The 144,179-nt window shown below is 35.4% G+C and overlaps 4 protein-coding genes and 2 long non-coding RNA genes across 6 annotated transcripts; 4 read left to right on the top strand and 2 right to left on the bottom strand.

Annotated features, from left to right (window-relative positions):
* The first annotated feature begins 230 nt into the window (after window positions 1–230).
* Window positions 231–5,522, top strand: LOC123555631 (uncharacterized). The gene is made up of 3 exons (XR_006687352.2): window positions 231–337; window positions 1,615–1,875; window positions 4,981–5,522. It is a non-coding gene; the product is annotated as an uncharacterized LOC123555631 (long non-coding RNA).
* Window positions 5,523–39,967: 34,445 nt separating this feature from the next.
* On the top strand, window positions 39,968–48,774 carry LOC128558770 (uncharacterized). Its single transcript, XR_008371911.1, has 3 exons — window positions 39,968–40,747; window positions 45,121–45,378; window positions 48,261–48,774. It is a non-coding gene; the product is annotated as an uncharacterized LOC128558770 (long non-coding RNA).
* A 9,398-nt stretch (window positions 48,775–58,172) lies between these two features.
* Window positions 58,173–62,117, bottom strand: LOC123556057 (toll-like receptor Tollo). Its single transcript, XM_045346651.2, has 2 exons — window positions 59,522–62,117; window positions 58,173–58,561 (listed from the first exon to the last, which is right to left on the bottom strand). Exons 1-2 carry the CDS (start codon window positions 62,115–62,117, stop codon window positions 58,173–58,175), a joined length of 2,985 nt encoding a protein of 994 aa, XP_045202586.2.
* Window positions 62,118–69,112: 6,995 nt separating this feature from the next.
* Window positions 69,113–97,925, top strand: LOC123554934 (lysosome-associated membrane glycoprotein 1-like). Its single transcript, XM_045345383.2, has 9 exons — window positions 69,113–69,207; window positions 69,303–69,412; window positions 76,721–76,824; window positions 77,145–77,340; window positions 77,848–78,027; window positions 78,570–78,817; window positions 80,402–80,618; window positions 89,154–89,330; window positions 93,994–97,925. The coding sequence occupies exons 2-9, from the start codon at window positions 69,370–69,372 to the stop codon at window positions 94,137–94,139; spliced, it is 1,311 nt and encodes a 436-aa protein (XP_045201318.2). The 5' UTR covers window positions 69,113–69,207; window positions 69,303–69,369; the 3' UTR covers window positions 94,140–97,925.
* A 3,924-nt stretch (window positions 97,926–101,849) lies between these two features.
* LOC123554936 (cell division cycle-associated protein 7-like) lies at window positions 101,850–128,825 on the bottom strand. Its single transcript, XM_045345384.2, has 10 exons — window positions 128,709–128,825; window positions 118,371–118,430; window positions 117,630–117,692; window positions 116,950–117,108; window positions 116,248–116,319; window positions 114,909–115,043; window positions 114,191–114,277; window positions 110,086–110,148; window positions 108,349–108,485; window positions 101,850–107,771 (listed from the first exon to the last, which is right to left on the bottom strand). Exons 1-10 carry the CDS (start codon window positions 128,718–128,720, stop codon window positions 107,747–107,749), a joined length of 813 nt encoding a protein of 270 aa, XP_045201319.2. The 5' UTR covers window positions 128,721–128,825; the 3' UTR covers window positions 101,850–107,746.
* Window positions 128,826–137,209: 8,384 nt separating this feature from the next.
* On the top strand, window positions 137,210–139,678 carry LOC123554938 (sex peptide receptor-like). The gene has a single exon (XM_045345388.2). The coding sequence runs from the start codon at window positions 137,550–137,552 to the stop codon at window positions 138,897–138,899; it is 1,350 nt and encodes a 449-aa protein (XP_045201323.2). The 5' UTR covers window positions 137,210–137,549; the 3' UTR covers window positions 138,900–139,678.
* The last annotated feature ends 4,501 nt before the right edge of the window (window positions 139,679–144,179 follow it).

The raw sequence follows: 144,179 nt of genomic DNA, 5'->3' as shown, positions 1-144,179 counted from the left end.
TATTTAACAATTTGTGCGTGTGCCCTACAGGGATAGCTATAGTTGATTTTACCGCTGTGCTTTTGAAACCATTCGTGTTGGTATGTTTTAATGCATAACTTGAGTGGAACACTTGAGTGGGCTGAACGTTGTATTGTTTTATTATCAAAAATGTTCAATCTATATTTACTTAAGCCAGTCGTTTGATATAAAGGTATAAATGTAAAAGAATTCTCTCATGACGGCTGAAGGCAATATAGGTTTAGACGACTTTAATGTCTACAAATAAAATAAATAAACTGTGCTATGTTGCAATATTGGAAAGTTGGGCGTTGGGAATTCTCGTCATTTATAAAAGGTAGTATCAGTACCACTCTTTGAAACTGTTCCGGGATATATTAAGATCGCTTCGTGGATCAAGTTTTAGATTCTCGTCATCAATTATAGTTGCGCTGGATCGGATTTGTAATATATATGTTTGAGGATAAGATACAGACTGTTACAAATTTATCATTCTTTTGAAGAATTTTAGATATATCTGGTATGGAATATTCTCTAATATGAATTTTATTAATGGTACTGTAATTAATCTTTAGGTTTGTTTAAATTAAGAATTCAGTAAGGAAATTCAGCCAATTTTTTGTACATGACTTTTTATTGTTTATTTTGTTATTGTGCTTGTTGGGTTTAGAGTTACGCCGGCATATTTTATGTCATGTAGCGTCTTTTCCGTCTTTTATATGGCGGAAAAAACCCTAGGTGCCCTTTTTATAGAACGGATGGGCACATGGGCGGATCAATAGGCCCCCCGTAAGCAAACTTGATGGCTTGCTCACAGGAAATTTTCTACCCAACCACCAAGTGAGGTTTCGAATCCACATTAGTGAGAGAAAAATGAATCGAAAACGGTGATTTCAAGTACTCGGCCACGAACTTAATAATTGAATTTAATCAAAAATATTTACCTCAACCAAGTTTTCATTACGGGAGCTTACAGGAAATTAGCAGCTTTTATGATTTCGCAAAAAATCTCTTTGGTGTTAGATTTTATTGATTGATACATTCCATAGCTTTATATAATAATGTTTTTTTTTCAGATGATGAAGTAAAAACTAAAGGTTAATGTACTTAATTTTGAAATATTTACCAATGATGAAAGCGAGTTCAGAATTTCGAGTTGATGTTTATATCTTACATATTTATATTCAATCTTTAAGTTATAGTAGCTGTCACAATTTGATTACATGGTTTTGTTAGAACTGACCGGACCCTGTTACATTTAGCTTATCAGGACAAACTGACGTATCACAATAACGTCCGGTTTATAAAACCTACTCAATATATCCCTAACGTGTATTTATTGGAAGATAGAATTAACCATGTGAAAACGTGACCATATAAAAGGAAATTTAACGGTCCAATTACTTTCTTCAACGTATTTTTGAAAGCAGTGTTCTGAGTTCCTGTGCCGTGCCGCAAAGAAAGCACTTGTCATGTATAATTGTTCAAACAGAATTTCTTAAGGCATAATAGTAGTATGTAAAACATGTCGATATGGGTGGTGAATTAAAAGATGACATTTTATATGATATTGCTTCATTTATCTAAATTTTGTTTGTTTTCTTTTCCTTAAAGATGAAGAAAATTGTCGATAGCTTATCCTCTGTTCTCATTTTGGCTTTGGTTGCCAATGTCAGGTGCCACTGTTCTTGTAGGATTAGTACACTTAATCTGACCCACCACTCTCTGGACGGCAGCCGTGCTCATACCAGATTACTCCATCCGAATGTCTGTGTATCCGAAATTAAGCCAGTGGTACAAAAATATCATCCTCTTCAAATGAGGTCTGTGGAGTTGTTTGAACCATGTTGTTGCCGAGCTTTCTGGAGAACACAGGTTAGTATATGTTAAGCAAAATACACTGAGTAGACCTTGTTTAAATGTTTGCACTGTCTTTAACATTTACACAAATTCTAAGAATACTTAAAGCAACATACTTCCTAACTTTTCTAAGGCAAGTGATATCAATCAGTGTGTGGGAAAGGTCGGGGGTGGGGAGGGGGGGGGGGGGGGGCGGGGTCCGGGTGGCGGGGGTCTATGTAAGTTTTCTTTCCGCATTTGTGTAATATGCTTATGTCTATGTTAATGATTTTTAAACATTTGTCTAAACCTTGTAATTTTACTGGCCATGAAATTGCATAGTTTCAACCATAGGCCATACCAAATTGGATCTTAGTTTAACGTCCCGAGGAGAATAGGTCAGGAATGAACAAAAAAATAAAGAACAACAAAACAGCAACAAGAAAAAGAACCAATGTGAGAAATATCATTCAGTTATTTAAGACATTTAAGCATTTCTACTTTTTGTTTTATTTAAAGTCTACTACCTTAGTTTTATGCACGTGCCATTGTTAAAAACAGATTAGGTTTAGTTTCTAATGTGATTAAAGATATCCAAATATTTTATCTTTAGATATTTACTTCAGATGTATAAAATCCTGATCAAATCATTTAACGTTACTAACTATATGAGCCGTGCCATGTGAAAACCAACATAGTGGCTTTGCGACCAGCATGGATCCAGACCAGCCTGCGCATCCGCGCAGTCTGGTCAGGATCCATGCTGTTCAGTAACAGTTTCTCTAATTCCAATAGGCTTTGAAAGCGAACAGCATGGAGCCTGACCAGACTGCGCGGATGCGCAGGCTGGTCTGGATCCATGCTGGTCGCACACCCACTATGTTGGTTTTCTCATGGCGCTGCTCATATAAATTAATTTTCCATATAAAGCTACATTCATAATTAAATGGTATGCAGTAATAACTGATTGTTAAAAACAGCCAGTTTTTAGTGCCAGTACATATTTTTACTGTGTATATCTATACATGTATACAGTTTGTACTATTTTAAACCTAATGCTTAGTACTGTTAATACACATAACGTGTTAATTTTATGTTTACATAAATTATATGAAGTAATTGTTCATGATTTTAATATAAAATTTGGACCTAATATTCTATGTATTCGATGTCTATATGACACTCATATTCAACCAATCAACAGGCTTCTTATTGTAACGTGGGATTTCATAAGGGTTTCTTTTCTGTGGCCGGTAACAGACAAAAGGAACTGTCTTCGGATATATTGGAAAAATTTATTTAATCATTTCAGTTTTATTTTGCCTTTTCCTCCTTTACTCCCACAAACATTTCTGCCAGCAACAGTTTTGTTTATTAGATTGTCATTATATATTCTAAATGTTTCATTACATTAACAATTGTTTGTATTACCTGACATACTTGATTCCCGTGTTATTTATATTTCTACATCCACCTTTGTGTTTAAATGGTTTGAAATTTTAATCCTCTATTATATATGATTTTAACATACACCTGCTTCTGATAGATATGTCTATTTAGTTGAACAAAAGAGCAAATTCTTAGGAAAGCTAAAACCATTATATTAGTAAATCACGAATAAAATCAAGTTTCTGCTAAATGTCAAATATTTACTAATCTTGTACAAAGCGGTTTTGTAAAGCGGCTTGGTCACATATGTTAGAGAAATATCTTTCTTAAAGTCCAAAACACGTTGGAACTTGGAAAATGACCGCTGGAACAAACTTATTGACAAAAGATTTTTGCATGGTATCCTAACAGATAACCAAAATATTGCGCAGAAGTGAGCAAACTGAAATAAAATGATTAGTCTTCCTGCTTTTTACCAATGACATATTTTTTTTCTGTGGGGCCACCGTGGCCGGGTGGTAAAGGTCGCTTCAAATCACTTGCCGCTCATCGATGTGGGTTCGAGCTTCACTCGGGGTGTTGAATTCTTCATGTGAGGAAGCTATCCAGCTGGCTTACGGCAGGTCGATTGATCTACCAAGGTTCCCTATCGTGTTGAAATAAAGCACGGAGGGGCCCCTGTGGTTTTCCTCTGCCATAAAAGCTGGAAAATCGCCATATGACCTATAATTGTGTTGGTGCGACGTTAAACCCAACAAAATAAACAAATAGGGGCATTAACGTTAATAATCTTACAGAATCCATCAATGCAGTTCTGTTATTTGTAGAATTCTAAATTATTTACCGATAGTTCTGTGAGAAAATAGTACAGGCTATACGGTTCGACAGAATTATTTACGTCTGCATAACAAATATAATGTAATCCAAAAATGCTCTTTATATTTAGGTACTTAAAAGTATTATGTAAGTTTTCAACATACAAACGCAAATTTTCTACAAGAAAAAGTTTTAAATTTTGCAATGATGTGTTACAAGGTCACTGAAAAATCAAGTTTTCCTCTTATCAGACCGAATTCCGATTGGTCAGTTGTAATTTAGACGAACTACACCGATCCCAGCACCAGATAACATAAATATATATTACCTATGGATTCCGAAACGCATTTTAAAATCCACTGTGTATTAATTGTATGGAAGAATTTACATTACATATCAAAATCAAATTACACTGGACCAAATTTTTTAGGGTTCCTTTACTGTACCCCAATTTATTTTCCTTAAGGTAGTTCTGCACGTCCGGAATCTTTTTATATAACCATATAGAATTTGATTAAACCCTGATTTATCCAAATTTCAGTATATACTCGCTTGTAAAAAATTTACACACTTATTGCCCTCAATTCATAAAATGATATTACTTCCCGTACGCCGATTTCAGGCTTTATTCTAAAACTTCCGAATAAATGATGTTGTGCTATTACTTCCGGTTCATTTAATTTGCAGAACGACCTTAGAACACATAATAACCGATTTGTATGAAGTTTAGAAGTAAAGTTTTCAGACAGGTTTGATCATTGTTAATACGAAAATTATGAGAGATGAAAATCAGATGTAATACCTGTCCTTTTTTGGCATGTATTGTTAAAAGATTGAAGTTAAAAGAGTTCATATATCATAAAAATGTCACTTAAGGCTTATTCACTAAATTGTTTTCTTCATATTGTAACTGTTTTGTTTTTCTTCTCTTTGCAGCGTGTGCTTCAAGGTTGGCGGACCATCTACATGAGTACAGCTTATTATTGCCAAAGCATATCATGTCCTTACTAGGTTTGACAAGACAGTTGAAAAAAATCATAAGAAAGACAACAAATGGTTTTATTCGAAAGAACATGTATAAATGTTTCATCCTTCATCTTTACATAGGAACAGCCGGATATGTGTGCAAAAAAAAATGCTTTGTCAGTTAATGAAGTGAACCTATATTGTTCATAAGAAATGTATCCAACAATTTGTCATGTATACATACGATTTACTAGTCAAATTCTGTTATAAGCGTTACATAATAATTATTGATAGGAATTAACCTAGCTTTTGTGTTTTTGATACAGTTTCTTTTTCTTCTTTTCTTTTCGTCCTTTCATTATAACTGTTATTTCTGTATCACATGTTTATAAAAACATCTAAATAAACAAGTAGGCTTCTTTTAAAAAAGAAACCTAGGAGAGGTCCAGTGTTGCTCCTTTTAAAGTTATATCAGACACATAGATAACAATTGTTATCTAATTATTGTCTCTGGTTATATGATAGGTTAAGCTATAGACGAGTTTCACTGCTGCAGGTCACTGTGACCTATCAAGGGTGAGGCCCTTGATAGCATTTCCTAGTTAATACTGAATTTCATATAAAAATGTTCAAAAGCTACCACTGCAATAATTGTACACTGAACTTGGCCCTGGTGAAAGCTGTCAAACTAGCATCTTACAATTTATGCGAGAACCTCACCTGACAGGCTCATTTTGCCCTGTTCGTTTGGGTCCAAGAGAATAGCTTCCGAGAAGCTTTAGAAAAGCTAAGAAGAAAATCACAATCGAACAGACGTCTGCCGGAAGTGGAAAAATATAATTATCATTCTTTTTTTAAATATATCTTTTTCAGAGTTTTTTATTGTTAATGTGCTATTTGAAAAAGAAATTCCAAACATTTTATTTGTTCTAGTTTATAACTCAGTTTGTAAGGTATATATGTCGAATTGCCACATTGTTTTGATTACGTGATTAACATCTCCCGTCTATCGGGTGGAAGACATAGAAGCTCAGAAGAACTCTTCTTATTCCGGCAGATCTTCCGAATGGGGCAAAACGAACCCGCCAGTTAAACAATTAGTTCATTTAATTGAACGAAATACATTTTAACGTGATTCAATTCTTGTCTTTGAATACTGCGAACATTTATCTCTATATTTGCTTTATTAATAACTGAACCGTTTCCAACATATATAACAATAGTATTACACCATATTTCTTTATTCTAAACGAACAGTTATTTTCGTCGTAGAAGATTTTAAAACTTACTTGTGCGCAAGCGCATTGTACAATTTCAGACTGGCTCACCGTAATTTGCGCTAGAATGTGAAATCTAACGCCGTAAAATTAATAGATTAGTCTGAATTCTCCTAGTTTGAAAGCCAACACTATGGAGAGGTCTTGATAGACCTCTCCAATAAAAATTAAACAAACTAATCTAAAATATGTATAATAACTGTAACACAAAGGCATCGGTTTTTAAGGCCGTTTTTCACGATTGAATAGTTGGAAGAGACGGCGTAACATGACATATACGGAATACCTAAGATAATGTCCGGAAGCTGTTATACGGGTGGTACAAAGGAAGCAAAGAATCTATTATATTTCGTGTATAAAGTGCTAAAAAGTCACAACTATTGTCTTTCCAAATGGTAATTTTGACAATATATAGGTTTTTGATGTAAAAATTTTGGGAATAATCTTGTTATTCTTTGAAGACGTGAGTACATATCTGAAACTACAGTTTGTATCTCACGAGTAATCAGTGGAAATGTATTTGACTTTGGCAGGGCATGAACAATTGTTTTGCATCCATATGAGAATCTAATTTTGCTCGGGGATTCTCCTCATTGTTTTTCATGAAATTACAGGGTCGCAAACCTTTACAAAAGGCCAGCTTCTTGCATAAGATATAACTATTAGAATGCAGTAGGTATAACTGGATGAACTTTTTCTTTACTCTTTTATGAATTTAGCTTTCATCTTAATGGCATGCAACACCCATTTGAAATGAATGGGAGATTGGGAGGTGGAACACAATACGGTATCGGATCGAGTTCACAGAATTTATTTCAATATATTTGGATATAAGTCTCACTTCTTATTATTTTGCAAGTGCAAAACTTACTAGACAGTTCGTAAAATTTATTTTAAGTATAGAAGATGTTGGAAGAACTTGCTTGATCAATAAATTGTTAAAAGATAACTTACGATGTTTAAGAAGAAGAAAAGACTAGAATGTGATGAAACTATCATATTTGTGTCTTTCCACACATTGATTACAATAAACTACGTTGAATAAAAATGATAAAATGCTCAGTAAGCCTCATATTATATTATTTTATTCTTCTCGTTTGATTAATTCATCCATATTTGTTTATGTTTCCTGGTTAATTGTCTAAAATGACACTATCATTTTATACTCTCACTGAAATCAAGAGAAAAGGCAGCATCGTCAGTGCCTTCTTGCAGGTGTTTTGGGTAGCATCAGACAAGTCTGTACAATCACATGTATCATATTACCTATCAACTTTAGCTCTTTAATATCTTTACATTGGATTATTAGACAAAGCTAGTGTGCTTGCCATTGTGTTACGTTACATTTCTACATCCATGTATTGGTATCTACAGGGATTTTTGAAAATATCTTACTACTGGATATATGTTGTGCTTATAGATGCTAAGAAGTATGACATTTATATTAATATTTGTTATTGCATTCTTAGAAAGGAGAATTTAATATTATCTTCTGCATTTGTTTTTAACAGAAATCGTACTTAACAACAACATAAACAAAACTGTAACAGCAATAGTCTTTGTGTATTTTTATCTACCGTGAAAAGTACCGGTACCTCATAACATAAAAACATGACGATTACTAAAAAATAAAATTTGATAAAACTGAACTTTTGTATTTACCTTATTAGTATTTTTTTTGTATTTCAGTTACCACAAAGATTTAACATTCTAATATGACTAACAATGCATTAATCATCACAACGATATTATGTTGACGTCACGTTGATGTGATATTAAGCACCATGTATGCATCAAATTTGATCAAATATTTTAATTAATAGCATGTTTAAAACGAAATGTCACATTGCACAACTGTCTTGATTAATTTACACATATACTAAGTTGGTTATTTGTTTTGCAGAATAATTCGCCATCATTCGCGAACAAACTGAATTCTTCCGCATGACGTATTACCATTTCCGGCGTGTATAATTAAAGGAGCATGACGACCTATTTGGCGCCATGCATGTACGAAGAAATCTTAATAAGAATCTATTGTGTTCAGTTACCGTCCGTCAAAACGTCCTTTTCTCTGAAACCATTTGTTTGGAAGTGATGTAACTTTGCCTTGTTGTTTCTTAGATAGCTACAAAATGAAACTGTTTAAAGGACATCTTCTCCTTAACTGCGTGTCCTGTTTATATTGATTCGATATAAATGCCTCTAGGATTTGAGATTTTCCGGCTTGTCAGACAACAGGGCAGCCAGGGAGGAAGCTTGGTCACTTTTCCCTATATGAAACCATTGTCAGAAACTGTTAGACCGAGTTTAAAAAGATTTTACACACATGATCTTTGAATGAATTTTTCCAACTACTCCGATTTCTTTGATAGCGGATAGCTGGAACACACAGTCTTAGTGATTGATTCAGTCCTTCATATGAACTAGAAGGACATCAAAGTCGAGCCACATTCGTTTACACACCGCCTAAATGACTCAAACATTTCAGCCAATTAAAACAAGTTTCACTTAAATATCTTGACCCAAACTAAAGTAATTTAATAGAAACCATCATCTACACAAAAAATAATTCTAAGACCACAAAAGATCTTTACCAGGTAGAGTTTGGGTAAAACACATAACACATATTTGACATATCATCCATGTTGTACAAAAGCCGTGTTGGTTTTTTCCGTGTGGCCAATAAAACAGTTACATATAAGCTATAAATAGCAACAACAAAGGGCAATTCTAAAAATCAGGTTATTTCTTAGTCAACAAAAAATCTTTAGCAGGTACAGATATGTCAAAGTACACCTAAAGATTTGAGGTACCATCAATGCTGTAGCAAAGAAAAGTGGATTCGGGTTTCCCCTATAGATATTGAAAAGTTAAAAAATAAACTACTTATAGTAACAAGAAGTGCACAACAAAGGGATTTGCCAAATAAAAAAAAATATTGATCAATGCATATCAACGTTATGGCCTGAGATATTATATGACCTTAACCTTTGAAATAAAGGCCTTGGGTTTGCGTGTGACATTCCGACTCATTAAGACAAACATTTATGCACAATAGAAATAAGATTGTTAAATGTTTGCAACTGTTATGGCACGAACAAACTCTAAAATGACCTTGACCCCTAAATGTGACATTGACATTTGAGGAAGGGGTCTGTAAGTTGTGCGCAACTCTCCGTCTCACTGAAACAAGCATTTATGACGAATAAAAAATGACTGATCGGTGCACGGCAAAGTTACAGCCCGGATAAGCTATAAAATTGTCCTTTTACCCCTTAGTATGACCTTGACATTCGATATACTGATCTGGGGTTTACGCACGACACACCGTCTCATAGAGGTGAACATATATGCTAAATGAAAAAAGAAGTATTCCTTACTGGTCAAAGTTACGGCTCGGAAAGCTCCAAAATTACCTTTGACCCTAATTGAGACCTTGACCTTTTTGATAGGTACCTGTGGTTTGCGTGCTATATTTTGATTCATGCCAGATATATACAAGATTCCTTTATGCATGTCAAAGTTATTGCCCGGAGAAGATCTGACATGACTTTTGACTTCTAAGTGTGACTTGACCTTTAAAATAGCAACGTGGGATTTGCGCATGACACTCCGTCTCATTAAGGTTAACATTTATGCCAGATATAAACAAAATTGCTCAATGCATGTCAAAGTTATTGTCCGGTAAAAAAATTCGGCCGGACGGAGTAACGCACTTACACACATACACTGAACAGCCAGTTGGACGACTATGTCCTCGCTTCCCACAAACACGCTCGACAAAAAATAAATAATTCGTATAATAATACATAACATAATACACTGGACGTCCTTTGCCATTAAGGATTAACAGTATCTCTGAAAGAAAGGATTGTGTTCATATTCGTTTATTTGCAATAATGTTAAGGCCATAAAATTGATAAATAAGTTTGTTGCTAATTTAATTATTTCTTCTATTATTTCGCTATATACATTTTTACAGATTGCCACTTGCAATTTACCAAATGGAAATAACTAATTTAAAACAATGAAATAAATATGTCATACCCCCAAAATATGTCGTTAAACTTACTATATAGTTACATAGCTATTTCATTTCTATGTTGAATTAATAAAAACATTCAATTTCATATTAAACGACTGAAATAGCCGAGGTTCAACTTCTTGTATCATTTTCCTTTCTATAAAACTTGAGTCATTTTAATAAAGTAGTATTGATAATTATATCTTTATCATTTAAACACCTGATACCTCAAATTCTTTTTGTTCTCAAATTACTAGATTAATCGAGTATTATTTATAAAGTAATATTAAAGAATAAATACTTCGTGCTTAATAGTTTTAAGACAATGTATATCTACAATGCAAGATTAATTGGAACTATGAACAGAAAACCTAATATTGCTTACTTTTGATATACCATAGTTCTCTTTTTATTTGTGCTGATATTATTTGAATTGGTGTCTGACACAGTAGATTAATTGTAAACGACAGAAAATGCAGATATCATCTAATGACATTTAATTTACCATTACAATATATTCTGATTTCTTCATCTTCCAGTTAAAAGGATATCGACCAATTTTAAGTTGGTTATAAAAGTGTATTCAACTGGAAGAGATACCACGTGTCAAACACGCGTCTGGCTATCTATGTGTCACAGTTTATCCGGCTTTAACGTTCTAATTGGTCATATTATATACGATGTCAAATATTTCTGGTGATATGTATGCACTTGCATTATACTTATCGCTTTTGGAGACATGTAAGTCCCATGAGTTATCTTACAGATAAGACCATAACTATATTTACGACACTTTGGCGGGTAAGACAGCGGATGGCTGTCTTTGTTATACCCAAAATGATTCAAACACTACCAATAACTTACTTGATTAGATTTACATTAACAGAAGTGTTCCCAATGCAAAATGATAAATTTTTTTTTCACATACTCATATGCAAAACCCGATTAATTACATGGCACGTTAAACGTCCATATTGTTCAGATTTCATATCGGGGATGTGGCGTCATTTGTGACGTCCGTTTTACGATATATCATTTATTCAATAATTACATGTGAGATGCGTACAAAAAGATTTATTAGATTGGCATCGAGAAATTCATATATTTTTTCGCGGAACAATATTACTGTCGTGAAGTCACGCACTTTTTCTTCCATAGAACTCATGTTTATTTCTTGATACAAATATAATAAACATATAAATTTTAAGCAAGGGCTCCTTGGTACAATATGTATATCATCTGGCTTATTGGCGTTCTTCCAAAAAACGGCGTTAAACCCAAAACAAACAAAAGCAAACAAACACATATTGATTATAATTTCAACTGACGTTGTCTGAAACCTTACATATATGAGTTTTAAAGACCTGTAATCGCCAAAATTAATTGAACATACTATAAATGATTAAAAAATTACCGTTTAGAAACGACTTATATGGTCGCCGTTGACGGGTCCATATTGGCGCATGTGCCTTACCTGCCATAAGCATAATGCCCCAAAGTAACCAGACCGTCCGCGTGTTCTGACGTTGACATCACCGAGCAACATCAGTATGGCGAATGAATCGAGATTGAATCCTTATTATACATATATTCTCAGATAATAATGAAATTGGCGATGAAAAAAGCTATACAATTGATACTTATAAGTGTCTGGAAAGTATGAAAAATGAAAATACCAAGATATGAAGAGAAGGTATATCATAAATTGTAAGTAAACGCCTATTGTGTGCCTTAGAGCCATAATGCTCTGCACACCTAGTTCCATATTTGGCTCTCGAGATAAAGCGTTAGGACAATTATGACATTAGATGTGCCATTATGGCAAGAAGGTACAACCAAAAATCTCTTCAACCTCTTTAAAAAAAACTAGAACCGATAAGTAATAATTCAGTAAAACACAAATCTCTTACTATCTAAATTGACTAACAGAAGTTATTAGTCCCCTACTGGTTGAAAACCAGTTTCGGGGACTATAGGAATGCACTTTTCCATCATTCCGTCCGTCCGTTCGTCCGTCCGCAATTTCGTTTCCGGTCCATAACTCTGTCATCCATGAAGGGATTTTAATATTACTTGGCACAAATGTTTCCCATGATGAGACGACGTGTCATGCGCAAATCCCGGACCCCTAGCTCAAAGGTCAAGGTCACAATTGGAGGTCAAATGTCAACAGGGCTTTTTACCTGTCCGGTCCACAACTCTCCCATCCTTGAAGGGATTTTAGTATTACTTGGCACAAATGTTCCCCATGATGAGATGATGTGTCATGCGCAAATCCCGGACCCCTAGCTCAAAGGTCAAGGTCACAATTGGAGGTCAAAGGTCAACAGGACTTTTTTCCTGTCCGGTCCATAACTCTCCCATCCATGAAGAGATTTTAATATTACTTGGCACAAATGTTCCCCATGAGGAGACGACGTGTCATGCGCAAAACCTGAACCCCTAGCTTAAAGGTCAAGGTCACAATTGGAGGTCAAAGGACAACAAGGCTTTTTTCCTGTCCGGTCCATAGCTCTCCCATCTATGAAGGGATTTTAATATTACTTGGCACAAATGTACCTCATAATAAGACGATGTGTTATGCACAACTTTCAAACCCCTAGCTCAAAGGTCAAGGTCACACTTAGCAGTCAAATGTTAACATAGCATGAACAGGATCTGTTTCGTGTCCGGTCCATAACTCTGACATTCATTAATGCGCAAAGCCCAGACCCTTAGCACAAAGGTCAAGGTCACAATTGGAGGTCAAAGGTCAATAAGGTTTTTTCCCTGTCCGATCCAGAGCTCTGTCATCCATCAAGGGATTACAATATTACTTGGCATAAATGTTTCCCATGATGAGACGACGTGTCATGCGCAACACCCAGTACCCTAGCTTAAAGGTCAAGGTCACACTTTGAGATCAAAGGTCAAGAGGATTTTTTTCCTGTCCGGTCTATAACTTTGTCATGCAAAGCAGGATTTAGATATCAGTTGGCACGAATATTCCCCTGGATGATACAACATGTCATGCGCAAGAACCAGGTCCCTAGGTCTAAGGTCAAGGTCATATTTAGAGGTCAAAGGTCAACTTCAAGAATGACTTTGTACGGAACATTTCTTCTTCATGCATGGAGGGATTTTGATGTAACTTGGACCAAATGTTCACCACCATGAGGCATCCTTGTTTTTAGAATTACGTCCCTTTGTTTTTACTATAAATAGATTTTATTGTAACTCTTTTATTACTGGCGGTAGAGAAAAATCGAGACCACTTTTCTGTGGTACAGCATGCATGTTACATCCAATTTTTAGGTGTATTTTGACCTATCTCTACCTGGTAAAGAGTTTCTTGTGGACTTATATTATATAGATTTTTTTTTTTTTTTAAAGATTAATTTCCCTTTGTTGTTACTATAAATAACTTACATGATAACATTTTTATAATCAGCCAAAAAAATTCAATATGAAAACAACTGTAGGTTTTTATATATATAAATTTTAATCCAAGTGTTTTGTTATAACATATTGTATATATAGTACAATATTGTTTACACATCATTGACAGATATCAGTTCATTATGTTATACTGCAGTAGAGAAAATTAGGTGCCTTCCAGTAGGGGACTTTGTATTGCATGGCAATACTTCATTCACTTGTTTGATCTCTGGCCTCTTAGTGTAAACAATTATACATAACGAGAGCGTTTCTCTCTGTATAATCTTACGGCTGTAGTTATAGAATGAAAATAAGAATGGGTTAGAATGGCGTTAAGCAGTCATGAAATTCTAATTACTTGACATTTTATCTCAATGCTCGACCTTTAAACCGAACTTTTGCCACGTCATCTGATAATGTTAAAAGATTAGTGCCAAGATCAAAACCTTAATCAATGAGTTTCAAGATTGGAGCAATTACAAAGTATTGCATCAGTATTAAATATTACCTCAACATAAGACCTCTAGATTAAACAGGCATGGTTAGGAGAGAATTTGTGTACATTTTCTAAATGCGTAAAATATTTGTGCACGGTTAACAATAAGCAGGAGAATAAATGCGAAGCTGACATGAAATACAACATTTGTGACTTTGAGCCAACATTGCAAGAAGTTATGTAAGCTCGCCATCATACAGTGGAAATCACTTGTGTCAAATCATTAATAATTCGTTCTAGAACACGAAAGGTTTTCAAGAGAACATGACATTCTGACAATTGACATACAATCTGACCTTGCGGGCTTGAACGTGAACTAACATGGGCAAAAGTTACGTTCTGCAAATGATCGACTAAAATGAAATTGGTAATGGAAATTGACTAAAAACTGCCTTCTACACGACATCTCATTGTGTAAAGCTATAGGGAGACACTTCAGCGTGTAATACGGGGTAGACACAAAAGACTGTTTTCAGACCTTTGATTTTTATACGATTTTGACATAAACTAAACCGATGTTTTTAAGGCGTGTTCGTCGTGTGTCGTACAATTCATTTTGAATTTTTGTTAAGGGATCAAAAGCAATATCTCCCCCCCCGCCCCACCCCCGCCCCCCCCCCACCCCACCCTACCCTAATTAGGATTGACAAAATAAGATACTACTGAATTCTTCCATAAAATCCATTGGTATGCTGTAACAAACGTTAAGAGTACATGCATATCGCTTCATAATAACCTCAGCTTAAACATATGGTATGTTTAAGTATTGATTAAAAAAAGTTGCAACTATTTCTAACATATACAGTTGTGCTTGTTGTTATCTCTATTACTAAATGTTTTTAACTCAGTTAAAAATGATACACATCAATTAAACATGTTTCCTTTTGTAATCATCTCAAAACAGAATGATTAAAATCATTAAATTAAAAGAAATACATTCAGACGAATCTATGTCTCAACGTAGATTGACTATATTAAATCAAAAGTAAATCGCGTCAGAGACAATATCAGTCAATTTTCTGTTGATTAATAAACTCAAATGTAGAAAATTACATGTACAAAGGTATCATAAAAGACATGAAAATCCCTTCCATTATGTTAAATGTTAAATATATCTATACATATAATTGAGTTTTACCAATCACATACTAGATATTTTTAGACCCAATAAGGAAAGACACAACACCAAAACGCAGCTCCCAGTCTAAACCTTGTAACAGTGTGTGTATAAAGTCATGGTATATATAAATATCACACAACATACACAGGTGTGCACAATGTTTAGATATAATATTGCTACTTTTAAAGATGGTATTAAGTTCACATGCATTTTTTTTTCAAATAAAACACATGTTTTCATGATTTAATTTTTGCTCGCCTTCATGTCTTTGCTATTTGATCTTGGTCTCCGCGACAAGTTGAAAGGGAGGACTTGAGCTACGAGGATTGTTCAAATGTGAATGCATCTAAGTATATAAAAATGCATCCTTGATAGATTTCAATAACAAAATTATTTGGTCCCCTCGAAGTATTCACCTCCAACAGATATGCAAAGTTTCAGTCTTCTAATCCAATCCTTGAAGGCATTTCCATAGTCTTTTCTAGGTATACTATGAAGACACTGGAATATAGCAGAACCGAGGTGTTTGCGCTGCACAAATTTTCGACCAGACAGGTATTTTTTTAGCCTTGGGAACAAAAAGAAGTCACACGGGTCAAGGTCAGACGAATAATGAGAGTGAGGGAGCACAACAACCTTTTCCTGCTTCAGAAAGTCTTGTACAATAGACGCCTTGTGCGATGTCGCATTGTCATGTAGCAATCTGACACTGGCCAAACCAGTTGCTGGTCTTCGATTTTTGAAATATTTCTTCAGTTTTCGAAGAACTTTAGTCTTATAAAACTTCGCATTTACGGATTTGCTTTTAGGTACAACAACCTGAATGGCAGGACCCTGAGTTGTGAAGAATATGGCATACATTACCTTCTTGACACTCAAGGTCCGCTTTGCAATGCATGGTCTTTTGCCAGACTCTGTTGCCCATATTTTGTTCTGAATCTTTCGTTTGGCCTCAAAAAAGTGAACCTATGTCTCGTCACCAGTGACAACATTTGCGAAAGACCGTGTATCTTTATTTGGAAACTGTTTAAGCAACAATTTTGCGCATTACACGCGTGCCTTTTTTCTGCTCATCTGTCAACAGATGGGGAATCCATCTAGCACAGATCTTTCTCATTTTCAAATTACGTTTCAGAATTGTATGAGCTGCTCCTAATGAGATGCCAACCATACTAGCTATTTGCCTAGCGGTGTATCTTGCATCAGTAGCAACTATTTCTTTCAGTCTAGCAACCATCTTGGCAGACGTTGCTGTTTTCGGCCGATCTTCTGTTGAAACTAACCCGCATTTGAATTTCTTAAACCAACGAATAACTGTCGAAAACAACATTTCATTATGCCCATAAACATAAATATTTCATCAAAAATGTCTTTACACCCCATGCCAAGAATACAATGATTCTTATATTAATATAGGACGGTATTTCAACGGCGTACGCTGACCTTACAACCATTTTTGTATTAGTATACACGAGTAGGCAATGTTTAGCGAGCGATAGGCACAGCTAAAGTGAACGGATTTTAATGGGTGTGATATCAATCTAAAGCTGACATGTTTATCTACCCAATAATTTTAATTTCCTTGTAATTTTGGCATTATTGAGCGAGATAACGTTCTAGATGCATTCATATTTTTACATTCCTCGTAGTAATATCACTGGTGTTCTCTTTTTCTGGCATTCCCGATTCTACATAATGGTTTTTTTTTCGGCGAACGCCGTCTAAATTCGTTTTCGTTACCTATGCCACGTGACTTCAGTTTGCAAATCAAACTACTTGATTACGCATTATAGATGATTTATCAAAATGGAAGATTTATGCAACACTCTGCCTGATTGGACGAGAGTGTCAATTTCTTTCACTCTGTTGATTGTGCTACGCTGAGTGAAATGTAGACAAAGCGTTTATCCTAAACGACGCTGTTCACACTTTGGCTCGGTATATTTAGCAAGAATATTGATATATCTCAAAATGATAAGTAAGTTTAATAAATATGATAAAAACCTGTTCAAATACCAACATATATCAAATTAAAGAAAAAGCTGAATACGGTCTGCGTATCACATGAATAAGGATGTGATAAGAGTCTTTTATGTAGAAAAGTGCTTTTTAAAAGATTTTCCTTGTTACAATTGTCGTCTGTATATGAAAAGGTTTCTTGCTTTTGTGACTTATTCAGATTGCATATTAAAATGAGTACTTGTTTGCTTTGATATATTTGTTATAAATTATTTAACTGATTTATTATATATGAATATTTTTCTTTAGTATGGTTTGCAAATATTGAACTCAGTTGAAATCTGTTTTATTATATATATGCTATATAATGACTGAATCTCATTACACTGAAATGAAAGTACGCTACATACAGTTTATCTATGTGATATGACTACGGTCAAACTTTGCTTATGAAAGAGAAATATTGAAATAATTACAATTGTACGTTTTGCTTGACCTTCACTTTTTTATAGGTGTGACGTCATTGTCCAAAGATTCATGAATAGCGGATGTGCATTTGTTAAAGCGGGATCAGTTGGCCTATTTTAGAAATAAATAAAAATAATAAATAAAAAAATCCTTTAATTGATTTTTTTCTCATGTATTCTAATCAAACTTGATTTGTAGCATCTTTATTAGGCCCGCAGCCAACTTTGTTCAGCTGGGACATTTGACCCCTTTTAGGGGCTGCTAGAGCTAAGACTAGAAATGCCTTTATACAGCGTCTCATGAACAGCTTGGTGGATCTTTGTCATACTTGGTCTGGAGCATCATTATAAGGTCCTCTTCCAAATTTATTTATATAGGAACTTGGGCCCTATAAGGGACCACTATAGCTAAAAGTAGATATGCCTTTCTCCGCATTAACCACTAAAATGTAATGGATTTTTATCAAACTCGATGTGTAACAATATCGTAAGGTCTCCTGCTATTTTGTTACAAATGGGGATAGGGACCAATTTAGCAAAAAATATAAACACGTTTAATGACCTCTTCTCATGAATCTTCATCAAACTACTGCTGTAATTATTCGTCTAAGGATAAACGAAACAAAATTGCAACCCTACGAAACCTTTGCGAAAAATTAAAAGAGAACCATTTAAATTGTTAAAGTTCGGTGTTTAGTTTTACAGTTGGAAAAATGTTTCATGAAAGATGAATGTTAGATGAAAAATTCATAAACTTCTTTCCTTATTACAATTCGCCGACCATCATTTTTAAAGATATTTCTTGTTAAATCTTTTTTCGAACTATCGAATAAAATCGAGAGATGAATAAGTACAAGTAAAATAAATCATTGTTCGTAATTGTACATCTAGAAAGAGAGAAAGAGAGCAAGAGATTTTATGTATTTTTCGGGTTTCGAAATGAATAAATTAAATTTAAAATATATCATATACTTTATGCTGTAAATAAAATCTACTATACGATATAATAATAAAAAATAAACAAAGGTGAATATCAAATAGGTAAAGCCGCGTCTCAGTTGCACAGCCTCTCCAAAGTGTAAACAACAGACTAGCCAACATACACAGACAAAGGAAACGCACGAGAAGAAAACGAACAAATACATGGAACACAGTCAAAAACCTCTGATAAGTGTACAATTAAACCTTTCAGCTATTGCATGACACACCTACACGCAAACTGAGATGGCAACTGTTCGTTTAGAACACAGCTGTGGTTAGATATTTAAGGGATAAAATATAAATTGCTATTTAAAATTATTATTTTTTAGAACCAATAACACACCTAAGTATGACTTTACTACTGTTTTATAGCTATTAAAAAAATCATAATGGTGATTTCTAGAGAAAAGTGGCAATTTAAAGTTTTAGCTACGTTATTTTAGTAGTCAGTTGGCATTTCCTGTAAAAATAAAAAATCTACTTGTCTGAAACATCACTTGTGTATTGCGTTATATATTTGATAAATAAGATATCTCTTCATTTTTTGTTTGCTCTTATCCAAAAGAAAATGCTGTAACTGTAGCTGAGATTTCGGACAATATACGAAAGGTACATATTATAATTATTATTTGGTGTTTAAATTATAGTTTGACGATTCATTGCAATAAATAAGACATATTTTGTTTAACTATTTTAATGAATGTTTGCAGAAATAGTAAAACATTAAGCCATGTCATCAAGAAGGACACTTGGTCGTGTCATTACAAAATGCAAAATGGCTTAAAGTTTTTTACGTTCTCATAAGTATAATGACTATATGGTATTACTTGCTGTTGCATAGATGTTCTTTGAAAAAGAACCACATGGTACTTCTGGAGAATAAAGCGTAGATGTGGTGTATCTCTAATAAAATTAAATACAGAGTCATATAAAGAATGCTTTACTAAATAGCACTTTGCATTTATCTGCTAGTTATACCAACGTTCCAGTAATAACACTCTTGACTGTTAATCCAGAATTTATGGTATCGAGTCCTAGACATTTTTGAGATGCTCGCGAGTGTCTTCTACCTATCTAATTGGCCAGTACCTGTTCTTCCCAGAAAAAGACGAAGACGGTTTCGAGTTTATCAGTGATACACCATATACGTTAAAGAACCACACTGATTGTAAAGAGCTAGGCTAATTTAGCCAGTATATATATTTCGGGTTACTGGATATGCTGTGAAATATTCACGCTCGTTTGTTCTGCAGTGGGCTTTGCCATGATTGTTCTAGTATATTGTGGTGGTGGTTAATTCCTATAAATGTATAAATTCTCTTTACTTATATAACAATTTATATTGCGAAGATCTCACCGTATGGGAACGTCACCTGTTCTGAATCTAATTATACTATCTTTATAAATCAAGTGTATCCTCGAGATCCAGTTAACTTACAGATAGAGAAAATACAGCTTCTCTGGTCCCAAACAGTAAAAACGACTAAAATCTTACTGCCAATTTATGAGACATAATAACAGAGATTTGAATATATATGCAAATCTTGAACCAGTACGAATATGTGGTACAATTCGGGTGTGTATTTAAAGCTGCATTGAAACTAATCTTTTAAAAAAAAGCCATTTATCAAGGTCGCATAAATCAAAACAATACAATAATGGCGTATATTCCGCCTGTATTGTTCGATATATAATTGCTGACTCTTTAAACATATATTTTGTTATACTCTATAATTCTTTTTTTATGTTCTTGTATCCTTTTCTTGTGAGGAAGTTTTAGCTATCCAGCTGGCTTACGGAAGTGCGGTGGTTATACAAAGGTGCTCGCTTGTGATGAAATGCATGGAGAGGCACCTGGTATCTTCCTCCACTATCAAAGTGGGAATGTCGCCATTTGACCTATAATTGTTTCGGATGAAACGTTAAAGCCAACACAATAAATAGATAAATGTACTTGTATCCATCTGGGATCAAGAGTGTTTGAAAGGCATTTTTCGTTGATGTTTTTGCTTCTTTATATAATAAGACATAATTTATAATTTATTTTATCAAACAAGATAATTGATCTGACGAGAAGAAACTATTGTATATTATTAACGGATGTGAAAATTCTAAAAATATTAATCTTTTAGGCATTTTTTTCGAAACGGAGAAACATTATAATAATACACTAAGATATTTCTAAAATGAAAACACATAAATGAACATTATAAGACACGAAAACATATAATTCGAATCTCAACTCGGCAAGTAAACTAAAATAATGGTATCGCTACCACTACTGCGAAATTAAGACATTTTCCATGTCCAGTACAGGATTTTCATTGTTACTGATATTTGCGATAACACTGTATCTTTTATGTCATTGACAAATACGTCGGCCGTTTTTCTTATACACAGAGCTAATCTTTGAACATTTTGCAAATATTTATAAAAGAATTCTTGTGTTATATATATATATATTTAATTTTACAAGCCGTGACGAATGGTTTTCTCTCAATTCCAAATCTATTTTTAGATAATTATTATTGTCGAGTGGGCAATACATGTGTACCTTCACGGGAAATCTGCGATATTAAGAATATCGTCAAACTTCTCTAAATCTGAATGCACAATGTCTTATACAATCTCCAAGATTTTTGTTAACTTGTGATGCAAAGAGCTGACGAACTTTGTGTTTGATCGTGTTATTGCTCCTTAAAATGTCAATAAAAAGTTTCAACAGAAACTCCTCAGTCAGTTACCTTGACATTATTCGATGTCCCACAGATATAAAGACATAGCTGTTACTTACGACCATTTGTACATGTTCGGAAAATGCAATGAAAAGGACATATTAACTGGAATATGAAATTATTATTATAGGTAAATAGTTTTGTATCGGACTTAAGGAGCGCAATATTCTTCCGTTATATAACGAATTCATATTTCCCGATGCAAAGACAACAACCTTTTTATTACATACGTGTCTACACGTATAAATGTAATGTAAATATTATGATTTTGTTTAGTAGCCTGAATAAGATTGACAATACTGGACTAAATAAAAAATTAATGCAACGACACACATAAAATTACGTCATACACTCGATATGAAATTCAGGCGTCAGTGTATGAAAAAATATTGACGTTTCGGGTACCATTGTACCTTAACGGGGAATAGAAACAAGTATGTAATAAGTTGGTTTATTGAGCCAAAGACGACATTTCATTGATATTATAAGTTTACATTGTCAGTTCTAGAAGTGTCTACTGAAGGAAATATCTACTGAAGATAAATGTCGTATCGACAAGTTACAATGTTTTCAAGATTGCATATTACCGATATTCTTAGTTGATCTCTTGATTTTCCTGTACGAGTAACTTCCCTTATAAACCCGGTACACATTTTATCAGTTGTGTTTTTTTTCTATGTATGTGATGTAATTATATATGATGTGGCTATTTCTTTGTTCTTATGCCCCCCACCATTAAATTAGTGAAGCTTATATTGTTATCCATAGCGTCCGTCCGTGCACGAATTTGTGTAGGGTCAATAACTTTGTTATACAATATCTGAATTTTTAATATCTTGGAACAAATATGTCCCTTGCAAAGATATTCAAATAACTTGGCATTAACATTTACCATTACAAGACGACGTGCTGTGTTCAAGACCCATACCGCTACCTTTTAGGTCAATTTACACATTTGGGTCAAAGTTCTTTTATATATTTCTCTTCTTTCAAGTCTATACAGTATGATTGTTTTTGTATAAATGGATGGATATTCGAATATACGGGCGGAAACATTCACAAAAGCACGACGGCATGTCACGTTAAAGACCAGTACCATTGCCTAAACGGTCAATGTCACACTTTGATATCAAAAAGCGTCTAAATTATTTTTTTCTTGTCCAGTCTATAACTCGTATATAAATGGGTTGATATTATGGTACATTGACAAAAACATCGAACAGAACTAAAAATACGTTACATGCAAAAATACCTGTCACTCCAATCTGCTTTTTAAATGAAATAATACATTTATTGTTGACTAAACTGACTAAGATATCCTAAAAACTGGCGTGGCAAAATTACAGAACTTGTTTTCTTTGGGATCATGAAGTACATGCAATATCTATGTAATAGAGTACCGCTTAAGCCGGTGCTAGGGGGCGTGAGGGGTGTTGCACTTTCTATAGCCTCTTATAAACAGACTTAGTCAAACCGAGTCTGCTATTATTTTGCTTGGTTGCATTCTGTGCTTCCAAAGGATCTTCATATATAGTTTTATTGATACATAACCTTACAAGTAGAGCAAATGTCTTCTATATTTACATTGTTTTTCCTGTTTTTGACATGCAAATTGCTTTCCAGTAACAAATTGAAAGTCAACCTTTGTGCTCTGAATGCAATATTTTTTTCAATTTTATTTAAACATTTATTTAAATTTAATAGCGATATTTAGAAAAATAAATCAAATACATTGTATTGATAATTTATTGCTTGATATTGCAATGATTAAATGTAACCGCCTCTGAGAATTTAAATGTGTTAAAATACACAAGGGTATTGTATAAATTACGGCAAAACTGATCGACAATTATCTAGTAACTGCACCCCACACAATTCCAGTTCTGATTACCATTACAGATAATACTGCGCATTAAGTATGATGCATGTAGGTGTTTGCATGACAGTTAGATTATAAGAAAAACGGAAATAGATACTATAATATAAATGAGCCGTGCCATGAGAAAACCAACATAGTGGGTTTGCGACCAGCATGGATCCAGACCAGCCTGCGCATCCGCGCAGTCTGGTCAGGCTCCATGCTGTTCGCTTTTAAAGCCTATTGGAATTGGAGAAACTGTAAGCGAACAGCATGGATCCTGACCAGACTGCGCGGATGCGCAGGCTGGTCTGGATCCATGCTGGTCGCAAAGCCACTATGTTGGTTTTCCCATGGCACGGCTCAAATGCTTCTCTGACAATCATGATTTCTTCAGAAAACCATGCTGTAATCATACAGTTGAACGTACCTTAGCGGCCATTTTTATTAAGCAGACATTTACATTATGAAGTCTGTCAGCAAATTATTTTTTGCCATAAGTTTAACCTGACTTAAGCGGCTACCTGCATTAAACGGCCAGGTTGTGTTGCTTTCTTGGCTGGCTGCTTAATACAAAACTTATGCGGTTTATAATACATTGTTGGAAATTTGGTCAAAAGCTATGCCTTTAGGGCTAATCATAGAAAATGAAATGTTTAGAGGTAACATAATCCATAGGATCTGCATAAAACTTGCTTTAAAAATGTCTAGAACAAATTTGAAACTTTTTATTTTTGAGGTCAAAAACTAGTTTGTCCATTCCAACATTAGAGCAGCATTGGTAACAATAAAATACTTCATTTCGGTTTGATCTACAAGAAATCCTGTCACAAAAGTTCTCATTAAGAAACGTCCAGTCTTAAACTTAATTATCTATGTGATTAAAAGATAGGTCATTATGGAACATCGAAAAAATATTTTAACACTGTAAAAGGCCCACTTTTGACTGGATCTTATTGACATTTTGCCTGCATATTTGTCATAGGGACATATTTGTCTTGTTCTTAAATTTGCCACTTATGAAGTTTGAATATGTAAACATGTCTTGAGAATCCTTGCATGAAGAAAGTAAGACATTTTTTCGAATGTCGTATGTCATGCACTGAACGACAATCAAATTTTGCATGTCAGAGTTCGAATGTCGTATGTCCAATGTCGTTTACTGCACGACATTCAACTTTTTTCGAATGTTGTAGGTCGTAAGTTGCGCATAAACGACATTCAAATTTTGCATGTCAAAGTTCGAATGTCGCATGTCCAATGTCGTTTTTTGCACGACATTCAACTTTTTTCGAATGTCGTATGTCGAATGTCGTGCACTGAACGACATTCAAATTTTGCATGTCAAAGTTCGAATGCCGTATGTCCAATGTCGTTTTTTCACGACATTCAACTTTTTTCGAATGTCGTATATCGTATGTCGTGCACTGAACGACATTCAAATTTTGCATGTCAAAGTTCGAATGTCGTATGTCCAATGTCGTTTTTTGCACGACATTCAACTTTTTTCGAATGTCGTATGTCGCATACTGAACGACATTCAAAACATTTTGAATGTCGTATCTCGTTTGTTTAGCCAACTTCACACAGCTACGTTAATCGTTATCTCTACAATAAATTTATCAATTTGACATACTTGAAAAAGAAAAAATATGATTTAAATTTAATTTAAGATACTGTATTGCTGAATGAGTTTGTTTTGTTCGTGAATTAATTCTATTTCTTTGTCTGTGGTTTATGTGTATATGTGTATCGTTTACACAGGCATATATACATTTCAGTTAAATTTTATTTTGGGAGTATTTCTTCTTATAACAGCTATTCTTATCAGAGCAACGTCCCTGTTTTTTCTCCGCGCTATTAGTTTTCTTAAGGCTTTTATTCACTTAAAGCATTTGCTACCTTTCGTTTGTCAAAAGGTTTAGAAAAATATTTTAAGGTTATCATGTTACTCCTAGTTATGATCTGTTTTAAGTAAAAACATTAAGACATTTCTATTATTTATTTTTTATTTAATAATAACAAGGTTTGTGGCTTTAAGTCATTATTCATTTTCCAAAAATTAAGAAATTAAAGCTTTTTTCATCCAGTACTTTAACGTAAGTGATGCAGTACAAAAAATGAATATAAAGCATACGAGATAACATTGGCTTGTAATGGTGAACGTAACGTTTCCTGCTCATTTTCAATACCTCTTATGGATAGCCTTAACCTCTTATGGATAGACTCCACCTCTTATGGATAGACTCCTCCTCTTATGGATAGACCCCACCTCTTATGGATAGACAGACTCCACCTCTTATGGATAGACTCCGCCTCTTATGGATAGACTCCACCTCTTATGGAAAGACTCCACCTCTTATGGATAGACAGACTCCACCTCTTATGGATAGACTCCACCTCTTATGGATAGACTCCATCTCTTATGGATAGACTCCACCTCTTATGGATAGACTCCACCTCTTTTGGATAGACAGACTCCACCTCTTATGGATAGACTCCGCCTCTTATGGATAGACTCCATCAAACCGAGTCTGCTATTATTTTGCTTGGCTGCATTATATGCTGCCAAATGGTCTTCTTGATGAATTTATCATAAAATAAGTATTGGCTATTTGCGTCATAAGCAATGGTGGGCTACTAGTAATTAACTTAATGTTACATTTCCATCTGCTTCCTAGAACACGCATTCCCTCCTCAACTACGGATTTTTTTATGTTGAAATTATACTTCTCAAGAGAATGGGATATATAAATAGTGTTACAATCAAATTCGTGATATAACGATATGAAATGTAATCAAACTGTACAATCGTTACGCTGTTTTATACGCTTTTAAACGCCCCCATTGTAACCAACTCCATCATATCAAAATGTGAGACATAAGGTTAACATGTTGATCATATATCCCCCGTGGGCACATTGTTCCACGTTTTTGCTTAATTGATACAAGGCGTTTTAATGAATTTCTATTTAATTCTGTGATGGAGAAAAATAACATTTAAAACTCATTTAAAAGTTTATAATAATTATTCAGTGCGAGTAGGCTGCACTAAATACAACAATGTCAGAATAGTTTCAAATATTAAAGTCAGGCATTTTGTTTACAATATAGGAGACGTTGGTCAAATTGCCTATTTATAATATAAAGAAAGTAGATTTTTATGTTTCAACAGGAAAAGCTAACATGAGATAAAAAGAACATTCCATTTGTGATTTTCCACATTATATTTATTAAACTCGTTGAATGAAATTAATAAAATGCTCATTTTATTCAACTCATTTGATAATTCAATATGGAAAGACACTCATTTAATATCCTCTATTTATATCTATAAAATGCATTTTTGAAAAAAATTCAGGTGAAATAGACCTAGCTATAATATAACTTCCCCACATGAATCAGAGGTTGAGGCCGAATGATAGCAGACACAATATTATATATCATTTATCAAATCGTCACGGAGATTATACGCCCCGCCCGGGGATCGAACTCACGACCCCGAGATCCGTAGATCTGTGCGTTACCGTCCACTTAGATAATAAAAAATGATGAGAATATGGATAAAATACCGGTATGTGACTTTGAGCAACCAGTATGTCGGTATATTTGATATGCAAAAAAGTTATCAATACAAGGGTTGTTGTCTATAAAGTAATGTTTGATTGCTGGAAGATATATAATACAAGTTATAGCTCATAAACTGAAAATATAAACAAGAATTAACCAATAAGCTATGGAAACAATACACTTCCAGTAAAAATTTTAAGATTAATAATATATTGTGTGAATCATCGTCTCCTTCGAAAGCAATGTCATTTTGACCGTATGTCTGGCGACCTTTTGACATTTCGTGTCATGTATCGTCTAAACAATTATTTGAATTTAACAGATTTCGTGCTAACAAAAACTTATTGAAATCGATGGTATTGCTGTTAGCATGCCGCAAAACACTGAAATGAAAAATAAAAAAATATGATGACATGACGATGAAATAACAATATTCATGAATAAAATTAATTGAGCCGTGCCATGAGATAATCAACATAGTGGCTTTGCGACCAGCATGGATCCGCGCAGTCTGGTCAGGATCCATGCTGTTAGCTTTCAAAGCCTATTGCAATGAGAGAAACCAATAGCGAACAGCATGGATCAGCGCAGGCTGGTCTGGATCCAAGCTGGTCGCAAACGCACTATGTTGGTTTTCTCATGGCACGGCTCAAATGTTTATTACAATCACATGCTTCGAAGAGGAGAGAGAAAATTAGTTTTATTCAATATGTACTCTTCTGTCATAATGGATAGAAACAATACTAAAGCTCGTAGTTACTGCAATTCTGTGTTACAAAAGACTTCATGGAACTCCATTCTGTGCATTATTGAAGGTTCCGTTTGCACCGCGGTATGAATACATCTGCGGATGTCTCTAAATTATATTCTGGTACTTATAAACCCGGGCTAAAGGGCGTGCACGGTAGCTTGCATTTCCACTACCGTCCATGAACAGGCTCAATCAAACCGAGCCTGCAACATTTTCATTTATGTTGTGTTGGGCGACCTGTGGTTTTCCACTTTTTTTATCTTATTCTAGTAAAACTATGTTCGAAAATTAACATTGCGAACCTATATTGTACATTTTAAACATTATTTTTTTATTAAATCAGATGAAATCGGGGTTTGGATAGGGGTCGGGGAGGCTTCATTGTGCACTTGCCCCTCATTGCTCTGGATTCGAAGCCAAACTTCGGATGTAGAGTCCTTTAATGTGAGGAAGCCATTCAGCTGGCTTACGGAAGGGCAGGGTTCTACCCAGGTATCCTATAACCAAAACTTGTGTTGTTTAACCCTTCCATTACAATACATATAACAACAAAAATATGGTGTTTAAAATCGTCAGGTGTTATGTAGCCAGCATTGTTGTCTCGGTTTAAGCTAACAATATTTGATTTCATTTAATTTACATAAAATCTTTTTTTTACTGTTCAAGGTCCATGAATTCTAATAATTTCTCAACAAATTGATTCACAGCTGCGGATTCGAACACCTGGCTAGACGGTAGACTTATCATATTTATGAGAACTATTCAGATGTCTTCCGGATGATAAATGTCGTTGTGAACTCTTAATAGAACTCTATAAGGTTCTGAATATTAATGAATGAAAGTAGTCCGGCAACATGTTCAATATAGGATGTGAAAATACAATACGGAGTTTGTTTTCTGCCTGTTCGTATTAAATTGTGCAATATCATCTGTATTATTACAGAATATATCTATATACATACAATGGTCCGTGGAGGCAGTTATTAAAAGCGGTTAGTAACAGCACTTATATCTGTAAATAAATACGCAAAGGCGTACATCTCATTCTGTTGCCTTTATTGCCTGTATTTTTTGTTGCAGTGGTTTGAAAAATAATGTTACTGAGAACGGCATGTGATATATTAAAATTTCGCATAGCGGTAATAAGTCTTAGCTCTTATTAGGGGTAATGTAGGAAAATTTTACGACATGTCTACCTTATTTAAGCAACATAATATTACAGATTCTACCTTCCAGTCATTTTAATCATGACAGAAAAGGTGTGAAACTTTCCACGGAATACAGTTTTCCATGTGTCAGTCTTATTTTGTAAAGGTAAAGTTATATATTATTTGATTTAGATGTATCTATTTATCAAAAGTATCCATATCAAAAGTAACTAAAAGAAACTAAAAAACGTGCAAGAACATGCAAACAAAATGTATTTGTATTCCAAATACGTGACATATTTTCCGTCATTCATCATACTATCGAAATAAATCAGAACAATATCTTAAGAAAATCATTGTTTGAGATATTTCACAAAAATACGCAACGTATGTCTATATATTTACATTCGGCCTATTCTTTTCCATTGAAACTTTTGACGTTCATTTCGTATGAACAGCAAAAGAAAAGGCGCGATTGTTACGTCATCGCTGCTTAGTGATAACCGACCGCCGTTTTGACAACGTCCGCGTATAGTCAGGGAGAACGTTCCTTAGATGACGTCGCAGTTGTTCCGTCTGTTGAATAGAATGGCCGGGAAGCTTATTCTAATGTTAAATGCTGCAAATTATATGCAATTCATAATATTATATAGTGTACAAATGGAATAGAAACATAATGTAAATATAAGAAATAAATCTATTTTTTTCGGTGTTGCCGATCCTGTTCTGTCGTTCATTTCGCATGAACACCGAAAAAAATTATTTCATTTCTTAATTATATATAAATAAACAAATTTTTAAACGAAAGTATTCTTTTAACGAGTAAACACTGATGCTAAACTACAAGTTTCTTTCTGCCAAATAGAAATGAGCACAGACACTTTGAGTTCGAACCTCCACACACCCCATTCTCCTCCGCCCCTGGTTAAGTTTAGCCAATATATTTAAGCATTTTACCATGTATTGAGCATAGGTGACGATCATAAAACGGATTTTGTAACATTTCAGCGTGTTTTTAAAAAATGTATTTTTACCATCAATGCTCTCAATATTACAAGATATGAAACATCGCACGAACAATGGGAACACTTGCTTGCGCTGGACCCTCGCTTTGTGTAGTGCATGTCATAAACCGGATACCAAAATTGATACTCTTACGGCTATGTTAAACCAGATCGTCACTTCTTTATGTAAACAAACCTCGTGTAATACGTGCTGAAGCGATAATCTGGTATAATGTAGTCGAAACGGTATCAATTTTGGTACCCGGCAACAATATGCGCAGTTCAAAGCAGGGATCAATTCGCAAGGAAGTGTTCCATAGAATTTAGATTGATCGATTTATATTATTGATTTCTCGTCGGAATACAAATGACAGTTGTCGGGACCGGTGACATTTGACAGAATGGTAACAGATCTGACGATTGATACAAGTGATTCATTGGTAGAGGTTCATTTAAAAGTTTAACTGGCTATTGTTTCCCTAGTGTTCGTGCGATGTTTCAAATCTTGTAATATTGAGAGCATTGATGGTAAAATACTTTTTTTAAAAAAACAGGCTGAAATGTTACAAAATGCGTTTTATGATCGTCACCTATGCTCAATACATGGTATAGACATAGTACTAGAGATCAATCAATTACCCAAATAATAATCCTACCTTACATTTACATTTACACCTGTGTGATGAAAATTAAAAGGCAGAATACAGTAACTGTATGGTTAAAAAATTAGTGATAAGTCATTTCAACACTGCTTTTAGAAAAATATTGCTTTTAGAAGAACATTGCTTTTAGAAGAACGATATCAATATTAAATAAAACTCAGCAGAGATATATTGCTTCTTGTGTGATACAATAATATTGTTTCAATCACATTGTGAAAATAATCCAGACATGAAGTGTCGAAATTGTAGTTTTTGCCTGAGACCAAGTTCCCGATGATAAAGTACAATTCGCTGTTATTTCAAAATGAATACAAAACCAAAGTGATACAAAACAGCTCAAAACGACAATTTAAATTAAAACAACAAACGGTATACATTGTATTATGCAAATGTCTTTGTATGTATATTTTGGATATTTAGGGACAAAAAGGAACTCTATAATAGGTACTTAATTCATCCATGGTATATGATTAAATATGTTGATAATGTACATTCTTGACAAAGTCATAGAAAAGAATGCTTTTCTTGTTTGTGTAATTTCACAAAAATACACGAACAATACATAATTACAGGTTGGAAACAATCTCTATTTTAGAATTTATGTCATTTTCAGTGACGCATCCCAATGCGTGAACTTCGGTTTGCAAGAGCGTGTAAATACATCGCTAAATTTTACTTTGGTTTTAAAAATTCAATAGTTATTAAAAGACACTTCTACGAGAAGGTATATCAAAGTCAAATTTTTAAGGGGATGTGGTTAACAAATTTCGTCAAATTTTGGATCATGGCATTTTTTTCCAATTGAATTTAGTAAATTTATAAATTATTTCATTAAACGAGATTATGACTTGTTTTGAGGTTAACCGCATGCTTGTGTTCAGCCCTTTTAGAGTTGGACGCTACGCTTTCCACTTTGATTGTGCCTGACGAAACAGCTGAGAACTCTATGATAGGTAGTTCTAAAATCCAACCGGGACTGGGCCTTACAGGCCCTTCAGGATGTGTTTTTCCTTGATGCACTGTCAACTGCAAATACACTGAGTATATCGAGTTTGTTTTTTTTTTTTTTTGGTTCTTAAAGAATTGCTTTGAATATAAATTTACAAGAACATTTTTGTGTTTTACATAACATGCCTTCTGTTACCTTTGCGTGTGTTAGGGATTCCCCAGGCGGGATTACTTTTATTTACATTCTGCTGTGTGGTAATAGTCAGGTAAGGTGCACTATAAAACGGTTTATGGTCTCCAGTGGTGGTTTTGCCGCTGAACTTTCCAAGGCGGTGACCTACTGTGTGTCTTTATTTGTTCGTTTTGTCCTAGTGAGTTTGCATTGTGTTTGGATTGGTCTTGTGCACGTCCGCGTGCTGGGGTATGGTCTGGGGAGGCTTCAGTTTTGAAACGAAGCCTTCCCTGTTGCATATTTTTCCTTGCTTTTTTCTGTCGATAATATTTGTTTCCTTTTTTTTGCTTACCTTATGGAAACAAAAAATTGATTTGATAACTTAAATACATCATGACGTTTGAAATTACATTTATCCGGTAAATTTGAATGGTCGTGGGTTTTGTAATTTGTTTTTTATATAAACACAATCATGCATTCCGTGTTCCCACACATAAAATAATGGACCGCCAGTGTCACTGATAAAACAAATCATAACGCCAAATGCACTATTTTTCATACATTTCAACAATGTTAAACAAAGTGCATTCAGTGTCTGTGATAGACTGAAATATGTGTAGCATAAAGACTACAAGGTAGAGAAATATATGATCCTAGAAAGAATAGTATCAGACGTGCATGCAATAAATGCAATTTTAAAACATCAAAATCGAAGAAAAATGTATGCATACGTTTTTATTGTTGCTACATTTGGCATAATAAATGGATTTTTTGTTGTTTCTATGATACTGAAGTGTGCTTTCCATTTTGTGGAATGTGCACTTTGCATGCTAATCTTATTAAATTTTCGTTTATATCTGGCCATTTTAAGAGTGAATGTAGCGGTAACATTTGTTTTGTTTTGTATGCATTGTATACTATACCAAAAGCTATTATCTAGTTTGTCAATGCTTATGTTTCTATTATTGTTAAGTATGAAGTATATAATATGTCTCTTTCAGACTTATAAACCGAGTCTGCTATTATTCTTCTTGGTTGTATTATTTGCTTCCAAAGGATCTTTTTACAGATTGTATTATTTATATTAGATATTTTCATTAGCCTGTACCAATGCAACAACTTTACTCACCAAAAATAGCTGCTGTGACAACAGAGTTTTATATGAATATATGTACAGCATTTGATTTGGTGTTGGAAATTTTCCCAGGGTTTAAGTGAAAATTATCAAAACAGTTGATGTTTCGGCTATTTTTAGGACGTCATTCCACATGCTTGTTGTTTAACCCATTTACACTTTCATGTTGGATAATGTCTGGAGGGACAGATTGAAGACTTGAAAGTCAGGACTAAAGCCCACATGGATCCAGCTGCTTTGATACGCTTTTTCTCGCCTATTTCTTCGGGCTTCTTATTGCTCTGCTTTCTGCGAAGAACATACGTATTTGCTTCTAGGTTTTCTTTTATTTATTTTAACACGAACGTTTTTGTGGTGTTTTGCATATTATGCATTTAGTTTCCAATAGGTATGCAACTTGCAAGTGACTCACCTGGCGAGGCTAATTTGTATTTACACTATCCGGTACTTGTGGAACATGATTCGGAGAAAGAGTGAGGATCTGCGCGCAGTTACCCGGTTTAAGCTCTCTGGCATATAGTGCCTTAATATGTTCGGTTTGTCTTAAGTTGTCTGTCTGTGTTTTCTTGGCTATATGTCTGTCATTATATACGTACATAGACACGCTGCTGTGGAGTTTGTTTTAGAGAGGCTGCTTTGTTGGAATCTGGTTACTGCTATTGGAGTTTTTCTCTTTGGTTTTACAACATAGGATAAGAGAGTGATATTGACCCAAATTCACAGTTTAGAATTCACAATGTAAACACCCGAAATGCGGTTACGAGGGTACAGCATTTAACCGATTCAACCTATTTCTCAGATTTGTTACTTTTTCATTTCAATTCAAATCTGTCGAATACAAACTTGATATCTTTATATATTGTGAAGGTTTGCCTGTATATATGTATAGTATCATTTTTATTCTTTTATTGTTTTTTTTTATTTCTATGGTATGATACATTGTATAAATGTCAAATGGGTGATTTCGCTGATATTGTGAAACAGTTGTGGTTTTGATATAATTTTTCAACAGCTAATTTCCAGACGCTTGTAATATTCATGTTATTATACCCAGAAATATCGAAATAATAAAAAAAATCTGTTATATTAGATAAATGAAATAATAAATGTATATACATATATAAATAGTCAAGTAACACTATTTATCCATTCAAATGCATCACATACATAAAAGAATAAATTGTTTCATAACATTTTTTACCATCGCTAAATTATTATTTTAAAAAATATTGTAAATTATTATCCGACCTGGTTCCTTTATAGATATGTGTTGGTCTATGTTCACTGATAAAATGTTTAAACATAGAAACAAATGATTGTCGCATAGTGTAGGACTGTGAAATAATTAGAACAACGTTAAAAAAATTAGTCATTTGTGTTTTACATTTTACTAATGCCACAATTGATAGTATTGTCATTTTTATTGATATTTCATCTACGTAGTACAGTAATTGTGATATCAATGAAAAAATGACTCACACACATTGAATGTGTAATATATACTTTAGACAATTTCTAACTTAAAGAAAACTTAAAATTTAGTCATTACAGTTTAGATAAATCATTGTGTTGATAACTGCTACTTTCATTTCTTCTGACATATATATTGAATAGAATTAATGGTAATGGTAACGTATTTTAATGTATGTCACGGAAAACTCTTATTGTCTAACAAGTAAAGAAACATAATATATTCTTAGAGTACAAACTAACATGATATCAATTACTTAATTTCATATCTAGAACATCTTCGAAACAACTGATACAAAAAAGTATCATCAAAAAATGGTAACGTAACATACGAGAAGTATGCTACCGATTCCTCCTTTGATTTAGTGCTTACTGTATATATCTCACATAATCATAAATTTATTGGTAACATTTTGTTATCTAAAGAATTGTATAGGAACGGGTGGTACATGGTAGAAGATACTGGCCCCTGACCTTTGAATATAACTCCACAATGGGTAAAACTGAATTTGAAGTAGCTCTGAATACAGTCAAAACTCGGTATCTCAAATTTCAACGTCCCGACAATTTCAGTTCGATATATGAACTGAATTTTTCAGCTTGAAGAATGCGACTGTTAGAAAAAGCATTTTTGTTATTGTATTTATTATTTATACAACTTTTATTATTATCATTATTAGTCAACTGTTCTGTATGAACAAAAATCTCCCTATTAAAACTTCTGCTTCAAAGAACATGTGAGCCGCGCCATGAGAAAACCAACATAGTGCGTTTGCGACCAGCATGGATTCAAACCATCCTGCGCATCCGCGCAGTCTGGTCAGGATCCATGTTGTTCGCTTTCAAAGCCTACTTCAATTAGAGAAACCGTTAGCGACCAGCATGGATCCTGACCAGACTGCGCGGATGCGCAGGATGGTCTGGATCCATGATGGTCGCAAAGCCACTATGTTGGTTTTCTCATGGCGCGGCTCATGTATTTTTTTCAGTTAGCAACATAACGTTAATTCGTAACAATTCCCCTTTCACATTTTTGGTGGTGTTCAGCAAATGACTGTTTCACTCAAAGTAAAGATACTTTGCTTGAGTAATATTATTGGGTTATGTCGGGATATTTCGTTCTTTGTTGGAGTTTACAATTCTTACTTGTTTTATTTATAAAGCAAACTTTCAAAGAATACACTGGCAGAACATGTTAAAGCTAACATTTGTAAAATGTAAGCTGAGAGCTTGTAAATAACACACTGCCATGGTGTTTAACTTCAGATGAAGATGTGTACCAGGCTTGGAAAGGTTTTTTATATACGTTTCTTTCCACGTTACAGTCATATTATATAAGGTACACTGGTGCACCTGTAATTGGTCTCAAACTATTCCTTAACAAAATCATTTTGACTGAAACATATAGCAAATATGTGGGGTATTTTGACACGAGTGAACACCATTTGCAATATTTAAGTTATTGTATTAATCTAAGATATGGTGTTCATGAGTGAAATATATTTTTATAGAATAAACATTTTTTTCTTTCTTGTTACATGTTTTGAAAAATAATGACCTATTTTACAGTTTCTTACATTGAAAAATATATTTGATATTTATTGCTGCGATAATACAAGATATATGTCACTCTAATATTTCGATAATTCACTAAATGGCTTTATTTCAATAGTTATAGAAATATATTTTGTGATGTTAAAATATTGATAATTTCGATTTCCGATGAAAACTACCAGGTATGAAATAATTTTGCTTGTGATAGTGACGGTTATAAGAAATGCACTTTGTGAGTGCACATGTGCAACCTTGGCAGATCCTTATGAGCATGACGTCATAGAAGATGACTACCTAATTACACATTTACTACATAGAAATGTGTGTGTTGCCATTGCAGAACCCGTTGTCACACAAACAGGAGATTCGTCAGCACACGTTTGCTGCTGCAAGGCTTACTGGAGACACGTGGTACGTGCCATTCTTTATATAGCATTTCTATTTTTAGAAAACAATTATGGCATATATCGCATATATACTGATCAAAATGGGTAAGTAGACAGTCAAATATTATTAGAATTACTTTTGCTGTGATTACATAAACACAATATTTATTTTCAAAAAGCAACAATTAACTGGTGTAAATTAATCAATGAGACCACACCAATGGTTGGCGGGTAAGCTCATTTGACCAGCATTTAAATAGTCACATTACATTGTATCAGTTATTGTACCACCCGTTTGCCTTACCAAATCTACAAGTTTATGGACATCGGTGTTTTGATAATGGATTGCCGTAGTTATATGTATTGATTTCGTTTGCAACTTTATTCTGTTTGTTTGACTGAGATTCACGTTACTATATAATATAGAGAAAAGTGGAAACTTCACAGGTCGCTCAACACGACAAAAACGAAACTGTTGAAGTTAAAGTTTAGGCATCATCCACCTGCTGATAATAAGCGAATGTAAATATAAGCATTGAATATAATTTTTGAGCGTTTATACGGATATTTATCACATTTGGACTTCTTTGCATATCAAGCATGAATCAAGAGCACGATTCATGGAAAATTGCAAGTAGTCCTATATGGTGTAAACCTGAACAAACGCACAAAGATATGTTAGCATTTAAGTCTTAAATATATTTCGTCAGCAACGCAGCTTTATTGCTGTGGTCATGGAAAGTTAACATTTTTTGAATTTTTTTTATTCATTTAAGGGCCTGCCCGATCATAAAGCCATCATAACTGGCGTGATCCCGACATACCCCCTAAAACATGTTTTAAAAATTGTTTGGTATTCGATAGCGAAAAGGGGAATTGGAAATGTAGAGATGTTGAGAACAGCTTTTCCAAAGAATGTTTTAATGATCACTGAACGGTGGTCAATGAAACCTTAGGTGTTCAATGATATTTGTGGTGTTTCGGGTGGTGGCGGTGCTGTCTAAACCTGTAGTGTTTATGATCCGGTCAATTTATGTTGTTATGGAGAGTCAACAACACGTTCTTGGTCTTTAGATGCTCAGTTTACTCATAAAAGGAAACACATACATCAGAAGTTTTTTGGCATATAGAAATAATAGCTTTCTACCATATAGTTTTAATTTGAATTGTGAAAGCAATATATAGCAAGCTGATAATTAATGGCATTTGGACAAGCAAATGGTATACTAAGTGTTAATTGCTGAGGACGCTAACAAATCCTGCAGCACATCGACTGTATCAGCAAAATGTAGAAATCTTTGAATTTAAAATAAGTCATCCGATTAAAAAATATTTTTTTAGTTCTCTTTACGATAACTGTAAATTACATTTATTTGTATGTTTTTTATCTACTTTTTGTTCTTTCAGCCATCGTTGGATAGTGGACGTGTCGTATTTGTAAAGACTATGTATTTCTGCGAACCAGTTGAGTGCTGACATGGGAACAATTTATGTTTTTGCTTGTTTTTATTCAGAGTGCTATCATGAGAACTATTTATTTTTTGTTTTCATTCTGGTTGCACAATTTTACTATTTTTTTCTGACACAGGGTTTAATAAGATATAAATTTTCCATTTAAAAATAACGAGAAAATAAAAGAAAATTGGAAGAAAAGTAAAACAATATATGCATATTGTTGATTTATTTCCTCGATTCAAAAGTGAACAAGAGACATAATAACCATCTGAATCGTTATATGGGCAGGTGTGCAGACTCCAATTAAAATCATATACCGGTTCACTTATTCCGTACTTAAATCTACTCGCCCACAGTTTTGGTATTTTTTTTCAACATGTTAATTTCTACCAAGTTTGGCATAGAATGTATATATGACAATGAAAAAAATGATAAAATTGTTGAAACTAAAGGTTACATATTTGTAAAAATGCAACAAGAATGTAAATTTTTAGCATTATTTCAAAAGCGTTGCAATAGTTTACTACATTCTGTACAATAGTTTTGGTTATTTATAAGAATACATTACAGAAATCCACTGTCAATAAGTTTGTACCACCAGTCACTTTCAGAGTATACACATCTTAAGGATTTTTGAGAAAAATGTTTCGCATAAAATGTTTGGGCTTGTCCCTTCAGTTGTTACTTATATCAATAAATTTCTATCAGTATACAATTCATGGTAATATGTGGAAAATAACAATAAGGACAAAACATTCCTCCCATAAAACATTTGTAAAGGAGTCACCGTACCTACGACCTCAAACATAATCGGCTTTTAAAAGGTTGTAAGGGAAGCTCGTTTCAATTGTGCAAGTGCTATAAAATATCAGAAAAACGAACATACAAGCAATTGGTACCTGTAGGAGCAATTGCTGCATGCATGTGCAGCACTTGGATGGAAAATGTAGATTAACAGTCAAAATGATGTAATAGATAAAATCTTCTGTTTATATATTCATGCAAGACAATAGTCCGAAGTAACATCCTGTCATATTGACTATTCAGGATAATGTCGCTTACTTATTAAAACAGTGCTGAATTGGAACATTGTCTGTACTTCTTCATTTTTCTGCTATATTTGTTACATATTGCGCTTAATAATTATGCTGTGGAATTCCTATAGGAAAATAACTTTGTAAGCCGTCAGTATGGGATTATTTGCCCTTTATTAAAAGGAAGATAAACCTCTTGTCTAGAGACAGACTTTGCAAACAAATTGATGCTTAGTTCTGAATCAAAGAATACAATATTATATGAATATGTACTTTAGTTAGAACATTTTTTTCTTGTAAATTTGAATAAGTTGTAAAATTTAACTTTTAAATAAAGATAGATCAATGTGTATCGCTTTTTTATGTTTATAATGTCTGTATGACTGGGCTTTGTTGTGCAAGCACATTTATCATGCCTTTTCAATGGTGTATCTATTTATATTCACTGGGTATTTTTTGTTGAATATATCGTATTGTAATATGTTTGTTTCATAAATATGACATAAAATAATTAGCTAACGAAAGTACAGTCAAACATATTTCATGTATAGTTTAGAAAATCAAGAGCTGTCCTAGGAAACAGCGCGAGCGACTATTTCGATGCTGCATGGTGCAACTGGGCACATCTGAGGAAACTGGAGGTGCCACTGGAGCGTTTAATAACCCCAATGTGGATGAAGATATTGTACAATTTCAAATGTATTTAGTAATAAGAGAGATAGAGGTAAAGAGGTAAAGTGTAACGAAACATAAATTAAGTATAAAAGAGCCAAAATTCATGGAAACTTTCTGCAAGAGTTATGCAAAATGTGTTATATCATGTTGTTAATATTATGGAACAACTATTTAAAGTTTGAATCAAATTTATTTAGTAATAACTGAAGTAGAGAAAAAGAGCATTAAAACACTATCCTTAATTAAATTCTAAGTACGAGAGTGCATTACTCATAACATATTGCTGTCAAAATTATTGTTCTTGTGTCATTGTTATATGATGTGAGTGGTAATGTGAAACAACCATTTCAAATTTGAATGAAATCCATTTAGTAACAACAAAGATATAGAGGATATTTGTTTGTTTTAGTGAAATATCAATTTTATTTCACAAGTGAGCTTCAAAAACTGATATTTTCACGAGTGGCATAGCCACGAGTGAAAATGACTTTTTGGTGCTCATGAGTGAAATAAAATTGATATTTCACTAAAACAAACAAATTTTCTTTTTATTTCATGTGTAAAACTCTACTTTTGTCGCGTAATTTATAAAATGTCGAAAATCGCGGGAAAGGTTAGCAGAAAGCATAACACAAATGACGTCATTGTAACGACGTCCTCGTCATTATGGTCCCCGGTATTCATAACGCTCGGTATACAATTTGACTTCAATCGCGATGGAGTACCGTAACTAGTTCGGCAAAAACAGTGAAAAATAAAAATGATAATCTACTGTTTCAAAACTGTGGATTATCACTTTTATTTCACTGAGAAAACTCCATAATTCACTGGAAAACCTAAAATAATAATGTCAACATCAAAACTAAACTGAAATTATAAGAAAAAAGGATACACAATTCATGAATGTTTTGAACCAGGGCTATGGACCTTCTTTAACATGATGATGATGACGATGCGGAACAACTTATTTAAGTTTTAATCAAATTCATTAAGTATTACTAAAGATAAAGTGAAAATACACAAAAATTCATCTAAAATTTTGAGTAAAGAACGGGAATAATTCATGAAAGATAGATGCAAGAGTTATGGCCTTTGTGTCATGTGATTAAGTCTGAATCGAATCCATTTAGTAATAAATGAGATACTGTGAAAATTCATCAAACTTTAACCTGAAATTCTTAGTAAAAAGTGGGGATGATTCATGAATTCTTGGATTGAGAATTATTGCCCTTGTGCCATATGAAGTGGGTGTTGATGAGGAATAACTACTTTTAGTTTGGAGCAGATCAATCAAGCAATTACAGAGATAAAGATAAAGTGCATCAAAACTTTAACCAAAGTTTGGACGTTGAACGGAAGCCGACGCGGACGCCAACGTCAAGCCGTGTAGGATAGCTCTCCATATACTTCGTACAGTCGAGTTAATTAGCTGCATAGTAAGTCCATAATACACTTTTCAATCATAGGGTGTTGATATTTGAGAAGAAGAAAATCAATGAGATTAAATTCTAAACAAATGTGATACTGTTTATAATATCCTTACAGAGGCAAGTATTTAAAGGTTGAATGCATTCATCATACAATTGTACGACTCAACATGGTGTAATTGATAACCATAAAGTTTAAGGATTTAAATCTGGCAAAAAGGTGCATTTAGGTAAGGTGTAAGAATTCTTAAATCAAACAGTTATAACATGCATTGGCAAACTAATAATATAACATAACATATATATGGACGGTAGCATGCATTTCCACTAAAGTGTCAATCAAATCGAGCTTGCAACATTTTCATTATTGTCGTGGCGGGCGGTCTATATTATTTGTTTGCAACTTCCTGCTAGCCGTACATTATGAGACAATATCTTTTTGCACAATTAAATACATTTCAGGTGATACCTCTACTGATTAGAAATTTATTTGACGAATCTTCCAGCGAAAATATCAGATTACCCTGTTACAGCACTTTAAAATTGATAAATATTGATAAACAATTGTGGTCCCTCTTGATACCTGTCTTCGTTGTTTAATGAATAATAAGACTCTGAAAGGGTTATTCAATAAATACCGCTGTAAGTAACTGTATGTAACATTAAAACAATTGTCGTGTAATCCCTTCTAAGCATTCTTTATGTACAGAATCTGTTTTTGAGTCTTGCTATTTTTGACCTAAACAATGCAAGTAGTCTCTAGGTATACTGCTGAAATACTGCAAAAAAAAAACCTGATCCAAGAACACTTGTCGTAGAATAGCGTTTACATTTGGGCATTTCCTTTGGCAACAGAAAAGGAAAAATGTGACAGAGAATTAGGTCCAGAGAAAAAGGTGGGTGCTCATCCTGAACAACCTCTTCTTGATCTAAGCAAGATGGTACAGTCTGACACTTGTGGGCGGATGCTTTATCGTGAATAAGCTGTATGCTTTCTAAACTATTCCATGGGTGCTTATTTTGATAGAAGTTATTGACAGCTTATGTCAAGCACTTTTCTGTAATGCTTTTACTTTTTTGCATGGAATTTATATAACGGTGCCACTAGAATTGAAGAAAATAGCATATAAAACCTTCTTTGCACTTTTTGTCCATTTTGCAATGACTGTTTTGTTAAGTTTTGCTAGGTAGCCAGGGTTCAAAGTGATAAACCCCAGTTTCATTCCCACCAAGCAACTATGAAACATTCTTGGGTAACCTTTATATTTTTTTCAGCAGTGATTTTGCGCAAACTAGACGCCTGAACTTTTGGTCTTGTGATCCAATCTCACATATACATTCTATAATGTAATGGACAGTCCCTTCTGAAATGTCATTAGAAAGAGCCATTTTGGAAATAGTGTATGAACCATCTTCTTCTAACATACTCCTAGCGGCAGCAATGTTTTTCTTTGATGCTGCTGGCCTGCTTGGACGGTTTCTGTATTGAAAAATCTATTTTGATCCCCTTGATTTTTTAACCCAACATATAACTTTATTAACGTCCATACAAAACTACCGTGGATACGACTCATTCAGATAATAACTCTTTTGGGGACATCGGGCATTAATGTAAACCCCGATTTCTATTTTTCTTCACGTTTCATTATGGCATTGAAATATAGCCACTGTACAATAGTGTGTGCATATTTCAAAGTCAAAGTCAACTGTTACTGGATTAAATCAATATTTCACAGGTATTTTTTAGTAAACATCCGTTATAAAGTACATTTAAACTTCGGTGCTGTTATTTTTCTATGGAAGACCATAAGTGACAGATTTTACTGAATCACCCTCTTATCTAAAAAGTTTCATTAATTTATATTTCAAGCAAAAATTGCGTTTCAATTTAATAATAAAGGTTTCAAATATCACAATTTTCATTTTGATTGGCAATATTCTACTCAATCTTTCGCTTCCATCTAATATTTTCTTCCGATCATGATGTATGAATTCCATGCTGTTGCCTTATTTAAATACCTTAAATACATAAGAAGTCGCACATCACTCTATATAAAAGATATATGAGCCGTGCCATGGGAAAATCAACATAGTGGCTTTGCGACCAGCATGGACCCAGACCAGCCTGTGCATCCGCGCAGTCTGGTCAGGATCCATGCTGTTCGCTAACAGTTTCACCAATTCCAATAGGCTTTAAAAGCGAACAGCATGGAGCCTGACCAGACTGCGCGGATGTTGGTTTTCCCATGGCACGGCTCATATGTACATGGCAATCTCATTTCGGCAGTCGGATTCTTTCGCTTTACTACATCTGAGCTGGACATAGCATTTTATAAGGTAAATATTCAAGATTCTGTATCTTCAAATCATTAATTTAAAAGCAGTTAGTTTCAATATTTATTCAAGCAATTTGATTGGTTTAGCCATGATATTTACACACGTATTCATACGCGTATTTGGCATTTCAATTGTACCGTTAAGATTCAAACGGTACATTTAAGAGTTAGGACTTCCTGTTTAGTTCGACTATTTTCTAAGCGATAAATCTGTTTTCGAAATCTTAGTGAGGAGAGCAAAATTGGGGCTTTTACTCAATGTTTGCGCTATTCAGCAGGATTTATACATGCCTGAACACCAGAAAAATGTCTAATCTTATTGTGTTAAACAAGGCATAGGTTCGGTTTTACTTACAAAAATAGTGGTCTATAAAATGGGTCTCATTATTACTGAATAACTTCAGCATTTTATAAACTTTCGAAACTCCTTGAAGGGATCAGTAATTTTTTTTCAGAACCTCAAGACTGCTAAGTCTATTCCTGTTCAGGCCGAATTCGACCTTGTAAGAAGGGCATATAATGTTATATTAGACTAGAACGAAATCTTGTCATGTCGCTAAAAAAGCGAAGAAATCTGCAAATTGTAGAAATTTTATTTTTTATTGAAATATTCAAAGCTAGTCAGTCATCAGAGCGATGTGACACGAGAAACAGTAATTAATTTACTTTTCTAATTGTCAAAACAAAAATGAGTTTTAAGAAGTTTTATTCTGAAAACAAAAAACGTCTGTGACACGACACCTTTTGACACGTATTTCTTCATGACTAATGAATGGCCATGTTTTTGTAACTATTTTGGCAAGATCAATTATTTTGCTAATATTGGAACAGTTACTGTAAAATACGGAGACATTTGCAGCAAAGAGACCATTGCAATTAATGTATCAATACATGTTACAACTCATCGCAGGTAGCCTCGTTAATGCAATGATGTCTATGGTCATGTCAGTTATACAGAAAGTTAATTCTAGACTAAACTTTTTGTACAGAAAAAAAGATTATCTCAACTTGCACACTAAAAAGCTATTAGTAAATTATCTTATTCAGTGTCATTTTGATTATGCCTCTTCAGTATGGTTTTATTCAATTACCCAAGAGCTCAGAAACAAGTTGCAAATATCTCAGAATAAACTCATACGATTTGTTTTAGATTTAGACTGTAGGTCTCATATTGACAAAGGACATTTTTCCTCTTTAGGATGGCTATCGGTTGCCAAATGAGTTGACTTTAAGACACTTTGCCATGTTTTTAAGATTTCTTCCCATGCAGCTCCTTACTATATGGAAGAAAATTTTGTTTTGGCCAGTTCTGTTCATAATTACAATTATACTAGATTCCGAGTTACAACTACAGAAAAACAATTAAACACTAATTTCAATTTTGCTGATAGTAGCAGATACTCTATTCCAAAGGTTAAAAGTTTTGGCATACGATCTTTTGCGTACAAAGGTTGTTACTTATGGAATAATTTACCACAACATATAAGTGATATTCAGTCCTATAATAGTTTAAAGTCAATATCAAAAAGCACCTTTTTGCACAATGATATATGCATTTTAACATTATTGCAATTATTTCATGTTAGTATTTTTATCCAATTGTGATTTCATTTTAGACTACAATTAAGTTCAATAATCATCGGCAATAGTTTCATTAAGTGTATTTGCCTAATTGTGATACTTTTTATGACATACGATATTGTAATTGTTTTTCCACAAGTCTTTCATTATAAAGTTAACCGTGATAACAATGTCTTCCTTTGTCAAACTGTAATTATTATTATAAGGACCACAATGGAAATAAGAGACATCTTTGTCCCTTTTTTTCGTGTTATCCTTTGTGTATAATGTAGTTGGCATGGCAATATGGCATTATATTCAATTCATTTATGTTCTTTTACATATATGTTTTGATGTCTATTTTACCATGTTTTGTATACATTTTATGCAGAAATCTATCTATCTATCTATCTATCTATCTATGTTCTCTAATAGTATGTCAGCTTTCAAACAATGATGTATTTCATCTGCCGTTATCAATTTTAGATGGATATGCTCGAGTACAAATTAGCTTCTCTTGTAATACTCACGATGATATACAACGTACACTGCCAATGCACATGTACAACGACTCCAAGAACACATGAGTACGTAAGTTTGAACAGAGGTCGCGTGATGCCAAGAATACTACATTATAGTGTATGTGTTGCTGTCGTAGAGCCTGTTGTCATGGAAACAGAATATGACGTTAGCTCAGATGAAACAGTCGACCCTTGCTGCTGTAGAGCGTACTGGAGGCACGTTGTAAGTACCATCTTGATGAAGTACAACAATCAAATGAACAATTTCTTTTAAATCTAAATTTTGCAGACTGTCCGTTAACCTTTACCCTGCTAAATTACTAAAAATGGACTGATCCATCAATAAATTTGGGCAGTACCATTTATGATTCAAAGAGGTGAACGAAAATTTACTGACTGAATAAAGAACAGAGCAGAACATGATCAACCTGCACGGGCGATCTTGGTCTGCTCTGGTCGCAAAGGCAAAATCACCAGGCTAAAGTTTAATATAAAATTTTAAAAAATTAGTTTAAACAATAATTTTATCGTGTAATTAATTTAGCATCGATTATTTTTTACATTAAAACCCGAGCGACGAGTTCTCAGCACAACATTCTTTTGGTTGTTATAATTATGATAATACTTGCTACATCTGATGTGGACCTTTTTTCATTGAACGTTTTTACGTGTTTTTTTCTAACATCCCAGCTAGCAAGCATACACGGGACCCATGTGGGACCCATATGGGTTCCCATATGGGACCTATATGGGCTACCCATATGGGACCCAGATGGGTTTTGCAAACCATTTTGGCATGGGTCCCATATGGGATATACTATATGGGACCAATGTGGGCCCCTTATGGGTCCCAGATCTTATAACCCATGTGGGACCTTTCTGGGTCCCATGTCGTATATATAGTATGGGCCATTTAGGGGCGTTCTGGAATTGTATGGGTCTTATTGATTGATTGATATTGTCAACTGTCCGAAACATTGTAGCTGCCCATGTAGTTGTTTCAGAATCATTGTGGACCTTTTTATCTTGATCTATTGCATTTCCAACTCACTTCATCAGATTCTTTGTAAAGGCATTCTGTAAAGTAGAAAAAATAATGTCAGTCTGAGCATTTGTCCATGAAAATTAAGACTATTTGCAAAAAAGTAAGTCGTAATTTATAGCTTTAATATCACCTGAAATATATTAAATTCGAGTTTTTTTTATAATTATCATTCATCATTTTCCCGTAAATTAAATAGAAATGCAAAAACAGTTTTGATAAATAAGGTACTGATTAAACATTTAATGGAAGCATTTAAACTATTATCAACATTTTCTGAGATGTCCTCTAGCTCTTTATAATTTAAGTTTATAGTATGAGATATTTTTAAGGAAATAGAATGCAGATTAAAAAAAAGCTAATGATGTTAAAATAGATATCTTATAAGTACGTCAAGTTATTGACGAATAATAATACAATTATTATGTTATAATAATGTTATAAGTATTGTACTCACTTTTTCTGCATCGGTCCCTTCTGTACATAATGAATAAACTTGTTCTGTATTGCAGCTTAAACCTCCATCAAATTAACTGAATAGTGTGTAAACCATTGGCGTGACTAATAGATAACATGTGTAGAGAGAGATGGACCCTTAGTTACCATGGTTACAAACATGTATTATAAATGTTCCCAATGTCCAGTATAGCTTTCCTGAATATTTTAAAATGAATGAATGTTATTATTAAAAAGTAATTACACAATTTTGAAATAGCTTAGACAACAGTCGAATTTTAATAACAATTAGGAATTATTTCGGAAGTGCAAAAAATCATTTACTAGTATTAGTCCATTTTCATGATTTTGTAACCCTAGTAATTTTATTTTGAAAATACAATAAAAATGCTATACCCGTCCTTTCTATTATGAAGTAAGAAAATTATCAAACCTTCGATCCAACATTCCGGTATGTCTAATAGCATAGTTTTTTTTTCCTAACAGTTTATATTGTAAATGTTATTGCAGCTAAGAAGAACGAAACCTTGCATTTTCTTATAGACAGAGACGGCTTTAAAACGTCTTTTAAAAGTCGTCTTTATTTCGTAGGTAAAACAACGGAAAAGAACGTCTTTTTTTTCTGTTCACAGATGACATGACCATAAAACAACCAAATAAAGACGTCTTCAAGACGTCTTTTGTTTGCTGGGATGGGACCCATATGGGACCCTTCTGGGAAACATATTTTTTGAGACCAAAGAAATGTACATGTATTAGAATTCAAAGAAAACATAGAAAAAAGGATTGTTATACTAGTGACAACACTTATGGTCCTAAAGTAAAGACGTTGCTGTATCACTTCAATGGGTCCCATATGGCTCTGGTGTGTGCAAATACTTACAATATGGGACCCAGATAGGACCATTCTGGGAAACGTGTTTCTTTTTGAGAGAAAAGAAAACGTAGAGACATTCAGAGAAACCATAAAAAACTATTTTCTATGCTAGATACATCACTTTTAAACTTAAAATGAATGCACTGGTATATCCATCGCTGAGTTATTGTATATGGGTCCCATATGGGTCCAATGTGGGCAAATACTTACAATATGGGACCCAGATGGGACCCTTCTTGGAAGCATGTTTCTTCTGATACTTCAAAAAATATAAAAAATTTCGAAGAAAACTTAAAATATGAACTTATATACTGGTGACACCACATATAAACTTAAAATGAATACATTTGTAATTTACATCACTGGGACATTATATATGGGTCCCATATGGGACCAATATGGGCCAATACTTACAATAAGGGTCCCATGTGGGACCCATATGGTACATTTGCCCAGATATAGCCCATATGGGCCCCATATAGGCTTGCGTGCTGGGATGTCAGCGATGCAAACAGGGGATCATATCATTAATGTGATAGATATTCGAACGAAGTATCGCTGTTTATATGTTTTTCGTTCGTTATTTTGGTGAAGCTAAGAAAGTTCGTGAAATAAAAATTAACTACATATTTCCATTTATAGAAAGTCGCAAACGCCCTAATGTTATAATGGAAGTTTATGGGGGAAAAAATGATATTCTCAGACCTAACGTTTTTTTTCTTCTTTTCAGCCATCATTAGGAAGAGGAAATGTTGTATATGTTAAGACGGTGTATTTCTGTGAAACTGTGGACTGCTCTGATCTCCGCTGAAGCTTGAAGTTGATAATTATAAAACAAACGATCAAATAGTGCATGATACACACTGTGCAATATAGTATTTATTTTGTCGCATGTTTCCACATCTTTAGGAAGAGGAAACGTTGTATATGTTAAGACGGTGTATTTCTGTGAAACTGTGGACTGCTCTGATCTCCACTGAAGCTTGAAGTTGATCAAATAGTGCATGATACACACTGTGCAATATAGTATTTATTTTGTCGGATGCTTCCACATTTATTCACTAATTTCAAAACAATACTATAAGTAAAATGATAAAATTCTGTAACATGATTATATAAAAAGTTGTTGTTAGTTCTGCTATGTGCTGATTTATATTGCTTTGAAGAATCATTCTAACAGTATTGTCATACCTTCTTAAATGTTTGATACTTTTGTAAATGCCAAGGATAACATGCAATTTATTGTATATATTCTCAGCTTAGATATATCATTGTATGCATATGAACAGTCTTGTCATGTGTTAAGGGTTTTTTGTCTTCGTGGGATATTACGTCTAAATCCAACGTAAAAAAAGCAAAAGATAGCAGGATAATTGTTTGTTCGTTTGTTTTGAGTTTAACGCCGTTTTTCAACAGTATTTCAGTTATGTAACGACGGGCAGTTACCTGGATACTGTACCAGTACAAACCTGCTCCCTACTTCCTCACACGAATCATATTTGGAGGACGAATGATTTCAGACACATTGTCTTTTATAAAATCGTCACGGAAAACAAACGCCGCGTCAGGTGAGGGCTTGAACTCACGACCCCGCGATCCTTAGATCTGCGCTTTGCCTATTGAGCGAATATTAATATTCTCTACGTGTTCTATACAGAAAAAGACTTTTATTTTCATATGAACAATATTGGCGATCTTGCGTCATTCACCAAAAATACATGTATAAACAAAATGTCTTGGTTCTAAAGAAAATTAATATCAGCAGACACAATGTCAAAAGCAAATTAAATTATAGCTATTATTCATTTATCTAACGATGAATATCTAAATTTAATCTATACGACTATGTGATTTGTCAACGTATTTAAAACTAATTTCAAGAAATGTAGACCGTCGGAAGGGGAAATAACAATTTAACGTGGATGGGTCTTTATGGCTGTTCTATCTCGATGGTGTAAAGGTCGATATAGCCTTATATTTATTTTAATTTTTGGATACCTATGGAAAGGAAACAATGTATATTTGTAGCTACTATAGAAATATCAAGATTGAATGTTATTCTTGTGCATTTAGAAAAGTATACGCCATATTTCTTCTTACAAATCACTCAAGCGTGATGAATGGATTTGTATGCAGTTCCTGTGTGATTTATATCCGTTTAAACACACAAAATTTACATTCTATCCTTAAATGATTTTCAGTTATTCAAACTTACCAAAGTCCTAACCAGCCACTTTCAGCTTCAAGACCTTTTATATCACTGAGTCCATCCTGTATTTGTATTAATCAGGTAAAGTTGGTTTTTGTGTGGTGGCGACTGCTAAATGATCACCCTTCATGTTTTGTTTCATTGGTAAAGAAGAAAACATTTTATTACAACATTGCTGAGATATTTCAATGAAGCATTTTTAAATTGCTTTCCATTAAAAATGATTAATTTGAAATTCAGTTGTCGTCCAGCCAGATGAATGTAAAAAAACGTTTTCTTATCAACAGTAAATTTAATCTGGAAGTACTTTATCAACTATATGCCCCTACCCTTTCGGAGATGAGGGATTTTGTTTTGCTCATGATCGGTCGGTCGGACGGTAGACCATTTGATACTAGATCAATAACTAAAGAATGCTTGACCTCAATATAGTCAAACTTCATAGGATGATTGCTTTTAACCAGTTAATGATCCCTGTTGTTTTGGGGGCAGTAGGTTAATGGTCAAGGTCACAGTGACATCGAGACTGAAACGGAGGAACCGTTTGGCCACCTGCCTTCACCCTACATAGTGTCAATAGTCAGTAGATGACCTTTATTTTGTCTGTGTTCAGTAATTGTATGACAAACGGCAAGGTGAACTGAAAATGGGACAGGCCATCATGCTCTCGAAACAACTGCCCTTCTGGCGTTAACCAGAACATTTCGAACAGTTCGACTGGAGAAAGTTTCCTCTGAATTCTCTAGGCATATTTCAAATGAATGCTTGAATTATGTCATCAAATTTGTTTAATTATCATCATATTTGGCGGTTTTGTGTTTTGAAGATGGGTCACCCCTAGAGTCTGCACTTCTTTTAATACACCATATTACCAGGCTTGGTAGCTTACAAAGTTCAGTCAGTTTCCTTTGAAAATCTTTCGAAATAAAGTGCTTAATGGGAGGTGCTCGGTAAAATATTTTACTTTACTCAGCATATTTCATTGGACACTTCAAGATTGACTCCGCGGGGAAAGAGGGTAGGGCGTTGGAGGAGGCGGGTGCCCGCCCATCAGTTTTTGGCGCATGAGAAATAACAACCACTTAGGTTATTCGTTTAACTTTACTCAGTTTTGCAAATAAACACACCAACGCACATGTTACAAAACACCACAACGTCGTAAAACAAACAAAACTATGTACGTCAATTGATAGAATGGTTGAAATAGACTGTAACAAACAAACATTTATACAGGCCTATCTTTATGTAAATTTAAAGGTTTGCAGAATGTCGTGGTAAAATTGCGAAGACAGCAAAATTTAAAAACCTCTTTTCCATCGAGTTTTCTTTTATCAAATTTCAATTTTGCGTTTTTCTATCATATCAAGCAGCTAAACAGTTAATACGCTAATGACAAACCTAATGCACACTGCTTAATCCAAAATCCGCAACTTTAATTATTGAAAATGTATAGCAAACATATTACTTTGAATGTTTACGCATTATTTAAAAGTAATATAAACAGCAATTTCACGAACATATCACGCGACACGATACGAACAATAATTTCATGTATAGTCATTTTCATTGGTCTAAACATAGTCACACAATAACAGATAAAAAGTCGCTTGACCTCCAGCAGCGACGTCTTAATATTGTGATGTCAAATACCAAAACCCTGAAAAAAATACCTATAGCTGCATCTTTGAATTTCGTTACTCTTTCTCAAGTAACCTTTGAGTTGCTGGATTGAAAACTAAAACAATTTTTGCCTTTTAATGTTCTGTCGATTTGAGGATTTATCGACCTGGGATACGACTACGGTCGATATCACTTTCTCAAGGTCGCTAAATTCTCATATCGATACGACTTCGGTCGATAACACTTTCTCAAGGTCGCTAAATTCTCATATCTATAAGACTTCGGTCGATATCACTTTCTCAAGGTAGCTAAATTCTCATATCTATACGACTTCGGTCGATATCACTTTCTCAAGGTCGATAAATTCTCATATCTATACGACTTCGGTCGATATCACTTTCTCAACGTCGCTAAATCTCATATCTATACGACTTCGGTCGATATCACTTTCTCAAGGTAGCTAAATTCACATATCTATACGACTTCGGTCGATATCACTTTCTCAAGGTAGCTAAATTCACATATCTATACGACTTCGGTCGATATCACTTTCTCAAGGTAGCTAAATTCACATATCTATACGACTTCGGTCGATATCACTTTCTCAAGGTAGCTAAATTCTCATATCTATAAGACTTCGGTCGATATTACTTTCTCAAGGTCGCTAAATTCTCATATCTATAAGACTTCGGTCGATATTACTTTCTCAAGGTAGCTAAATTCTCATATCTATAAGACTTCAGTCGATATCACTTCCTCAAGGTCGCTAAATTCTCATATCGCCCAAACCTTAAGCGCGTCAACTGTATAGTAGCAATTTGAAAAACTTGCATCGCCCCTGTGTGTTCAGTCATCAGAAAATGAATGAAACTGTCAGTTAAGTATAATTTATGGCACACTTACTCTAAATTTAATATAAATAACAAGACAACAATAAATAAAACACCTCTAAGACTCTTCGTTGACGTCAACCCTTGCAACACTATGACAAACCGTTATACTATTTAATCAGTGACTTTTGGAAATACTAAAATACAGATATATCTCATTAAGTTTCAAAGCTTTGTGTTTCAGATAAATAAATTTCTTTTCAATGCCAAAAAATAGCATTTTACATTTAAAATATAGCTCTACAATTATATATTTCTTTGCGCAAAAGTGACATCTCTTTAAAGAGTCCCTCACATAGACAAAAGTGACATCTCGTTTAAGAGTCCTTCACATAGACAAAAGTGACATCTCTTTAAAGAGTCCCTCACATAGACAAAAGTGACATCTCTTTAAAGAGTCACCCCTCTCTGTCTCTCTGTCTCTTTCGTTTTGAAAGAGTTAGAAGCTGACATAAAAGAGCTTGTAATGTTTAAATACTATATAAGCAGATATCTCTTTTGGTTTAAGTGCTAGCACTTTCGCGTTACAATATATATCATAAAGCCTTAAGTTTTAAATAAGTATCTGTTTAAATCATATTATAATATTTATCAATAAAGGCTATCAAAAATATATTTGTTTAAACATTTTATCTGAAAATGGGTTATTATTGTATAAATCAGTCTAAATCCAAGCATTTTATCCAAATAATTCCGAAAAAGCATGGATACCCATGATTTTTATGTTTTCGTTCTGTTGTATATGATGTAAGTTATTTATACAGTAAAAAAGAAAAAAGAAAAATAGTTGTCCGTACGGAAAATCAAAGCACTGAGAGTATTGATGTGTCGGGGCAATTCAGCTGTATTTATAGCATAGCAGAATAATCTCCAGGGTTCATACAGAAATCTGGGAACTGTATTCAAAGACTTTCCAAGGACAAATTGGCATTTTCAAGAACCTGTACCGCGCTCCAATTTTTGAGACTGTTACAGTTTTTTCTTTGGTGTTGTTACTTTGAAACACATTTATCAAACAATTTAAACCATAAATACAATTCATAACTTTCGCCCATGGCACTTTTCAATTTTTTATTACAAACTCGGCAATGCGCTTTGTGTACGTCTTTTTCCTTTGAAAAATATGATAATTTAACTAGTGATAATTTTGTTTCCTTTTTTTATTTATTTTCTTTTATTTGTTTTCTCGGATTCCTTTGATAACAGCTAAAACATTTCAGATTCAGAGATGTTAATTGATCACATGTTTGACTTCGTGGGAGTGTAATAAAGCCAATGAATAAAATTGATTATACACTAGAGTATTGAAGTTTTGATATCGATATTGTTTAAAATATATTTGAGAACTGGTCAAACTGACTTGTTTCTATAGTGAAAGAAAGTAGATTTTTTGTTGTTTCAATAGGAAACGCTAACATGTACCATAATTAGTGCTTGGCAGAGCCTCGCATTTCTTTATATTATTCAACTTGTTTAAAAATTCATGAAAAGACATTTATGTAATATCCTTTATAATATCCTTTATCAAAGTGTTGTTACGGATCTCTCGTGCAATCATAAGAAAATAGAAAGTGCTAGACGAATTTTGCTAAATAAATAAGCACTTCTGTGAAGAAAACAACGAACCTGCTTGTAAATAAAATTCGTCTTTTAAAAGATTTTTGCCAAACATGCGACAGCGCCGCACTGCAAATTATGCCCGGTAGTATGACAATACAACACTTAGATAAAAGTTCATTCCAAAAGTTCATTCCAATATGGTGGCTTCCAGCAAATTGATTACATCTTTTTTCCTAAGTCTTAGCATCTGTATTAGTGTAGGGATAATACACGTTTTTTTTTTGTGTATTAACGTCTGCAGAAGCCCGCGGGATTGTTTGTGACCGAGACCGAAGGTCGAGGTCACAAACATATCCCAAGGGCTTCTGCAGGCGTTAATACACAAAACAAACGTGTAATGTCGCTATTCTTGCATAAAAAAACATTACACGACGACTTAATGCATTGTTTTCATATGTGATGACTTGACGATTCCGGTACATTTTTTATTTACCATTCTTGTTGTTCTTGGAAACGGTAAACATGTTTTAAATATCCATAACCGGGGCACACATAACAACAACACTACTAAAAGCGTGATTTGAAGGTTTTTGAGCATCTTATTTTTATTTTTAGTTATTACAAACGTTACATTACACATAATTTTGCATATAACTAAAATAATTGATAAACAGGAACACAATTATTTTAAGAATAACAACTTTACATTCGAATTATTTTGAGTACGAACAAACAGAGTACGATGAGTACGAAGCTAGTGACTAGCTTTCAAGGTTATTATATGAATTCTGCGAACAATCAGGTAAAAACAAACCGACTGATACTAACAAAAATCATTAATATAATACCTAAAAACGGGCAATAGCACAAGTTACACGCGATACTTATTTATTCACAGTTATTTACAATAAATAAACAGACGCTTTGTAAAGGGAGTAAACTCTAAGAGAAGCTAGAGCGTACATTGATGGGGGCAGTACGTTTGGTGTTGGAAACTGATACAGCTAGACATACTATGGATTACAGTGTATCTATAATGCTACAAGAAGAGGTTATTATGGAAGAAACAAGATGCAGATGCCAAATATCAGTCTGCGCAGAAATACATACATACGTCCCTGGCAAAGCATTTCAAAAATAAAAATCATGTATTAACAGCACGTGAATTGCCTTGTTTGCACACGATTTTTCTCCCGTTTATACATGGGCGGATCCAGTGAAAAAAGTAGTTTTTATGCAAGAATACTTGTTTTATATTTCTTAAATAATTAGCATTTTATCTTGGCCAATAAAAACAAACAAAATGCTGTTAAATGCAGTTATTTTACATAACTACTTACATTAAATTCATACATGTAGTACATTTTTTTCGTATTTAAAAAATCATTTATAGAAATCCTTGTTTAGGTTCTCATCATTTTCACTGAGTCTGTCAGAGCTTAACAGAAACAGTCACTTTTGCAGATTCAATAACGTTTCCATACATCAATCAATAACAAAAGCGCTTGTATCATCCAGGCTGTTATTGGAAGAACTGGAATGGTCGTTCAACTTCTTTATCGCAGTCTGTTAAATGTCTGTTACTTCTGGTACCCACTTCCCTTGTCAACAGAAATAACAATGTCTGTCTTAAACTTTCAACATTATTACTGGTATACACTCCAAACACATGAAATAATAAACTTGACAAGTAGTTTATTAAGTTACACTTTTCATCATATAGGAAATCAGTCACGATATTTGAAACTTATGTTTCTGGAATCTTGTATGTACATTTTAACTGAGATACTGAGCTCCATTTTTTCATCAATAACATGTTCGGTCAAATGGTTCAATTTTGGTTTCAAAGGTGAGCATCTCAGTAGAACATCCAAATGTAACGGTCTAAGGAAACGTTGTGCAGCCTAGACCCGAACCTAGGACTAACGACTTAATGCGCCAACGCTGTACCAACTGAGCTACTCAGGACACCCGATAAAAGAACTTATACATACGTGAATGAATGACAAATCGATTGTTCGTTTGACCATAAAATGTAGTGATAAAGATTTATAGGGTGTTAAATTCATGTTCTAGCTTTTGACACAAAACACATGTGCAAAACTTTTTTCTGCTACATATATTTGATTAATTTTAAATTCAATATGACTTGTTAATCTACAAGAAAAAGGAAGATTTCCGTAGCTACTTTAGAGACATTATGCAGCCATACAATAAAAAAACGAAATTTTAGTCCCTTTCAAATGCAGTGCTCTATAGTCAGTAGGCTCTTTGAAAAACAGTGTATAATTTCCAATCTGTGCACTTTCCTGTCTTAAAACTCTTTAAGATGTACATGCAACAAAATAAGCTAGTTTAAAAAATGAAAGCGCGAATCTGCAATTATAAGTTACGGATTCAGGTGTAATCAAGTCACGACAAGTGTTGCTACACGGCGAACGTTATACTTTACGAACCTTTTCTACTATAACTTTCGGTTTATCTCCACGGTTAGGTAATCCACATTCAAGCTAGAGTTTTAGCTCAAATACCGAATGCTTATTTATATCATTTGAGCGGAACTTCGCCCTTGGAATACGGTTTCCGTCAAGTTTTTATTTGAAATAGTTTCTCAGAAGCAATCGTGTTTGTTGTGTGTATTAACTTAATTTTTGTTGTGTGTATTAACTTTATCAAGCGGTATACATGACATATATCGATAACGTGACTGGCGACTGCATTCTAAAAATAGCCGTTAATATAAAAATAGCCGTAAATAGTCCTGATGATATTCATGCGCTTTGTTATAGCTGCACTAATTTTTGTTATTTGCCGTTTTGCACTAAAAAGTGTAGAGTTTTCATTTACCGTCTATTATTCCATTGAGTCGGAGCAAAGCCCCGACCCAAAAATTGCTATATTTGTTACATTTTAGTATATTACACGATAAAATTAAAAAAAAATTATTTCATATTAATTTTAGAATTTATAAAATTATTTGTATCAGTTATGTAATTACATATGTACAGAAGTAAAAATGTAAGAAAATTTGTCAGTAAATTTAACTCATTGTTTGCGTTTGTTCTTGGTTCCCTAATTTGAATACCAATTTCTAATTGGTCATTCATTTAACCACTCTATAAAAACGAGCATGTTGACATCGCTGAAATCGATAGAGTACATACTGAAGTAGACATTTGCAAAATTCTTTTTGAAAATCTGTCCGTAGAAAAAAAAAATCTAGGAAAACATCTGAATATTAAGCGGAGTTATCTGTCAAAGCTTGACTAAGATCTCATTTTCTTGCATACCAGACGGGGATTTCCGGTATTTTTACCGGTGCTGGAAAAATCCATGGGGTGTAAGATGACTCTCATGCTGTAAATGGCATATTACGGACTACATATATGTAGAAGATTTATGTAGTAATTTATATAAATTGAATAAAAATTTAATACCTTGACAGTTCCTATTGGTTCCTGATAGTATATTTCTCGATTCAAATCACGTTATTTTATCAAAAAATCATAACGTTACGCTGCAACTGATAAAACAAAACCGGAACTAAACGTTGTTATTTGTTTTGAAACGTCATGACGTCTTTCCTGTTTACGGACGTTGGTTTCCCGCGCTTTGTTTAAAAACACTGCTATAAGAAATAGTTCTAAAAAGAAAGCCGTTCGATTGATTTTTTTTTATTATTATTTAATGAAATCGGTATGCAAGAAAAAGATTCTATTACTGGTTATAGGTGCAGATGGAAATATCCGGCTCTCGGGTAACTGTTTAGGTGGTAACTCGGCAGGCAGCCTCGTTACCGCCTAAACAGTTATCCTCGATGCCGGATATTCCCATCTGCACCTACAACCAGTGAAAGAATCTTATAATTGTACACTGCTATCTCTATTTCAAAGTGAAAAATGGCAATCAGTCACAGAATAGATATTGCTCATTAGAGTACAACACTCTCTCTTATTGTAAAGATATTTGTATGAAATAAACATTTCTTGTAGTCACGGAATACAGAGTAAAACGTCTTGCCATACAACACTAGTTACGTGTCTCCGGTATAACCATTAAAAATATTGACGATTGGCAACGTTATTTGAGCAGTAACGACACGTTCGCCAACGTTATTTGACGCAGTAATGACACGTTTGGCAACGTTATTTGACGCAGTAATGACACGTTTGGCAACGTTATTTGACGCAGTAATGACACGTTTGGCAACGTTATTTGATCAGAAACAATATCTTTGATATTGAGAACGCCACTTGTAAGATATTTAAATGGTCAGTAAAGTAACTTACAACGATTTTCATATAATCGGTAATGGCATCTACAACAATATCTGCATGACTGACTATGCAGTCTGCAGCATAATTTACATGACTGGCTTTGTAATGTAGTCTGCAACAACATCTATATGATTGACAATGTAATCTGCAAGATTATTTACATGACTGGCAATGTAGTCTGTATCATAATTTGTATGATTGACAATGTAATCTGCAACAACATTTACATGATTGGCAATGTAGTATGCAGCACAATTTACATGAATGGCAATGTAGTCTGCAACAATAATTACATGATTGGCAATGTAGTATGCAGCACAATTTACATGATTGGCAATGTAGTCTGCAACAATATTTACATGATTGTCAATGTAGTCTACAACAATATTTACATGATTGGAAATGTAGTCTACAACAATATTTACATTATTGGCAATGTAGTCTGCAACAATATTTACATGATTGGCATTGCAGTCTGTAACAAAGTTTTTGAATTAGGCAATACCATCTTATGTCATAATTTACTTAGTCATCAACGTCGTCTGAAACAATAACCTGCAAAGTCAACTGCACATTATTTTAAAATATTAGCAACACAATCTACATTATCATTTACGTGACAATAATTATCATGTGATTGGCAATGTTATATACAAGGTATTCTTGATAATATGAAACGTCACCTTCAGAGAAAACGCCATCTACAACACATTTTTAATTGGTCATCTGCAGCAATAGTTTCATAACTGGATCGTCATTTCTAACATAAATTACGAGAAGCAAAGTCACCTGCAACAATAGTTTCATAACTGGATTGTCATCTCTAACATAATTTACGAGAAGCAGCGTCATCTGCAGCAATAGTTTCATAATTGGATCGTCATCACTAACATAATTTACGAGAGCATCGTCATCTGCAGCAATAGTTTCATAACTGGATCGTCATCTCTAACATAATTTACGAGAAGCATCGTCATCTGCAGCAATAGTTTCATAACTGGATCGTCATCTCTAACATAATTTACGAGAGGCAGCGTCATCTGCAACAATAGTTTCATAACTGGATCGTCATCCCTAACATAATTTACGAGAGGCAGCGTCATCTGCAGCAATAGTTTCGTAACTGGACCGTCATCTCTAACAAAAATTAGCAGCTAAGCCTACGGATATTCTAAGTAAAATGTTAAATACGCATAGACTTCATTTTGTACTTTCAGTCACATGATAGGATATCATTTATATTGCTTTTAAAATATGCATGTATATTTGTGTGCCACACAGTTTTAATGGCTAGAACGAAATATGTGCAAGTGCGCGCATTCGTTCACTATGACTATATAAAGATCTAAGATATAAAATTTGCCAGTCTCCGTATCTGTTTCAAGTTTTCCAAGATAGCATACCGCCTAAAGTTGTATAGTGTCATATATGTCACTCATATAAGTAGTGTTTGTGGCTCCATAGGAGACAACCGGATTTTCACCAATATTCAAATCTATCTCGGCTTTGTTTGTAACCGGTTCGTCAGGCATTGAGTGTATCATTTTTTCCTTAAACAGCCTGTCGTCTGCTCTGAGGTATGATTTCGTGTACAGAACACTTCTCAGTGTTAGATCCATTTTCATTTTGAGAAAAGATTCATTCATTACAACGATAAGTAAACGTTTGTTCTTCTTTCGAATCGCCGCATAGTGCGCGCTCCTAAATTCAAACGTACCCCATCTGCTGTTCATAAAGTGTTCAGAAAGTAAGAGGATGATTACACCACTTCTGTCAATAGTATCAAGAATAGATTCGGCGATGTCCTCTCCCACTGGAAAGTCCCGATAGTATATGCAAATATTATATTTCGGCTCTAGTATAGGTATCAATCTAGTTTTCACAAAGGAAACGTCTTCTTCGGCGAAACATATAAATGCATCGTACTTCCTTTCAACATAGTCTTCAGCCTTATTCATGCAAAAACATCTAAACCTTATATTCCATCTGTAAAATGCTATAACCTGAAATTCATACCGGAATTTGAAAATAACGATTGCAATTATACCAGCAAGTAGTAAAATAGATGAAGCCGGTATGACTATTTTCAACACCAGAGGTTTCCAGTTAAAAACGTAAACGGCAGTACAATTGTCCAATCGGAAAGACTTTAATTCAGCTCCGTTTTCGCACTTGAAATGGTCTATATGAACTGTACTACTGGTGTTAAGCCAGTTGATAAGACGCATGTTTGTACAGTCACAAGTTAAGGGATTCCATGCGAGCCTCAGGTCTCGAAATGACGCTTGATACAGAGGTTCAAACACTTTCAAACTGTTGACATCTAATTTAAGTGTTTCCAATTTAAGGCAGTTTGAAAATGTTCCTTTGTCTATTGTTTCTATCAAATTTTTTCCGACATCTAACATTTCTAAATTAGTGCAAAGACCTTTCATAGCTTCCGTCGGTAAAGTCTTTATTCTGTTGTTGCGGAGAAATAACTTTACTATATTCTGCAATGCACCAAAATTACTGATATCAGACAGTAAATTATAACTGAGGTCGAGATTTTGTAAAGCCTTGTGGCAAGTTGTGTCAAAAAAAGACATCGCATTATAGCGAGCCTTAATTTGATGTAGTCTTGAAAAATTAAAGCAATCGGTGCTCAGCCCAGGTCTTGTAAACACTGGCACTGAAGTGAATTTATTGTGTTCAATTTTGATAAAATTTATCTTCGTTGACGCGAAAACCAAGCGGCTGACGTTGGAAAGTTTGTTATTTTGTATTTCAATCCATTCTAAATTCTTACACTTTGCAAATATATTTTCGTCGAGTGATTCGATATTGTTAGAATTTATATATAAATGCGTTAATCTTGATGCTCCATCAAAAATACCGTCTGGTAAATCCTTTATCTTATTTCCTGCGATATAAATCTTCCTGAGATTTGTTGAAATGTCAAATACACCCGCCTCTACGACTTCAATGTTATTATGAGTCAGGTTCAGTGTATCTAAAAAAGCTAAATTGCCAAACGTTTCATATGATACTTTCCTTAGGGCATTATTCTGCAGGTACAGTTCTTCTAAAAACCTCAGATCTGACAGCCGTCCTGTTAATGACGTGATATTATTATTTTCTAGATGCAGTGTTTCTAGTTTCAGTCCACTAAAGGTCTTTGAGACATCAATAGTCTGAAGTCGATTGTATCCAAAATTCATATACTGCAGTGTCGTATTAAGTGATGAAAATGCATAATCGGGTATATGCCTGATAAAATTTCGTTTAAGATCAATTGTTAATACATCTGATAGCCCATCGAAAGGTTTTCTGGATAAAGCACGAATCGAGCTGTTAGCCAGCGTAAGAATCCCATTCAGTTTAAATGATTCAAAATTAACGTTTGTGAGGTCACCGATATTGTTTCCATCTAATGAAAACGAATTCAGCGTCCCCGCATTACACGTGACATTCTGAGTTGATCTCACTCCAAAAATATCTCTGATGTTATTATTTCGAAATGACACAAACGCAAGTTTTGGGTTAGCGCAGAATAATTCACTGGAAATAGATTCAATGTTACAGTCCTGAAAATTTATCCATATCAAACTTTTAAGCGGCTGAAACACATCAGGGTGAAGGTGTAGTAAATCTTTACTCGTAATTTCAAGCGTTGTTAGTCTCTCTAGTCTTCGGAAAGTCTCAGATTTAAGTTCTTGGATGAAACAGTCCGAAATCTTCAAATATTTAGTCAGTTTTAGATATCGTCCGACGAAGCCTTGATTGATTTCTGAAATAAATTCAGGATTGTCATATCCCTCTGTGCATTCCAATACCAACAGCACTGTCTTTCTAGGCAACTTGTCCCAGGGTATTTTGTCTGAAATTTTTAAACTGATACTGTCTATCTCTGATGGGTTATGCCGTCTTACGTAATCGAGTGTTGAACGGGAAGGCATGAGCCGGTCACTAAACTTCAAATGCCATTCTGGAGGTTGGGCCCAAGTAATACGTAATTCCTTGCCATGTCCGACTGCCGCCTGTATTATCATTGTCAGGTAAAGTACATAACTGAAAGACACTATGCGGTTTTGGCAAATTCTTATCAAACTCATTGTGTATATTTTTTATTATTTTGACAAAGCTTTATTACAGAAAGAACACGTTTGTACTTTTGACTCCGTTTTCCTTGCATTAATGAATCAATATTTTATTGTCGAGCGGCTTTTTCTGACAATTTGTGAACATATTAATCGACAATATCTTGTAGCATGTTTCAAGTTGCCAGTATATCCAGGCGGCAGAATTTGGTGAAACTACATCAGGCCTCACAAGACGAACACTGTTCTTCAAATTATCCTCTGAAAGGTTGGTTCTCTGTAGGGAAATTAAAATTTTATCATAAACGATATAGTAAATGTGTACTACCGCAAAAAATGTGGAAGTTTTTTTTAACTAGATCTATCGACTGTCGCTATGCGGCATTTCACTATAACTGTAGCTCTGCATATACAATTAATTTGTATATTTTGTAAAGTTAAATATATTTGATGAGGATTTTCAACATTTGAAGGAAATATCTAATGATAACATATTTCGGTGAGAGATGGGCATTGGACATCCTAAACATTTTTTTTCCAAGCGGCTATGTTGAATCGCGGCATACAGAATGCTTGTGAAAGGTGAAACTTTCATTTTCAATATACATTTTTTTTCCATTTTATATCAAACAATAGCTTTTAAAAAATAATTGTATGTATACATGAAATGCCCATCTTACTTTTTTCTTAACAGCAGTTATCTGTCTATGGCAGAAATTTAACCATGTTCATTAATAAATGGTTTAATTAGCGATAAAAGTGAAAAAAAGGTAAATGAGCCGTGCCATGTGAAAACCAACATAGTGGCTTTGCGAGCAGCATGGATTCAGACCAGCCTGCACATCCGCGAAGTCTGGTCAGGATCCATGCTGTTCGCTTACAGTTTCTCTAATTCCAATAGGCTTTGAAAGCGAACAGCATGTATCCTGACCAGACTGCGCGGATGCGCAGGCTGGTCTGGATCCATGCTGGTCGCAAACCCACTATGTTGGTTTTCTCATGGCACGGCTCAGATGTTCTCATCTCACGACTAAAATTATATTATTATCATTTACGATGTACTTACACGCTTTTTAATATCTCCTCATCGCAAGAAGTATTTTAGTATCAGAATATTTCATTTTCACGGTCATTTTTTCACAATGGAAACTTATTTTTCATGCTGGGTTTCTTATCAATAAATTTACAGCGGCATTAGCAGACTACCTGGCGCCGTTTGCAAGCTTCCGGGAATTGTACCCTTACCTTTTATCTTTTATGTAAATATTTTGTCACCATTGCCTAAGCTGTTAAACAAAAAATTCCAGGAACGTTAGGTATTGATATAAGTATACCATATGATAAAATGTTCAGCGATATCAAATTTTGTTCTAAACTTTTGTGTCGTTAATTTAGATACTATTGTCGTGTCCGCATATTACAGACTTCGAATTTGCACTATATATTAAAAATATATACAAACATTAGTCACTTTATCTGTATAACTCTGTCAAATAGTATATCCAAAATGGTACCAGTAGCTCCCTTGCTTGGCGTTCAGCATTAAAAGGGAAACTGACCTCTTCTCTCATACCCTCGTGGCGATGTCTCCCATCAAGAAGGAGGTGTCGGGAGTGATTAATATAAGTTGTAGAATTTGCTTCACAATCGACCTAAAATAAATTAGTATAAACTTAACTAAAGCATATCCATCTTATCTGAATGCAACTTTTTAAGCCTGATTTAGACTCACTCTTCAAAACCCTACAAATTCAGATTTGTAGTAAACCTATAAACAATCTTACAAAAATCACGCCCAAAACTAACTTACTGAATGCGAGTACTGAACAATCAGTAACATTTTTGGGTCGGTTGGTGCAAGCCGCACCACAGATTGTTTGTTTTCATAAATTAATATTAAATATTAAAGTTTGTTTACGAATGATAAGGGATTCCATTGCATAATTATGCAAATAGCTGTAGCAGGAATTTAATTATCTTTATTGGCAGCATATGGCATTGAGCTCATTATCTTAATTATGGAAAATTCGTAGAAAGACTGATAGGGAAAATTATTTATTTTGGGAAATTAATCGCATAGGGCTATTTGAATATGCTTAAATTATAAAGTTCATAGCATAAATTAAGTTTATTGTAAATTTCTATTGACTTCCGTCCCATTGTAGTAATATGCCTTGTGCTTTTTTCGATAGGGTTGTTTGGTCACTTCACGAAAAGGGAAAAAGAACGATTAATTACAGGATATGTAATAACCAGGAAATTTGTTTTCATATATGGGCTTTGAAGTCTACATTAAGCAATACAATGTATTAGATCGAAAAGGCTAACTTAATTAATTGAAAGAAGAATATGCATGAATTATGCCCTTTAAGCCATAGATATTGTTAACGATCAAAACAGCAGTTTTAAAGTACCACCTGGCGGCTTTGGAAGTCTCCACGTACTTGGACTCAGTGTGTCCGTTGTGATCATGGAGTCCATTCCTTTGTGATTATGGAGTCCATTCCTTTGTGATCATGTAGTCCATTCCTTTGTGATCCTGAACTCCATTCCTTTGAGTCCATTTATTTGTGATCATGAACTCCAATCCTTTGTGATCATGGACTCCATTCCTTTGTGATCATGGACACCATTCCTTTGTGATCATGAACTCCATTCCTTTGGGATCATGAACTCCATTCCTTTGTGATCATGGAGTCCATTTCTTTGTGATCATGGAGTCCATTCCTTTGTGATCACGGAGTCCATTCCTTTGTGATCACGGAGTCAATTCCTTTGTGGTCATGGAGTCCATTCCTTTGTGATCATGGAGTCCATTCCTTTGTGATCACGAGTCCATTCCTTTGTGATCATGGAGTCCATTACTTTGTGATCATGGAGTCCATTCCTTTGTGATCACGGAGTCAATTCCTTTGTGATCATGGAGTCCATTCCTTTGTGATCACGGAGTCCATTCCTTTGTGATCACGGTGTCAATTCCTTTGTGATCATGGAGTCCATTCCTTTGTGATCACGGAGTCCATTCCTTTGTGATCACGGTGTCAATTCCTTTCTGATCATGGAGTCCATTCCTTTGTGATCATGAACTCCATTCCTTTGAGTCCATTCCTTTGTGATCATGAACTCCATTCCTTTGTGATCATGGACTCCATTCCTTTGTGATCATGGACACCATTCCTTTGTGATCATGAACTCCATTCCTTTGGGATCATGAACTCCAATCCTTTGTGATTATGGAGTCCATTTATTTGTGATCATGGAGTCCATTCCTTTGTGATCACGGAGTCAATTCCTTTGTGATCATGGAGTCCATTCCTTTGTGATCACGGAGTCAATTCCTTTGTGATCATGGAGTCCATTCCTTTGTGATCAAGGAGTCCATTCAGTTTTACCATACCGGTAATAGAAATCATGTTCTGCCCGCGAACACTCGTATTATGCCCCTTCAGACGGAGCTCATATTACAAGACAATAATATGGAATAGTTTTCAGATCGCATGCAATAAACGTGTTTATTACATACTCGTTTCTATTCCCCGTTAAGTTACACTGGTACCGGAAACGTCAATATTTTTCCATACATTGACGCCTGAATTTCATACCGGGTGCGTGACGTAATTCAGAGTGTGTTGTTGCACTATTTTTTTCTATTAAGTTCAGTATTGTCAATCCTATTCAGGCCATTGAACATATCTATGATATTTGCATAATATTTATACGTGTAGATGCGTTTGTAATAAAAAGGTTATTATCTTTGCATCGGGAAATATGCACTCGTTCTTCAGCGGAAGAATATTGCGCGACTTTAGGAGAACTGAAAAACTCGTGCATATTTCCCGATACAAAGCTTATAACCTATAAATATTGAGTCTGGTGTTACATTCTCAATCAAACGGCAAAAATCACGCTGTCATATATTTTTAAAATCTTTAGTTCAACATTTACGCATACACCTGAAGTATTTGTATCATAAGCATTTTCAATGGAAGTTCAACCCCCACCCTGCCAAATTTCTATAATGAACTTGTCCATCTTCCAGTTTGGACAGTATCATTAACTGTTAAAAGGGGTGCTTACCAAAACGATACTGGCAGAAAGGCGAACAGTGCAGATCATGATCAGACTGCACGGACGTGTGCAGGCTGGTCATGATCTACACTGGTCGCAAAGGCAGAATCAATCGTATCCAGCATGATAAGGGTTAAATATCAACGGCCCATACTGACTTTGTTTTTAATATGTGGCTGCCGCATTTTTTTGTTATCAATGTATTGTTAAATAATACTTTTGGTAATTATTTTCCGATTTATTTGCCAAAGGTTCGAACATTGATTAACATTGTAGCAAATATAACCGAATCTATTCTTTTTATTGGCTCCTTTTATTGCTCTAGCTGTAAAACTTCATGTGCAATATTGAAAGATCATAGAATTATATATCACGTCTAACTGGATAACTGTGTATCTGATTTTAACATAAAAATGAAATCCTTATGGAATTTTAAAACTATAAGTTACTTTGAATTTCCCAAAACTGTAACGCACAATACTATCGCACTAATAAATAATTTTTATATTCTTGTTATTCCTTAGACGAAACGTGTTTATTACATTCATTCTTAAAATAATCTTGGTATGGCAGCTAAGATAAGAAAAATCAAATTTTAAAAAACCCCTCAGGTGAAAATCGAATATGCTTTAAGAACTCAGTGATCACAAATAAGTGGTGTAAGTGCTCAATTGATAAAATTTTGAATAAATCGATTAGCTGACCAATTTCTAATTACCCTCCTTTAACGGCAAGTGTACCCCTTTCATAGAGTCTTCGTGGTTACATCATTTTCGTATACAGCACATGTCTGAGAATTGTCTGATAAGCATGCATGATATTTGTATACAGCACATGTCTGAGAATTGTCTGATAAGCATGCATGATATTTGTATACAGCATATTTCTGAGAATAGTCAAGTAAACAAAACATGATATTTGTATACAGCACAATTCTGAGAACTAGTAGTCTAGTAAACAAAACATGATATTTGTATACAGCACATTTCTGAGAATAGTCTAGTAAACAAAACATGATATTTGTATACAGCACATATGTGAGAACAGTCTGATAAGCATGCATGATATTTGTATACAGCACATTTCTGAGAATAGTCTGGTAAACAAAACATGATATTTGTATACAGCACCTTTCTGAGAATAGTCTAGTAAACGAAACATGATATTTGTATACAGCACATATGTGAGAATTGTCTGATAAGCATGCATGATATTTGTATGCAGCGCATTTCTGAGACTAGTCTAGTAAACAGAACATGATATTTGTATACAGCACATTTCTGAGAATAGTCTAGTGAACAAAACATGATATTTGTATAGAGCACATATGTGAGAATAGTCTGATAAGCATGCATGATATTTGTATACAGCACATTTCTGAGAATAGTCTAGTAAACAAAGCATGATATTCAGTTGTATACAGCACATTTCTGAGAAAAGTCTAGTCAAATAAACTTTATCCATGTGTATCAAGTAAACAAAACATTATTATTCCTTAACTACGCTTCATCAAAGGCATAATATATAAAGGTATATCAATAAACTTAATCTGTGAACTAACGTGTGTTTCTGGTGGTAACGTTTAAATTACTGCCGATACATTGCCACAATGGAACTAGATATGGAACGCATTATACATTAATTTCAGGTAGTTCTACACGTTCGATTTGTTTGTTTGTGTAAGCCTTCGGTTTAACGACATTTCCTAACAGTATTTCAGTTATGTAATGGCGGGCAGTTAACCTAAAAATGCAGTGTTGCTTTACTCTAGTAAAACCTGTTCTCCGTAAGTATAACTGCCAACTTCCGCACATAAATGAGAGCTAAAGGACGAATGATTTCAGACACAATGTCTTTTATCAAATCGTCACGGAGAATATACGCCCGCCTGGTAATCGAACGCACGACCCCGCGATCCGTAAAACCTGCGCTCTTCCTATTGGTCTAAGCGGGCTGTTTCTGCACGTTTGAAGCAAATTTTGTTTTACAATGTAGCATTTTATGAAACCATTTTTTTTAAAAGTGTCATTGTATCTGAATGAATTTAGATACAGGCGTGTGCTTGATTTTTGCTTGACAAATTTGAAAATATTGTTCGCTTTCGGTTAAAAATATGCAGAACTGCCTTGACATATGCTCATACGTGACAATACTGATAGAGATAATTAACGTTTTTAGGAACAAAACTGATACATATATATTGATAAATTGTCACATTACCTTATTTTCCTTCATATAAATTGAACATAGCATATTCTCAGCTTCTGAAGGACTTGTTTCATTACTTCCATTGCATTATAAACAGAAAATAAACATCACGGCGTTTTAATTATATCTCGCGCATATATAGTAAGGAGTCTCATTCTCAGATATAGTGTAACGCCACTATAGAGGGGCTAACATAGTCAAAAACCACATTACAACATAATATTATTTTGAGATTCGTTTTTAAATTTTCGTTCTGTATTTAAAGAAAAAAAAATGTGTCATGGATGTGTCATATATTTGACACAAGATTCTATGTTATAGATAATACTAATGTTTATCAAAGGACTGAAGGAATTATACTTGCAGTCCAGATGAAGCTTTGTACAGTTGCTGTTGCATTTAATTAACACAAAAACGCTAAGGCCGAGAGTCTAAATAGTTTAAGTACGAAAGCAGACTAAGTTACGATTTTTTTTAGAAAAGCTTGCGCCCCTTTCTTTTTCTATGGTACAAATACAGTTCTTGATGGGGATGTAAGTCTTAAAAATCTGATGTGCAAAAAATATCGAAACAATGGTATCAAGTAAGTACTGTATTGTAGAATTGTTCGATTTAGTGATGATCAACCCAAAGTGGTCCCGAGACGATGACTACTACATAATGTATTCGTCAATGAATAAACTTAGTCACATGACCTGTCATATGATTTGAGGTCACCGCCATCAAAGATTAGCTGCGTGAAAACGAAACTCATTCATTTTTACGGGTAATGTAGCTGTTTTTAATTAGTATCACGAATACTTACTCATTGACATTTGTGAAATAACGTTTTATATATACGGGTATTGTCTTTTTTTGCAGGAATACTGACGAAATACTGAACACGGCCTAACCCCAAAATTCAAGAGCGAAGCGCGGAAGTAAAATCATGGTTGTGCAGCATTTTATTGCCGTGTTGTTGGTTTCAGTATGTAAGTAATTTAACATTTATGTCTTATCGTTTTGTAAATTATCTATCTGTTCATATTTCACTGATAACACATATAGATAAAAACTGCTAGTAGTACAATTTCAGGCACTGGATGAGTTTATTTTTTCGCATTTTTTGAAAAGGCAGTGGCTATGATTACGGTATCGAAATCCTCCGAAGCCTCCGATTCTAGGATTACGGAAGATTTTAAGGGGCATCAAAAATATGTTACAACATGCATAAATGATGCTGTTATTGTCAACTTACTTATTCCACTTAAAACAGCGATCCTTTTGAGCTGTCATTAAGAATTTAATATAATTCTACATTTGTCTGTCAATTTCCTAAAAAAACAAAATTATATTTAGTATGATTTTTGAAAAAAAACGTATGTATACGAGTGTTGATTTCGCCTGTATCTTCATGGAAAACTCTAGTGACAAGCAAATTCAACTCATAAAATTTAAAGTATAGGATTTTTTTTTAATCGAACTTAAACCCGCATATTTCTATAAGATTTCCACGCGCCCCCATTAATATAACATTTAAGATTATACTAACCCAAAATGGCGGATCGATACCACGAAATACAAGTAATACGGTAGGCATGAAAAAATCGCTATTTTCAGTGAAATAAGTAAGTTTACAGCATCATTTATGCATGTCCTAACTTATTTCTGTAGTCCTAGCCTACCCTCGTAGGGTTGCCTAGGAATACGGAACTTCCGAAACCTAGAACCGGAGGCTAGGATTATGGTACAGTACTGTAATTTTCGTCATTCGCATGACAATCAAGCCTGAAAAGTCATGCCGGTTGTTAATTTGTTTTTGTTATCCATACAACTTAATAATATGTGTAAGTTAACAACCTTGAACCTGCAACATCTTGCGATTTCCGTACCTGTAATTATTATGTTGAATAACTAATGTATGATTTATTAGATTAAACAAGTATTTATTAAAAGTATGAATCATGACATTTAGGTATATCATTAATGAACTGATTAAATTAATGTATGCAGACCTGTACAAAATTTATGTGCATTTTTTTTATTCATTTGTTCTGCAGCTGATGAATTAATATATTGGATTTCGCATAATTCACCAATGGCGAAAAAAAATGTAAAAACTGGAAAAAATATTGCTGTTGATCTAAATTACGTATTTTTTATAATGTGCATTTCTTTGTCTAAAGTACTCTCCATCTTGCCCAAAAATCAGTATCGCCTACGGCCATTTCCATTCACAATGTACAATACACAGCATGTCATCAACCAAGAGATTAGCCATTCTACATCCATTACATAAACGCTGCCAAGTGCCTATTGATCTTTGACTTTAGTTTAAACATGTGATAGACCAATTACAGCTTTGGATGTAGAACACGTGATGTATTTTATTGGCAAAATTATTTTGCTCCGCCTTTACATATGTCATCGTTGATTGAAGTAATTTGGCGAGGTGGTTACTGTTATTGTCAAAGAATGAAAATCATGTTTCACAGACTGAATTAAAAGGCAATGACAGGTGTTAAATGAAAAACACTCATCAGTTATAAATTTTGCTGCACTGTTTTTCATATAAAGCTGATTTATACATGTTTTAACGGGCACAATCACGAAAGTAGTGTCAGAGTAGCCATTTCAAAGGTATATTTTGTAGCAAAACTTCAGAATGAACAACTGGCGGGACATCTGCAATAATTTCCAAGAATTTTTACGGTAAATTCTGATCGTAGATTGATTTTGGCAAAGTGCCATAAACAAGCAGAAATCATAGATTAAAATTAACTCTGGTGATAGAATATAAGTTATAAATTTATAAATAATGCTAGTCTTGATTGCCTTTTTAGCTCACCTGAGCCAAAGGCTCAGAGTGAGCTATTGTGATCACTCACCGTCCGTTGTCCGTCCGTCCACACTTTCCTTTAAACAACATCTCCTCCTAAACCACCAAACCAATTTTGATGAAGCTTCACAAGGATGATCCTTGGATGGTCTTCTTCAAAAATTGTTCAAGAATTGAATTCTGTATGGAACTCTGGTTGCGATGGCAACCAAATGAAAAACTTTAAAAATCTTCTTGTCCAAAACCACAAGGCCTAGGGCTTTGGTTTTTGGTATGTAGCATCATCTAGAGGGCCTCTACCAATATTGTTCCAATTACCCCCCTTGGGTCAAATATAGCCCCGCCCTGGGGGTCACATGGTTTATATTATAGACTTAATAGGGAAAATTTTTGAAAATCTTCTTGTCCAAAACAGTAAGGCCTAGGACTTTGATGTTTAGTATCAAAGAGCTATAAAAATAAATAGATTGGCAACTTGAAAGGCATATAGAGCAAATCTCGCCAACCTCCCGTGACAAAAAAACGAGATCTCGTTTACCGGGAGTGGCGCTTTCTCCACGCGCCATTTTGTATGCGAAAGCAATTATTCATCGGTAAAATAATTATCACCGTATGACCACGCTTCTTTCGATGGCAAAAAAAACCGTGTACTTCGTGTCTTAAGACCATTTCACATTAAACTAATTTTGTTTTAGAAGCTAACATGTATTTTAAATGTAGCTTTAAAGGTACAAATTGTAACTCCATGCTCGCCGATGTTTGTTTTTAGTAAGATAACACCGAATCACGCTCTGACACGAGCTCACGCGAGATTACAGCCAGTTGCCATTCTGTGTATTTTATACTTCTTTGTTAGTATGTAGCATCATCTAGTGGGCCTCTACAAAGATTGTTCAAATTATCCCCCTAGGATAAAATATGGCCCCGCCCATGGAGGTCACATGGTTTACATAGACTTGTATAGGGAAACAACTTTTAAAAACCTTCTTGTCTGAAACCACAAGACCTAGGCTTTTGATTTTTGGTATGTAGCATTGCCTTGTGGTCCTCTGCCAAGATTCTCTAAATTATTGAAAAGAGGCCCTGCCACGGGGTTCCCTAGTTTTACATAGACATATACATGTATAGGAAAAAACTTTAAAAATCTTCTTTCCTGAAACTGCAAGGCCTATGCTTTTGATATTTGGTATGTTGCATTGCATAGTGGTCAACTACCAAAATTGTTCAAATTATGCCCCTGTGGTGAAAGAGGCCCTGCCCTGGCTGCGGGTCCCATGTTTTACGTAGACTTAAATAGGAAAAAACTTCAAAAATCTTCTTGTCTGAAAGTCCAAGCCCTATGCCTTTGATATTTTGTATGTATCATTGCCTAGTTGATCTCTAACAAGATTGTTCGAATTATGCCCCTGGAGTGAAAAGAGGCCTTGCCCCATGGGTAATTTGATATATGAGTTATATAGGAAATAATACTTCAAAAGTTATCAGATTATATTTCCTAGACTGTTTAATTATATTTATCTAATGACCCCAATTGATAAGGGTCAACCGACTGTGACCTTGACCTACTGACCTACTTTTTTGTTTTTTTAAGATACAGCCATGAAATTTGGATTACATGTACAGTTTTGCACACTAATCTGAAAACTGACTTTTAGTGACCATGAATATGACCTACTTTCTAGTTTTTAAAGCTTCAGCAAAGAAATTTGTTCAAGCAAGCAACTTAACTCAGGTGAGCGATATAGGGCCATCATGGCCCTCTTGTTCTTGTTTGTCACACAGTTTCACGACCGCAATTTCCGAATTATTTTGGTCATAATTTTCCAGGGGGAAAGTCCTAAATCATTTCATTTTAACCTGTTGTACATGTAATTTCAAGAGATTTCATACACACACTGTCACAGTCTGTAAATTTACAGACTGAAAACAGTGAAAAATCTTTAAATTTATGGACAATGTCTGTGTATTTGCAGAATGTCTGCAATAAACAGCTTGCTTTTGCAAAGAAATACTTACATGTAATGGCTAAAATACTGCTTGGAACATTTAAGGCATGGAATAGAGTGTTTTAATTATATTTGTATAAATTGAAAAGAAATAATGAAAATATACTTACGCCATTTAAAATGTTTGACTGTACCAAATTTAGCCAGTTATTTAAACAAAAAGGAAGATATTATTCGGGTAATCATGATAAATTAATATATAATTATATGTACAGTCAAGAACATTTTGAATACAAGTAATATACTATATTATTATATAATTATTAGAGTATGCAACACAAGACATACATCAAAATCAAAAGCAATATCTTCCTTATTCTACAAAAAAAATCACTGCATGTATAAGTCAATTTTATTCAGGTAAATGAGTACTAGATTAATATTTATAACAGAATCAAAGTCATTGTGAATACATGTACACAACACAAGACAAAAATCTATACAGTCGACGCAACTTGACCCCAATGGTTGACCTTTGTATTATAATTCAAAATGAGGTACAACCTATTATTGAAAAGGATTGCATTGTATACAAACTAACTGCATATAAATATACATGGATACCCTAAGCATCCCTTATTTATACTAATGAAAAAATCGATATGAATAATCAGCCTAAGGTCAACCATCGCGGTCAAGTTGCGACTACTATACAAGAGATGAATATAGAATTGGAAATAAAAGAAATTTAAAAACATCATGACTGAAAATTGAAACAGGGTTTTGAGTCACTCCTGATTTGGTGTGTAAACAGATTAATTTAGGACACACTACGGATAAAAGATATGTAAGTATATCAGTTTATAAAACTAGGATTACATCTTTTATCAAGATAGTTAGTAACATAAATGAAAAGAGCAGGAAAAAATAAATTAGAACACCAAATTTGAAAAGAAAACATCAAATTTTAACAAGTATACATAAAAAAATAATGGAAAAAAAATTAAAATTGGTTCCGTCGTGTCGCGACAGCTTATGATTTATAGGAGGAAAGTTCTTAAAAATTGGCTGAAAATTATTATGCTTAAAATACTGTAACTTTTGGTCTAGAAAAAAAATATTTTTGATGATTCAAACTGCTCTGAAAATTTCTCATCATGCTCTTTTGTTGTAAAACTATAACTTTATTGAAGAAATAACAAGTTTCAAAAAATAGTTTGGGGATCCTAATTAGAATTTGGACAGTGTTGGGCTGCTGATTTTACTTGTGCATACTCAAGCTGTATTAAATGCCTGCAGGGACACCAAAGTTTGTTTAACAAGACAAAACTTGGATCCTTCAAGTCTTTCAGGAGTTTTGGCCCTTAAATTACTCCATGTTGTGAAAATTGACAGTGTCTGCTCTCTAAAAAAAAGTAACTGGAGCAGTTCTGATCTACCTAATTTCCTCCAAACTTGGTTGCAGTGTTTATGGTTATAATGTCTTGACCATGTAAACTTAGTTTGATATCTGTCTGGATTGTTATAGTTGGTCTGTAGTTATGACCCTTAAATAACTCAAAATTGCAAAAATTGGCAAGAAAAGATAGCAATATAATTGAAAAATGCTATTCAATCCTTGCTGCCTATAGATTAAGATGTCAGACACTCAAGCATGTAAGTCTACCTTAAGCCACCATTGGGGGTCATGACCTGATGCTTTCATATATGAAACTAGTGTACAATTTTTAGCTCGACTATTCAAAGAATAGCAGAGCTATTGGACTCACCCATGCGTCGGCGTCCCGATTTGGTTAAGGTTTTGTTTGTAAGCTGATATCTCAGTAACCACTTGTGGGAATGGATTGAAACTTCACACACTTATTCACTGTGATAAACTGACCTACATTGCAAAGGTTCCATAACTCTATTTTGCTTTTTTACAAAATTATGCCCCTTTTTCGACTTAGAAATTCTTGGTTAAGGTTTTGTATGTAAGCTGGTATCTCAGTACCCACTAATGGGAATGGATTGAAACTTCACACACTTATTTACTGTGATAAACTGACCTACATTGCACAGGTTCCATAACTCTATCTTGCTTTTTTACAAAATTATGCCCCTTTTCGACTTGGAAATTGTTGGTTAAGGTTTTGTATGTAAGCTGGTATCTCAGTAATCACTAGTGGGAATGGATTGAAACTTTACACACTTATTCACTGTGATAAACTGACCTACATTGCACAGGTTCCATAACTCTATTTTGCTTTTCTACAAAATTATGCCCCTTTTTCGACTTAGAAATTCTTGGTTAAGGTTTTGTATGTAAGCTGGTATCTCAGTAACCACTTGTGGGAATGGATTGAAACTTCACACACTTATTCACTGTGATAAACTGACCTACATTGCAAAGGTTCCATAACTCTATTTTGCTTTTTTACAAAATTATGCCCCTTTTTCGACTTAGAAATTCTTGGTTAAGGTTTTGTATGTAAGCTGGTATCTCAGTACCCACTAATGGGAATGGATTGAAACTTCACACACTTCTTCACTGTGATAAACTGACCTACATTGCACAGGTTCCATAACTCTATTTTGCTTTTTTACAAAATTATGCCCCTTTTCGACTTGGAAATTGTTGGTTAAGGTTTTGTATGTAAGCTGGTATCTCAGTAATCACTTGTGGGAATGGATTGAAACTTTACACACTTATTCACTGTGATAAACTGACCTACATTGCACAGGTTCCATAACTCTATTTTGCTTTTCTACAAAATTATGCCCCTTTTTCGACTTAGAAATTCTTGGTTAAGGTTTTGTATGTAAGCTGGTATCTCAGTACCCACTAAGGGGAATGGATTGAAACTTCACACACTTGTTCACTGTCATGATCTGACATGCACTGTGTAGGTCCCATAACTCTACTTTGCATTTTTTTTCAAAATTATGCCTCTTTTTCGACTTAGCAGTTTTTGGTTAAGTTTTTGTATGTAAGCTGGTATTTCAGTATCCACCTATGGGAAAGGATTGAAACTTCACGCACTTGTTCACTTTATGAGCTGATAAGCACTGTGAAGGTTCCATAACCCTTTTTACAAAATTATGCCCCTTTTTCGACTTTCGTATTAATTCAATTGACAAGGCTGTTGAATAGTCGAGCGTTGCTGTCCTCCGACAGCTCTTGTTTTGTCAGGCATCACATGCAAGGGTGTTTCAAATACGTTTAAAGCTTTTAGCTCAAAGTAAAAGGCATACACTCAAAATATTCATAAATGAGCCGTATCATGAGAAAACCAACATAGTGCATTTGTGACCAGCGCGGATCCAGACCAGCCTGCGCATCCGCACAGTCTGGGCAGGATCCATACTGTTCGCTAATAGTTTCTCTAATTGCAATAGGCTTTGAAAGCGAACAGCATGGATCCTGACCAGACTGCGCAAATGCGCAGGCTGGTCTGGATCCATGCTGATCACAAATGCACTATGTTGGTTTTCTCTTGGTGCAGCTGATAAAATGATTTTGCTTTAAATTACAGGTGCAGCAACTCGCATTCAGTTCCCAGAAAAGAACGCGTGTATCCTCATTGATTTTGAGACAAACAACAGTCTTAGCTGGACACCTGGAAATGGAACAGAAATGGTAGGAAGCATCTTCATGTACTTTTAATATCAGAAATACTGAGTTTGAAAGAAAATACTGTAAAATCACTACCATTTGTAGGGGACTAATTTATGTGATTTTATTGGTGCCAGTCCTTAAAATAAAATGCTGACAAACAAACAGAATTTCTTTTCATTTTTAACATACATTTGAAGAGAGGAATGGGGGTAAATTTCAGCACCAAAAATGACAAAAAATAAAAAACTGTTTACCTATCAATTTTAAAATTTGGTATCGTGATGTACATGTACATCTTGAAGCATGCCTTTAAGTTTTAATTTGTTGTTCGTTCCTTGCAGGCCATTGCTAACTGGGATATCTCCAACTTCAGTGTTCCAGAAGGCAACTGCTCGGGTACCCCCTATCTTGTCATAAAATTCCATGTAGATAATGCTACATTACGGTTCGATTTCAACAATGATTCAGGCAAAGTAGACCTAAAGATGACGTTAAACTTTAGGCCAGATGTTGTTTTTAAGAACAATACAGATAAAAGTAAGTGGGCTAAGCCTTCTTTTCTTTAGACTGGAGCAGGTAGAATTTGCAGTGTTATCATTTTGCGTAGCATACAAGCAGAATTTATTATTATGGTGATCTGACATTAATACTAAGGTGGTGAGAGTTTTCTTGACTCAAAGTAAATTGTTGCTACAATGTAATTTTTTCATTTAAATTCTTGGAAAAATAATTGATTTCATTGTTATCTAAGGCAATGATTTAAAGAGGTAGTATCCTCACAGTATAATTACAGAACAACCAATGAACTACAGGTTTGTAGGTGATGAAGTTGGCCGGAGGTGGGGAATGAGTTTTTCTTTTCTCCACCTGTCATTCTTAACTAAAATATGTTAAAAGGTTGTTGTTTACTTGTGGAGATAAAGTAAATACTTCTTTGGAAAACTGCTGATTGCCATTGCATAATTGTAATACTGTTGAAAAATGGCATAAAATTCGTATATATGAAATAATCAAAACTGTTAACATGTTTTTCCCCTTTTAAAGAACAAGTGAAGATTAGTGTTCCTTTGATGGCGGGAAGTACAGAAAAGGCTTTCAAGTGCAACAGTGAGCAGAAAGCTCCTGGGAAGAAGATGGTTGGAAAAGATGAATATAAAATAACTTACAGAATAACAAATTTGAAGACTCAAGGATATGGAGTAGAAAATGGTACATACAGTAAAGGTAAGTGCTATAACTATAGAACTTGTGCAGTCTTGTTTTAATTTGTTGTAATATTGTCAGCGACTGCCAATTTAAGGAAAACGTGTGTACTTCTAAATGGTCAGAAATTTCGTTGGATTGGAGCTACCAGTAGAAGTTCGTAGTTACATGTAATTAAAGAAAGCACTTACTACCTTCTGACATTATCTACTTGTGTTTTTAATTTCATGTTTTAGCATTTGCCTTGAATGCAACAAAACCAACCTGTTAAATAACATACCTCACTGCAAACAGCAGATATTTTCAGAATACCAGAATGAAACTTAAAAAGAAGGTTGATATTGTAGTTGGAACAGAGATAAAACAAAACCAACCTTGCTATAACTTGCTCTGTGCCATTAAAAAGGTAATACTTAAAAAAAGTTGTTTTGAGTCTATAATTGACCATAGGTTACCTACTGTAACCTGCCTGCATTTGAACTTCAGAGGTCTTTGTCTGTTTGCCCCATAACAAGCAAATACTGTGTCAACAAAGCACTTACAGGGTTTATCTTTTTTTGTAGATACTGAAGAATGTCCGGAAGATACTCCCACAACTGTTCCACCAAACACTACCGTTACAACTGCTCCACCAAACACTACCGTTACAACTGCTCCACCAAACACTACCGTTACAACACATCCGCCTACGACTACAACACAACCTCCAAACGCCCCGAAAGTCACGCTATATGCCACAGATGGAAACAAGACATGTGCTATGATGCAGGGTGCTTTCACTTTCATGATTCCATACAACACAAGTAAAAAGGTACCAGTATTGGATTTGTTTAGATAAAATTAGATAGTTAAATTTTCAGATTATATATACATTACAGGTATTGTAGATAGTTAGATTTTCAGATTATATACGTTATTTATCTGTCTGTTCAGAGTGCCCTGTTGAGATATTCCTGTCAGGTCTGGTAAATTTTTTATATATTTAATTAAAGACAATTAGAGACGAAGACCTCAAAAACCTCAGGTCCCATCATGGCTTAAACCTAGGATCTCCTAACAGGGTTGCCACTTGCCGTGAAAAATCAGGGAAAACTGATTTTTTTCAATATCAGTGAATTGTCAGGGAAATCTTGATAAAGGTCAGTGAAAAAAAGAAATTTTAGAAAAGTCATGAAAAATGAAATTCTAGGTCGATGTTAAAATGTTCAGTGGCTATGGCAGTCTTCAAGCAGTATTTATAAGTATCTCCAAACACATTTTGGTGTAATTTTGTATAAACATAATTTAAATGTTTGAATCAATTTCGTTTTTATGTTAACTTTGGAATTTTGAAGACTGAAAGGCTTTGCAACCCTTGCCTCCAGAGCAGACAGTTATATCTGAAACAAAATGTGTACAACAGGGTGGATAGAACGGCTGTAGGGGAGGAGGAGGCTGAAACAATATGGTGGTATTGTTCAGGGAAAAGTATGGTTTAGTCAAGTAATTGTCAGGGAATTACATTTTCTCAACTAAGTGGCAACCCTGTCTTAAAGGATACATGTAGACAACACTCAATTACATAAAAGGATAATTCCAGCTGTTCAGAAGTCTCGGAAAATGGTTAAAACCATAAAAAACATATAAAAGTATTTGCAGTTTGAAAAAAAAAGCTTGAATTTTGAAAACTTTCTGTCTGCAACCTACTGTGTAAGAAGAGTGAATTTTAAAAGAAATAGGAAAAAGCTGAAGTTGAAAGAAAATAATTTATATATAATATTTGTTTTCGTATCCCCTGACCCTGTTTTGCAACAATAATGATTTTAGATAGATAGTTTATAACAGCATGTTGTCACTTGCCTCTCCCCGATGTGGTTTCAAGCCTCAGTTGGGGCTTTGAATTCTTCGTGTGAGGAAGCAGTCCAGCTGGCTTACGGTAGGTCGGTGGTTCTACCCAGTTGCCTGCTTGTCACTGTTACACAGAGTCAAGTTTCTACAGCAGATGTTCAAACTAGATTTCTAGTTACGGTTTGGAGAAGTTTTCCTTGAAAAAGGAACGAAGTACCGTACATGAATTTTGTTTCAGATATCTTGTATAAACCATAATTATACTCGTGAAAATTTCTGCTTTTACAGTACGTCTTCCTCAAAAGTCTTGAGCATTATATTGTTTTTAGTTTGGTCATTTGACTGTGCTTGCAAAATTGTGCCTACTCGGTTTGCTTCGTTAAAAGATTTACAAATAATTGTCATGCTGCACCATATAAGACAAAATTTCAGCCCGATCTGTGTGAAAGGTGAAAAGGTAACTTGAAAGTACTTTGGCTAACATGGATGTTCCTCTTGTTGGTTTCTTTACAGCTTTATCAGTTTGTGGAAGCAACTGTTTGACAGAATTATCAAATTCTATTTTTAGGGCACAGAATCTGCAAAGGTCGAAATACCGCAGAATGTAAAATCGGAGGGAAACTGTATGAATCAAAATATGATCGACATCTTGAAGGCCACATTTGGTGGTGGCTGGGAGATGGATTTTGTCTTCAGAGGCGACGGTACCTATATCTGGTTGGATCAACTCAATATGACTGTTGTTTATAATGAAACACTCTTCCCAGATATTGTAAAAGATAAAAGTAAGCTTTAAAAATTTTTTAGGGCAATGTTTCACTATATCAACTTGGCTCATGTAGTGTGCCTGTTTTGAGTGTAACATATTTTTTCAGCATCATTGATGTACATATTTTTTAGGAAATTTTTCCTCTTCAGTCCACTTTTGTTCTAAATGACTTATAGCTTGAAAAAATCTCACCAGTTGAAGCTGATTGCTCAGCCTTGACTTACAAATTTTGACAAGCAATTATCCCTGTCACCGAGCAAAATACAGGCCTGACAGTTGTAAAACCATGTGATCCTAAAATAGCGACTCCTGCTAAATAGACATTGAATGTCTAGTAGATAAAATGCTTCCCATAGCCTACAGGTAAATTGACATTTGAATGCCACGGCCTTTAAGGTAATTCAGTTCTAAAAGCATTTGATTTATTTTTGTCTTGCTGTAAGTACTTTGACAGATTTACTATTGTTTTTAGAATAATTTCAAAAGAATACATTGTTAACATTTTAAACTGGTGCACAATACAATGCCTGGAAAATGGAAGATTTAGTATTTGAGTATTATTTTTCAGGTTTTCACTCGTATTACAAGCAAATTCTAATAGATTAAATTGTTGAGATATAAACATTGTGGAACAGGGTTCAGAAGTTATACAGTCCCTATAAGGGGAAGAATCACTGTTTAAAAGTGCTGATTTCTAGCTTGAAATAACCTTTATTTGAAACAAAAGTGAGGTCCAAATATTGTCACAGAAGTCAGAACATTGAATAGATTCAAAGCCCTCACCAATGAACAGTCTTGTAAATTAACATTTATAAATTGTTCTGTACTTCTATTAAAGCTGTGCAAAATGTTGAAAAGCCTAAAGTATGTGGATATTTTGTAAGTCTAAATTCATTGTTGAAAGTTTATAAAAAAATGTTTAACCTTTAGCCTGCTGGCAGCAAGTGATTCTGCCTTTGAGGCCAGCACAGACCAAGATCAGCCTGCTCATCCATGCAGACTAATCATGGTCTGCACTGTTTGCTATTAATTCAGTAAATTTCAGTGAACACCCCATTCGAATGATAAATGGTACTGCCCAAATATAATCATAGACCAGTCCATTTTGAAATCTAGCAGGCTAAAGGTAAACAGTAAACATTGTTATCTAAACATACAATATGTTGAGATACATGTACTAGCTATCTGTAATATTTTGTGAATGTGAAAGACTTCCTAAACAGTGTCATCATTGAGGGGTTGAAGTATGTATGGTCACAGTGAAAGCTAATTAGGTAGGCCATCGTTAAAAAATTATTTATTTGTATGAAAGACAAAATTTTGTTTATTTTTTACTAGATTTTTTTTTTGTTAGAACAAAGCAGCTCAGTAATCTTTGACTGTTTTTTAGAACAAAGTTGCACAGTAATCAGTGACTGTTTTGGGAACAAAGTTGCACAGTAAACAAATTTTTATATAAGGTTGGCCTTTTTGTTAAATGGTACAGTCACATGTTGTTTTTCACACACTTCTGTTTAATATACTGTGACCATGTTGTAATTTTTTTTTCATCTAACGACTCTTAAGGTTGAATAAAGAAATGAATAAGATTGAAGTTAATAATTACGTTTATACGTATACATGTTTGAATAATGTGAAAACATTTCTTCAAGTATGCAGTATTATTGATCTTTAGTGGAGAGATTTGTAACTAGGTTTTTATGCCCCCGGCATCTACTGATGCGGGATGCATATAGTGATTGTCCTGTCTGTCCGTCCATTTAATGAATTGATACTAATACAGATGTAACCTGTGACCATTCCTCATCTTCAAACATCACCTGACCTCAGTTTGACGTTGACCTCGTTTTGGACTTAGGTTGCTTTGTATCGACAAGGATGCCACTGGGGGCATCAAGCGTTTATTGAATGCAGCTCCTTGTTTAAAGCTAAAAACATTGTTATTAAATCAAAAATGTTGCTGGGCGGGACGGGGGGCATATTGAATGGTAGTGTCAAGATTTTAGTTTTTGGTTCAGTAGCGTAAGTTTGGGCTGAATTCAATGTCAGCATAACTTAGAAAATTACACCATAGCCCAAAGGTCTAAGGAATTGGTCTGTAAGCCTTTTTGAATGCAGCAATTTTTAGCTCACCTGTCACGAAGTGACAAGGTGAGCTATTGTGACCGCTTGATGTCCGTCGTGCGTCAACAATTTGTAAACTTGAAAACCACTCACTGGGCAGAATTACACCAAGCTTTACAGGAATGATCCTTGGGTGGCCCCCTTTCAAAATTGTTCAAAGAATTTAATTCCATGGAGAACTCTGGTTGCCATGGCAACCGAAAGGAAATTTTTAAAAAATCTTCTTCTCAAAAACCAAAAGCCCTAGAGCTTAGATATTTGGTGTGAAGCATTGCCTAGTGGACCTCTACCAAGTTTGTTCAAATCATGACCCCAGGGTCAAAATTGACCCCACCCCAGGGGTCACTTGATTTTACATAGGAAAATCTTAAAAAATCTTCTTCTCAAAAAGCAGAAGCCCTAGAGCTTAGATATTTGACATGTAGCATTGCCTAATGGACCTCTACTAATATTGTTCAAATCACGACCTCCGGGTCAAAATTGACCTCGCCCCAGGGGTCACTTGATTTTACATATGAAAATCTTCAAAAAATTTCTAAAAATAAACCAGAAGGCCTAGAGCTTAGATATTTGACATGTAGCATTGTCTAGTGGACCTCTACAAAATTTGTTTAAATCATGACCCCCGGGGTCAAAATTGACCCAGCCCCAGGGGTCACTTGATTTTACATAGGAAAATCTTTAAAAAATCTTCTCAAAAACCAGAAGCCCTAGAGCTTAGATATGTGGTGTGAAGCATTGCCTAGTGGACCTCTACCAAGTTTGTTGAAATCATGACCCCGGGGTCAAAATTGACCCCACCCCAGGGGTTACTTGATTGTACATAGGAAAATCTTAAAAAATCTTCTTCTCAAAAAGCATAAGCCCTGGAGCTTAGATATTTGACATGTAGCATTGCCTAGTGGACCTCTACTAAAATTGTTTAAATCATGACCCCGGGGTCAATTTTGACCCCGCCCCAGTGGTGACTTGATTTTACATATGAAAATCTTAAATTTTTTTCTAAAAATAAGCCAGAAGGCCTAGAGCTTAGATATTTCACATGTAGCATTGCCTAGTGGACCTCTACTAAAATTGTTCAAATCACGACCTCCGGGTCAAAATTGACCTCGCCCCAGGGTTCACTTGATTTTACATATGAAAATCTTCAAAAAATTTCTAAAAATAAGCCAGAAGGCCTAGAGCTTAGATATTTGACATGTAGCATTGTCTAGTGGACCTCTACAAAATTTGTTTAAATCATGACCCCCGGGGTCAAAATTGACCCAGCCCCAGGGGTCACTTGATTTTACATAGGAAAAACTTTAAAAATCTTCTCAAAAACCAGAAGCCCTAGAGCTTAGATATGTTGTGTGAAGCATTGCCTAGTGGACCTCTACCAAGTTTGTTGAAATCATGACCCCGGGGTCAAAATTGACCCCACCCCAGCAGGAATCACTTTTGGCAGATACTATTATGAGATTAATTCCCATTTGCCTTGAATCAATGAGATTTTTGACAAAATGAATGGGATTTTTTCTTTTTATAATGGGATTTTACATCGGCAGACAGCTTTTATTACACTGAAAAGCAAACATCTGTTTATTTGTAAGAACAATTATCTTGTAAATAAACAAAACAGTTCCTTTCAGAGACACCTTTTACAACTCTAAAATTCAGTGCCAGGAATTGCTGAATAGGTTGATGAAAGTTGTAACCAAGTCTTGGGTCCACATGCATTTTTCCCCTAAAGATTTTACTTCAAAGCTGCTTTGTCAAAGTTGAAGTTCAGTTATGTTGTTATCCTTCTGGACTTGATACACTTCCATTAGGTCAAAACAATTTTAAAGTCAAACTTATTTATAACCCTACCCTCAACCATTTCGTTTGGAAATTCGGGCGTTCAGCGTTTTTTATGAAGGGACTTCACCGGGGGTTTCTCCACCATCTTGTTATTTTCATTGCTATTCATCTGCGCGAATGGAGGCAGAAAGTTTGGCCTTCCAAATGCTTAAATTTCTGTTTCAGTGGTATTTTGAAACGTCGCGAAAACAGATTATTTTTGTCTGGTAGTCATAATCATCGGACGCTCTGTGGTGATAAAAGTGAAATTCAAGCGCCTAAATGAACGTCATACGAAAATTAAGTAACGGCAAGACCGCATTGCAGCGAAAAGTTGCAATTTCGGCAAAAGATCTACGGCCACGCGGATGCAATTTTTAAGCGCATTTGAGCAAAATTTATGCGATTTTCACCAAAATAATGCGAGAATATCGCGAAATCGCGGTCAAAAGTGATCCCTGCCCCAGGGGTTACTTGATTGTACATAGGAAAATCTTAAAAAATCTTCTTCTCAAAAAGCATAAGCCCTGGAGCTTAGATATTTGACATGTAGCATTGCCTAGTGGACCTCTACTAAAATTGTTTAAATCATGATCCCGGGGTCAATTTTGACCCCGCCCCAGTGGTGACTTGATTTTACATATGAAAATCTTAATTTTTTTTCTAAAAATAAGCCAGAAGGCATAGAGCTTAGATATTTCACATGTAGCATTGCCTAGTGGACCTCTACAAAATTTATTTAAATCATGACCCTCAGGGTCAAAATTGGCCCTGCCGCTGGGGTCACTTGATTTTACATAGGAAAATCTTAAAAAATCTTCTTCTCAAAAACCAGAAGCCCTAGAGCTTAGATATTTGACATGTAGCATTGCCTAGTGGACCTCTACTAAAGTTGTTCAAATCATGACCCCGCCCTAGGGGGTCACTTGATTTTACATATGAAAATCTTCAAAAATTTTCTAAAAATAAACCAGAAGGCCTAGAGCTTAGATATTTCACATGTAGCATGGCCTAGTGGACCTCTACAACATTTGTTCAAATCATGACCCCCGGAATCAAAATTGACCCCGCCCCAGGGGTCACTTGATTTTACATATGAAAATCTTCAAAAAAATTCTAAAAATAAACCAGAAGGCCTAGATCTTAGATATTTGACCTGTAGCATTGCCTAGTAGACTTCTACAAAATTTGTTCAAATCGTGACCCCCGGGGTCAAATTGGCTCCGCCCCATGGGGTTACTTGATTGTACATAGAAAAATCTTCAAAATTTTCTAAAAATAAACCAGAAGGCCTAGAGCTTAGATATTTGACATGTAGCATTGCCTAGTGGGCCTCTACAAAATTTGTTAAAATCTTGACCCCACCAGGGTCAAATTGACCCAGCCCCAGGGTTACTTGATTGTGCATAGGGAAATCTTCATAAATTTGCTAAAAATAAACCAGAAGGCCTAGATCTTAAAGCTTTAGCAAAGAAATTTGTTCAAGCAAGCAACTCTACTCAGGTGAGCGATATAGGGCCATCATGGCCCTCTTGTTTTGGGATAGTAGCGGATGCGTTGTAGTTCTAATCCTGGTCCGAAGTGTTAAGTATTTTTTTATTTTTTTAATTGTAACAAAAATAGGTAAAGAATTTACTGGGGTCATCAGAAAGGTGGTTTCAAGTTAATGAACTTCAATTGACATAAGGTCGATGAACTTTAGTGTATTTCAAGCTCATAGGAAGAACTTACTTTAGATTTTATTTGGGGCAGTTGCTGCTGAAAATAAGAAAAATGGTTTTAAGTCAATGATTAATTAGGAATATGATATTATGATAGAACATTGAATGCAGGTTACTGCAAAGGACAGAAAGGTTGGGGAATTATTAATGTGGACATTAGGGTCAAGGTCACTGTTATATCAAGGCCATTGCTACTAAAACAGAAAATGACAGATAAATTTTGGTTTTTCATGGAATTCACAGGCCTCTTCTTTTTTAGCTCACCTGAGCACAAAGTGCTCAAAGGTGAGCTTTTGTGATCGCCCTGTGTCCGTCGTCGTCCGTCAGTCGTCCGTCGTCAACAACTTGACTGTTAACACTCCAGAGGTCACAATGTTGGCCCAATCTTAATGAAACTTAGAATGATACCCTCAATAAAATCTTGGATGATTTTGATATTGGGTCATCTGGGGTCAAAAACTAGGTCACCAGGTCAAATCAAAGGAAAAGCTTGTTAACACTCTAAGGGTCACAATCTTGGTCCAATCTTAATTAAACCTGGTCAGAATGTTACTCTAAATAAAACTTGGACGAGTTCGATATTGAGTTATCTGGGATCAAAAACTAGGTCACCAGGTCAAATCTAAGGAAAAGCTTGTTAACACTCTAGAGGCCACATTTATGACTGTATCTTCATGAAACTTGGCCAAAATGCAGGGTTTCAGAAATCCCATGTCCGGAGCCCGGGGGCTACCAGAAAATTCTGTCGGGCTACTAAATTTTTTCAGAGCGTGCCCGCCGGGCTACCTTGAAACTCCGTATCGAGTAGCCCGGAAATCAATTATTTAGTCTTCAAATATAATTTTGATAGTTGTCTATAATCCCTTTGTTTATCAAGAGATACATGCCCGAGGCTTTAATTATCTTACCACCTACTGTCACAATCGGCAAACAATTAACCGTTTAATCATACCCGCAGGCAAATGTTTACAAATACATGTGCAATAGTGATTTTAGACTGATCCAATAACATCAAAATCGCTGATCGGTATTGTTTAAAACAATATGCAAACCAGTCTTAAAATTACGTCATTTTAGCGCCACCTGCCAAAGTATACTTTCGATTTCGCTGACCTCAATATTTATCGATCGATCAGAAAGAACAGATTTTGAGGCAGTTTAGTGCTTACACTGATTGTTTATGCTTTTCAGTTTAAATACTTGCCTAACATGCAAAAAAATCGACCATGATTTTGCAGAATATCAGAAAGTATACAGAATTTTGGACAAACATAAATTCGGATAAGTGAATACACAGTGCCAAGAAACTGAGAGACGTTATATATGCGGTTCTAGTCCGTTTATTAAACCAGACAGATGTTTAGAATCAAATAGGATCAACTTTAAATAATTTTGAGATAACTTACAATTCATACAGCTGTAAGTTAGTAAGTTCTAAGGAATTTGCAAGTTTATAAAAATTGATTTGCATTCCTTTTTTTATTGCCATGTTGCAATAACTATCAGGCATACTCCTGATAATATTTCTCAGTTTAAAAACATGTAGTTTTATCTTTTAAAATGAGAAAAAGTAGTAATGATAATTGCTATTTAAGAGAACAAAATTTATAACAATGTGGGTATGGCTAAAATTATGAAACCTCTAATAATTTAATCATTCCATTCACTGTAGTTTAGAAGCACATAGTAAATAAACCTAAATGTTCGGGCTACCAGATTAAAATTTTGGTAGCCCAATGGGCTACCAGTAAATTTGCAGATTTCTGAATCCCTGCAAAATGTTAATCTTGATGATCTTTGGGTAAAGTTCAAATCTTTCTCATGTGAGTTCAAAAACTAGGTCACCAGGTCAAATCAAAGGAAAAGCTTGTTAACACTCTAGAGGCCACATTTGTGACTATATCTTCATGAAACTTGGTCAGAATGTTAATCTTGATGATGTTTAGGTCAAGTTGAAATCTGGGTCAGGTGGTTTCAAAAACTAGGTCACCAGATCAAATCAAAGCAAAAGATACTTAACACTCTAGTGGCCACGTTCATGGCCATATCTTAATGAAACTTTGTCAGAATGTTAATCTTGATGATCATTAGGTCAAGTTCAAATGTGGGTCAGGTGGGGTCAAAAATTAGGTCACCAGGTAAATCAAATATTAAGCTTGTTAACACTCTAAAGGCAACATTTATGACCATATCTTAATGAAACTTGGTCAGAATGTTAATCTTGATGATCTTTAGGTCAAGTTAAAATCTTTGTCAGGTGGGGGTCATATACTAGGTCACCAGGTCAAATCAAAGGAAAAAGCTCCTTAACACTCTAGAGGCCATATTCATGGCCATATCTTAATGAAACTTGGTCAGAATGTAAATCTTGATAATCTTTAAGTCATGTTCAAATCTAGGTCAAGTGAAGTAAGAAAGTAGGTCACCAGGTCAAATCAAAGGTAAAGCTTGTAAACACTCTAAGAGGCCACATTTATGCATATATCTTGATGAAACTTGGTCAGAATGTGAACCTTGATAATTTTTAGGTTAATTTCAAATCTGGATCAGGAAGTGCCAAAAGCTAGGTCACCAGGTCAGATCAAAGGAAAAGCTAGTTAACACTGTAAGCCACATTTATGACTGTATCTTAATGAAACTTGGTCAGAATGTTAATCTTCAAAGTCAAGTTTAAATCTGTGTCAGGTGGGGTCAAAAACAAGGTCACCAGGTCAAATTAAAGGAAATGCTTGTTAACAATATAGAAGCCACATTTATGACTGTATCCTAATGAAACTTGGTCAGAATGTTTATTTTGATTATCTTTAGGTCAATAGGCCAGGTGAGCGATGCAGGGCCTTCATGGCCCTCTTGTTATATCATCTGGTCTTTCAATTTCATTTCAGATGGTACAAATGCTACATTCAGTGCCAAATTTGATAATGCTTTCAAAGCAAAGAAAGAAGGCTCATACTTGTGTGATTCTGAAACCACTACAACCATTACCAGCGGAATTACAATGAAGACAAAGGATTTCCAGTACACTGCACTGCAGGATAATGTTACAAAATTCAGTGATAAAAGTAAGTAACTGTTCAGTACAGACTCAGGGTGATGAATTCTTCATGTGAGGAAGCCATCCAGCTGCCTTGCAGAAAGTCAGTGATCCAACTTGGTGCCCACCTTTAATGACATTATGCACAGAGAGGCACCGGGGGTCTTCCTCTGCCGTCAAAGCTTGAAAGTCGCCATATGACTTATAATTGTGTCTTTGAACCTTTAAACCGACAAAAAATGTTCAGCACAGGCCTCTGTTATAACTGTTTATAGCACTGTTGCATAGGCTCATAGCCAATTCTGCAGTAACATTAAAGTTTAGGCGAGCAGTATAGAGCCACAATGGCATTCTTGTTATAGAGTTTAGAATATGGACTTCTGTGAGTCAGACATAAGTATTGGATGGAATGGATTCAGACTTAATTAGGTGTACAAAAAGGAATTGTTCAAGGGACCATAAATCTATAGTATGCCCTCATGTTATTTTTAGCTTTTTGTGATCACTCGATGTCTGGCGTCCGTCGTCTGTCTGTCTGTCTGGCGTCTGTCTGTCCGTCAACATTTAGCTTGTGTATGCGATAGAGGCTGTATTTTTAAACTGATCTTCATGAAATTTTGTCAGAATGATAAACCTTGATGAAATCTAGGCCAAGTTTGAAAATGGGTCATCTTGGGTCAAAAACTAGGTCATTAGGTCAAATCAAAGAAAAACCTGGTGTATGTGATAGAGGCTGTATTTTTCAATTGATCTTCATGAAATTTAGTCAGAATGATTGTCTTGATGAAATCTAGGCAGAGTTCGAAAATGGGTCATCTTGGGTGAAAAACTAGGTCACTAGGTCAAATCAAAGAAAAACCTTGTGTATGTGATAGCTGTATTTTTCAGTTGATCTTCATGAAATTTGGTCAGAATGATTGCCTTGATGAAATTTAGGTTGAGTTTGAATATGGGTCATCTGGGGTCAAAAACTAGGTCACTAGGTCAAGTAAAAAAAAAAATCCTGGTGTATGCAATAAAGGCTGTATATTTCAATTGATCTTCGTGAAAATTTGGTCAGAATGATTGCCTTGATGAAATCTAGGCAGAGTTTGAAAAAGGCTCATTTTGGGTAAAAAACTAGGTCATTAGGTCAAATCAAAGAAAAACCTGGTGTATGTGATAAAGGCTGTATTTTTCAGTTGATCTTCATGAAATTTGGTCAGAATGATTGCCTTGATGAAATTTAGGTAGAGTTTGAATATGGGTCATTTGGGATCAAAAACTAGGTCACTAGGTCAAGTAAAAGAAAAACCTGGTGTATGCAATAAAGGCTGTATTTTTCAATTGATCTTCGTGAAAATTTGGTCAGAATGATTGCCTTGATGAAATCTAGGCAGAGTTCGAATATGGGTCATCTTGGATCAAAAACTAGGTCACTAGATCAAATCAAGGCAAAACCTTGTGTATGCGATAGAGGCTGTATTTTTCAATTGATCTTCATGAAATTTAGCCAGAATGATTGCCTTGATCAAATCTAGGTCGATTTCGAATATGGGTCATTTAGGATAAAAAACTAGGTCATTAGGTCAAATCAAAGAAAAACCTTGTGTATGCGATAGAAGCTGTAATTTTCAATTGATCTTCATAAAATTTTGTCAGAATGATTGCCTTGATAAAATCTAGATTGAATTCAAATATGAGTCTTCTGTGGTCAAAAACAAGGTCACGAGGTCAAATCAAAGAAAAACCTTGTGTATGCAATAAAGGCTGTATTTTCCAATTGATCTTTATGAATTAAGTCGGAATGATTGCCATGATGAAATCTAGGTTGCGGCTGAATATGGGTCATCTTGGGCCAAAATGATTACCATGATAAAATCTAGGCAGGTTGGAATATGGGTCATCTGGGATCAAAAACTAGGTCACTAGGTCAAATCAAAGAAAAACCTTGTGTATGCGATAGAAGCTGTATTTTTCAATTGATCTTCATGAAATTGGGACAGAATAATTGCCTTGATGAAATCTAAGTCGAATTCGAATATGGGTCATCTGGGGTTAAAAAGTAGGTCACTACGTCAAATCAAAGAAAAAACTTTTGTATGCCATAGAGGCTGTATTTGTCAATTGATTATTCATGAAATTTGGTCAGAATGATTGCCTTGATGAAATCTAGGTCATGGTTGAATATGGGTCATTTGGGGTCAAAAACTAGGTCACAAGGTCATATCAATGAAAATACTTGTTTAAACTCGAGAGACCACATTTTGGGTCCAATCCTAATGAAAATTTGCCAGAATATTTGTTTCCATGAAATCACTAGGTTAAACATGTTTACACTGTTATGGTGTGTTTCTCAGGTGAGCGACCTAGGGCCATCTTGGCCCTCTTGTTTCACTATTTTTAGCTCACCTGAGCTAAAGGCTCATGGTGAGCTTTTGTGACTGCTCAATGTCTGTCGTTTGTCATGCGTCGGTCAACATTTTCTAAAAAAATCTTCTTTTTGAAAACCACTGGACAGAATTACATCAAACTTCACAGGAATGATCCTTAGGTGGTTCCTTTCAAAATTGTTCAAAGAATTGAATTTCATACAGAACTCTGGTTGCCATGGCAACCGAAAGGAAAAACTTTAAAAATCTTCCTGTCAAGAACCGCAAGGCGTAGAGCCTTAAAATTTGGCATGTGACATCATCTAATGGTCCTCTATGAAAATTGTTCAAATTATGCCCCTAGGGTGAAAAGAGGCCCCGCCCTTTGGGTCCCAAGTTTTACATAGATTATATAGGAAAAAACTTCAAAAATCTTCTTGTCTAAAACCGCAAGACCTAGGCCTTTGATATTTGATATGTAGCATTACCTTCTTCAAATTATTACCCTGGGGTGAAAAGAGGCCCTGCCGTGGAGGGTCTCAAGTTTAACATAGACTTATATTTGAAAATTCTTTAAAAATCTTCTTGCCTGAAACTGCGAGGCCTATGCTTTTAATATTTGGTATGTTACATTGCCTTATGGTCCTCTACCAAAATTGTTCAAATTATGCCCCTAGACTTGTATAGGAAAAAAAATCTTGTCTGAAAGTTCAAGGCCTAGGCCTTTGATATTCGGTATGTAGCGTTGCCTAGTGGATGTCTAACAAGATTGTTCAAAATATTCCCCGGTGGGGTGAAAAGAGGCCCTGCCCTGGGGGTCACTTGTTATATGAGTTATATAGGAATAAATACCTCAAAAATTATCAGATCATATTTCCTAGACTGTTTAATTATAATTACCTGACCCCAAGTGATTAGGGATCACCTGACTGTGACCTTGACCTACAGACCTACTTTCTTGTTTTTTAAGATATATCATATAGCCTTGAAATTTGAATGACATGTACAGTTTTGCACACCAATCGTAAAACTGACTTTCATTGACCATGAATATGACTTTCTGACCAACTTTCTAATACTTTAGCATCAGTTTGCCATTTTAAACATGTGGCTCATATTACTCAGGTGAGCGATTCAGGGTCATCATGACCCTTTTGTCTGAAATCTTGTGTCACATCACATCACTTAATGTTAGTTATACCATGGCATTTATGCAAATCAAGAAGCTGCCACCTGTATTAAGCACCCATTTACCTGAAGCAGCCAATCAGCCAGCTTTCCAAATTGACTTTTTGTTAGCTCACCTGAGCACAAAGTGCTCAAGGTGAGCTTTTGTGATCGCTCAGTGTCCGTCGTCCATCGGCGTCAGTCGTTGTCAGCAATTTGACTGTTAACACTCTAGAGGTCTCAATTTTGGCTCAATCTTAATAAAACTTGGTCAGAATATTACCCTCAATAAAATCTTGGACGAGTTTGATATTGGGTCATCTGGGGTCAAAAACTAGGTCACCAGGTCAAATCAAATATCTACAAGTCTTAAGCAGCAACCTGTGTTAACCTTAAGCCTGCTGGCAGCAAGTGATTCTGCATTTGCGACCATTGCAGACCAAGATCAGCTTGCACATCAGTGCAGGCTAGGCTAATCATGGTCTGCACTGTTCGCTATTCATTCAGTAAATTTTCAGTTAACACCCCTTTGAATAATAAGTGGTATTGTCCAAATTGAATGGTGGACCAATCTTTTTAGAAATTTTGCAGGGTAAATGTTAAGTAGCCAGATTTGGTAACTCCATTGATTGGCTGCTAAACACAGGTTTGGCTGTTCAAGTATATAGACTTGCAACTTTTGGAGTGTTTAGTATATCTCACACAGTGAGGGGCCTCGGTAGCCGTGTAGTTAAGGTCGCTGACTTTGAATCACTTGCACCTCACCGATGTGGGTTTGCGCCTCTCTCGGGGAATTGAATTCTTCGTGTGAGGAAGCCATCCAGCTGGCTTACGGAAGGTCAGTGTTTCTACCCAGGTGCCTGCTTGTGATGAAATAATGCACGGAGGGGCACCTACCACGTGGTCTGTCTCCACCAACAAAGCTTGAAAGTTGCCGTATGACACAAGCGTGTTGATGCGACGTAAAACCAAACAATAAAATCTCAGGCAGTGAAGGGAATCAGTTGGCTGTCAAAAACCTCCAGTTCTTTTAACAGTGATATCTTTACTTAGATATAGTTATATAGGTATGGTTGCTTATGAAAATAAAAACAAATCGGGAGGTACCATAAGTAATCACATACTAGTGGAAGAAATCAAATTGACTTTGTACGGACATTTTGTTTTTTTCAGATGTAGCAGAATGTAGCGCAGATGCTAAGACAAGCAGCATCGTTCCAATCGCTGTTGGCGCTGCACTCGCTGGTCTGGTTGTGATTGTTCTCATCGCTTACCTGATTGGTCGCCGAAGGAACAGGAAGGGATACGAGTCTGTATAATCATGCTGACAAATCGATAAATTAGTTACTTGAGAATACGGTAGAATCGATGAAGAAAAACTGAACAAAATATCCAAAACTCTTTCTTTTAAGACAAACTGTATCAAGAATGCATAGAGAATGCCAAAGAACTCTGACAAAAGTGAAATTAATATGATACTATCAGAGAGAAAGGAATGAAATTTAAAGGAATGATGATTTAATTTCAAATTATAGTGTTAAAGTTAATAACTGTTGATTTTAAAATTTAACTTATTGAAACTAATGCAATAAGCAGTGCTTACTTTTATCCCAGGCTGATTGGATAATCTCACATAAGTATAAGGCCGACGTTGCACCTTTAGATTTTTGTAAAGATGTTAAATTCCGAGAGGTGAATGCCAAAGAGGTCTTAGTGCTTATAAATAAAGCAGCACTTAAAATTCTTTCACGTTCATCCCAGACTTTGTTAAATGATAATTTTGTTTGAATTTATTAAGTCATTGCTGTGTTAGGAAAAAAGGTATCACTAGCAGACAGAAATTAAATGGGTGTTGTTTTTTTCTCCTCTGATTTTGTTTACACCTTGTATACGTTGTACTTCAGCACAAATACCTGTATTTTTGTCAGTGTGTCGGCCTGTAATTTCTTTCCATCTATTTACATGTTAATTTCTGTGAACATTTTTTTGTCTTTCATGGATTAAAAATGTATCCAGTTTCTTAATTTTTTGTAGTTAGACTGTTGGAATGTTGTTTGAATAATTCATGCACAAGTTTTCATACCAAGTTTTGTAAAATGTGGAACAAATTGTAACAAACCATTGACTTCATGGTTAGCATTGATCATGGATATTGAGGGAGCTTAAATTGTTTTACAAACTCACATTGAATTTAGGTTTATCTATACAATCTAGAAGATACAAATTCTGAAAAGTTCTTACCATAAAAGTAAGAGGTCCATTTAGAACTTCCATTGCTAAAACAATGGGATTCTGGTGAAATTTCGACAAGTCATTTCACATATTTCTGTTTACATGCAGTTGCGGTCAGATCCTATCTTATATCTTTCTTGAAAAGTAATGCATAAAAGAAAAGCAACGAAATCATGTTTTTTTCTACTTTAGATAATTTTCTGCCATTTGTATGTTTACTTGGAAAAATCTATAAGATCATGTCAAAGCATTTTCTCATTGCATGTGTTAATTGTGAAGTTTTGTTGTAATCTGTGTGAAAAAAACCCAGCAAGTTTAGCTGTAAATTTTGTCCTTACCAGTGTTAATTTAAAACGAACAATGTACATACATGTTATAGTTTTATTATATAAACATATATAGTGAATAAACATATATAGTGAAGAAGTACACTAAATCATGTACAATAGAAAAATGGAATTCAAGAATGAAGCATTTTGCACTTAATGTACATGTGTTGTGTATATTCTAGAAATATTTCAAATTTGAAATTGAATTCGAGAAGGCTTTTTTTTTTCATCTTAAGCAGTGTAATGACTTTTTGGTCGAAAATTTATAAATGGCAGTAAACAGTGCATCATAACAATTTATGACTGTAGTGTAAAATACAATTGTATACAAGATTTTCTATTATGTTGCATTTTTCATACTGAACGAGATTTAAAACTGAAAGAGCTCACCGATTATTATGGTACGACAGCCTAGTTTCTGTATATAGAAATGTGTACAAGTTTGTCCAGGCTAAAATGAGTGTATGCCAGCAAGGCTAATATTGGTAAAGAAGGCTTGAATAGGCGTCAGGTCTTCAACAAGTTTGACATCCTCGTTTTCCACGGAGTTAAGGGATGATGATCATTTACGGAACCGCCACGTTTGTCCGGATAAAAACTAACACAAGATCAGAGTGTAGAATGGTTTTAAGAGTGAGTAACAATTTGATGCCATTGTCATGTTGTTTTAATAAAATCCACTTCATTCCATTATTTTGTACATATTGTAGATTTATATAAAACTGCACAAAATGTACCTAAACGTTTGTATGCGTGTAAACATAATAATGTCTCACTATACCTGAGAATATTTGTTAACTTTGATTTCTTTCGTCAGATAAAAAATTTGTTCTCCGTTGCAGTTTTGTGTGCGTTAGATATTAGAAATTGCTTCACTCACATTTGACTAAATTAGCAGTATGCTGATAAATTGTTCTTAAATTATAAAATAGTAGAATGGTCTGTGTAGGAGTTGAACAATGTTGAAAGGTTGTAAATACCGTTTATGCAATATATTCTCCATGGATTTTGCCCAAGAAACTTGTCTATTTTGCAAGAAAATGAGTCCACACTTCGGATTATTTTCAACAGATTGAAGAAGCCAGTTTTTGGCGCTGCTGTAGAAACATAAAAATCCAAAACTGTAAAATTTGAAGAGATGTAATAGTTTGTTGTAGATAATGCTAAATTGCAGCCCTGCCTCTGGACATTTGTTATTGTTGCTTACATAACTACTGTAATATACCCGGTATAGTTCTGCACACACTTTTCAAGCAAAAATTGTCCGAATTTCACCATGCCAATAGTAGTTTAAGATTCAAGTACTAAATTCCATCTGATGTGTGTTTACAGGTTGTAACATAAGATATACCTCAACTAAGTTAATTTTGTTATAATAGTAGAGGACATTTTATTTTTGGCATCAGGTATTTTCATTTAGATTAACAGAAGCGGAAACGCTTGAACGTGTTCTGAAAAAGGCGAACAATACTATCATGGATGTACAGTCATTTTATGTCACAAATAGAACATTATGTGATACAAGTTTAACTGTTTTGCTGAGAGTACATCAAAGTTGTATCCGCTACCATTTTGATGTAAAAAAAATCTCCCTTTTTTCGAGATTATAAAAATATAAAAGAAACATTTTAATAAAAATTAGCCTTTCAAATTGTTTCTACAAATACTTTGTGTCATAAAAACTCCAAACTTAATTTTTTATTGGCTTGACTACACTTTTACAAAATATTCAGTTTAAATGCTTTTTTGCAGATTTATTTTCTTGATGAATCATTTAGAAAACTTCCTCAATTTTTGGTTTAATAGGGTAATCTGTTTTTCAGCCGAAAGTTATGTAAACTTATTTATTTCCTCATGTTTAAAGTTTTTTCTGTTTTATTACATTCTTTGTTAATGTTTTTTAGCGAGTGATTGGCGAGTGTGTTTTTTTTTATATGTACTGCAATACTCACTCTATGTTAAAAGTGCTTTTTGATAAAAAAAAAATGTGCTATATCTAAGTTTGACAGTTGTTGCAAATGTATGATAATCACATACATGTATTCACAAATCTATTTTTAGAAAGGTTTGGTAGTGCAATTATACAATGATAATATGGCACACATAGTTAATGATAGATTTTTCTACTCCGCTGCATTTTATGGGGACAGTAGATAAATAACTTATTAAATTTAATGTTTGGAAATTTTCACCTTTTTTGTGTTTTGTAGTTGTAAGCATCAGTCTGTTAACAAAATTTTTAATTTTGTTGGTCTTTGTGTGCGCTTTTTGGTTTTAAAAAAACAACACATTTTAGGTCTAAATTTAATATATAAAAAAAAATCTGCTACTTTTTGTTCCTCGAGTTTTTCTAGATCTTAAGCTGATACATTTACAACATGATATGTGAATTAACAACTTGTTCTTTAGCTGTCATATTAAACACTGTGTGTTGGGGTTGAATTAATAATCTGACTTGCATATATTTACTACGGAAGTCCCAAATTGTTAATATGTATGTCACTTGTGTGTAGGCAGATACTGAATAAATGCTTATTTTTTGTAGGTGGTTGTTTGTTGTAACCCATGTCCTAATTAAAGTACGAGTCACATTATGATTGTGTGATAAGAAGTGAGGTCAAGTGGACTAGTCATATTATCTCTTGTATATTGATGTATAATGTGTATTGGTTCAAATGCAACTGATTTTAATGTCCTGTCTTGTTGGGAGTCATGGGATTGCTGGTATATTGTAACAAAAGTTAGACCTAGTGTCCTATTTAATGAAGTTTTTCTAAGGCAACAAAGTTGATTGTGTTTCGATTCAATACCAAAGGCAGTCATAGAACATTAGCCAACTTACTGACTGAAGGTATATATGCTAGTGGTGGGGATTGATTCAAAAGTATAAAGTCGAGGTTGGGATGGGGGTGTATGTACATCTCTTTAAAAGTAATTAACAGTAATGCGCATTACTGGGTATGCCCCCTTTCGAAGAAGGAGGGGTATATTGTTTTGCAGATGTCTGTCGGTATGTAGACCAATCCGTTTCCGGATGGTAACTCAAAAACACTTATGCCTAGGATCATGAAAGTGGATAGGGAGGTTGGTAACCAGCAGATGACCCCTATTGATTTTGAGATAAATAGGTCAAAGGTCAAGGTCACAGTGACCCTGAACAGTTAAATGGTTTCGGATGATAACTAAAGTACGCTTTGGCCTAGGATCATGAAAGTTGGCAGGGAGGTTAGTCATGACCAGGGGATGACCCATATTGATTTTGAGATCAGTAGGTCAAGGTCAAAGTGACCTGGAACAGTTAAACGGTTTCCGGATGATAACTCAAGAATGCTTGGGCCTAGGATCACGAAACTTGATAGGGAGGTCGGTCATGACCAACAGATGACCCCTATTGATTTTGAGGTCAGTAGGTCAAAGGTCACAGTGACCCTTAATTATTAAACGGATTTTGGATGATAACTAAAGAACGCTTGGACCTAAGATCATGAAAGTTGATAGGGAGGTTGGTCATGACCAGCAGATGAGCCCTACTGATTTTGAGATCAGTAGGTCAAAGGTTAAGGTCACATTGACCTGGAACAGTTAAACAGTTTCTAGACAATAATTTGAGAACGCTTGGGCCTAAGATCACTAAACTTGATAGGGAGGTTGATCAGGATCAGCAGATGACCCCTATTGATGTTGAGGTCAAAGGTCACAGTGGCCCGGAACAACGGTTTCCGGATGATAACTCAAGAATACTTCAGTCTAAGATCAGGGAGGTTGGTCACATCCAGTAGATGACCCCCTATTGATTTTGGGTCAGTAGGCCAAAGGTCAAGGTCACATTGACCCCGGACAGTTAAACCATTTCTGGACGATAATTCGAGATCGCTGGGTCATAGGATCACGAAAATTAATAGGGAGGTTGACCATGATCAGCAGATGATCCCTATCGATTTTAAAATCAGTAAGTCAAAGGTCAAGGTCATATTGACCCAAAACAGTAGAGCTTTTGTGTTCAGTGACTAAATAATTTCTGTTCCTTGTGCAATTTCGAAGCAGTTTCCGTCGGCTAGTAGTATCCGTCAACGCGTTATTTTACGTTTTGTGACTTTCTTCACAATGAAGTTGAGATTGTTTCCATAACGCTACCTCTGTGAAATTTCAGTAACATGGGGTAAAAACTTTCCAAGAAAACTCGAATTGTTCATTCCATAATTGTTTTGTTTACATTCCGCACATGGGGAATTTCATGTGCAACTAATGCGCATGCGCAAAGAATAACTCCGTAATCCCCAATTAAGTTGAAAGTTCCTCCTTTTGGCAGTCGAAACCAGATGATTTACCAAAAATACATAATAAAGATAAAAATGAGTCATTTTTGTGCATCGGCAATATTTTTATTTCACAATTAAGAAAGCAAAAACCAATATGAAATATTGATGATTAGGTTACCCCTGCCAGATTTTCTTATCCAAGGGGGGTAACTGGTCACATACTATGTGCTATACAAAGTGACGGTTTATCCCTTACGTAGTATGTGTATATAAGATACATAAATTGTCACTATGATGTCAACTGGCCGGTTAGGTCAATGGGTAGAACATTGGCTTCACAAGCATGAGATTGCTAGTTCGAATTTCAGGTTTTGCTTTTTTTTTTTTTTAACTCCTGTTTTCAACAAGCTTAATATAACACCTGAACCTTCAAACTTCTTAAAATTGAATTAAATAACTTCACCAGAAAGATTAGAAAGAAACATGGATGGTGCTTTTCTAGTCGTATTCACTGTAAAAATGTACATAAATATTAAAACAAACATTGATGACGGAAACTGCTTCTGTAGTCAACCAATTCAGCTCCATTTATTCACCCCTTTTGGAGCCCCTCTGTGTGTTATCACGTGTGCTAGACACTATTGATATTTATGTTTTCGTAAAGCAGAAGAGCTAAGGTGTTCTCTTTGGGAGCATTTTACGGAACTGAAACGTTCAAGAAAAAAGATATTTTAAAAACATTCATTTTATGACGGAAACTGCTTGAAACCAGAACTGGATGCATCAAGGGGGTGCATTTCGTGTTCTGCGAGCTCTTGTTTCAAAATGGTATGACCGATGGCTCAGACTTGGCTCCTAGGGTGCAAGTGTTTTTAACTTCCTCCTTTTAACTTCTTAAGCCTACCTTCTGATGCAAGGGATTCAAATAATGTTCAAATGAGGACTACTCACCTAATGTGTACTGTAGATTTTCCCACATTTGGTTGGAATCATCGGGTTTAGGGTTTTGCATCATTTTTCAACAATATTTCAGCAGGCAGTGAACCTAAGAAATGTTCTTTGTTGTCTGTACTGGTCCCAAACGGTTCTCTTCTAATCAAACTTAAATATCTGATGAAAAAGTACAACAATAAACTTATTGAATAAAGCAGACCTTGGAAAGAACATCACTAAAGAATGTTGCAATCTTTTCACCCCAGGGGCATATTTTGAACAATTCTGGTAGAGGACAATTAGGCAATGCAACATATCAAATATCAAAAGCCTAGGCCTTGCAGTTTCAGGGAAGAAGATTTATAAAAAAAAATTCCTATTTAAGTCTGTTTAAAACTTGGTACTGCCAGGGTGAGGCCTCTTTTCACCCCAGGGACACAATTTGAACAAACTTAGTAAGTGGACCACAAGGCAATGCTACATACCAAATATCAAAGGCCTAGGTCTTGTGGTTTCAGAAAAGAAGATTTTAAAGTTTTCTTCTATATACATTGTCTATTTAAAACTTGTGACCCTCGGGGTGGGGCCTCTTTTCATCCAAGGGTTTTAATTTGAACAATTTTGGTCGAGGCCCATAAGGCAATGCTACATACCAAATATCAAAGGCCTAGGTCTTGGTTTCAGACAAGATTTTTCAAGTTTTTTCCTATAAAAATCTATGTAAAACTTGGGACCCCACAGATGGGGCCTCTTTTCACCCCAGGGGCATAATTTTACCAATCTTAATAGAGGACCATTAGATGCCAAATATTGAGGCTCTATGCCTTGTGGTTTTGGTCAAGAAGATTTTCAAAGTTTCCCTACACAAGTCTATGTAAACCATGTGACCCCCAGGGTGGGGCCATATTTGATCCTAGGGTGATAATTTGAACAATCTTAGTAGAGGACCTCTAGCTGATGTTACATGCCAAATAAGCCCTATGATCTGTGGTTTTGGACAAGAAGATTCTTAAAGTTTTTCCTTTCGGTTGCCATGGCAACCTGAGTTCTGCATGGAATTGAATTCTTTGAACAATTTTTAAAGAAGACCATCCAAGGAACATCCCTTGTTTCATCAAAATTGGCCTGGTGGTTTAGGAGGAGATGTTGTTTAAAGGAAAGTGTGGCTGGATGCCAACGGTGAGTGATCACAATAGTTCACCCTGAGCCTTTGGCTCAGATAAGCTAAAAACTCCCAATTTTTTCATATGAGTAATAAAGAAATTTAACAAGAAAATAAGTAGTATATTTTAATGGTTAATGTAAATGAACAATGAACACAAAATGGTAAAAAAAGTTTTCATGATAAAAAGTTTTAACAATAAAAGATTAACATTGATTCTAGTTTGCATACTTTATCAACCATAAAATCAGTTTTTTTTCCAACAAGTCCCAATTTACATCCAACGTTTGAGGTCGCTGTTCAAAATTATTCAAGAATCCTTTTTAAACTATACAACCTTCAAAATGATGAATGATACAAATTTATTTCATTTTACCTGGGAACAACACGCGTCAACTTGAGTCACAAATGACCAAAACACTTCTTCTTAACCGTACTTTACTTCACTCTGCCAAAAGAATAAATTTCAACCTTTCACAGCAACAAATATTTGCTGTTCCTTGTGATAAAAAGTACTTAGTACTTCTCAGCTGCTATATATAACACCAAAAACGTTCACAACTACAGGTCATATTACAGAATTACCTGTGTATTGCAATACACACTTGAAAGTAAATTTAATCCTAATGTAAATCATACATTACATGTATCAATATATACAAAATATCTTCATCAAGTAAAAATTTGTAAAATCATATATTAAACTAGAGCTGCTTGTGAGAAAAGTGCATGTCTCCCACACCTGCCATATCATCTGAATAGTAGTACAAGATCGGATGAGAAATGTTGGAGAGTAAACCCTACTTCCTATATATTCTGAATTCCCAATCAGACTTTCAGTGCTTTATCAAAAACAACCCTATCAGACTTTCAGTACTTTGATACAACCAAATCACACTTTCAGTGCTTCGATACAGCACAATCACACTTTCAGTGCTTTGATTATCAAAAGCAATGTTTCAGGGGCCATAATTCCGAAGTGCCTGAGCCGATTTGGCTAGTTATCAAACTTGGCTGAGGACTTACTGGCAAACACATTTTGTTCGAGTTTGGTGAAGACTGGATAAGATTTGACTTAAAGAGTACAGACAAGATTTGTGACAGACGGACGGATATAAACACACGCACAGACAGGAGTAAATCAATGTCTCCCACCACAGAGTGGTGTGGGATACATAATTACATGGAAAATCATTTTACAAGGTGATGTACACATGTATTAAAACAAGATCTTTAAAACGACAAGAGGCCCAAGTGGCCCACCTGAGGAATACCTTCACCTTTTGACCTTGCCATACAGGGATGCTACATACCATGTTTGGTAAAATGTCTATTAAGCCGATCATGATAAATTGCGCATAGTTCATTCCAGCAACTTCAAAATAACTGATTGCGTTTGAACAAACTTCAGCAAAGTTCACGCCAAGATGCTACAGATCAACCTCGGTGTGCCAACTGGTGGTTTCAGATTGAATGCTTTAATAGGGAATATGTTGATGTAGAAAGACAATGATGTCAGTGCATTTATTCATACATTTTAGTACCAGTATAAATTACCATCATTTTAGAATTTTGATACAGAATGTTACTAAAAAGAATTTTGCATTTAATAATTGTTGTGAAGATCTCGTCAACTTTATGTTCCAGTACTTTAGTGCTTCTGCAAGAAGGTGAGGCCAAAATCTATGAATCTCCTATTTGAATCCATTACAAGATCTGCACATTGCTGACTGATGGGTCAAGGGGAGAGAACCTGGAGCAGACTGATGGGTCAAGGGGAGAGAACCTGGAGCAGACTGATGGGTCAAGGGGAAAGAACCTGGAGCAGACAAATGGGTCAAGGGGAGAGAACCTGGAGCAGACTGATGGGTCAAGGAGAGAGAACCTGGAGCAGACTGATGGGTCAGGGGAGAAAACCTGGAGCAGACTGATGGGTCAAGGGGAGAGAACCTGGATCAGACTGATGGGTCAAGGGGAGAGAACCTGGAGCAGACTGATTGGTCAAGGGGAGAGAACCTGGATCAGACTGATGGGTCAAGGGGAGAGAACCTGGAGCAGACTGATGGGTCAAGGGGAGAAAACCTGGAGCAGACTGATGGGTCAAGGGGAGAGAACCTGGAGCAGACTGATGGGTCAAGGGGAGAGAACCTGGAGCAGACTGATTGGTCAAGGGGAGAGAACCTGGAGCAGGTTAAGGCATTATGTGCTCCTTCTCTGACACTCTATTCCTTGAAAAAGGACAGGCATTCAATGATCATAAAAGCTTACCAGGAAAAACTCCGGTGAGCTAAAAAGTACAAAAATATATCTTTATTTTAGAGTCTGATTCAATGCTTTGCAATTGGGATGATGTTGTAAAAGTTCACTCCTCAAATTATTAGGGCTGTTGATCGTCGGACAAGTGGCGATCTGATCCAATCTGCGAGTCGGGCCCGATGATTCACAGATCGAACCACGGATCACCAGGAACAACTTATATTTTTAACATTGCATGTATTAATGAAAAAGATCGCAATCCAACCATCTCGACAATGACGAATATCTGTACTCGAACATTTGGTCAGATTTGTGGATATTCGAGTATTCTGACACTCATTACAGCCCTAAAAATTATAATAATAACCTATACCTTTCTTAGCAGTAAATACATACAAGGTTCACAAAAGTTTGTAAACAGTCTCCCTTTTCATGTAAACAAAAACAATTATATATGATGCAGAGTTATGCATAAATTGGTTCCATGCAGTCCTACTTACATTCTTTCAAGATTTATTGAATTCATAAAAGCATAAACTGTCTTAGAATGGGCATCATTCCACACACTGTGAAATCATCTAATTTCGTGGGCAGTAAATTTCTCATTATGGCAAAAATGACTTTTTCCTGATGATAAGAATTTGTTTTTTGTTTGTTAGGTCTGACATCACTCTGACACAATTTGAAGTCATATTGTGATTTTCCAGCTTCCTCTGTGCATTATTTCATCCCAGGCAGGCGGCTTTGTAGAACTGCCAACATTCCTTAAGCCAGCTGGATGGCTTTCTAGTATGAAGAGTTCAACGTCAAGAGTGAGGCTCACCCCTAAATCAGCGAGATGCCACCAACATAGTTGGTTTGCCACCAGCATGGATCTAGACCAGCCTGCACATCCACAAAAGTCTGGTCAGGATCCATCCTATTCGCTAACGGTTTGTCTAATTGCAACAGGCTTTGTCAGCGAACAGAATCCTGACCAGGCTGCGCGGATGCGCATGCTGGTCTGGATTCATGCTGGTCGCAAACCCACTATCTTGGTTTTCTCATGGCGTGGCTCAAATTTTTTAATTTTTGAGCACTGGACTATTGGAAATTTTACTTGTTCGATAGGATTTGATTTTATGGCTTGACTGAACCGTGACAATCCCTTGCTAAAATCAACAATTTCACAGTATGTAGAACATATGTAAAATATATTATATATATATATATATATATGTGTGTGTGTGTGTATGAAGTAACTGGTAATTTACACAGCTTAAACAAACATTGCAAATACTTGGACCAACAAGGACCATATTTCATCATTTTGATCAAATTTTAACAAAGAACAGATAAAAAACAATTTCATTGTTGTTAAAAGCAAAATTTAACAAATAACTATAAACAAAATTTCATTTGAGCTTACAGCAAGAGTATGAACATACAAATAAATCAACCACACAGAGCTTTCTGCAAGAGTATATAAAACTATGTTCAATGTACATACAAGTATATAATCCATACAGCAAGATAATTATAGAACTATTTTCAATATACATTCTATATTACACAGAGACTAACTAAAGTAAAAATGTCTTATAAAGCACATTAATATGTAAAATGCTAGTACTATTCTTTGTAAAAATTATCATGATCTTACATGTCAGCCTATGTAGGACAGGTTTGCCAACCCGAGGGACAGCGGGGAAAGAGAAACACAGCACATGTGATTTTCTTACCCATGCTGTCCGTATGGTAAAAAAAAAACCTGTCTGACACAGGCAGAAATGTAAGGTAAGTTTTCTTGCCTACAACCGAGCAATTTTTAAAGTTACCATAAATTATAAAATCACACATGTAGTTTATGACATCAAAATCATGATGTCACAGTGCTTGCATGTAGTTTGTCTTTTCCATACGAAAAAGGTACAGACACAGAAGTTTACCTATTTCCGGGATATCAATGTCTTACCTCAATAGGTAGGCAAGCAAAAAATGTGTGCTACTTCAAACTAGAGCTATCACTAAAGGTGATGAATGTACCCCCCGCATGCACTGACACAGTACATTGCAATTTGACGCACACAAGATTGCATAATTATGTGGACTGTATGTATATAGACTGTATGTATTATACAGTATAGTAACAAAAAACAAAGTCCCATAACTACGCAGAATATTTATCTAAAAGAATGTAACATGCACCATGCACAACTAGGGTTGGTACTGATCACTTGTGTGAAGTTTCATTAAATTGTGTGTAAGGGTTTGGTAGATTAGGCACGCACAAGATTGCATATGCAGACTGTATGTACATAGTATGTTAACAAGAAACAAAGTCCCATAACTCTGCAATTTTTGTCGCTGAAAGAACCTAACATGCCCCATGCACAACTACTGTTGGTACTGATCACTTGTGTGAAGTTTCATTAAATTGTGTCAAGGGGATGAGGAGAGATGGTGCGCACAAGATTGTGTCTATGTATATAGTATAGTAACAAAAAAACAAAGTCCCATAACTCTGCAAATTTTTTTTCTGAAAGAACCTAACATGCCCCATGCACAACTACTGTTGGTACTGATCACTTGTGTGAAGTTTCATTAAATTGTGTCAAGGGGATGAGGAGAGATGGTGCGCACAAGATTGTGTCTATGTATATAGTATAGTAACAAAAAAACAAAGTCCCATAACTCTGCAAATTTTTTTTCTAAAAGAACCTAACATGCCCCATGCACAACTACTGTTGGTACTGATCACTTGTGTGAAGTTTCATTAAATTGTGTAAGGGGGATGGGGAGAGATGGTGCGCACAAGATTGTGTCTATGTATATAGTATAGCAACATAAAACAAAGTCCCATAACTCTGCAAATTTTTTTCCTAAAAGAACCTAACATGCCCCATGCACAACTACTGTTGGTACTGATCACTTGTGTGAAGTTTTATTGAATTCTGTCAAGGGGATAAGGAGAGATGGTGCGCACAAGATTGCGTCTACGGACAGACGGCCAGACAGACAGACAACCTGAAACCAGTATACCCCCCCTTACAACTTTGTTGTCGGGGGGGTACAAAAACTTAACTTCAATATCTTTCATAGACAAATTGCAGACTGTGCAAAAATTTCCACAAATGTGAACAGGACAGCTAAATGTTTTGTCTTTTTCTAGAACGTCTCATCATTCTACAGCCCATACATGTTTAATGAGTCAAAATTCAAGGACTTAACATGTACTTGTTCACTGTAATCTGTATCAAGGACTATTTTTCTCCAAACCATTTCCTGAAATCTCAGTCTGCACTTTTATCAACTATTTCCAACAATTCAATTGTGATATATCAGAAACTGCACTCTGCACTACAATAAAACATTTTCATAGACCACAAATTACATACAAGGAAATACCGTATTTTCTTTCATATTATCTTCTTCCTTTACATTCCTTTTTTAAATCTGTTCATTCCAAAATGCGTATTGCTGACTTCAAACGTTTTTCAAAGATTTTGGGAGAAATTCAAGAAGTTGTTTTCAAAATTCAAGCACTTCTCTAAGTTTTTTCAGGCTTTACATATTCTTAAGGTATTTTCAAGGACTAGCATCATATTCAAGGACTTTTCAAGGACTGTTTAAAGCACCAAATTCAAGGCCTGTGTAAACCCTAACATACATGTGCTGGACTGTATATCAACAGTAAACATCAGCCGTATCTCAATAAGCAATAGCGGTAAACTGTGTACTGGACTTCCAACCTCAGCAACGTCAGCAAACTGTTTTTAAGATGCCACCTTCTGTCTCAAGCTGAAATATATTATAATCACAATGAAATAATACTGATATTAAGTAATACGTCTAAAAGGTATGTAAGAACTGGACTGGAAAACATTTTTCTTAAATTTAACACAGTCTCATTGGGTCATGACCACGCCTTCTCATATATGACACAAGTACTGGTTTTTCCAGGAAGTGGATTCAAGAGTGGTTCAAATTTAAACTTGACACTTTCATCACAATCAAACCAAATTAAACTTAAATTAGTATAAACTTAAGTCTTATTTCATTTTTTTTTACTTACTCAGTCCTTACCTGTTGAAAGAAATGGTTGCTAGCACACCATTTTGTGGTAATACAGCTTGTTGAAAAATCTGAATTTTTTTTCTCTATTTTTCCTATTTAAAACTTTCTAAGAAATAATGTGTCTGAGGCTATAAATGAGAAAAGAACTAACAAGGATACAATTTCTAACAAACTACAGAAAACTTGATCTTTTTTTCTCCTCTTACTGCTTGACATGCCAAATGGTTAATCCAAGCAACTGTACATCATATCACTTCTAAATTCATTTTTTTTAGAATGAAGGAGAAAACAAAGCTTTCACCTTTGAAGATAATCATTAACATTTGAATATCCATGCTCCTTTGCTAGATGGATCAGTATACCGGTGCACGACTTCCCCTGACGTTTACGGCAAAAACTGCAGTTACATATGCGTCGGCAGGGTGGACAAATCCAGTTCTGAAAATCAAAAAGATCTGTATATTCAACAAATTCAGCAGACTTTTTTTATTCATATTCACCATTTAAAAAAAAGTAACATCCTTACATTTAAAGCCATACTAGAGTTTTTTTTTTCTCAAGAAATAGATTCATATGACATTTATTCTATTTTACCAAATCAATTAAATGAAACAGGAGGAAGCTTCTTCGACGTAAATCTTATTGGGGTAGTTCTGTTATGACTATACTTGAAGTTGCAAAAACGTATGACAAAGCTCAAGAATCTGACCACCATAAACTTACCTTATCCATATTAAAAATTGTTAGGGTGACATTTAAGAGCAATTTTTAAGTTTTATCCTAACCTGGTGTACACATCAGGTTAGCAAAAGCACGAAAATTGCGCACTCAAGTTGTCAAAGAAACCAGATATCTATTTCAACTAAGCAGGTCAGTATAATGTCAGAAATGTCATTTCTATGATGATTTAAAGGATTATAATATTTCATCCCCAAACTTTACAGTCATGTGTATTTCCTTTAAATAATCTGAAGTGGAGTTATGTGTCTGTTTTGTTTCCTTGACTCTTGGAAAAGGGACCATAACTTAGCAAGACAAACATAAATGAATTATACGATTATAATTTTTTACAAATTAAAGTTTTATCAGGGCAATGATGATAACTTGCATGCAAAGACTGATTTTCTACATCATTTGAGGCCTATAACTTGAATGAATTTCAATAAAGGAATCTCTAACCCAGTAATGTATGTTTGAGAAGGATGTCTTGAGTGAAGTCTCAATCCAATATAACATTCTGAATATGTTATTGACATGCAGCTTAATTTTTAGCTGCATACAGAAATTTAACCAAAGTTTCCAAGTCAAAAGGGCCATGATATACAACAACCCCACCAGAAGTTATTAACCTTGATTATTTCAGTAGGTATGATGACTGGGAAGGAATAAGTAAAGCTACTAGTATCATTTCTTACGTCTATGGTATGACGTGGCCAGGGGTCGAACCCATAACCTCCTGCACTCAAAGCAGGCATTCTACCAATAGGCTACCAAGGTGGTAATGGGATGCTGAAGTCCTGCACGTAAGAGTGCATGTCCACTTCATGCTGATGATCTATACCAAGTCTATTGAATTTGATGGGATCTGTGTGTGTGTGTTCTGGTTTAACTTCATTTTCAACAATTTTTCAATCCTATAAACGACGATGTCTACTTGTATCAAAGACACAATGGCCAACTTTATAGTGCTACCCACTGGAGTATCATGCCGTATTGACATAATAGCCCATCCAATCACATTATACAGACACCGGGCTGACCAGTCCTAGCTCTATCTTCTTTATGCGGAGCGCCAGCAAGGAAGCTACCAGTACTGTTTTTTATGTCTTTGGTATGACACAGCCAGGAATTGAACCCAAGACCTCCTACACTTGAAGAGGGCACTCTAACACTAGGCTACCGAGGCAGTTGATGGGATCTGTAGGAGTAGTGTACATAAAACCTGAGGTATGTACAGACAGATAGTTCAAACAATATATGCCGCCTTGGCCTTTTTATAATTTATTACTGCTATACAATATAAACAAGTTGTACATACAGGGTCTTTTAGAGCTTCCTTGGCATCCTCTCCATAGCGGTTCCTCAGACATGGTCCACAGAACTGCAAATAAAATACAGATTTTGACTTGTTCGTTATTTAACAAGCCCATAGATACTACTCAATGGACACAAAGCTTCTTAATTCCACAACTATATGAGCCCTACCATGAGAAAACCAACATAGTGGCTTTGTGACCAGGATGGATCCAGACCAGCCTGCGCATCCGCGCAGTCTGGTCTGGATCCATGCTGGTCGCAAAGCCACTATGTTGGTTTTCTCATGGCATGCAGTGTTCATTCCAGGCCGCGCCATGGGGCCATATGCGCGTATTTTACCGCTAGGGCGCATAAATGATCACCCTTTAGCGCCGATCGGGCGCGCAAATTTTTAGAAATATTCAACCCGTTTAGAACACTAGCCGTAAGCGCTGACTTCCAGCTGTTGTGAATCGAACGCGACTCTTTCGGTGACGTAACGCGCAATTTCATTGGTCGATGTAAAAATAGTAGCCAGTCTCCAGTTGCATAACAACATACATCTTTCAATGTTGCTATGCAATGGCTGAGAAAAAGCGTAGTCGCGAATCAGACAAAAAAGAAAAAACAATTTTAAGCTTTTTCCCCAAACGACAGAAATCGGCTAACGATGGGGAAGAAAGTCAAAGTGTTGAGAACTTATCTGAGACCGATAAAACATCCGATAGCGAAGCGACATCGTCAGCATCCGACGAAAAAAGGACATTTCAGAGCAAATGGCAGTCCGACTTCCCTTGGTTGCGTTTTAATTACGACAAAAATATCATGACTTGTGATTTATGTTTAAAGCATAAAAAAAATAACTCGTTGACAGACGGAACGTCCAATTTTAGAACAAGTACTTTGACGAGGCATGCTGATAGTAAAGATCATAGGAATGCGGTTTTAGGTGAAAACATGCAGCCAGACTTTGCAAAAGTGGTTAACAAAATAATGTCCCACAAAGAGGAGGCGATTATCATTTGTTTGAAAGTGGTTTACTGGTTAGCAAAAGAGAATTTACCAATGCATAAATATGAAAGTTTAATGCAGTTACTGAAAGAGCTAAATTGTCCAAACATTGATAAACTTCCCCAGGCAGAAAATGTTACCTATAATTCTGAGAACACAGCCAATGACATGTTACAGTCCCTAGCCCATATTGTTCGAAGAGACATTGATAATGCTTTGCTAAGATCACCTTTTATCAGTATTTTTGCTGACGAGAGCACAGATATATGTGTCCAAAAGAAACTTGTTATTTTTGCAAGAGTTTCTGATTTTGAAACATGTAGAAGTACAACACATTACCTGGAAAATGTGAAGGTACCAAATGGAACCGGTCAAGTTGTGTCACAAGCTATATTTGATTGTTTGGAAAGCCGGGGTGTACCAATGTCAAAAGTTATGGGGTTTGGCAGTGACGGAGCCAAGGCTATGACTGGCACTAAAGAAGGTGTTACAGGCCATCTATTGAGAGTAAATCCTATGCTCATCAATTACCATTGTATTGCCCATAGACTTGCTCTTGTTAGCTCTCAAGCAGCAAATACTATTCCTTACATGAAAGAATACCAAGAAACACTTACTGGATTATTCTATTTCTTTAAAGCATCAAGCAACAGGGCTGAGAAATTATCAGATATTCAAAATTTGTTAAATGAACCACAGTTAAAAATAAGGGAAGTTCATGAGGTGAGATGGATGTCTATCTACAAGGCTGTAGAGGCAGTGTACAGGTGTCTTGACTCATTGATTACACTTTTTAGTACAGACACTGATTCAAAGGCAAAAGGTTATTCTAAAAAGTTGGCAAACAGTGACTTTATCTCCACTACATATATGTTGATGGACATTCTGCCAATTGTCACAGAACTTTGTTTAGTTTTCCAGAAATCCAATTTGGATGTGTCTATGGTTGAAGTTTCTGTTGAGCAGTGTTTAAGAGACTTAAAAAAACACAAGACTGGAGGAACTCTAGCACACCAGATTTACCTTGATAAGCTAAAGGAAGACCTAAAAACAGTCAGTGGTAAATTGATGTTTAAAGGGAATCACATTGTATCAAAGGGACATAGAAATGTCAATACTCTGAGGGACAATTTTGTTGACAGTTTGGTGGAGAAACTGAATGACAGATTTCCTGCCAAAGATAGCAATGTCATCTATGCATTTGGATGCTTAGGTATGAGACCTTTGTCATGTTTATCTAAAGAGGACCTTGGTGAATGGGGAAATGAAAAACTGGATGTGCTTATTAACCACTATGGAAAGAAACAGATCCATAAGCATGGAGAGCAAAGTAGCAGCAGTGCTGACCCCATTATTGATGCAGAAGCTACCAGAAAGGAGTGGGGTAAGGTAAAACCTTTGGTTGTGAATGCTGGATACCCTCGTGACAAAATGCCAGAACTTTGGCAGTTAATATACAAACACCACATGGAAGACTTTACAAATTTGTTGAAATTAGCAGCTTTAGCTCTGACAGCTCCTATCCATACCTCTGACTGTGAGCGGGGATTCAGTACTCAAAACATAATCAAATCCAGTCAGAGAAACAGACTTAGTCCAGAGAGAGTAGATGACCTGATATTAGTATGCAAGGAGGGTGTATCATTGAAAACATTTGACTTTAGAGGTGCTCTAGCACACTGGAGAGGAAAAAAACAAAGACGAATATTTTCTGCATAAGAACTGTACATAGAAATTAGTTACTTAGTCACTGAGAAAAATTTAAAGCTTGAATTTCAAATAGATGATCTTGACTTGTGTTCTGAGATTTTGGTAACAGGAAATGACTGTGTACATCAGATTGTAGTGTTATTTTGAATAACTTTTAAGTTTTTAAGCTGAATGCAAGAAATGTTGAAAATTATCAATACAGATGTATAGTTAGTCACTGGAGAAGAATTTAAAGCTTAGATTTTAAAACAGATGATCTAGTCTTAGAGTTATTTTGAATAACTTTTAAGTTTTTAAGCTAAATGCAAGAAATGGTTGAAAATACAGATGTGTAGTAAGTCATTGGAGAGGAATTTAAAGTTTAAATTCTAAAATAGATGATCTTGGTGTAATTTTGAATAACTTTGATGTTTTTCAAGCTAAATGCAAGAAACTGTTGAAAATACAGATGTTTGGTAAAGGTAAGCAGTTTGATTTTTTCTCATGACCCCAGTTTTTTTCAAATGTCCCCAAGTTTTTGCCTTAGTTGGGCCATATGGCCCCACATACAAAAATTCTGGAATGAACACTGGCATGGCTCAATTATCTTTCCTTAGAAGAGTTGTTACTACTTAATCTACATATTCATGGTCTTTTAAGGTTTATTTATGCTTGCAAAAGGGTTCTATTGTAATGTAAATGAACTGTTGATTTTTTTTTTAATGAATATCAAAATAGTGTCAAACTATGAATTGTCTGATGGCGAAGAAGAAAAATCACAAGCAGTCTTTGTAAGCTGCTGACTAAGTGTTTTTCCTGTACCCAAACACTGTTACATTCCACTGACTGTGAATTATCTTTCCCCTTACAAAATAACCTCTCTCTGACCTCGTAAACTATGCTTTACCTGTCCCTTAACACCAAACATACCTCTGACCTCGTTAACTGTGAAATAGCTGTCCCTAACATTGTGACATTCATGTGACCTGCTAAAGTGCGCATTAACTATCCCCTAACACTGCAACATCCTTCCAATTGTTTATTTTGTTGGGTTTAACGTCGCACCGACACAATTATAGGTCATATGGCGAAGCTTTAATGGTGGAGGAAGAACCCAGGTGCCCCTCCGTGCAGTATTTCATCACCAGCGGGCACCTGGGTAAAACCACCGACCTTCATTAAGCCAGCTGGATGGCTTCCTCACATGAAGAGTTCAACACCCCGAGTGAGGCTTTAACCCACATCGATGAGAGGCAAGTGATTTGAAGTCAGCGACCTTAACCACTCAGTCACGGAGGCCCCTAGTATCCTTCTGACTTTCACTTTATCTGTGAATTGCCTGTCCTTACCCGACTCAACGTTCTATTGACCTAAACTGCAGCTTAATGTCCCCCTAACATTCCTTGAAGTTGTGAACTGTGACTTACCTGTCCCCTTACACCGTAACATTCCTCTGATCTGCATATAGTTTTCAAATCGTCAGTCTTCTGGCGACACTGATGGCATGTGGAGCCCTGAAATACATCATACAACTGTAAGAGAAACCTGACTTTCTATGGCTATTCAAATATTATGCTGTCTGCAACAACAGATCTTATTCATCTATTCAAGAAAGCTAAAGTGAAGATTCTGGTTCTAGACAGCATTCACTTGATAAAAAACAACTTCACAATAGCTTGTGATTAAAAACAATACAGCCGACTGAAAATTTGAAAAATGGAGAGTACAAGTACCAGAATCTCAAAATTTTTCTCCATGAAGAGTCATGAATAGGTCTTTGTTATTAAAATGTGGCCGTCTCATTTTTATATGAACATTAATATACTGATTTACTTTCCAAATATTTTGCAATGTTTTGCATATTTGATTCACCTAGTGGAAAATATTATTGTATCAATTATCGTATTACCTCCCCTTATGGCTTTTTCCTTGTATCTTCACTCAATATTGAAAGCTCTGCTTTCCTAACCATGTATTTATGTATATCATCTATTTGGACAGCTGCCTAATCTGTTTTGTAACATGAAAATAACAACCTTATGGTATGCAATCATATACATTTTCCTAATGAACATACCTGTCACAACAGAAGTCTATAATCACAGCTTTGTTTAAAATTCTCGATTCAAAATTTTTATTACTTACATAAAGGCTGTCGTATCTTTTTTCCCTGACATGAACAGCGACCATTTCTAGATCCTCTTCAGTAATATCATCAGCAGATCTTGTATCCCTGATAGTAATAATACGCTTCTTCGCTGGTGGCATATCATCGTCATCCTGTAGCAAAAGCCTAAATTTTAACTTTCGTTGCATATATAACATTTCAATATGATTATTCTTTTATTATACACGTTCTTTTTCTCCTCCAATCAGCAAATCAAGACTGCACCACTTCCTTTTGTATTGTATACAATATTTTCCACACCTAATAAAACCACTTGTTTTAGGATATGTAACACATATACTGTGAAATCATTAATATTCGTGGGGGACTAATTTTCGTGGATTTCGTGGTTGAGTCAATCCACAAAATTTAATCCCAACGAACAAGTACAATTCCCATTCATTTTAAATTCAAAAATTGAAATCCACGAATTCATATCCCCATGAAAATATCGTTTTGACCAAAACCACGAAATTTCATACCCATGAAATTAAATGATTTTACAGTCAGGGCTTTTCATCAGGGAATTGGGAAGAGGCCTTGGCCTTTCAACTTGGGAAATTTATGCGAGATAATTGTCCATTTTGGGAAAAATAATCAACCGGAAGTAAACACCGAAAGACGAATAAAATTTATCTCCCCTGAAACACTGAATAAAATCCAGGCCATGGAACATAACAGATTAGAATGGTAATGCCTCACATGTGGTTCTGTGCACTGTAAGGCTATAGTGCGACAAAAAGTTGATACCAGAACACCCTCTGGAAATAATAAAATTTAAACAAAATCTTAACCATCCGTTGCATGATTTTGGGAAATCTTACCTTGCATTTTGGGAAATATCTCTGCCACAGTTGGAAAAAAATAGTAATTTTTTGGATTGGGAAGAGGCCTTTTATAGGCCTCTGTTATGTAAGGATGAAAAGCCCTGTTACAGTATTAGGGATAAAACCCAATAATCCAATTGTGCTTCTATTTTTCAAGCTAATTTCAGTAGAGAGTTTCTTACCAAGCATGTGATGTTGCTCGAGATTCTACAGAAAATGTTTAATTTACATAGTCCTAGACCCATTATTTTCTCATATCTGCTAGCCTACTATATCACATGATCTCCTGAATAGGAAAGGAAAGGAGTTAATATAAGCTTTTACTTGCTTGTTTTCTGATCCAACATTTCATAAATGTATTTTGCACAGTGACTGACAATGACTCATTTAAGCAGTGTTTAAACTAACTCCTGAATAACTCAAACATTTACATGTATCTAACCCCTTGTGACTAGAAGCGATCAATTTTATTGTATTACAAGAACTTTACCAGATCGTCCATGGATGCTGTATCTGAACCATCTGTTTGCCGTCCAAAAAATCCAAACTTCACAATCATCCTCTGTAAGAGAATTTCATGTACTATGTTAACTTTTAGCCTGCTGGTGGCAAATAATTTTGCCTTTGCGATCAGTGCTGACCAAAAACAGCCTGCATGCCCAAGCAAGCTGTCTGCACTGTTCGCTATTCAGTCAGTAAATTTTCAGTGAACATCCCTCTGAATAGTATGTGGTACTGCCCAAAATGAATAATGGACCAGTCCATTTTAGAAATTTAGCAGTGTCAAGGTTAAATGACCAACACTAACACTTGTGATGAAATAATTCTTACACTACATGACCTGTCTTTAGCAGTTTTTATAATTCTAATTCTATTTCACCAAGTTGCCCGCATTGCATGTCAATGTCATACTTACTATTAACTTGCCTACACTAACTTTAACTTGTCTGGTTGAAGTATTATACAAACTGATTAGAGTTGATTTGGCTACAACATTTGATATATCCTTTATTTGGCATCAAAAACCACAGAGGTGTCCATTCAAAAAAGCATTTTTAATAGTGTAAGATTTAATGTTTTCAAAAACTAACATAAATCTGATATCTGAAGTTGCACAGTGCTTCGCCTGGCTCTGCTGATTTTTCAAATTCACGTCTGAACATAAATTTACTAGAAAATATCAATTACTAACATCAGGGGAGCTAACTGTTGATGAAGAACTGGAAGCTTCTGAAGACACAGATCCTCTTCTAGACCTCGTGCGCGGAGGTGAAAAACGCGCAACACGGGATGGATTTCTCCGAACTTCAACGGGAACAGCCATCCGCTTTTCCTTTGGTTTGGCTGACTTCTAGAATAAAAATACCAAACTTATAATCTATAAAGATTTGGCAGCAGCTGTTACTGGTGTCTGGTGCATTATATTGGAAAAAAGTGGTACTACGTTTAAAAATGACCTAAAGACGACAGCCAAAAGCCGACAGTCCCAAGATTCATTTGCTCATTATCTGTGCAAAATTTATTTGCAGCAATTGCTTGGAACTTCTGAATTCATGAGTAATGGCTTACCTTCTTACTTTATTTCAATAAGACCTGGTTCTACTAAGAACATCTGCTTGAAGAGGTAACTACTAAAACCTAATACTGTACAACTTACATTTATGTCACCTTAAAACAGCAAAAATTCTCTACATCAGCAGACACATTTTCCACATTTAGACAAAATATAAAAATAAACTAACCACTCTTAAACTAAAACCTCTCTACATAAATTTACAGTGTTGTTCACTCTTCAGAATGTAATTTAAAATATTTTTTTGAGAAGTCGGCATGCCATGTCACCTAAATAGGACAAGCAATTTGCATACATACCGGTATTGCCAGTTTTGGTTTCACTGGCATCAGTTTCTTCAAGTCAGCCTTGATCTGCTGAAGCTGCAATATATTGTAAATAAAGTTTAGCTTTAAAATTCTCTACAAACAACCAAGGCAGCCATGGAGGCCCTGTAGCACACACCTGGATAAACCAGATTACCAAGTTTCATAGACATCAGCGAGACATCTCACGGAGTTGCAGGTACACAGGTAAAAACTGTGGTCTCCAGAAGCCTTAAGAATGTTGTTTCAACAAGAATTTTCTAAGATTTGAACTTAAGACTAATTTTTTACTCCAAAACGACCCAATATACTTCTCGTTAAGACAAACATTTTGACTAAGTTTCACAATTGTACATCAGGTTGAAAACCTGTAAAAGATATTTTAGCATCTACAAAGTCAACATGGTTTTCTGTTCTCTGGCCTTGTGACACAGATTTTGACATAGTTTTGAATTTTTTCACAATTACATTGCAGGTATACATTCTGCAGGTTTTGCTAAGGCTTGGCCGAAACTGCGACCTCTACAGAACCTGTGACCTCTATGGCAGCAACTATAAAATTCTTGACAAATGCACAAATTACACATCAGTACAGATGAAATGCCAGGATGTACAGTCTGATGCAGAACTTCACAGCTGTCTTATGTTCAGGCCTTTTCAACTTCAGGTACAGTATCATATCCGTTGCTACAAGTTTAAAACCATATCTAAAATTAAATACTGTTCTTTACTTACTATTAGCTCATTATCTGCCAAGTTCTGTCTTCGCAGTTCAGCAAAATCTTGGTCCAATAACTGAAACAGTAAGAAAACACACCATTTTTCACAACAGCTATTTGTTACCATGATGGCTAGCCCATTTTCAGTGCTGAGATCATTATGACCTTGATCTGTGACCTAATGACCTCCAAAACAACAGAGGTCGGAAATCATTTTTTGAGTATCAAGGTAGTATTTGTTTTTTGCGGGGTTAACATTGCACTGACACAATTATAAATTATATGGTGACTGTCTAGCTTTGACGGTGGAGGAAGACCCCAGGTGCCCCTCCATTATTCCAATAATGGCAGGAACCTGGGTAGAACCACCGACCTTCTGTAAGCCAGCTGGATGGCTTCCTCAGTTTGAATTATGTGACATTACCGGCAAGTAGATCTGTATAAAAGAGACGCATGTGAAAAGAAATCAACTTGATGACCTGGATATATACAACGAATGGCGAATACCGAAGGTATCTGATTGCAGCATTATTGTACTCATTTTACGTGGTATTTTTCGAATTTTTTCATACCTACCAAACACGAATTTAACAAGAGCACCGCCTTGCGGGTGCAGACCCTCATCTGATTTTTTTGTCTCTGTATAATAGAAATATTCATTATTGTCCTACCCATGATTTTCTAAGTCCGAAAGGGGCCATAATTCAAAGCAATGTAGAGTTATGGTACTTGCTGTGCAGAGTCAGCTTTTAATGGCAAATGGCAAATAACTGCTCCAAGTTTTAAAGCAATAGCTTTGATCGTTAAGGAGAAAAGTTGACCTAAACACAAAACTGAACCAAGAAATCTGATATTTTCTAAGTCCAAAAGGGGCCATAATTCTTGCAAAAAGCAGGATGGAGTTAAGTTTCTTGCTGTACTGAGTCAGCTTTTGATGGTGAACAAGTGCTGCAAGTTTTAAAGCAATAGCTTTGACAGTTTAGGAGAAACGCTGACCTAAACATAGAACTTAACCAGGTAACCAATTCTGATGACAATAACTCATTTTTTTCCAAAAAAATCAGATGAGCTAAAATAAATTAAGACAAACTAGGATTTTTCTATATAAATGAAGAGTACCCTTGCCAGTAGCCTACTCATTTGGCTTATTGGGATGACTTATTTTATGATCTGATATTTTATAGTTGTCATCCTTCTAAGCCTTACCCTTATCTGCATTTTGCTGTTAGGAAAATGAAGACATTACAAAATCCAAAAAAGTCATAATATACTGTTCAGACTTACTTGCTTTAATGAATTAAACATTAATATTCTTGTGGAAACTTCAAATGGGTTGAATTTAATTCATAAATTTAAATAAGACTTAAATCTTCGAAAATATGATCATGTGACAGGTGCGAGGAGATATCTACGATTCTACCCTGACACCGGTTTCAATAACAGCAGACTGCCGATGACACTTAATGGCAGAAACAAAACACAATAATATACATTCATAAAAAGTCAGCAAGGCAAGTTTATGCTTTAATGTCAACATACATTAATTTTTGGAGATGTAATCATTACAAATACTTTGTACTTGTACCAAAAAACGTTCCCAACGGATTCCATTGGAGATTTCCTAACAGAAATATGTAGATATGTAGATTAAGTTTGTACATGACGGCGATAGCGACAGTCAAAAGTTATCACGCTGTCCCGAAACATTCTATTATTTGGACTAGGCCAGGTCACGACTGCAAATTACGGCGCACAAAATATTTCAGACAGCAGAACTCATTTGAAACATGTCGATGTGTGTATAATTTGTGTTCAGAATTTGTTGCGTTAGTCCAACTAATTTGACGCGATCCTAGGAAATATTGAGATATTTTTTTCATATGGGCAATATTCCCACTCGCGTCAAACACTCGAAAGACCAAAACAGTTGAAGCAACGAATTTCAGATGAAATTTTCATCGCTCCTGACACTTTACATACTATAGGTTTAAATGCTGATTATTTCATAAATTGGCCATAAATTCAAATAAAACTTACACATATCAAAAGGGAATTCAATTCCTCATTGATTTATGTAAAAATTATCAAATAATATCCAAAATTACAAATTTTCTGGTGATTTAAACCTATGTATGTACTGTACACGATAAACGTTTACCGTGTATACATGCAATATGTGCAAGCGATAAAACCAAGAACTTTACATGACTGTGTACTGTGATTCATCCTCCATTATTTTGGTCCTTCAAAGTTTGACGTTTAGATTGCCAGTCACAAATATAAAATAATCTGAACGTCGAATTATTTTGACTATTGTTGTGTCAGCTCAATAGAAAAATGGATATGAAATATTTCTAAGTAAAAGGCAAGTCCATGGCATTTCATTTGAGAAAATTATCAGTTGTAGTCAAAGAAGTATAAAATACACAGAATGGCAACTGGCTGTAATCTCGCGTGATCTCTTTTCAGAGCATGAATCGGCATTATCTTAGTAAAAACAAACATCGGCGAGCATGGAGTTACAAATAGTACCTTAAAAACTACATTTAATTTATTTATTTATTTGGGTTTTACCGCACACCAACACAGTATAGGTTATATGGCGCCAAACAGGACTACAAATTTTGGTTCCACATCTCATTTACATTGAAATAAAAACATGAGGTATGGAATCAAAATTTGCACACCTGCTGGAACAGGGTTCGACACTAACGGTGTCCCGGGGGCCCGAGGATCCTAAATTTTGAGGAGGAACACCAACTTCTAAAAGCTGGGATTCCGGCTGGATACCTATTTTTTTTTGTCAATGATATCCAAAAAGTAAAAGATAAATACCTGTTTGAAAAATATTTTAACCCTTTCCTACATCGATACGTTTATCTCCGTATCTATCGATTACTAAACAGAAACGTATTGACCCGTGTCTGTCGGTTACCCGATAGAAACGTATAATACCGATTAACGGCCATTTGAACAGAATCGTTTTATCCCGTGTCTCATAATCAATCGCTTTATTTTCGTTCTTTTCCTAAAGAAACAAATTCCAGATGTTTACTAACTCAAAATAATGGGATTTCGTCATCATTATTTACGTGCAAGATCATGTGGTTACTATTTAAATATATCGAGTACTTTGCAAAGAAAACAACGGGGTTTTTTCCTACATGTGCACGACGCTACGTCATGGAAAATTACTGAGAAAACTGCTTGCAACTGGCCGGTTCGCGGGACTTTCCTCGTTCTAAAAATAACAACCATTTCACATCTAAGTATTTTTAAATGTGTTAGGTCATGAAGGTCACGCGTGATACATGCAGATTTCCCCTGAACAACAAGGCTTGGAATTTATGGCCTTACATAACGGGAAGTGTTAATCAAAACAGAAGGACCGCGGCTTCCAAATATTTTATGACACCCCAAGAGTTAATTGCAGCGGAAGTCACCCTTGATGTACCGACGTTTGATCATCAAAATATTACGTAATATTATCTAAAAATATTTTAATTTTTAGCACAAGAATACTGTAGTCGGTTACGAGTCTCGATCTCAGCGATCTTTGCACTTTCAGAAATTTTACGATCCGTTATTTTTGTAGTGTTATTCAGTTTGATGGTTGTTTTTTTTTTATATAAATACTTACCGATTCCGATTCGGAAGATAAGTCTATTAACTATAAATCAAACTTTCAAACATCAAAATGAAATTGTATATGAATTTCAATGTGAAAGTTATCCAAAACAGAATTTTATGCCTAAAAATATAATTCCCTTACTTTAACACTTTATATCTTCAAACCTCAAAGAGAAACTACAATAAATTTTGTATCATCGGAATTATATATGCCAGGTAATATTAAGATTTTATATTTTAAAATATATGAAGAGAAGTCAAGAATTTCAAGAATTTTTTTTTTTATATTATAAATTTTAGTGGTTGTCACAATAGGCTTGACAATGATTATATCTATAAGATACAAGTGTCTCCAAAATCGAGACCTTGTCTTGACATTGGCAAACATGTAAATTGATATCAGTTTGGATACATTCTTCTGTAGTAGTTAAGGTGTCAGCCACTGAATACAGAGGTTGCGGGTTCGAATCCCACTGGGGTCAAGACCGTAACTTCTCATAAGACACCTGTTGTGATTGTTTTTATATATCATATTACGAGGGATCCCAAAGCCCGAGGAGGACCCCCAGATTTAAAAAGTAGAGATTCCTTTGGGAACCTTGTTCAAATTAGTTAGTGTCTAACCCTGTGGAATCAGAGTTACTGCAAAACCCAGTGTTAAGACCGTATTAATCACCTCTTACGATCATGCAAGGGTAAGGCAGTGGTTCCAATTCTTTTCATACACAGATCGTCCTAGAACCACATGGGGCACTACATTTAAAATACATGAATGTTAGCTTCTAAAACAACATTAGTTAATGTGAAATAGTCTTAAGACACAAAGTACACGTTTCTTACCATCAAAGGAACTGTGGTCATACGGTGATAATTATTAATTTTCCGATGAATAATTGCTTTCGCATACAAAATGTCGCGTGGAGAAAGCGTCGGCGCGTCAAGAACGCGTCACTTCCTGTAAACAAGACCTCATTCAGTTGTCACGGGTTTTTTTGGCGAGATTTGCTCTATACGCCTTTCAAGTTGCTGATCTATTTATTTTTTATAGCTCTTTGTTATAGTGCGACAGACTTCTGGCACGATTTTTTGTTAGTGTAGTGGGAACGTAGTTAGGGTTAGTTAGGTCACTGTAAGAGGTCACAGGAGAACCAGCCAATCAGAGAGGAGGATTCCTATCACATGGCCAGGAGGACCAATCACCAACGAGCAGCATCGCTTCACGACCAGACTCCATTATATCAAGTTGCATAATATGTTGATCCACCGAAATCCAGGGCCATCTGGGTAGTAAGTGACCTGTATTGTAGTTATATCTGCCTGTTAGGGTTAGGAACTTCTTCTGCCTCTAATAGGAGTGTCAACTCCTGTATAGCGAAGGCCATTTTCGCTATATTGGTGTCAGAAGTAATCGCGAACATCTCGCCTGGAAATTCCCTAGTAGGTCCCTGTCCGTTACGTAGTAGAAGGCGAAAGTCTTTGAACTGTCCCTTCGGCCAGGTTTTTTCTGAACAGGATTCCTGTGTAAGATTAGTAAGGGTTATTTCTATAATTTCTAGCCCGGTTTATACAGCCTGCGGACTGTCAAAAAACTGGGAAAATCGCCGTAAGGCTCAAACGACTATTCTTTTGGGGTTATATCGATTTAGTTCGAACATTCTTTTAGTGGATTAAATTTTCTTCGACAAAAGAAATTGTTTTGTCATTTTTTTTTCAGAAGTTTAAGCCTCGCGCACGGAAAACGTGCCAAACCGAAAGTACTTTCATTTTACGCCGGAAGTTCCGGTAACAACAACAACCGGTGACTTGGAATTTTTCAAAATTATTCAAAAAGTTATTTCATTCCATTCTATTCAATTCAAGGATAGAAAGATAGTAAGTGTTACTGTGTATTGTTTCTTTTGGTTCATTTGTGGAAGGTATCCTTCCCTGTACATATCTTATTGCTGTTGCACCAAAGGTCAAAAAGAATAAAAATTAGAGAGGGTGTAGGGATATTGTCTGTTATTGAGGTTTTCAGAATTCAAGAAAACAAATAGCAAAACGTAGAGTATTTTAATTTACAACAGATATATCAGCTTTATACTTTATATCTAAGGTTATGGCTGAGAAAGTAAGTACTCCTTGCAGCAATACAAAATCCCCAGGTAACTCGGGTGGGACTGGGCCTCATTTGGGATGTTACCCGCCTTTGTGGGGATATGGGTGGCCTTCACCGGGAGGGGTAGCCCCTCACACACCGGACATGAGGGCAAATTGGGGGTTTGGATATTGGTCCCCAGGGGCGTTATCCCAGTTCACACCAGGCATTACAGCCAATAGACAATTAGAATATTTTCCCCCTGAGGTGGTATCCCCTCACACACTAGGCGTGACGGCAGAAGATGGGCATGGGTGGTCTTCACCAAAAACAGTAGTCCCCCACACACCATGTAAGACGACCTATGATATGCCACCTGTGACACCAGTGCGGGCTGCATCTCCGGTAAAGGTCTTGAGCCAAGGTCATGCTAATAACCTCCAGTATCTCTCAGAAACACATGTCGGGTATCCCGTGACTTTTCCTGTAACTCCCCATGGGGCTAACTGTTCCTACAATTCGCCAATACGTAAAGAAAGTTTATCACAGAGAATACAAGTTCTGGAGGGTGAAAATCAAGAACTAAAATACCAGAGGGATCGCCTCCAAAAGAAAGTAGATACATTGACAGAGAAATGCGACATATATTGTGTTTGTGTGGAGTATCTGATGACTTGTACACGAATTCTAAGAAATTAAAATAAGTCCCTGAATGACAAATCATCATGGTGGAAGAACTACTCCGACGAAATTGTTGAGTCTAGTTTAAAGAAATTTAAGGAAGATGATGAAGTCATAGGAGCCCTTAAGTCAGAAATTAAACTCCTGAATGAGAGTGTGCTAAGGGAGGAAGCCTCCTCACACTTCTCCAAATCCGAGATTTCCCCTGAAATGTGTGAGGTAAGTACCTCAACGGAATTGGGGGATTTGTCCTGTGATACTCCAGTTAAGGATCAGGGTATGTGTGTCATGTGTCCCCCGGGTTCCACTAAAATCAGATGATGACCTTGAACAAATCATAGGAGTCCTCAAGTCAGAAATTAATCTCCTAAGGGAGAGTGTGCTAAGGGAGGAAGCCTCCTCACACTTCTCCAAATCCGAGATTTCCCTGGAAATGTGTGAGGTAAGTACCTCAACGGAATTGGGGATTTTTTCTGTGATACTCTAGTTAAGGATCAGGGTAGTGTGCCTTGTGTCCCCCGGGTTCCAATAAAATCAGATGAAGACCTTGAACAGTTCTTTAACTTTCTGGACTTTGCAGAGCAGGATTTGTCCCAAGTTACTGAATGCAAATCATCAAGCTCTCTTAGAAGTGGGGAGAGTGTGGGGGAAAATGATAGTAGTGCTCTCATGTGGGGAGCATGTCTGAAACCTTGGGGAGAGCAGGCAAATAGCTCTGGGGTTGTTAGTTCTTTATTGAGTCCAGATTCCAGTCTTGAGGGAGTCAGTGATGAGTCTCTGCAGAGGAGCAGTAGACTGACCAGTAGCCAGTTTGATAACTCTGCATCAGATAATGGTGGGAGTAATTTTGCTGACACCACTAAATTACTGATTCCCAACAAGTTAATTAGTGAAGGAGACCATTCACAATCAGAGACTGTACCCACTCATGATCTTTGCACTATGTGTGTTGGTTCAGATACTGTACTTAACCTTTCTCTGAGCGCCCCCAGTAATTTAGAAAATACGGCTACCATATTAACCCTTAATGCCAGCACCCAATGCAATATGGACAGTAATACAAATACTGTAACTACCATTCTGTCCAATGCCACATGCAATATAGACAATGCGGATACCGTAGTAGACCAACAGTCTAGCACCCCATATGAATTGGATGGTGTTACGGATACAGTACTTACCTTTCCTTCCAACGCCATGTGCACTATTAATAACACCGGTACCGTATCAGCCACAAACGCTAGCGCCCTAAACCATAAAGCAGATACCGTACATACCATATCTTTGGATGCCCCAGAAAGTATGGTTACCCTAGTCACTCCTGTCTCTAGCGCTCCACGTGCTCTGTACAATAAGGCAGATAATGTATGTAACACTTCTTTTAGTTCCATGTGTGCTATAGACAACATGGATGCTACAATCATCCCCAGCTCTAGCACCCCATGTGATTTACACATTAATACTGATACAGTATCTTCTTATCCCCCAAGGGCCTTGTTCAATTTAAACAATACGGAAACCGTATTCTCTCCTGATCCTAATGTCCAGTTAGCTTTGCACCAAAGCATGAACATTGCAAATACCCTGGTTGCAACAACCCTGTGCAATTTAAACACTATGGGTACTCAATTAGCTCCAGTGTCCGAGTGCCCTGCAGATTGTGCCCAGTTCAATACAAAGTCATCTGGACCTCAAGTGGCATCTGGGGAATGTAAGGTCATAGATGAATCGGAAATAGTAGGGAATCTTGTTACTAAAGGTCAAGGCACCGGTGGAAAGCTCAGAGGCCATTGTATTCCAAAGGTTTGCGGACCTGATACCAGCAGCTATGTTCAATATCAAGAGCATGGTAGGGTATTGCCCTTCAATCATTCTGGGAAATTGCCACCTTATCACGTTGGAGAACCAACAGTTAGTTTATTCCTACCTGGCTTTGCCCATGAAGGTTCACTTGCTTGGGGGTTGCCGCCACCAGCAACCTTGTCATTGTACTCTGTACCACTTCGTCCCTCAGGGTTTTACTCGCCCCTTCGTTCAGAGATAGAAAGTTTGTACTACACTTTCCATTCACAGTCCAGGGTAATAATGTTGAATTCTGACAGGTTTAGTCAGGGCCTCATTGCCTCTGCCGCAACAGTTTCACATCATTGTGGAAATACTGAAAGAGAGGTTGTTGGTGTAGGGTCTCTGGGATGTGTTCAGGTCTCCTGTTCAGATGGACAGAACAGTAGGGGCATGGTGTGCCAGAGTCTCACTTGTGGGTCTGATTGTATTTTGGTATCACCTGCTAACATTCCTAGTGTGAGACCAAAGTCTGTGCAGCCTTTATTTAACCACAGCATCCTTTGGGCTGTAGCAAAAACCTCTTCCAGATGGGGATGGGGATTCCGGGATCTGTCACAGGACCGGTCTGGTCTTAGCAATAGAGATCCTTGGGCTAAGGGCCTGGGGAAAGGGACTCCGGGTCACGGATCACCTACTTCAGATCCTTTTTCCTATACGGATCAGTAGAGGCAATGCCTCGTCCTTCAATAGACGCAGAAACTGCGTCCATCTTCTTGGGGTCTCCCCAGCCTCCTGGTATCCCGGGTTTATCCTTGTTCTAGATGTAGAAATTGTCCATCTGCTCAGTGCACCCCAAGCCTCGTGGGCATCCCAGGTATATCATTGGGATAACTTGTCCTGATACTGTCAAGTGCTAAACTACTTCCATAGATTATAAATTCTATTGGGTCTCTTTAAACCTTAATGCAGAATGGTCCAAACTTTAGACAGCTTTGCTTCTTAAGATCAATATGGGGGTCCCATGATCTTAAATGAGGTATTTCAATGACTGGGGAGTTCTCAGATCTGAATGTTTTGCTAGGTAAATTTTGTGGTGTGTCCTGGTGTACTGCAGTATGGGTATCCCATGATACACTTTGATAAGACAGTTGTTCCGCAGGGTATCCCAGCACCTTAATGATTTATTATGCCTTTCCGGGTAACCTTAAAGTTATAAGCTGATGTAAGTATGTGTAGTTCCTGGTATGCATTAGTATCGGTATTAGTTCTTCCCCTGGGTATCCCAGGACCTTAATAATTTAATATGTTTATCTGGGTTACCCAGAAAATGATGAACTTAGGTCAGTATGGGGATCCCATGACCTTAATTCCAGTTATTAAAAGAGATGTTTGGAACAACCACTTCTAAATGACAATCTCCTATGGGGGAATCTCGTCCATGATTTCAGAAGTCCTTGTTGTCTGGTCTGTTTGGCACGAGATGTAAAATCGTTATTGGGGAAACCTCCATGATTATTATTAAGCAGGGTATCCCTGTTATGCCTGTCTCTGTGACGAACCCATCTATAGCCTCCCAGGCCATCTCTTTTCTGTGTGACTCACACGGACCCTGGTGACCAACTTTATAGAATGGGGGGGAGTGTAGTGGGAACGTAGTTAGGGTTAGTTAGGTCACTGTAAGAGGTCACAGGAGAACCAGCCAATCAGAGAGGAGGATTCCTATCACATGGCCAGGAGGACCAATCACCAACGAGCAGCATCGCTTCACGACCAGACTCCATTATATCAAGTTGCATAATATGTTGATCCACCGAAATCAAGGGCCATCTGGGTAGTAAGTGACCTGTATTGTAGTTATATCTGCCTGTTAGGGTTAGGAACTTCTTCTGCCTCTAATAGGAGTGTCAACTCCTGTATAGCGAAGGCCATTTTCGCTATATTAGGTTTCAAAACGGGATTCGTTGAGGATTTTGATTGTGTAGTGTGGAAGCAGTTCTCAAGCCAGGAGAGGGGAACTATTAGTGACCCGATAGGCAGTGGGTATATTTGAGGGAGGGGAGTGGGGCCCCATTTTTATGTAACCGGGATGTGGAAGGGGTTAGGGGGAGGGGGTATTTCATTTTAAATCTGCGGTTCCGAGTTAAAGTATAAATTCAATCAGACTGAGGAAACAATTAATACCTCTGACGCCATATCTGCTCAGTATAGATAGTTTTGTTGCAAACTGCAAATTACTTTTCAGGCCACACGTTGTTGTCAAAATTTCCCGCGCTTCCGGCTGTGATTCATAAGAATGGTAAACTGTAAATATCACAATATACTATCGATACGTATGGTGGCATATTTCTGCCACGAGATATCTAGACAGCTATCGTGATACCATTCAAAAAACTATTTTGATAAAGCGAAGTTTTCTGAAAAGATTACCTCAATAGTGGAAGGTTTCCTGGAAAGATTATTGCGATAATTTACATTATTTTCTCGATACCTTTTGTGTAGGAATCTGATTCTAGGGGTACGGATCCGTACCTCTAGACAAGCCTGTTGGGGTTTTCTAGGGGTACGGACCTCCTTTTTCTAGAGATTTAGGGTTATGTATATCTTATGTATATCTTAAATTTTGTTGAAAATGAAATAACAAATAAAACTTAACCAGTCTTCACTTAAAAGTTTTCATATACCAGTGTTCACTAGATTGTTTTAACTTCTCTTTCAGAACCTAAATAACCGAGGAACTCCAAAAAATACACTGTTCCGTGCCGATTAGTTTGTTGTCAAATAAACTGTTGATAACAGCTAGATTAATGAATGAATCTATCCCTTAAATAAATTCTATTTGAAATTCACAAAAAAAAAATAGAATAAATAAATAAATAAAATAAAATAAAATAAATAAAATAAAAAATAAATAAATAAGGCATAATAATATGCAATTATTTATTTTGTTATTTAAAAAGGTATAATGATAATCGGCACGGAACTGATTGTTTAATAATCAATTAGATAACATTAAATAAAAGAAACTGTTTGTGAAAACGTCCCTTGTAAAATCATTGTCTAACCAAGCATTGAAGGCGTTATATTCTTTGAATACATTGTTTGATAAAGTTTCTTTGAATGTTGAAGAAAAGGTAAAACTTTTTGATTGCATGATTTTACCAATTCTGTCTTACGGATCAGAGATTTGGGGATTTCATAAAGCACCTGATATAGAAAAAATTCACCTCAAATTTTTGAAACAGATTCTCGGTGTACGACACCAGACAACGACTTCAGCAGTTTTTGGTGAATTTGGCAGATTTCCTTTGTCAGTCCTGCGTAAAGTTAGAATTATTAAGTATTGGTACAGGATTACGAAATCTCCAAACTCTTTATTACATAAATTGATGTTTTTAACCAATGCTAATGGAATATTAGTGAATAGTTGGTCAAAAATGTGAAAAGTTTAGTGTCTGATCTAGGATTTTCCTACTTATGGAATCATAATAATATTAGTATTGTTCAAATAAATGCAGTAATACAAAGAATATTTGATCATTATTTACAGCAGTGGCATTCAGAACTTAGTACATTTTCAAAATTAGAAAGTTATAATGTCTTTAAAAATGATTTTTGTCAAGAAAAATACTTATCATATATTGATAACATAAAATATAGAACAGCTTTATCTAGATTCAGATGCTCTGCGCATAAGTTGGCAATTGAAGAAGGAAGATTCAGAAATATTGAGAGGAGTCAGCGATTATGTACAAAATGTAATATGCAACAAATTGAAAATGAATATCATTTCTTATTGGTTTGTCCTTTTTATTATGATTTAAGGAAACAGTATTTGCCAAAATATTACTGTGTATGGCCTAGTGTTCATAAATTCAAATCTATTATGAGCTTAACTCAAAGAAGTAAGCTTCTAAATTTAGGAAAATACATTTACTTCGCAACGCTTAAAAGAAATGAAGCAGTTGGGTAGCTACTTTTTTGCTAATAGTATTGTAATGAATGAAATGTTCTTGCTTGTTTGTATATTTATTCATAATGCTTAATATGTTTATAATTGATTGTACATTCCACTCATACCATATATGATTCATACTTTTCTGTAATATGTGTATGTACCGCCACATTGTAACTGGCGATGAACATGTATATGTTTTTGCCGAATAAACTTTGACTTGACTTGACTTGACTTGTATCAGGTAATGGCTACCAAATGTGTGAAAACATAAGTACACTAAGGGTTAATTATCAATTAAATATAGTTTTTTCCCAACATATTTAACATTATTTTGTTTAATCTTTATCTCTTTTTTTCTGCCAGTTTGAATCCTCGCGATTTATTTGGTGTTCCTCGGTTATTTACGTAATGTAACAAATCGGATGAACGTTGTTATCTGTTAACCATTTAGATCCAAGTTTAAGGTGAATTCTAATGAAGTGTTATTTTTATCTCATTTTCTACAAAATTTGAAATGTAAATGACCCTTAATCTCTAGAAAAACGGACGTCCGTACCCCTAGAAAACCCCTAACAGGCTTGTCTAGAGGTACGGATCCGTACCTCTAGAATCAGATTCTAGAGGTACGGATCCGTACCCCTAGACACTTCCTTTTGTGTAAGTGCCCACAACTGCCATTTATTAGCCAGAATCTAGATAAGCTTTCTCGATACTTTAAGAAATTATCTTGATATTTCGAACTTTTCTGAAAAGTTTATCGCAATAGCCGAAAGTTTCCTTGAAATAAAAGCGTATCGAGAAAAAATGATTTGAGCCGTGCCATGGGAAAACCAACATAGTGGCTTTGCGAACAGCATGGATCCAGACCAGCCTGCGCATCCGCGCAGTCTGGTCAGGATCCATGCTGTTCGCTAACAGTTTCTCTAATTACTATAGGCTTTGAAAGCGAACAGCATGGATCCTGACCAGACTGCGCGGATGCGCAGGCTGGTCTGGATCCATGCTGGTCGCAAACCCACTATGTTGGTTTTCTCATGGCACGGCTCATTTATAGCGATAATGTTTTCAGAAAAATGCAAAACTTTGCTGGAAAGATTAAAATATTATTATGATAGTTACCGTGCATCTCGTGGCATTTCCAACCATTAACGCGAAATTTAGCGCTAAAACATTTTCAGAAAATAAATAAAATTATCTAGAAAATATTATTTATTGCTGAAATGTTTTCAGAAGAAATGCACAAATTTCATGGAAAGTTTACAAATTATCGTGATAGCCACCTAGCTATCTCGGTCGTGGCAGAAATATGCCACCATAGATAAGTCAATTTTCAATCGGCCTGAAAATTCACAATGAAAGTGGTCTAGATTTTTTTTTCTTCTAAAAATGAAAAGCAATATAATTGAGCAACAAATAAAACTGGCACATTGATAATTGCCTCATACGATCATATTTCATCAACAACTTGAAACTACATTCTGGACTACTTCATGTTAACTCACTTCCTATTTGGTGTATACTGTACCCTAAAAGTGTTAATTTCACTTAAATTATACCGGTAACCTTAATCCAAGAAAAAAAGTAGCAGTTGCAGCTTGACAAAATAAATTTTCAAGGTATTAGGGCTTTTTGCGTAACATACGTTAGCGCAAAGAGCTATAAAAATATACTTCTTTGGTTAGCGCATCGTTAATTTCCTCCAAAATAGCTGTTGCAACATAATTTGTGACCGCTGGAGCTTTTTTTTTGCCATATTCTCTAAACTAAAATAACACATTTTTACTGTAAAACATGCACAGTCTTACCTCTAACAGATAGAATTTAGCAATATTTAGCCTGTACATAAATATGCATTTTAAAAAAGTACACCCAAAACAGTAGAATGTGATATTTTTAGTAATTCTACATTTTTGCTCCCGACTTGCACATGAATTGTTATTTCCTATCATAATCTGACCAAACTGTTCCATTTATGTCCTCATATAAACTAGTTTCAATTTTTACACTTGCTCAACTTCAAGGCAATTCCTTCTTTAGTTAATGTTAACAATTTAATCTTCAGACATAAATTTTTCAGTATTTTAGAGCATTTCAATGATATGAAAACCGCAAATTGCCAGTTAGTACAACATGCATTCTTAACCCCAAATATATATAAATTGAGTTGTTATGTTACATGCAAGAACAAGAATCTTTTTGGAAAAACAACGCACTCTGAAAATGCTCCCATGAAATCTGCTGTTTAGCCATTATGTGTATGTATACATTTTCTCAATGTATAAAACTGAAACCTGGAAATTCACAATGAAAGTAGTCTAGGTCTTTCACTTTTTTATATACAAGAAGCAATAAACTAAGCCAAAAATGTAACAGCCACATCCTTATTTGCCTGATAATGCCATATTTCATCGACAACTTGGAATTGCATTTTGGGCTACTTCACATGTAGCACTGAGTAGTCACTTCTTATTTGGTGTAAACAGTCTTAAATAGTGTCGATTTCCTGCCCTTTAACTGTTTTGCCCGTTAGACCAATAATATTACATTAATGATTATATCCACGGCAACTAAGCGTGAAATTGCTTGTAAACATATATTTACTACAATGTACAAAGTTTTATATACATGGTATAATTCACATATGCACTTTTGCCTATATGTTTAAAGCAGCTTAAAGTACATAACGACTACAATTAGAACAATACTGTTATAATATGAAAATAGTGGGAAGAATTTGTATTTCTTAGCAAAGAAGTATAAAGTACTTTTATAGCTCTTTGTTCCTAGTAATAAACGCACTTGTTAAAACCGAAGTAGGGTCACCGGGGCATCGAGTATTTTCGCACTTGTAAGATAAAATATTATATGTTCTTATAATTATAATCAGATTTGTAAACATACTTTATAATGCAAACGTGCTTTATACACAGATTTATTAGACTTTAATTAAGAAATAATTTATAGGAAAAGAGTGTTTAACGCTATTTATGCACGATGGGCGGTTATACGTCGGGCGTCATAATTTCACGAGGGCGCAGCCCGAGTGAAATTATTTGTACGACGTATTACCGTCCGAGTGCATAAATAGTGTTAAAACACGGTGTTGGTATAAATTATTTCGATTCTAATATGCCCTTAATCTAAAACAGCAGATGAAATATAGTAGCGTTCTTTCTTGGTCGCAAAAAACATTGACGTCACCGCACGTTAACGTGACGTCATTCTAGCGTTCATGACTTCATATGTAATTTTAGGTTTTCATACATTTGGATGTACAAATGAATAATAATTGATTTTACTTGTTGAATATTATCTCCTTGAATACCGCTCCACATTATGCGATATTTGCGATATTTGAGGCAGTTTTAATACGAAATAAGGAAATAATGCACCTGCTTGTCAGAGGTTGTCTGTAGATGGATTCCCCATGCCACTTATTCGATTGGTTTGAACGCTTCGTGGCGTTACAATGCACCTATGAAACATATGAAGCCTATATTAGGCCAACATAATTAATTCATACAAATGAAGGCTGTACCGCAGTACAAAATACCATTTTCAGGTGCAAAATTAGTTAACAGCACGGGCCACCAAATCAGTCATTATTATATGTTAATAGAAACTAGAATCAAACACCTTAATATCTCAATAATGTAGGCATTAAAGAATATGGATAGAGAATTCCTGTAATAAATCTACAACCTGGCCGAGTCCACAAAGGTTCATTTTATTTAAGGCCATCGTAAACAAACATTTTTGATTGGCCTCAATGCTCAAAAACCTTTGTATTGTATCATGTTTGTAGAGTTAATTCATTTAAAGCATTTACTTTGCCTTATTGTGATGGTATCGCTCTTAGAAAAGGGCAGTGGTGTGCAACTTATTTCGAAATATTTACGGGAATGTATAAAAAGGTTAACACAGCCGTGCATTAGAGATGACAAGTTCATGCCTGGTGTGGCTATTGATCTTCATACACTTTTTGAGTATTTCTTTATAATTATTTGTGAATACTAAGTATTCAGTTTGAAGGGCTATCGCTTAAACATATCCAATGGCCATCGTCCGATGAAATATGTTATCTTTAGGTATTTTCTTCGAATGCAGAAAATCCTCACTTGATGTATTTAACTAAACTGGATACTTGTATATAAACGAATTGTCTGTGTACAGCAACATTTATAATTTAATGCCATGCAGTCGACTGTTTAAAAAGAAACTTCCATTTTTAGCGGCTGTAACATAAATACTGTGTTTAGCTATAAATGTATACAGGGTGTACTATTTAAAACCTTATGCATAATACTGTTATTTTTTTTAAACTTGTTTATTTTATATTTACATAAACTAACGTAGTTATTATCCCCCGCCGATGAAATCGGGAGAGGGGTATTGAAATGGCGTTGTCCGTGCGTGCGTGCGTGCGTCCGTCCGTCCGTCCGCAGCCATTTCTCAGTAACTAGCAGGTAAAATTTCATGAAACTTGAAAAAAACATGAACCAACATACTGCGAATGATGCCCGTCAAGTTTTTTTTTGGATTGGTAAATTTTCCTTAGAGTTATTGCCCTTTATTTACTGAAAAATGCCCAAAAATGTCCGTCTGCAGCAATTTCTCAGTAACTATCAGATAGAATTTCATAAAACTTGAAACAAACATGAACCAGCATACCACGATGATGCCCGTCAATTTTTTTTTTTTTTTTTGGGGGGGGGGGGGGGGGGGGGGGGGAGGGATTCAGTTTCTTTTAGAGTTATTGCCCTTTAATTGTTAAAAAATTCACAGATTTATACATAACAAACGAACCAATTGGTAGAATTTTATTAAACTTCTTTCATTCTTTTCCATGAACATTTATTATAAACATGTGAAGTTGTTGCCTTGGTCACACACCCTCCCACAGTGGTGTGGGAGACATATTGATTTACTCCAGTCTGTGTGTCTGTGTGTGTGTGTGTGTGTGTGTCTGTCTGTCACAAAGCTTGTCCGCACTCTAAGTCGAACATTTCTCATCCAATCTTCACTAAACTTGAATAAAATGTGTTTGACCATAAGACCTCGGCCAAGTTCGATAACTAGCCAAATCCGCCCAGGCACTTTTGAATTATAGCCCTTGAATTACTGATTGGGTCCACTCATCAAAGCCGTCGAGAGAAACTAGACATTTTTCAATGGGGTCCACTCATCAAAGCCATGGAGAGAAACTACACATTTTTCAATGGGGCAGTCGTGGGAGACATGCGCTTTTCTCAAAAGCATCTCTATTTTTTTTTCTCAACTTTTCCATGAATATTTTATCAACATGCAAAGTTGTTCCGTTCCCTCACCTCACTCTCCACTCAGTCATGCCCACCACCCCGATCATGCATCAGCACCCCCCCCCCCTCCCCCCAAAAAGCATTCATTTTCTGTTAAAATGATTTTGACTAATGAAATTATTTGCTTCTTAGTAACATCCTTAATTTTTTTGCCAGGTATATTTTTTTGCCATTCCTCACCGCAAACCCTTTCGTCGGGGGATACGAATTCATTGAATGTGCTTGTTTTTCCTGTTTTTGTTCAGCTACGTAATTTGAGTCTAATATGCCTTTACTTTCGAGGTAAAAGCGGATATTCATCCATATATATACATGTATATATATATTTTTCAAATGGCATCACAAGACCTGCTCAGAACAATGAAACACAATTTTGCTGAACTGGTTGAAACTATTAAATTTCCAACTATTGTTATAGTCTGATATTATTGGGACGTAAGTATGTCTTAGAAATCAACACAATTGTTTAAATGGAAGAAGAGAATTTAGAAGCCTTGAACCTTTTCGCACAGATGAAAATATGAGCCGTGCCATGAGAAAACCAACATAGTGGTTTTGCGACCAGCATGGATCCAGACCAGCCTGCGCATCCGCGCAGTCTGGTCATGATCCATGCTGCTCGCTAACAGTTTCTCTAATTGCAATAGACTCTGAGATGCGCAGGCTGGTCTGGATCCATGCTGGTCGCAAAGCCACTATGTTGGTTTTCCCGTGGCACTGCTTATATATTATTTCATTAACTATAAGAAGCTTATAACAATGACTTAAAAACACAGTTCATACATACATGTATGTTTTATGTGGTTAGTTATAATATCAAACGCTCTTTTAACCTACTGAATAACTGTATATAATACAATAAGGAAATTGTAATACAAATGTAAGACAAAACAATGTAGTATGAATTTTGAAGCACATTTGAAACATGATTTAATAGTTGATGACATTAACACGAAATACATGCTACATGAAATTGTATCCATAACCTAATATGTGTAGTTGATATCGAAGGCAAGTAATGTAAGAGTAAAAACAAAACAAAACAGAAACATATTGTTTTGACAGGAATTTCAATGCAAAAAAAAAAAAAATCTAAAGAACATAGACGAAATCTTTTAAATCATATTTAAGCTGCTGGTCTTTGTGAAAATTATTGTTTGATTTGAACTTGTAAAAGGCTTGACTGAAATTAAGTTTTTTTTTTGTATTTTTGCATAGGACGTAACAGAACAAACATGTTGAAGTATTGACAAAGACCAAATGGATTTCCGTTCCAACCGGATGTTCAAGTAAAATCTTTTAAATAGTTTGTGATATTGGATACAAGATTTTTTTGTGAACATCCTAGCTCTCTATTCATTGAATTTATAGTCAAGTACTTAATAAAATAAGTGCTTAAAGAGATGTCTAGAGTGGCGGTCCAAAGCAAATAAAAAATGAAAGCTCACATCATTTTACAATTCGTGTTCTCATGTGCCGATGAAACAACATTCATTTTAACTATAGGCACAATATTTATTGTTTCGTTTTAATTTCTTAGATGGAAATCGTTAAGTCTGCTTTCTATCTACTTAATTACTTAACAAGTAGATTAGCTGGAAAATTTAATCACATCTGATATAGGAAGAAATTACATAAAATTAGTCATCATTGAAGGACCTCATTCACACTTTACACGCATTGTTAAGATTGAGAATGGGCAATGTAGACAAATACATACGTTTGTGTTGTTAACTGAGATATCTTAAAATGGAGAATACAACAGTTTCTACAGACATCTTTTATTTTACAGGAAGCAGTGACGACGCGTCCATAGCTAATGTAACTATCGATAGTGCACCGTTTAGATCGAATGAATCTGTTGATGACTACTATGATTATGATACCACTGCAACATTTGATACCTATTCCTATTACTACGAGGACGAAAATTACTACGAGGACGAAGATTACTTTTTCGAAATCTACGATTTTGAAAAGTACGCGCTTGGATACTTTCAACCAGTTCTTATTCTACTGACAACGCTTACAAATTTATTCGTTGTTGGATTTTTCTTAACCAAGAAAAACCGAGGAAAGGCGACAAACCTCTTGTTTGTAAGCATAGCGTTCTCCGATACAATGACCGGCATCACATTACTAGCGAATGGTTTCGGCGTCTATGCAGTTGATCGAGTCTTCCTTTCCAGAGAATGGTGTAACACTTACATGATCCTGAGATTTTATGTTTCTCGAGTTTTCCATACAGTTTCCGTCTGGCAGACTGTAGTTTTGTGTATCCAGAGATACATGTGTGTTTGTCATCCATTCATTTCAGGACGTATATGTACATTTTGGAAAACGTTTGCAAGCATAATTGTTATATATTGCATAGCAATCGTAATGCACGTGTACCATTTGGTGAACAATAAACTTGGACATGTCAGATGCCGATGGCAGACGGAAATCCCTTGCAAGGAGTCATGCATGTATTTGTGGTTCTGTGTAACATTACAACATTTACTTCCTTGTATATTGTTGGTTACCTTGACAATTATCACGATAGAAGAACTTAAAAAGGCACAACAAAGGGTGTCAACGATGTCACTCGAGATAAGTGTCAGTCGTTCTACGCGTGATAAAATTATCACTTACACCGCCGCTTTAATTGTTCTGTTCTTCCTCATTCCAGAGCTACCGCATGGCATCTACAGACTGGTGTTTGTAGTCTTCAAACACGGAGGTAATTACAATGGGATCTCGTCCTTACGTAACCACATCATTATATGCGTATATGAAATCGCACTTACGGTAAGCTTCAGTGCCAACTTCTGGATCTATTGCTTCATGATGCGTGACTTCCGGCACAAGGTGTTAAAACTTCTAACCTGCGGAGCTTTCAAACGCGGCTTAGCCAGGCTTCGATCGCTTTCAATGTCATCGAGAGAGCGCAGTAGTTCAAACAACAGTAGAAACAGGGTATTCAGCAGATCTACCGCCTTGCGATCAACGGCGTCCGAGAATGTCCATTCAGTCATTCCATTGACACCAACAAGAGGCTGTGATGATATCAATTATCAAGAAAAAACAATTTTGAAAACAGGAGACAGGAGAAATTGACACGAACGATGATGATGTGTTTATGTAAACTAGACCTTAGTTTAGGATACTGCATTTGGAGGAAAATGTAAAATCTCCAAATTTGATTGGTTGATTCTTAGTTATGTTTTGCAAAAGTCATGCATTGAGACCAGCTAGTGCTGATCTATGTCAGTCAAACTAAAATACCAAGGACCTTAAAATTTATTTAAATTAAGGTGTTGAACCCGTGATAACAATCGATAATTTTCTTTCTTTTACGTTCTCTTCGTATGTGATTTCAGCATTTTCCGGATGTATACATGAGCTACATTTACGACCGAAAAAGTCGAAATAACAGACGTGAATACGAACTACATAATTCTAGCTATTCTCAGCAACCTTCCGCCAAGTCTGACTGAAAAGAGGAAGCTTGGAATATGGCATTGATCTTTGTTTAAAGTATTTATTTGTATTTCAAGATTTATGACAAGGAACATTCTGCCTACAAACTGTTTGCGAGCTATTTTAATCTTACTTGTAATGAGAAATGTAAAAGACAGAAATGCATTTCTTTGGGTAACAGTAGTTATTTAAGATTATCAGTACTATATGTATAGAAAATATCATAATATTGTTTCCACAGGAAGAGTGTATTTTTAATCATCTTTGATTCTTTTGGTGCTCCCTTTCCCTTAAGACTCATTAATTTGTTTTCTCCTTGTAGGCTTTCTAATTGTTGTCTTGTGTTATCTTGTATTTGTATGTAAATATGAAATATGTTTCACATACTAGTATATACTAATGTAGGGCTTCGTTTCTTAGAGTGTGTCTACTACGTACAGTTGGGTCTATACCGTTTCTTTTCAATGTGTTACGAATTTACTAAATAGTTGGGTCTATACCGTTCCTTTTCATTGTGTTACAAATTTACTGAACAGTAAAGGTGTTCCCAGGGTAGTAATGAATTTTATTGCAATGCCTTTTTCCATGGACTTTGTAATAATAACATATGAAGTAAACAGTTAAGATAAACTAACAGTTCTACGTATAAATGAGCTAAAATTAAAGACGAAAGGGCGTTTATATGATTTCAGAATACAACTACGTAATGATTTATCATTTTGTGAAATATATATATATATATCCACATTCCTTTCCCATGGGAAAAGACCGCATTCCTATCAAAAAATGATATTTTCCATGGGAAAGTTAAGTTTTCAATCTTGATTTCTGCTTGTTTAAATGCATTAAATTTAATTGAAAAATATGGTTTGCCTGAGGACTTAAAGTACTTTACTTTCGTGAAAGATTTTTAAGATAGCATATACATAAGTACTTGCTGTTTTTGCCACATGTTGGCGAGGCAAATTAAAATTTGCGCCATTAGTATTTGATGGGAGGTTCATCCTAGCAAAGCGAAGTTAAGAATGAAAAACAACCATTAACCTTTAGCCTGCTGGCGGCAAGTGATGCTGCCTCTGCGACCAGCGCAGACCAAGATCAGCCTGCACATCTTGGTCTGCACTGTTCGCTATTAAGTCAGTAAATTTTCAATGAATACCCCTTCGATTGACCCAGAATCTTACAAACTTTCGAAGTGATATATCCATTAAAGTTTGGATTAGATATTCATTGTAAAAGTACTTTAAATTTTAAGGGCAAATATAAATTACAACAGAAAAAAAGAGAAAATATTTACGCCTGTTATAATAAAGGTAGCCCTCCTGAAACAGTTCAAATTAGTGATATTATAATTATTTAATGTTCAACATGACAATTTTTGTCATCGTCTCTGCCAACGTTGGTAAGAACATTGTGCAATACTAGTACGACAACGCTCAGTCAGTAGACATTATAACTTATCATTGGTTTGGCATTGTATGGACTAAGAAAACTACAACGGTACAAGATTTTACTAAATCACCAAGCTTTGTCAGTGGGTTTTTGAATGATGGTTTTGTTGGCGCTTGGCCTAGATCTAGTTGCTTGTGTTCTTCTCTAAACTTTGCTATTTGATAAAAATAAAGCAAGAAAAAACACTACATGCTTTTTGTACTTCCCGTAGATCGATTTGCTTTGAACTGAGTGTGTATGTAAACGACAGATACTGTCTCTATACTTGTGTATATTGATTTTTTATTATTTTCAGCCTAAGGGATACAGTAAACATAGTGTCCATAACCCTTCGGTGAAACCGTCCTTTTTAGTGTCCGGTCTATCTTAATGAATGTTCCTAAACCTTGGTGCGTAAGTCGACGTAGAAGGGCATCACACTTGTATCGGCCCAAGGCCAAGATCGCAGCTGAAGGTTAACCATTTTAATGTCTGATTCCGCAGCAGGTCTATATGTTTTAATAGAATTGAAATACATCAACGACAGACTTTTCCACTAAATAAACGTGCAATACCCTTGTTTTAACTGTGCAGGCCAAAGACACAGCAAAAGCTCAAGAAGCTACAGAAATTAATGTCGAGTTCAGTCAATATCCTCCGAATATCTTGAAGGGTATTGATGATACTTGGACTGAATGTTTCGCTCCTCCAGATGACTTTCGGAATCTATACTTATTCTTATTACACAAGGAAAGAACCACGGCTTAGGATACCTTTGTAGGATATTTATAGATACATATTCGATAAACCGGCAGTTGTCCTTCGTCTCGGTTCTAACAACCACTGTTAGATAACTCTTACGTCGTTTCAGAGATTTCAGTGTCAAAAGTATGCAACTTATACTGGATTAATTTAAGCAATGAAAGAGAAATAACCCGTAAACGTAAGATATAGATTGCTTTTCAGTCATTTCCCTTTTGGTAGAAAGTGCTTGTGTTAAAAGTACGCGCTGAGACAATTGGCGGCCTCGGATGCATAGGTATGACTAATTCAGGTAAAGATAAAACAGTTAAAATAACTACCCATTCTTTGGAAAGTCCAGTTGCTGTGTTCTTTCTTCTCTCAGATCTAATATAGCTTACGTGTAGATGTAAAATAAATATTACATTATATGTATAAAGCCAGAAACAGGACGTATAGAAAAACGATTGAAAATAGAATCGTTTTTGGAGAGGGTTAGAAAAATGAAAACACATTTCACAATTTTGCAATCAGGACATTTGAGAAAGTCACATCAAATCACGGTGGAGTAGATCTATATGCAAACAGAAGGCAAATATCATGACAGTACTACTTTCAGTTCTTTGAGTTTTCTATATGGCATCTAGTGACACAGACACGACTTTGCGGTACGGATGCTTTTGCAGTTGTATTGATGGAGAGAGATTCTAGATGTCCCCGTTCGCCGGAAACGCTTTTTAGGCACGAGTTGGTACCTAAACATGATATACAGTACAACCTCTCCGAAGCGGCCCTTTCTTCAGAAAAAAAATATCTCTGTAACAAAATCATCAAAATTTCCTGAAATTAAAATATACTATAAAATTTACCTCTCCATAACAGTAAACTCTACCTAACAGCCAATATGTGTATCTCCCAAAGGGTGGTGCTCTACAGAGGTTGCACTGTGTAATTCTTATCCCGATCGGGATTCTTTTGTTCAAGAAGAAATAATACTACTTTTACGTTTCACAAGACTCATCTAGTACACGTTATCAGAAATATCAAATTAAGAAGTAAGTTTATATGGTAACGTTCACTAAGATTCTGCCATAATATATTAGCAAGTATGTACACTGCTTATGCACATATAATTGATTCGTAACCTTTTTGGAATATCGTCCAAGATAACCTGGAATAATGAAAATAACTCAGCCATTACTGATACTAGTGTAGTGCACCTTTAATATGTGGACTGACAAAATATTTTAGTCACTCACTGGTTGTAGATGCATTTTGATAGTAACGAGGCTCTGCCGATTATGCGTTTCTAGATATTTTTATAATTATTTCGCTTACTATATTATTTACGTGGTCGATATTTTACCGTTTTACTGATAGGATGTAATAAGAGTAAAACATTTTTATCTTGTACGTATGCCCAGTTTAAAATGGAATTGGTATATAGTATCTTCATTATAAAGGTAAAATTTGCTGCGAGAGGTTTCGACTGTTTCCGCTTCTTGTGTAAATTAGCCTTAATGACGTTTACTCAACGTAAATCAATATCCCCTGTATAATGTTAGGGATGGAAATCGAACAAATTGGAGTTCATCGCCCCCTCCTTGTTATGAAGTGATTATACATTTGGACAGGTAAAATAACACTGAAAAATCATGCTGCAGTATTTTTGATTTATGTATAGTCGTTGCATTTCAGATGATTATATGCATAATAAGATTCTTTCACTGGTTGTAGGTGCAGATGAGAATATCCGGCCTCGAGGGTAACTGTTTAGGCGGTTACGAGGCTCCCTGCCGAGTTACCGCCTAAACAGTTACCCGAGAGCCGGAAATTTCCATCTGCACCTATAACCAGTGACAGAATCTTTTTCTTGCATATCGATTTCAAGAAATAAAAATAAAAATAAAATCAACCGAACGGCTTTCTTTTTAGAACTATTTCTTATAGCAGTGTATTTAAACAAAGCGCGGGAAACCAACGTCCGTAAACAGGAAGGACGTCATGACGTTTCAAAACAAACAATAATGTTTAGTTCCGGTTTTGTTTTATCAGTTGCAGCGTAACGTTATGAATTTTTGATAAAATAACGTGATTTGAATCGAGAAATATACTGTCAGGAACTAATAGGAATTCTCAAGGTATTGAATTTTTATTCCGTTTTTTAAATAAGATATAAACTACTACATAAATCTTCTACATATATGTAGTTCGTAATACGTCATTTACAGCACGAGAGTCATCTTACACCCCGGGGTGTAAGATGGAGTTTTCCAGCACCGGTAAAAATACCGGAAATCCCCGTCTGGTATGCAAGAAAATAAGATAGTACATGTTCATAAGATAGTATGTGTATTTAGGTGCATTTTGTACCTTTAGATGATACAAAGTATAGAGAATATCTTTGATATTGTTAAACTTTCGTGCAAAGCATTTTTTCCTATGTGAAGTTAGGAATAATGTATAGGCATCCCAATTTGTTTAATTGGTGATATTAAGGAGGTAGGTTACCTTGTTACAAGGTTAAATTCAAGTTAGTTGAACCGCAGCATTTTTTTGCATTTCGTGTAGTATGGAGTTTGACCTGCTACAATCTCAATTTCGTTTGTCTCTGCCCCTTCAAATTCAATTTTTATCTAGGTTTGAAGAACATGACCCTCTAAAGATATTTCATATTAAAAGAAGAAGGAAAATACGGATATTTAACACTTTTCAGTGTATTTTAGTTTCACTGATATCCGTAGA

Source organism: Mercenaria mercenaria, chromosome 7 (assembly GCF_021730395.1).
Source record: "Mercenaria mercenaria strain notata chromosome 7, MADL_Memer_1, whole genome shotgun sequence".
Lineage (NCBI taxonomy): Eukaryota > Metazoa > Mollusca > Bivalvia > Venerida > Veneridae > Mercenaria > Mercenaria mercenaria.
The sequence above is the reverse complement of the archived record's forward strand: the minus strand, read 5'-3'. Positions and strand labels throughout refer to the sequence as shown.

Excerpts from the sequence above, each read along its gene's own strand:
- LOC123554936 (XM_045345384.2), bottom strand. Across the intron at positions 114,278-114,908 it reads AAAGATACGACAGCCTTTAT|GGCTCCACATGCCATCAGTG; the intron begins GTAAGTAATAAA and ends GATGTATTTCAG. Across the intron at positions 107,772-108,348 it reads GTTAATGATTATCTTCAAAG|CTTGAGACAGAAGGTGGCAT; the intron begins GTGAAAGCTTTG and ends AATATATTTCAG.
- LOC123556057 (XM_045346651.2), bottom strand. The coding sequence starts at position 62,117 with ATGATAATACAGGCGGCAGTCGGACATGGCAAGGAATTACGTATTACT. Across the intron at positions 58,562-59,521 it reads CACAAACACTACTTATATGA|ACTGCAATGCCAATCATGTA; the intron begins GTGACATATATG and ends ACTTTGTTACAG.
- LOC123554934 (XM_045345383.2), top strand. The coding sequence starts at position 69,370 with ATGGTTGTGCAGCATTTTATTGCCGTGTTGTTGGTTTCAGTAT. Across the intron at positions 77,341-77,847 it reads TAAGAACAATACAGATAAAA|AACAAGTGAAGATTAGTGTT; the intron begins GTAAGTGGGCTA and ends CCCCTTTTAAAG. Across the intron at positions 89,331-93,993 it reads TACAAAATTCAGTGATAAAA|ATGTAGCAGAATGTAGCGCA; the intron begins GTAAGTAACTGT and ends TGTTTTTTTCAG.
- LOC123554938 (XM_045345388.2), top strand. The coding sequence starts at position 137,550 with ATGGAGAATACAACAGTTTCTACAGACATCTTTTATTTTACAGGAAGC.